Source organism: Carcharhinus amblyrhynchos, chromosome 28, assembly GCF_965287045.1.
Source record: "Carcharhinus amblyrhynchos chromosome 28, sCarAmb.v2.hapA, whole genome shotgun sequence".
Classification (NCBI taxonomy): Eukaryota; Metazoa; Chordata; class Chondrichthyes; order Carcharhiniformes; family Carcharhinidae; genus Carcharhinus; species Carcharhinus amblyrhynchos.
The window spans coordinates 1163297-1307475 of NC_137351.1; the positions used below are offsets into that span (position 1 = coordinate 1163297).

Genomic DNA, 144179 nt, shown 5'->3' on the forward strand with positions numbered 1-144179 from the left:
TGAAAGTATCCCAGGTTCTTTAATATTGGTTTCATTTATAAACTACTCGGAAATGTGCTGACATTTCGCTGGAATCCTAAGGTCTCCTAAAAGAAAATCCTTGAATACTAAAAGCAGGAAAACAATCTGGCTCCTTCTTACCTGATGAAATTTGTTACTGTGCTTTACATTTTGATGACAGCATTACCAGTTGTTTGGTTTAGGTGAGTGCGCCTGTTTATTTTTAACCTGCCATCACACTTTAAAATATAAAAAAAAAGGTGCTTTTGCATTCTGCACAAAACTTGCACCTGGTTCCAAGAGAGTGGTCATCAGAGCACAGCGCTATGATTTTTACTCTTGGATTTAGGATGTGATCTCCCTGGTTTTCTGTTTTCCCAGAGAACCGAACGTGCAAAGTCACTGAATTCTGACAGCAGAGCCCTGGGCTTCCGTCCTGAACATGCTGCAGGGGTGGGGCGGGGGTGGGGGTGGGGGGAGTTGTTCGGTGATATGGAAGCCTGGCTTGTTCCTATTATGGAGTGGACTGACTGACAGACTCTTCCAACCCCATTCTTGTTTAGAAAAACAGAAGCTTTGTGGCCCATCTCATCTACTCCACCATTAATTTTGATCATGGCTGATCATTAAAATGTCCAAATCCTGCCTTATCCCCCCTATGCCTTAATCCCTTTAGCCCCAAGAACTATATCTAATTCCTTCTTGAAATCACACAACGTTTTGGTCTCAACTGCTTTCTGTGGGAGTGAATTCCACACATTCACCACCCTCTGGGTGAAGAAATTTCCCCTCACCTCAGTTCTAAAAGATTTACCCCTTATCCTCAAACTATGAGCCATAGTTCTGGACTACCCCACCATCAGGAACATTCATTCAGAATCTACCCTGTCTAATCCTGTTTGAATCTTGTAAGTTTTTATGGGATGCCTTCTCACTCTTTTGAACTCCTGTGAATATAATCCTAACTACTTTAATCTCTCACCATGAACAGCAGGTCTACCATATGAGGAGGGAGTGGTTCCACCTCACCCACATGGCAGATTATTTCATGTTATTTAAATGGGGGTGGGGGGTGTTTGTTAGGATGAAAAGCAGAATGTGATGGAAGCACGAGTTATAATAGCTTTTAAAAGGCAACTGGATAAAAAATTGGATAAGGAAAACTGCGAAGGAGTTATGGCACCATGAGGATGGCTGTTTCACAGAACTGGCACAGGCACCATGGGCTGAATGGCCTTCAAACTATAAGTTACAAAAACAGCTAATAAGTTTGGCCTAAATTGTTCTAACATTTACAGCAATGGTAGAGCAAAGATTTATAGTTGTGTAGCTCAACCTTCTGCATTTTTATAAATTTTCCAAATTTCATAAGATTGTTACTTGGACTGAGGGTCTGAAAAATACTTCAATGTTCGAGAACAAACATCCCATAATGTGTGAGTGAAAATATGATACCAAAAAAAAGCTCTTCCACATGCACAGGCACAGCCAATAAAGTACCCCCCCCACAGCAACAAAACTGCTTCACAAACTGATCCTGTTTTTAAAATGTATACATCTACAGCATAATGTTCAGACAAAAAGATTATCTGTAGCATCAAACACAAACACTAGGGATGGACCATCAAACCCTTCAGTGATGGTGTGGCTGTTCCTTGAAGACCAGCAGGGAGTTTTTAAAAGTTATCCTGTTAATTTTTATATATAAAGGTTTGAGCCATTAAATTTCAGATGATTCCTTCATCCAGCAGTTTGTTCACGCCCTCACAGATTTTCTGCAGGTATTCTTTGTAAATTCCCTCGGGATTGTACAACTCTGATAGAAACTCCACGTCTGCAAAGAGTCTGAAGACGTGGTCAATACGTCCATGGGATTTGGGAGTGAGGTGACGTTCGATCAGTACATGCAGCAAGTCCTTGCACTCATTCAGCAGTTCCGCCAGGACATTCCTGTCAAACGTGAACTCGACCTCGTAGAAACTGACTGCCGTCATGGCTGCTTGGTTCAACTTCTTCTTGAACTTATCCACAATCTCTGTTTCGTCCTGGTTAAACTGGTTGTTGCGGTAGAGGATCCCGATTTTCAATGCGATCTTGATCAAATCCTTCAAGATTTTGTGGGCTTCTTTCTTGTCATTTGTGTAATCTCTGGTGACTTTGTACAGCTCATCTAGGATGTCACTACTTGTGTCGTCAATCAGCATGTTGGCCACCACCTTGGTGGCCATTTTGCTGAGGATCTTTTTCTGAGCTTGCAGGGCCAAGCTTTTGGAGTTGAATGTTTCTGTTCCCCCTGTGAAAACAAAGCAGAACACAACAGTGATCACAAAAAAAATTTACAAGCCATATATTGACAATAGATTCCAGCACAGAAACCAGCGATATTGATCCACATGGGCATTCATTCTTCATACAAACTCCTTCCTATTTCTTATCTTCAATTGAGTTGGGAGTCATGGTGGCACAGTGGTTAGCACTGCTAGGGACCCTGGGTTCAATTCCGGCTTGGGTCATTGTCTGACTGGAGTTTGCATGTTTCTCTGAGTGCTTTGGTTTCCTCCAACAGTCCAAAAGAGGTGGTTAGGTGCATTGGCCATGCTAAGTTCTCCCTCAGTGTACCCAGAGTGTGGTGACTAGGGGATTTTCACAGTAACCTTATTGCAGAGTTAATGTAAGCCTACTTGTGACACTAATAAAATAAACTTTAAAACTTTCCTAATTTTGGACTCTATTCTCTACCTGAACTCAGCTCCTTCACAGTTTTGAAGATATCTCTCAGGTTACCTCTGTCTCTCACAGAATCCCTACAGTGCAGACGGAGGCTGTTTGGCCCATCGAATCCACCCACACCCTAGCCCCATAACCTCAAACATTTACCATGGCCGATCCCCCTAATCTACACATCTTTGGACTGTGGGAGGAAATGGGAGCACTTGGAGGAAACCCACGCAGACATGGGGAGAATGTGTAAACTCCACACAGGCAGGTGACCCAAGCTGGGAATTGAACCCTGGCACTGAGGCAGCAATGCTAACCACTGTGCCACTCGAGATGGAGGAAGAGAGAAAAAGGAAGCCCCTGTTCCGTCTTTCCTTATATTTAGAACCTTTTAGTTCTACTATTTTATACTTGTTTTTTCTGTACCTTCTCCAGTGCCTCTGTCCCTTTTGTAATATGGAGAGCAGAACAATGTTGCCAATGGTTAGTGGGGTAGGCTTTCCGAATAGCCATGTTTCCACCAAGTCAAACAGGGCGTGCGGCCTGAGAAATGTCTGATTTTTAACGTTAACTGAACCATCCTTCACACACGTTCCTGTCCTTACTGCAGACGTTCTCGGTTTGCCTGCACCCTGGGGTCCTCCATGTAAATAGGACATCATTTTTATTTTAAGGAAAGCAAATGTCTCTACTTTAATTAACTCTGAATATTCAGAAGCTGAATATGGAAATAATCTCTTGAGGGTTTACAGAGGCTGTGGGAGATGTTATTAATAGATTAACAGCATCATTATCTCCCAAAACACCCACAGGCTCCCCTTATAAAAGGGGGCTGGGAAAGTTCAGACAGTTCAGGAAAATGCTTAAAGATGAGGCTGACTGTAAAATTTCTTCCGGGGCTTCATTTTGGAGCGTAACGTTGCACCTTGTTGTAAGTTAGGGAAACGAGTGATTTTTCCAATACTAGTGTTGAGATTTCACACTTCACAGTTGCGATGTTTGGTGATGTAAGAGTAAAAGGTGGTATATATTGTAGATTAGCTGATGCCAAAGTCAGTCTGTCCATACACAATATTAAGCCTCATCATCAAGGGCTGCTGTACGGTTCAGCAATAGCCGAGATCAGCCTCTTTCACAGGGTGGAGGTAGTGACACATACCTGCAGGTACGGCAATGCACTGTCAGTCAGTCAAATTCATTGGCTCCTCTATGGCAGTGTCCACCTGCTACCAGTCTGACACAGAGATAATCTACAATCTGGGCCAATTTGCTGGACTTTAACAGGAGTAACCTGTTGGACTTCAGTCTGTTGTGAGACTTCTTACTGTGCTCACCCCAGTCCAATGCTCACATCTCCACGCCAATTTGCTGATGACAGAGGGGTCGATATTTAGCAATCTCAGGTCATAGCAAATTTATTTATTTATTTATTTACACAAGAGGGTGGTGGGTGCCTGGAACTCGCTGCCAGGGGAGATAGTGGCAGCAGATACAATAGTGACTTTTAAAAGGGGCATCTTGACAAATACGTGAATAGGATGGGAACAGAGGGATATGGTCCCTGGAAGGGTAGGGGGTTTAGTTCAGTCGGGGGTAGCATGGTCAGTGCAGACTTGGAGGGCTGAAGGGCCTGTTCCTGTGCTGGAATTTTCTTTGTTCCATTATTCTTTCCCTATTGACTATTAAAAGTATATAGCACATATTTTACTGAACAGTTTGGTTCTCCAAAATCTAAAGGAGGAGTGATGGATGGTATTTATCTACTGACTTAATATAGAAACAGGCAGCCAGTGCTAAGCTAGGAGCAATGTGCAGTAATTCTGTCATGAGAAAAACACAGCGTGCAAGGCAATAGCTGCTTCCCAATGCAGTCACAATGCTTTCACTTAGTACCAGTCACTTATGCCAGACTCCTTTCAAAGGGAAGGTAGATTGGAATCCAGGGCTACACTCTTCGTGGGCAGCTGCAGACAGGAGCAGAGCACAAGATATAAAAATAAAGTTTCACTCAGCCAAAAAGAGCATTAAAGAGCACAACACCGCTATCCAGAAACACGACTTCAAACTATCAATGGTATTTCAGTCTCAACAGCACAACATCCTTGTTTTCAGTACAAGAAAGGTCCAATGAGAAGTGGAGGGAAACACCCCAAAACTGCAATGAGAGGATTTTTCTTTTTGTTTAATTCATTCATGGGACATGGACATCGCTGGCTGGGCCACCTTTTATCGTCCATCTCTGGTTGCCTGATGGCAGCTCAGAGTCAACCACATTGTTGTGGCTCTGGAGTCACATGTAGACCAGACCGAGTAAGGACAGCAGATTTCCTCCCCTAAAGGATGTTAGTGAACCAGATGGGTTTTTCTGACAATTGACAATGGTTCCATGGTCATCAGTAGATTCTTAATTCCAGATTTTTTTTTATTGAATTCAAATTCCACCATCTGCCGTGACAGGATTCGAATCTGGGTCCCCAGGACATTAACTGAGTTCCTAGATTAATAGTCTAGCAATAATACCACTAGGCCATTATTTCCCCATCATCAGTGAGGATAATGAAGTAGAAACATTGATGCAATCACAAAGTCTAATAACACTCCCAGCTCATTCTAGTCACCTTCAGCCAGTTACAAAAGTAACCTCCTCAAATAAACAGTCTGCCCTTGTCTGGGAAATCAAGTGGCTAAAATCACTTAGCAGTGTGATTCTCAATCGAAAGCAGCATGATCCACAGTTCAACCAACAAGGATGTCCATCCTGAGTTGTATTGCTACCATATTCGGTGTCCTCATTTAAAAAAATGATTTGAACAAAGGCGAAATGAAGCGCATCCATTTCCACCCCAAATTTAAGGAATTTTCACACATAGCTGATGAATGCGTCTCTTTCTTGTCTCCATGCCAAGCGAATTCAAGCATCAATGAAGGTAACATCCAACACATGCATTTTCCATCCTCAACAGGGAAATAGACCTGGAGGTGAGGAACTTGTTAACTTCTGGCATCCAGCATTACAGGGAAGGGTGATGTGGAGATGCTGGCGTTGGAGTGGGGTAAACACAATAAGAAGTCTCACAACACCAGGTTAAAGTCCAACAGGTTTATTTGGAATCATGAGTTTTTGGAGTGCTGCTCCTTCACCAGCTGAGTGGGGCATTAGATCTAAGACTATCAATTCACTATGAACTCATGTTGTGCTGGTGAAAACTTATTATTTAATATTAAACCAGTGTTTAATATTGAAGTTGGGGCCACTCACCTGACGAAGGAGCAGTGCTCTGAAAGCTCATGATTCCAAATAAATCTATTGGACTTTAACCTGGTGTTGAGACTTCTTACTATTAGGGAAGAAGGCATGTTAAATTATAAACAGCTCAGTCTAGCTAAATCAAAGGCCAATCATTTGGCAATTAAAAATCAAGTCTTTCAGACACCAGAATTCTGGAGCAACGATATTCGTCTCTCCCTAGGAGCAAGTTGCATTTTGCAAACATCCCCAAGTTCTGATATCTTGCTCCACAGCTGATCCCAGGTTCTCCAGGAATGGGATGGAGTTTGAATTTGGCCACTCTTCCAGCCACAAGTGCTGTAGGATTCTGGGAAGAATGCCCTCCTAATGTCAAATAGAGAAAGTCACCATGTACCAACCTCCAGCTTCCAATTCATCCGACCATCAGTTGAAGGGGTTCAGGCAGCTCCACCGCTTTGCCCAAAGACAAACTTTTCTGTTCTCAGCCATTTCTTTTGGCCATTTGCCTGACATTTTGTTTTTAAACCAGCTCCTTAAGGAATGGCACATGGCAGTGGTTAGCAGTGCTGACTCACAGCACCAGGGACCCACGTTCAATTCTGACCCAGGGTGACCAACCGTGTGGAGTTTGCATGTTCTCCCCGTGTCAGCGTTTCCTCTGGGTGCTGCCGTTTCCTCCCACAGTCCAAAGATGTGTGGATTAGGTGGATGAGTCATGCTAAATTGCCCCTTAATATCCAAGATGTATATTTTAGGGATTGGGTAGGCCATGCCAAGTTGCTCCTTAGTATTACAAGACAAGACATGTAGGTTAGAGGGATTAGCAGAATAAATATGTGGTGTTACAGGGATAGGGTCTGGGTAGGATGTTCTATCAGAGAGTTAATGCAGACTCAATGGGCTGAATGGCCTGCTTCTGCACTGTAGGGATTCGAGGATTCGATGGGATTCTCTGAGTACTGGAACCACCTCTCCTCTCCTCAGGCCATCAGCAAGACCCCATTGGTAGGCAGATTTCAGCTGGAGACTCTTACTGACTCTCCATTGATGCCAATCCAGAAAGATCTGGCCCTCAGGTGCACAGCTGGACACAGCGCGCTGCGTACACTGTTCTCTCTGCATTCTCAGGCAGACCCTAGAGAGATCCGCAGTCGAGACATGTGAAAAGTGACCCCACCCCCCCCACCAAGCAAGAGTCAATGCCATCTGGAGAGCAAAGTGGTTTGAAAGAAAGGAGGAAAATAGGAAAACTACAGCATAAACAGCCCTTTGGTCCACAAATTGCACCGAATGTATCCCTACCTACTAGGCTTACCTATAACCCTCTATTTAATGCTGGCTTTTGCAGTTCCGGTCACTGGAGGAGCAACAGGTGCCTCAGAGTCTTTGGAGAAAGTGGAGATTAGTGATAACATGTTGTTTGTTACAAAGATGGCAGAATTTAAATATTTGTAAGATATTTGGACTGCTTGGAATACACCCAACACTTCCTGAAGGGCTGTGAAGAGTAGAGGAAGTTGAAACTGAATTTTCCTTGTGGTTTAACAGAGAAAGGAGCAACACCAGACAATAAGACATTAACTAGTCCTTGAAGTTTTCTTCAAAAAAAAAAATGGTCTAAAGCATTCAACACAAAAGGAACCAATTAAACCGCAATCACTGAAGACAGTCTTCACAAGCTCATTTATGTCTTTGAACAGTGGTTTGTAGCTAATTAATGGGAATAAACCCAGGATTATTTGGATGGGACCCACCAAGATAATCTAATAATTCACTTATTTTAAAATTCTTTTAATCCTTTTTGTAATTCAAGATTGGGTAAAAAAAAACAATACATTTGTTAGGGTTCAAAATGATAATATATGCAGAAGTTCAGTGTCCAACAAGCTCCATTCCCTTTAGTTTTGGCTGCATAGTCTACCTTAAAGCTGATATTGACGTTCTATGACATCGGATCCCTACAGTGCAAAGCAGGTCATTTGGCCCATTGAGTTTGCAGAGCATCTTACCCAGATCCTATCCCCTACCCTTCCTGGGACACCAAGGGACAATTTTGCATGGCCAATCATCTTAACCAGTACATCTTTTGGACTGTGGGAGGAAACCGGAGCATCCGGAGGAAACCCACACAGACACAGGGAGAGAATGTGCAAACTGCACACAGACAGTAACCCGAGGCAGGAATTGAACCCAGGTCCCTGGTGCTGAGGCAGCAATGCTAACCACTGTGCCATCTACATTGAATTCCATTTGCATGGAAATGGAGAGCAGTCATCTGTCCTGCCCATCTATATCCTCCTGCTATCCAAGGCTATCTTACTCGCTATTTACCACTCACCAATTCTTATATCATCCCCGAACTTATAGATCAACCTTTCTACATTTATATCCAAATCATTTATATAAACCATAAACAGCACGGGTCCCAATGCTGATCCTTGCGGGACCCCACTGGTCTTCAGCAGGCCTGATGGGGAAGAACATACAGTTTGGTCCAAGATGCTGCCTTCTTGATAACTGGTCCCTTGGCTTTACTTTTGTTTTACATTTTCTTCAATTAAATCATCCTACAAACAGCAATAGATGGTAGTAATGACTGGGCAGTCAGTGGGTCTCAAATATCCCTGATAAGTTATCAATTACACACGTGAAGTGGCCAAGTAATCCTGTAATAAGCCAACCCCACATTACAGCAACAGCCCAATTCATCTGGATGCAGATCCTACTGTATCCAGTGCAGAATCGCTGACCCAGGTACATGCACTACAGCATCGGACCGATAGATCTCATTGCTGCAGATCAGTTCTGTCCAGAGATGCACCTGGGGTGAACGCAACATTGAAGAATATACTTTGAAAGTAAGTAACATTGATTGATAAAATCTACATAAAAAGATGAAGGCATATGTTGGATTAAAATATAATCAAAGTATCAGAAATTGCTTATTGCAGCAGAATAAAGCAAACTACTGCAGGTTCTGCATATCTGAAATAAAAACACAATGTGTTGGAACTCAGCAGGTCTGTGGAAGGAGGTGCAGAATTCCTGTTTTGAGTCCAATGTGACACTTAGAACCATAAAATTCCTACATTGCTGAAGGGGGCCATTTGGCCCATCAAGTCTGGATCAACTCTCTGAAAGAGCACCTTAACCAGGCCCACCCCTTCAGCCTAACCCCACAACCTCACATTTACCATAGCTATTCACCCTCATCTGTACATCTTTGGACATGAAGGGATAATTTAGCATGGTCAATGCACATCTTTGGTCTGTAGGAGGAAACCCGAACACCTGGGCATAGGCATCATTGGCTGGCCAACATTTATTACCCATCCCTAGTTGCCCGAGTGCAGTTGAGAATCAACCACATTGCTGTGGTTCTGAAGTCACATGTAGGCCAGACCAGGCAAGGATGGCTGATTTCCTTCCCTAAAAGGACAGTAGTGAACCAAATGGGTTTTTCTGGCAATTAACAATGGTTTCATGGTCATCGGTAAATTATTAATGACATTCACTTACTTTTCATTGAATTCAAATTCCAACAACTGCCATGGTGGGATTCAAACCTGCGTCCCCAGAATATTAGTGGGGTTTCTGGATTAATAGTCTAGCAATAAATACTAATAGACCACTGTCTCCTCATTGAGGGAGGCCATTGGCCCTCTGGTCCACCCAAAAAGGAAAGGTCTGATGTTCCACATGATCCTATCCAACCAGATCATAAACCAGGGTTCAACTGTTTGTGTCTCACTCCTGAATGTCCATTCCCTGGGATACTCCACTTTATACTTCTCTCTCTTTACTGAAAGATTATTCACTAGCGTTTATTTTGCATCTCCAAGTTTTACCTTGAATTTCCACTACTTTGAATTTACTAATTGAAGAACTTGGTCAAAGGCTAACTAAAGACCAATTCTTCTCCGTACCAAAGGTTTGTCAGAGTCTAGCCCTTAACTTTACACGTACAGCATTTCACAGATCTACTACTGATGGTATTAGACTGGACAAGAATTCCCACTGTGCCCATCTCGTTCACTTTTAGCCATAATATTTATTAAATGCTGTCACTTTGCATAATTTCTGACAGGTTTATTTGTTCTGTGAATTCTCGCAATGTTAAACAACTGACTTTCACACCAGCATCATGAGATATATTCACTCTGAAAATGAGAGATACTGGCAGCTGAGGGAAAAGGTCAGACGGAGGAGGATCAAGGGTTGATCTAAATAAGAAATGAATAAGCTTCTGGGCAAAATGGAAAAATGAGGGCAACATGAACTGAGCTATTGGAAAAAGAGCTAAAAGCAAAATACTGCAGATGCTGGAATCTGAAAGAGAAACAAAGTGCTGGAAAATCTCAGCAGATCTGAACAAAGAACAACACAGCACGGGAAACAGGCCCTTCGGCCCAACGAGCCTGTGCCGCCATTTTAACATTATGAGTGCCCTCCTCTACCTATAAACTTTGTCTACACCTATTGGGGAAGATTGAGGGGAGACTAATTTAGGGATAATTTGTTACACCAATCAGCCTAAGAGCACGTTTTTGGGGTGTGGGAGGAAACCGGAACACCCGGAGAAAACCCACACGATCATGGGGAGAATGTCTGCGGGAGTTTGCACATCGGCCCAAATCCATATATCTGCAAAGCAAACAGTGACAGTAACTGAGCAGTTCTGATGAAGGGTCATTAAGACTCGAAATTTTGCCCCTTTACTCTCCCCACAGATGCTATCAGACCTGCTGAGAATTTCCAGGACTTTGTATCGGAAAGAGCTGGCAGCAAGTCTAGAGTGTGGAAGAGACACCAAGATCTTGAAGTGCGAATGACCTGAATAAGGGAATGTCTATCCTGCCAATGGATTTGCAGGATCATACAGAGGGAAAGCTAGTGGTACTTTTCCAGGGACATGGTCCATGTCTCTGAGCTATTTAAGAAGGTGGGTATCACTACTGCTGTGTAGATCATGGGCTTGGTGCCGGGTCTGAGGAACTGATTGCCAAACTCTCTCTTCCTCAGGGGACTGAAGGCTCCAATGGCACAGCGAAGGTGGTATTAAACCTCTTTGTCAATATCTGCCCATGTTGACAGTGGGCAGCCAAAGTAAGAAAAGTGGCCGCATTGTCCAAAGACTCATCATGAATGTTGATAACCAGGGGTAGGTTGGTAAAGGATGTTTGTCTTTCTTTCACATTAAGCCCATGCTCTTGTACACCTCAGCGAAGGTGTTGACAATGTTTGGAGCTTGGTCTCAGAGTGTGTGCAGATGCAAGTATCTGAGAATGGGATGAGTTTGGATCTGGCCTGCAGGCAAGGGAAGTTTAAGAGATTCCGGTTTGTTCTGTTCTCCTGCGGGGAACTTGCTAAGGGTGAAATGGAGCATTGCAGCAAGGAGGATTGAAAAGAACATCAGTGTGATGACACAGCCTCATGCCAGGTTGGGGTTGTGCTGAGATGATGGTGGGTAGCCTGTGAAGGCATTAGAAGCATTTCAGAGAAGGTTCACTTAGCGGATTCTGGCAGGAAGGGTTATCTTGAGGAAAGATTGCATAGTCTGGGCCTGTATCCAATTTGATTTTGATTTATTGTCACAGTATTAGTATACAGTGAAAAATATTGTTTCTGCACTGTGATTAGCACTGCTGCCTCACAGCACCAGGGACCTGGTTTTAATTCCCAGCTTGGGACACTGTCTGTGTAGAGTTTATACATTCTCTCTGTGTCTGCATGGGTTTCCTCCGAGTGCTCCGGTTTCCACCCATAGTCCAAAGATGTGCAGGTTAGGTGAATTCTCCCTCAGTGTACCCGAACAGGCACCAGGGTGTGGTGACTAAGGAATTTTCACCTTAATTTCATTGCAGTGTTAATGAAACATTACTTATGACTAATAAACTTTGCTATACAGACAAAGCACACCATCCACAGAATGCAGAATGTAGCGTTACAGTTCTAGCTAGAGTGTAATGAGAGGTCGGTCCATTCAAAAGTTTGATGGCAGCAGGGAAGAGAAGCTGTTCTTGAATCTGTTGCTTTGTGACCTCAGAGTTTTGTACCATGAAAAGTGATCTTAAAATCCTGAGGGGATTTGAAGGGTGGATGTTTCCCCGGTGGGAGAGACTAGATGTGGAGATGCCAGCATTGGACTGGGGTAAACACAGTAAGAAGTCTCATAAACCTGTTGGACTTTAACCTGGTGTTATTTGATAGTAAACCCACTAGCTTTTGGAAACACTGTTCCTTCGTCAGGTGAGTGGAGAGTTCTGATCAGAAACAGGGCATATAAAGGCGCACACCGTATTTGGCACTGACTTCAAACTGTCTTAACTCAGTTAGCACTTAGTGGAAATTCACTGGCCACATCCCTGCTTCCTGTGGTCTGGTGACACAGTCAATGTATTTACCCATCAGATTAACGTACAGAATCTGATAACATTTACAGGATATTCAGTGACATTTTATTCTGGTGTTGCAATTGTTCTTATACCATGAAGATCGTTTAGAGTAAAATAACATGGATCCTCAACTGCTCGGTCTTTATAATGTTACATTGGCTGGACGGCTGGTTAGTGATACAGAGCGATGCTAACAATTCCTGTACTGGCTGAGGTTATTCATGAAGGCCCCGGCTTCTCAACCTTGCCCCTCGCCTGAGGTGCGGTGACCCCCAGGTTAAATCACCACTAGTCAGCTCTCCCCCCCTCAAAAAAGGAAGAGCAGCCTATAGTCATCTGAGACTGTGGCGAACTTATCTTTTAACTTTAGTTAACTGGACAATTAACACAAGCTACTGCACCTCTGAAGAATGTTGCATTTGTAAATGGAAATAAAACTGCATGCAGGCAATAGAGAGAAAGACTGAGCTCCAGGAATACTTTGACAGGAATGTGCAAGTTCAGATGGAAGGGTTCAGCTCGTCATGGAGGTGGTGGGAATTAGGAAACAGGTGGACAGCACAGTGGCACAGTGGTTAGCACCGCTGCCTCACAGCTCCATGGCCCTGGGTTCGATTCCCAGCTTGGGACACTCTGTGTGGAGTTTGTACGTTCTCCCCGTGTCTGCAAGGGTTTCCTCCGGGTGCTCTGGTTTCCTCCCACAGTCCAAAGATGTGTGGGTTAGGTTGATTGGCCATGCTAAAATTGTCCCTTAGTGTCCTGGGATGCGTACATTAGAGGGATTAGTGGAGTAAATAAATGGGATTGTGGGGATAGGGCCTGGGTGGGATTGTGGTCTGTGCAGACTCAAATGGGCCGAAAAGCCTCCTTCTGCACTGTAGGGATTCTAAGAGGTTTGTTTCCTGGTAGTGGAGCCTCTCCCCCACATCACTCTGACACAAACCTGGAACTGATCACCATTTTTATCCAAGTAGAAGCAGGAATAGTGAGGGGGACGGACGGATGGATCTGCCAGCCAATAGTTTTGGGGTGGGGTCACAGGGATTAGAAGCACAAACGCCATGGAACAGAAGCATGTTTTGCCCGATTGGACAGCCATTGCTGTGTGCACACCAGAATGATGTTTTACAGAAGGAAGAGTTTGCCGTTTCGCGGTGCTCTGGGTCAATGGAAAACAAAGGGCAGGGAAATGTTAGTCTCGCTAAAATTTAAATGCTGTACAATAGATGTTCCTCAGACTCCCAGTTTATAAAAATCAGATAAAACTTTTTTAAAGTTGTCAATCCTGTTCCCGATTAGTTTTGGAGATTTTCAGTTTCACACAGATCCCATTGGCCTTAATTACCCAAGTTCCTTAATTACCCAAGTCACGGTATAAATGATTTATGTTCATGAGCGCTGGCTGCACACATTCCCTCAACACCATTTTCTTTGGTCTCCCATCCCTGCACCGACCCAATTTGGCAAACAAAAATCCAGAGTACGTTAATCTTTATTCATTGAGGGCCAGAGAGATACTGGTTATAAACACTAGATGGAGCACTGCACAATGGCAGGGCCAAGTGGGAAGTTGATACACGAGCCTCACTCTTTCTGCAAACACACTTGTCCCAGAATTTAAGAGCCAGAATGTTACCATTGTCTGTGCCGGTGGGATTTTCCCATTCCGCTGCAGTGAACAGAGATTTGACAGGGTGCCAAATTCTCCCACCTTGCTGCTGTGGGAGTGTGGCGTGAATGCTGGTAAGATCGCGCCCAAGGAGCTCTATAGGACAGCGATGTCTGAACTTCTGTCTTTGAGTTCACAAAACTTCAGGATCAAGATAGAATCGTACAGGCACAGAAGGAGGCCATTCAGCCCATTTTTAAAAGTGCTATTCAATTCATCCTGTTACATCCCTACTCGTTCCCCATAGCCCTGCAAATTTTACAGTCCCAAGTATTTAACCACTTCCTTTTTGAAAGTTGCTATTGAAAATGCTTCCACTGCCCTCGTGCATTCCTGATTAGAATAACTTACTGCTCAAAGAAAGTTATTCTCAGCTCCCCTCTGATTCTTATGCAAATTATTTTGAAGCTTTTACTGACCATCCTGCCAGTAACAACAGTTTTTTCTTCTATATCCTCTCAAAATCTTTCATAAATTTTGAAATTCCTCTATTAAACCTCTACTTGAATGTCTTTATTCACAGGAGAACAATCTCAAATTCTCTTGTCTCTCTACAAGTCACCAATCTCTTTGATTTGATCTGATTTATTATTTGTCACATGCACTGGGACATAGGAAGAAGTATTGTTTCTTGCACACACACAATCTAGACAAGGCATACTGTTCATAGTAACTTATGAGCCTTGAGTGAATGGTGGAGCAGACTCGATGGGCCGAATGGCCTAATTCTGCTCCTATAATCTCAACTTTAACATTTCACACAAAGGACAATTAAAAAACATAGCTTTCACCAATACTAATTGAAGGAATTAGACATGGCTCTTTGAGCTAATGGGCAAAAGAGTAAGGTTCCAACAGTACATCTGGAGCTGGCTGCTGCATTCTGTGACGTGGTTCAGACTGAAAACTAGATTCCCGACAGCTGGAGAGGAAAGACCACAGCTGTTGTTGGTCAAACATTAGGAACAACTTACCTTTGGCTAAAGCGGTGCCAGTGAAATCCGATTTGTTTATTAATGTATCGGGGCACTTCAGGAGCTTTCGCTACCCGGACCCTTCACTGGCTTCGTCGCATCGTTTTGGATCACTATTGCCTGTGATTTAATCTATAAATGGCTGTGATTTCATTGCTCAATGTATAGACTTAAAATAAAAAGCAGAATTATACTTTTTACGCAAATAGAAAAACCCACTAAGATTATTAAAGTAGGTCACGTTAATTCCATGACGAGGAAAATGCCAGAATAGTTTCTGTTTATTATCGTAACACCAGAAAAATTATTTTTGTCACGCTCATTGGAAATAAAATTTAGTTTGGTTAGCATAACTCTTGTGCTGTTAGTTTGTAAAATCCCCACAGTGCAGGAGGTTGCCATTCAGCCCATTGAGTCTGCACTAACTCTCTCTGATAGAGTATTTTACCCAGGTCCTTTCCCTAACCCTCACGTATTTACTGTGGCTTGTCCATCTAACCTACATATCTTGGGACACTAGGGAGCAATTTAGCATGGCCAGTACATCTAACTTGCACATCTTTGGTCTGTGGGAGGAAACCAGAGCACCTCGAGGAAACCCACGAAGACATGGGGAGAATGTGCAAACTCCACACAGACAGTAACCCAAGGCCAGACTTGAACCTGGGTTCCTGGCGCTGAGAGGCAGCGGTGCTAACCGCTGTGTGACCATGCTGCTCTGGTTGACAAGGTTGTGAACTCAAACCCCATATGAAGACTTGAGCATGAATTTAAGATAATTTTTCAGCACAATACTGGTGAGTGCTGTAGTTTTTAGTCGTACTTTGTGTGAAATGTTAAATTTGAGACCATTTGAGATTTAGGACCAGGATTAAGCCATTCGGCCCATCAAGTCTGCCTACCATTCATACATGGTTCATAAGTTTCTCAACCCCATTCTCTCACCTGTTCCCATAACCTTTCATTCCCTTACCAATCAAGAACCTCTCTCCATCTTAAATGCACTCAATGACCCAGCCTCCACAGCCTTCTATGGCAATGAATTCCACCCTCTGGCTGAAGTAATTCCTCATCTCGGTTCTGAAGGGTTGTCCCTTTACTCTGAGGCTCTGCCCTCAGATACTAGTCTCTCCTACTAATGCAGACATCTTCTCCACATCCATTCTGTCCAGGCCTTTCAGTATTCACTAAGCTTCAATGAGATTCCCCTCACCCTTTTAACTCCATCGAGTACAGACCCAGAGTCCTCAAACGTTCCTCCAGGTTCTGTTTCTTGTGGATATTGAAAATCCTATGGTGCTGAAGACAAGAAGGAACTTCTCCTAGTATCCCGGGTCAATATTCTCTACTGCCCACAGCACAGAATGGCTGATGTTTTTATTTCCCGGTGGGTGTATAGGATCAAATGACTGTTTACTTGAGTAACACGGTATAATCGGAGATGATTGGGGATATTACTAGGGCTCATGAGATTGTGGGAAAGTTGGATTTAGCGACGGGATCTGATTCACCAGGTCTTAACCCCTTTTTACCCAAAAATCATAAATTCCAGTGTGGGTCACAGTCTTGTTTATTTAGCAGGATTAAAAGTAGGCTTACATTAACACTGTAATGAAATTACTGTGAAAATCTCCTGATCGCCACACTCCAGCACCTGTTTGGGTACTGAGGGAGAATTTAGAATGGCCAATGCACCCTAACCAGCACGTCTTTCAGACTGTGGGAGGAAACACACACAGGCAGTGATGCAAGCCGGGAATTGAACCCAGGTCCCTCGCACTGTGAGGCAGCTATGCTAACTGTGCCACTATGCAGCCTACAATTACTCTCCTATTCCACTATCATCCTTTCATTGAAAAGGTTGGACTAGTGGAGTAACATCATCGTCTCAAATCCAGTCAGGTCTTTTACAGCAGCCAATCCTGCCCATGTGATGTAAGTGATCCTGCTGTGCAATAGTGGTCAATGGTCATGGCAGTTTCTTAATGCCGGGACATTCTTTTGTTAATCCAGAGCAATACACTGTCCTCCAAGTGGGAGAGAGTGGGCAAGAGCTCGACACTGAATCACTCTACAGAAGTAATTCAGTCAGGGTGTGGAGCAGAGCCACATCAGACAGGAACGTGTCTGCAAGTGGCCTGTAACTCAAGAGCCATAATTGTGAAAAACACACATTGCTCCAGACAGAATCTACTCTTAGATCACTGCTGAATTGTGCCTCGAGCTGCCCAGTATGTTATTTTTATCTAGGCACTCGTGTTTATTTGAAATAGATTGCATAAAAACAATGAGATCATAAACGCGAGCAGGAGGAGCCTTTTAGCTCCTGCTCCACCAGTCTGTAAGATCAAGGCTGATCTAATGTTCCAGTTCGTCCATACCCCTCCCATCAGTCAAGACTCAACCTTGGATAACCCGGCCTTCTCGCTCACTGGAATTCTAAACACCAAAGAGCCTCAGAAGAGATTCCTCCTCATCTCCATCACGAACGGAAGGTCCCTCATTAAAAATAGTGTCCTCCAGACCGAGATTTTCCCACAAGGGGAAACATCTCAGAGTCTAAAGCAATTCATGCTGCAATCTGGTACCTGCGTGTTAAGTGTCCATGACTAATTATAAGGCTGGCCTACAATCTCATGAGCATGCATTGTTCTACATGTTGACCCTGTTCAAGGTTACAGACCTGGTTTGAGGACAAGCAGAATTCCATGGATTTTTTTGACTATCAAACATTAACAATTAGGGCTGGCGGTTAATGTGAGTAACATGCAAAATAGAGTTCTCCCAGGAATCTTCCCTCAAGTTGCCATGGATTTGCATCAAAACCTTGTATTGGGCACATAAAAATGTGCAAGAAATAGCAATTGGAGAAAACCTTCATAGTCCATACATGAATTTTTAAAAATGTACTTGTTTGGGGGATGTGGGAGTTGTCAGTGTTTATTGCCCACTCCTAATTACCCTTGAACTTTGCTAGGACCATTTCAGGGGATATTTAAGAGTCAAACCATATTGCTGTGGATCTGGAGTTATACGTAGACCAGGTAGAGATAGCAGATTTCCTCTAAAGGACATCAATGAACCAGATGGGTTTTTACAACAATGGTTTCATGATTATTATTAGACACTTAATTCAAAAATTTTTTAAAATTGTATTCAAATTTCACCACTTGCTGTGATGGGATTTGAACCGGGTTCCCAGATTATTGCCATGGGTCTCTGGATTGCTAATCCTGCAACAATACCATTGCCTCCCCAAACATTAAAACTTGAGCATCAAGGGTACATCTTCTTCCCACGTTTTTCTGTGGTAAATTATTCTTCCTCATCCCTTCCCTGCTAGTTAAACAAACACAAACACAGACGGATAAAGGAATGAACCACAAAGGCTGAAAGTCCAAGATTAAAGCAACAAATAGAACCATGAGTGTTGAATGGCTCAACTCAAGATAATTGGCACTCTGCACTCTACACAAGGTCTCTGCGAATGGCATGGTGGCACAGTGGTTTGCACTATTGCCTCACAGCACCGGGAACGCAGGTTCGATTCCCAGCCTGGGTCACTGTCTGTGTGGAGACTGCACATACTCCCCATGTCTGCGTGGGTTTCCTCCAGGTGCTCTGGTTTTCTCCCATAGTCTGAAAGATATGCTGGTTAGGTGCATTGGCCATGTTAAATTCTCCCTCAGTGCACCCAAGCAGGCGTCAAAGTATGGTGACAAGGGGATTTTCACAGTAACTTCATTGCACAGCTTGGTATGGCTGCTGCTCTGCCCAAGACCACAAGAAACTACAAAAGGTCTTGAACGTAGCCCAATCCATCACTCAAACCAGCCTCCATCCATTGACTCTGTCTATACTTCCTGTTGCCTCAGAAAAGTAGCCAGCATCTTGGACATTCTCTCTTCCACTTTCTTCTGTTGGGAAAAAGATGCAAAAGTCTCAGCTCCCATACCAACCAACTCAGTAATATCATCTTCCCTGCTGCCATCAGACTTTTAAATAGACCTACCTCGCACTAAGTTGATCTTTCTCTACACTCTAGCTATGATTGTAACACTACATTCTGCATTCACTGCTTTCCTTCTCTGTGAAGAGTATGCTTTGTTTGTACAGTGCACAAGAAACAATACTTTTCACTGTATGTTAATACATGTGACAATAATAAATCAAATCAGTGTTAATATAAGCCTGCTTGTGACACTAATAAATAAACTTTAAATACTTGCCTGGGGCTCCAAGCTGAATGGGTGTCAGAGGACGTGTGGGGAGATAGTGAAAATGAAGAGAAGTGCAGAAGGTGGAATCCCTGCACCAAGGCCCTTACTTGTATTTGATTTCCTCTTTTATCCCCCAACTTATCAAAAGGAGACAGCAATGTACACAGCAGTGCATTTTATCAACTACCTTTCTCCAGGAGGGGAGGCCTCCATCACCAAAACAATGTTGAATTTTACATTTAAATTAAAAAATGTCATCCACAAAAGGGAAAGCAGCGTCAAAAATAATAAACCCAAAAATAATAAACCCAGGTCACTCACGGGGCAAAACCTAAGGCAGGGGGAGGGGCTGTGATGGTGAAAAAAGCTTCAGTAATGGAATGTGGGCAAAGACTGGCTGCAACAGGAATCATACACCAAATACCTCATAAAATTAGCCTACTCCTGAAACGTGTAATAAATCTTATTGCAGGGAAGGTTTGACATGAATGTGGTTTCTGGAGCAGTAGAAACAGCTTTATTCCCTGCAGGCACACAGAGTAAGACACCTCAAGGTCAGCATTTTGCTCCATATACTACAAAAAGAAAAATCCGATTACAGAATATTAACACTTTCTTTCTCACAATGCCAGTCCTTAGGGTGCCTGAGCATCCACCACCCCCCCCCCCCAAACACATCCTTTGCCACCGCGCCCCCTTACAGAACCGTGTAAGCGGAGAAATGGCACAATGGTTAGCACTATTGCCTCAGGGCCTGGGAGGCAGGCTGAATCCCAACATCGGGTGACTGTGGAATTTGTACATTCTCCCCATGTCTGCATGGGTTTCCTCCAGGTGCTTTGGTTTCCTCCCACACTCTGAAGATGTGCCGGTTAATTTGGATTGGCCGAATTAAATTGCTCCTTAGTGTTGGAGGAGTTAGAAGGGTGAACACATGGGGTTACGGGGATAGGGCCTGAGTAGTGTTGTTATTGGTGTGGGCTTGATGGGCCAAATGGCCTCCTTCTGCACTGTAGGGATTCTATGCCTCAAAGACTGGCACTTTGATCCTGGGGGCATCACTTCACACCTTCTGATATTTTGCACTGCAGCACTCCACCCTGACAGTCAGCATTTACTTTCCAGTTGCTGTCATAAACATTCTCAATTTGTCGATCCAGAGAATGAGAATGTCTCCTCCTTGCTGCCTGTGGATGGACCAGCAGGTGTCAAAACTATTTTTAAATTTGCTTTTTTAAAATTACATTAATCGCTCCACCACTGACGTCTGAGTCTCCAGTTGCCAATTAAGGCTCAAAGCTCTGGAATCCTCTCTCCTATTAGATGAGCCACCAAAGACTAACTTTTTGACCAAACTATGGGCCCCACTATCTCCTCATGTGGCTCACTGTCAGAAGGGAGTCAGTTTTGCACAATTGGCTAGTTCCTGATGCAGTGACGCCAACAGTGTGGGTTTAATTCCCGTATCGGTTGAGGTTATGAAGGTCTCGCCTTCTCTACCCTGCCCCTCGCCCGAGGTGTGGTAATCCGCAGGTTAAATCACCAGCGGTCACAGCCTAAGGTCTTCTGGGATAATGGTGGCACGGTGGTGGTTAGGGCTGTTGCCTCAGTGCCAGGTTTGATTCCGGCCTTGGGTGACTGTTTGTATGGACTTTGCACATTCTCCCTGTGGCTGTGTGGGTTTTTTCTGGGTGCTCCAGTTTCCTCTCAGTTCAAAGATGTGCAGGCTAGGTGGATTGGCCATGCTAAATTGCTCCTTAGGTATCCAAAGATGTGTAGGTTAGATGGAATTAGCCACGGTAAATGCAGGGGATTAAAGGGGACAGGCCAGGAAGGGGGTGGACCTGGGTAAGGTGATCTTTCGGGTGGTAGGTGTAGACTCAATGGAGGTTTATAAGATGTTGAGAGGTATAGATAGGGTGGATCCTCGGAGGCTATTTCCCCAGGGCTGAAATGGTCGCTACGAGAGGACACAGGTTTAAGGTGCTGGGGAGCAAGTACAGAGGAGATGTCAGGGGTAAGTCTTTCACTCAGAGGGTGGAGAGTGAGTGGAATCGGCTGCCGTCGGTGGTGGTAGAGGTGAACTCGCTGGGGCCTTTGAGACTTCTGCATGAGTATATGGGATTTAATGGGATTGAGAGTTATAGATAGGCCTGGATATGATCGACACAACTTGTGGGCCGAAGGGCCTGTTTGTGCTGTAGTGGTCTATGTACTTCTGAGGCTGTATAAGGCTCTGGTCAGACCCCATTGGGAGGATTGTGAGCAGTTTTGGGCCCCGTATCTAAGGAGGGATGTGCTGGCCTTGGAAAGGGTCCAGAGGAGGTTCACAAGAATGATCCCTGGAACAAAGAGCTTGTTGTACGAGGAACAGTCGAAGATTCTGGGTCTGTACTCGGAGTTAAGAAGAATGAGGGGAGGGGGGTCTTATTGAAACTTACAGAATACTGTGAGGCCTGGATAGAGTGGACGTGGAGAAGATGATTCCAATAGTAGGAAAAGCTAGAACAAAAAACAAGGCACAAACTCAAACTAAAGGGACAACTCTTTAAAACAGAGATGAGGAGGAATTTCTTCAGCCAAAAGTGTGGTGAATCTGTGGAACTCTTTACTGAAGGAGGCTGTGGAGGCTGGGTCACTGACTGTCTTTAAGATAGAGATAGATAGGCTCTGGATTAATAAGGAGATCGAGGGTTACGGGGAAAAGACAGGAGAATGGGGATGAAAAGATCAGTTATGATTGAATGGTGAAGGGCCAAGTGGCCTAATTCTGCTTCGATGTCTTTTGGTCTTATGGCTAATCCAGAGAGCCATTGCTGAACTTCAGAAAGAAATCATCCTTTGTGCATCTTCCGCATCCTTGCGTCTCAGCAAAGACCCGGTTTCTTTTTGTTTCCAACTTTTATTTGGCATTAAACAGGGAAGAACTAATTTAATCAGACAGATGTGATTTTGTGGAACAAGGTTTAATTTACCAAACTGTAGAGGCAGCTTGTTTCGGTCCACTGATGCCTACACACATGCGGAGGAAGTAAGTAATACACTGATCTGAAAGTAATTAGTTACAAAAATAGATGCTTGATACACTCGCCCTTGCAATTCAGGCTGAAAATCTTTTAGACAATTCACATTTTTTTTTAAAAAGGTCAGTAAGTAATCAGCAGAAAGTAAATTAAAAGTTGCACCATTTTGGACAATGTTGTGAATTGAGAGGTGTACCCTGTCCCCCTCACATTATGCTGGCAAGTCCATCTTTGGCCATTCTGTGGCATTGCTGATAGCTAGTGTGGGGTCCGCGGCACGGATTTAATGTTTAGCAGCCGTGGGGACAGTCAGTTTGTTTGTAGCATGGACACATGCAATTCTCAGCAGGGTTGCTGTTTATCTTTTGGTAAATTGTTACTGTTTTCCATACCCAGTGCAAAAATAGCTTGTTTGTCATGCAAAGCACAGGTCAGGGGCTGTGCAAGTCCGCCTCTCCCTCAAACTTACTCTAACTGCCCAGGTACAAAGTTTTTATTCTCATTTCCTACCTATTGTTATGACATTTGAGTGTAATTCTCATCTTGTGCTATTACACAGAAACTAGAAACAAGAATAGGCCATTTGGCCCTTTAAGCCTGCTCTAATCATTCATTACAATCATGGTTGATCATCAAATTCAATGCCCAGATCCCACCTCCCCTCCATATTCCTTGATCCCTTTACAATGTCTAACGCCTCTCAATCAGCAGTGAGGTAAATGACTGGACAACTGGTTTTTAGAAACTAGAACAAGAAGTAGGTCATTGGGCTCTTGATACTGGCTAAATGTTGGACAGGCCTTTACAAGAACTTCCTTGGTTATCCTTTACTGGGGTGAAGAGATTTTTTTGCTTAATTGAGAGGGGAGAGTAACCTTGGTTTAATGTCTCACTCAAAAGACAGCACTACTGACAGTGTAGCACTTCTGCAGTACTGCACTATACTATGCCTCTATTATGTTCTCAAGTCCCAGTTGTGACACTTGAATCCAGTAGCCTCTGATTCAGGTGAGACCACTACCACTTCTTTCTCAAGATGGCGCTGGAGTGAGATAACGTCTTGTAAGCTGTGCCTGGCACACCTTCTAATTCTGTCTTTTACTCTCATTCTAAGCTTCTAAAACTTCACTGAGTGATGGACAATGCCTTTTGGAAAATTAGTTTACTTATTAGTGAGACAAATAGACTTACATTAACACTGCAATGAAGTTACTGTAAAAATCCCTTAGTTGCTACACTCAGGCACCTGTTCAGGAGAATTTAGCACGGCCAATGCACCTAACCATGTCTTTCAGACAGCGGGAGGAAACCGGAGCTCCTGGAGGAAACCCATGCAGACATGGGGAGAACGTACAGACTCTGCTCAGACAGTGACCCAAGCTGGCCCTGTGAGGCAGCAGTGCTAACCACAATGCTACCCTAAATCAACAACTAAAGAAAATCTTTTTAAAAATTCTCAGTAAGAAGCCTGGAGAATAGTTTAGTCCAACATTACAGACATAACATGATGTCCATGGAGGAATTTTCCCATCCGCTGTGGGAATTGTGGCAGGGATGACAGAAAATTTGATGAACTATGTTCTTTATTCCTTCTTGGGATGTGAGTGTCACTGCTTGGGTCAGCATTTATTGCCCATCCCTAATTTTCTTTGAACTGAGTGGCTTGCTAGGCCTTTTCCGAGGGCAGTTAAGAGTTAACCAGATTGCTGTGGCTCCGATGGCACATGTAGGCCAGGCCAGGTAAGGATGGCAGATTTCCTTCCCTAACAGACATTAGTGAAGCAGTTGGGTTTTTCCGACAATCGATAATGGTTTCATGTAGTCTTCAAGTTACAAATTTTTATTGAATTCAATTTTCACCATCTACCGTGGTGGGATTCAAACTTGGGTCCCAGAGCATTTCCCCGGGTCTCTGGATTACTAGTCCAGTGAAAATACCACTGCGCCACAGTCTCCCCATTGACCTCAGGCAGGAATTTCCAATCTTGGGGTGTGCGTGTCTGGAAAACCCCACCCACTAGTGCTGGAATTTTCCAGCCCTGCTGAACATCAATGGACTTTAGGCTGGGCTGCAGAATCTCCTGTGACAGATCCCATCACGGGGCAGAGTCAGAAAATAATCACCCACAGTCCACAAGATGCATGAAGCCCTGGTGGAAATAACCAACTGCAATATTCAACGCAGAGGTTTTCCGCAGGAGAAAGATCTTTTCACACACCTAAGTTGCATTTATTTTCTAATGTTATGATTGATTTTCCAAATAGTTAACAATTACTGCAAAATAATTGGAGTATTGTTCCAGAAAAGCACACTGATCTTTCCATTTTCAATGTATAACATGCCTCTCCCTTTGTTAAATGTACTATGTAAGGATGGCTTTCACACCAGTTATTAGCCACCTGTTTTTAATAAAGAATATGTTCCTGGCTTCAATTATAAACTCTTAGAAAGGCAGGCCGCCTTCCTTCTGCTGTGAGGACTTGCCAATGGAATCTACATAACTACAATCGATGGTTCTGATGAAGCTGTTTCAGAACTGACAGCAATACACCATAATTTGCTACATTAGAAACACAGCATCATAAAAATGTCCATTTTATTTTATTTCTTTTGCGTTAACCTTGAAGGGGAACTGACAGATTTGTTGGTACCGTTGGAAATAAGGAGGTCAGTTTCGCCACTCCATGAAATTGTGGCTCATCCACGATTTTCCAGCAGCGCTCATCCCAAAACCAGAAAATTCCATCCAAGGTCAACGGAACTTTGCACGGTCCACTCCTCACTCGCTACGATTTCCCATCCACTGCTGGATGGGAAAGATCCCCCCCACCTCAATATCTATCATTAACAAAAATCTATCAATTTAAGTTTAAAAATTAACAGTTGGTCAGGCACCAGTTAGCCTTTACGGATGAGTGCTCCAAACCTCAATATTTTTGTAGTGAAATGTTTCCTGTATGGAATGGTCAAGCTCCAATTTTTTGACAGTTTCCCCCAGTCCTAGAGTCCACAACCAGTAGAAATTGTCTTGAACTGATCTACCCTGTCTGTTTCTCTTCATATCCTCAAAACTTTGCTCTCATTCATCCAGACCCAATTCATACTCGCTTCAAATGACAGAATTATGGGATTGTTATGGCACAGGAGGCGGTCATTTGGCCCATTGCATCTGCACCAGCTCTCCAAATGAGCATCATGGCTGAGTGGCATTCCCCTGTCTTTGCCCCATGCCCCTACATATTGCTTCTATTCAAATATTCTTTTAATGCCCTCTTGAACACCCCCACCATAGTTTGGGGCACTGCATTCCAAACCTGAACCACTTTGTGAAAATGTTTTATCTCACATCACATTTGCTTCTTGTGCAAATCACCTTAAACCTGTGTCCTCTCGTTCGTGATCATTTTATGAGCAGGAACTATTTCTCCTTACCTACTCTAACCAGCCCCCTAATGATTTTGAGCATCTCTATCAAATCTCCTATTAGTCTTTTTCTCCTTGAAGTATTTATCCAATTCCTTTTCAAAGCTATACAATTGAAAATGTGTGCACCACCCCAGCGAGGCAGTGCGTTCCCTAGCCTTTGTGCAAAAACCTTTTTTCTTTATTTGGCCTCTGTTTCTTCTGGAAGTTATTGAATCTCTCAAGGAATCTACTTGAAGCAGAAGGGCTGTGATGACCAGTGTTGTAAGGTTAATTTTCAGTTGCTCCAGCAAAGAGCAGGTGGCAATAGAATGGTCTAAAAGGCTTGCGGTGATATGAATGTCATAGAATCCCCTCAGTACAGGAGGCCGCCATTAGGCCTGTCAAGTCATAAGAACATAAGAAATAGGAGCAGGAGTAGGCCATCTAGCCCCTCGAGCCTGCCCCGCCATTCAATAAGATCATGGCTGATCTGTCGTGGCTCAGTTCCACATTCCCGCCCTCTCCCCATAACCCTTAATCCCCTCGCCTATCAAAAACCTATCTACCTGCGACTTAAAAATATTTAGCGAGGTAGCCTCCACCACTTCAACGGGCAGAGAATTCCACAGATTCACCACCCTTTGAGTGAAGAAGTTCCTCCTCAACTCCGTTCTAAACCGCCCCCCCTTTATCTTGAGGCTGTGCCCCCTAGTCCTACTGTCCTTTCTGAGCGGGAAGAGTCTCTCCACCTCTATCCTATCCATCCCATTCAACATTTTATACGTCTCATTGAGATCTCCCCTCATTCTTCTAAAGTCTAACGAGTACAAGCCTAGTTTATTCAGCCTCTCCTCATAGCTCAACCCCCTCAACTCCGGAATCAGCCTAGTAAACCTCCTCTGCACTCCCTCCAAGGCCAAAATATCCTTGCGTAAGTGCGGCGACCAAAACTGCACACAGTACTCCAGCTGCGGCCTCACCAATGCCCTATACAGCTGCAGCAAGACCTCCCTACTTTTATATTCAATCCCCCTCGCTATGAAGGCCAGCATCCCATTCGCCTTCCTGACCACCTGCTGCACCTGCAGGCTGGGTTTTTGCGACTCATGCACAAGGACCCCGAGGTCCCTCTGCACTGTCGCATGCTGCAGTTTTTTGCCATGTAATAGTCCTTCCTACCATTATTCCTACCAAAGTGGACAACTTCACACTTGCCAACATTAAATTCCATTTGCCAGTTCCTGGCCCATTCGCCCAGCCTATCTAGATCCTTCTGCAGACTCTCCACACCCTCCGCACAATTTGCCGTTCCCCCAATCTTGGTGTCATCAGCAAATTTCGACATAATACACTCGGTTCCCTCCTCCAGATCATCTATATAAATGGTAAATAGCTGAGGCACCAGCACTGACCCCTGGGGCACTCCCGAGTCTGTACCAACCATAATCCCACCCAGGCTCTATTCCCATAACCTCACATATTTACCTTGCAAATCCCCGTCACTAGGGGCAATTTAGCACGGCCATTCCACTTAATCCGCATATCTTTGGATTGGGTGGAAACTGGAGCACCGGGAGGAAGCAGGCATGGGGAGAACATGCAGACTGCGCACAGACAGTGGCTCAAGCCAGGAATTGAACCCGGGTCCCTGGCACTCAGGCAGCAGTGCTAACTACTGTGCTGCAATGCTGCCCTAGTTTCTTTAATTCTGTCTCCTGCTTTACATTGTTCATTTGTCCATTGTCATTATTGATAAAATAAAATTGTTGCCATTCCTATTTGCTCTGCTGTTATGAGCCAGTTGTCTGTTCCCAACTGGCAGAGTCAATCCAGTGTGTCAAGCAGTGCTGGGATATCAATACACGTCTAGCAATTTTGGATCTCTTTGTGAAAACAAGAGCTCGTCCGTTGGTTTAATCACTCACTCTCTCCACCACCGGCTACAGTGGTGTTGACCATCGATAAGATACTCCGCAGCGATCCACCCAGGCCTATTGGACAATATCTCCTAAATCCACAAACACTGCTACCTGCAAGGATAGAGGGCAGCAGGTCCACAGGAAAACCGTCACTTTCAAGTTCCCCTCTCTCTTGACTTGAACATACAGCAATAGCGATGGTTAGAGGGACAGATAGGAGGCTCTGCGGCAGCAAGAGAGACTCACGGATGGTGTGTTGCCTCCTGGGTGCAAGAGTCTGTGACACCTCGGACCGTGTTTTCAAGATCCTTAACAGGGAGGAGGATCACATGTGGTGCACATCAGTACCAACAACATAAGTAGGAGAAGGGATGGGGATTTAAAACAGGAATTTAGGGAGCTAGGATGGATGAGTGTGTGATACAGGCCGATAGGATGGAGGAGGTAGATGATCCAAGGGAAGATGTATTAGCAATTTTGAAAAACCTGAGGGTCGATAAGTCCCCAGGGCCAGATAGGATACATCCTAGGATACTTGGGAGGCAAGGCATAAGATTATGGAGCCTTTGGCTTTGATCTTTGGGTCCTCACTGTCCACAGGGATTGTGCCAGAGGACTGGAGAGTGGCAAATGTTGTTCCTCTTTTCAAGAAAGGAAATAGGAATGACCCTGGTAATTATAGGCCAGTTAGTCTTACTTCAGTGGTTGGTAAGTTAATGGAAAGGGTCCTGAGACATACGGTTTGTGACCATTTGGAAAGATGCAGTTTAATCGGGGATAGTCAGCACGGTTTCGTGAGGGGTAAGTCCTGCCTCACAAATTTGATTGAGTTCTTTGAGGAGGTTACTAAGTGTGTAGATGAAGGTAGAGCAGTTGATGTCGTATACATGGATTTTAGTAAGGCGTTTGATAAGGTTCCCCATGGTAGGCTCATGAAGAAAGTAAGGAGGTGTGGGATAGAGGGAAATTTGGCCGATTGGATAAGGAACTGGCTGTGTCATAGAAGACAGGGGGTGGTGGTGGAGGGAAAATTTTCAGACTGGAGGCCAGTTACCAGCGGTGTACCACAGGGATCAGTGCTGGGTCCTCTGCTATTTGTGATTTTTATCAATGACTTGGAAGAGGGGGCTGAAGGGTGGGTTAGTAAATTTGCCGATGACACCAAGATTGGTGGAGTAGTGGATGAGGTGGAGTGCTCTTGTAGGCTGCAAATAGACATTGATAGGATGCAGAGCTGGGCTGAAAAGTGGCAGATGGAGTTTAACCCTGATAAGTGCGAGGTGATTCATTTTGGTAGGACAAATTTGAACGTGGATTACAGGGTCAACGGCAGGGTTCTGAGGAATGTGGAGGAACAGAGAGATCTTGGGGTTCATATCCACTGATCTCTGAAGGTTGCCACTCAAGTGGATAGAACAGCGAAGAAGGTTTATAGTGTGTTCGTGTTTATTAACAGGGGGTTTGAGTTTGAGAGCTGTGGGGTTATGCTGCAACTATACCAGACGTTGGTGAGACCACATTTGGAATATTGTGTTGGGGTGTGGAATAGACTGCCTGCTGGAGTCGGACACTTTAGGAACTTTCAGGTGGTTATTGGATAGGCACATGGAGCACACCAGAATGATAGGGAGTGGGATAGCTTGATCTTGGGTTTGGTCATAGCTTGGCACAACATCGAGGGCCGAAGGGCCTGTACTGTTCTATGTTTCTATATACTCAGCAACAACCTGCCCTGATCCCTCTACTTCGAGGTGATAGTTAAGAAAGCCCATCAATGCCTCTACTTCCTCAGGAGGCTAAGGAAATTTGGCATGTCTGCTACAACACTTAACAAGCTTTACAGATGCATCACAGTAAGCATCCTTTCTGGTTGCATCACAGCTTGGTATAGCTCCTGCTCTGCTTAAGACCGCAATCCCTATATATGAAAATAATAAATCAGATCAAATATTGCCACTCCCTCATTCTTTTGCTGGGTCAAAATTGTGGAGTATCCGGGCTCTCAGGGCTGTGAGAGTGCCTTCAGTACATGGATCAGTGGTTCAAGAAGTAGCTCACTCACCACTAACTCCACATAGGACAGGAAGGAAAATAACTCTACGTGGTGGGCCCATCTTGGAAGAGGAGTACATTTCCTTGGCCATCAAGTCCTGGAATGAGACTTGGACCCAGAGCTTCTGGATCAAAGGCAGGGTGCTACCCACAGTGTCACAGGCCTCCTAGAATGGCACTGTAATGAAGAACCAACAGAAAGAGGAGATCTTACAGAGAGAGATTCAAGTCAGTGTGAACCAGTGCTCCAGGAGGTGGGAGTAGTGACCATCATGACTCAGATTTTGAACATTGTCTAACCCCAAATTTTGCTGATCCACTGGGATATTTATAGAAATTCCACATCAACCAACAAATACACATAATTAAAGCTTTTTGTAAACACGACGTCCATTAATTTTGTGTTCGTCATTACAAAGGCAGTGCCCTTTTTAATTAAAACCCTTTTTGATGCTTTACTCAAGTGAATCCTTGCCCAGCAGTGTGCCAACCTGGTACAATTAAAAGAGTTACATAAAAGAAAATAAACCCTTGGTGCAGTAACGTTTCCGAGAGTTCATTGCTGAATACAGATTTATCACCATTTCAGATGGAAATAAAGATCCTCGGGCAGACTTTTCCTGATCTAATTGCGATAGGGAGGGGAAACATCATGAGGAACCTTTTCTCAGTCACTCATTTTTCTGGGATTATTGATAAAAATCTTAATATAACAAAGGATACTGGATAAAGTGAGGCATCCAAAAAAATAGTTCTCATTTTTGTGAGAAAAGTAGTTGTACGTTTTTCAGATATTCTGCTGGAGGCAGCTTTATGATTTCTATTGCTAACAAGGTCTGTGTCCTTACTAATATAAGCAGGCAGTGTGACTGTGACTCTCTGGGGTGGTACGGACTTTGGACAGTGGTGTAAACTGGATCCTATCAAACATCTTTAACTTCCATTACACAGATGCCAGTGGATCTTTGATATCCATCCTCCCAGGCATCAGATCAAAAAGAACATTATCTCCAATAATGTGACTCGTTTCAGTATTTGTTTGTATTTATTTGTGGGACATGGGCATCACTGGCTGGCCAATGTTTATTGCCCATCCCTCGTTGCCCGAGGGCAGTTGAGAGTCAACCACATTGCTGGGCCTTGGAGTCACATGTAGGCCAGACCAGATAAGGATGGCAGATTTCCTTCCCTAAAGGATATTTAGTGAACTAGATGGGTTTTTCCAACAAAAGGTTTCACGGTCACCAGTTAAATTCCAGATTTTGTTTTAATCGAATTCAAATTCCACCACCAGTTGGAGGGATTTGAACCCAGGGTCCACAGAACATTCGCTGAGTTTCAGGATTAATAGTCTACGAAAATGCCACTAGGCTATCACAAAAATGTAATGCGATCTCAGCATAGATTACATGCAGCCTGTGATCCATTTGGGATTTTGGCACAACTTAAAAAAAAGTTAATTTACTGGGAACTGGGAGTCACCTTTGAAAGGCTTGTGAGTTAAAGGATTGGCACAATATTGTTGTACTAAAACTTTGACGGGCACACTGAGCATAGTTGTCTGCTGGGAGAGTGGGATTTGTAAATTTATTATTATTGTTTCCTCTCTATAGTCACTTTGGAACTATTTCACCAGAGGAATTTTTATTTATTCACAGGATGTGGCATCAAAGGCAAAACCCAGCATTTATTGCCCATCCCTAATTGCCCTGGAGAAGGTGGTGATGAATCACTGCATTAAAGGTACTCCCACACTGTGCTATTAGAGAATGTCAGGATTGAGATATAGGAAGGAATGGCAATATACTTCCAAGTCAGCGACTCAGACAGAACCTTTGAGCTGGTGGTGATGCCTGCTGCCCCTACCCTTCTAGGTAGCAGAAGTCATTGGTTTGGAGCAGTTGTGAGTTGCTGTGATGCAGTTTGTAGATGGTACACGTTGCAGTCACTGTGCACTGGTGATGGAGGGAATGAATATTTAAGGTGGTGAAGGGGGTGCCAATGAAGTGTGATGCTTTGTCCTGAATGGCGTTAAGCTTAAGTGTTGTTGGAACTGATCACATCCATTTCAGTGGAGAATATTCCATCACATTCCTGACTCGTACCTTGTAGATTGTGGAATTAGGAATGAGTCACTCACTGCAGAATTCTCAGTCCAGTTAAATTGGTGACCCATGGGAAGATGATGGTGGGTGACTCTACCAACATAATGCCATTAAATGTCATGTGGAGGTGCCTGTCTTGTTGGAGATGGTCAATGCCTGGCACGTGTATGGGATGAATGTTATTTGTTACTTAGCCCAAGCCTGAATATTGTGGCAATCAGCAGGAGGCTTACTTGCCCATACTCTACCTGATGCAATGAGAATTCAGAGTCAATGTTGAGAACTCCCAGGATTAGTTCCTCCTGACGATACAGCAAAGCGCTGCCACTAACTGGTGGATCTGACCTGCTGGTGAGGCTGGAATTATTCAGGGATGGTAAATGGAGGAGTCTGGGACATTGGCTGAAAGGAAAGATGCTTGATTTATTCACACTTTGTTAGCTCTTGCAATTTAATTCCCGGGTCAAACTGGGCATGGGTACCTCTTTCAAATGCCAGATTTATTTAATAATTCCCCAGGTGCCATGGGAACTTACGTCTCTGGATCCTTAATCCAGATCTCTGGATTGTTATTCCACTATGCTACCATTCCCAGTCCATAGAAATCAGACATATACATTGCTTCTTGAGTTCTCTGTCTGAGGGCAGGTCTAACCCACAATGCTGTGGACCACCAGCTCAGGTAGACACATGCCCCAAAATCCACCCCGGGCAGAACAGGATCAAACACCAATCTGATCTAACTCAGGAGCGGCAGTGGTTAGCACTGCTGCCTCACAGCGCCAGGGACCCGGGTTCAATTCCAGCCTTGAGTGACTGTCTTTTAGAGTTCGCACATTCTCCCATGGCTGCTCTGGTTTCCTCTCAGTCTGAAAGATGTGCAGGTTAGACTGAGTGGCCATGGTAAATTGCCCCTTAGTATCAGGGGGATTAGCAGGGTAAATACGTGGGGTTACAGGGATAGGGGCCAGGTGAGATTGTTGTCAGTGTAGGTTCACTGGGCTGAATGGCCTCCTTCTCCACTGTAGGGGTTGTATGGATTCTACAGGGATAAGGCCAAGGTGGGATTGCAGTTGGTGCAGGCTCATTCCGTAGGGATTCTATGAACTGAGCCACCCAACTCCAATGTGTCCTACAGTATTACACGCCTGTAACGATAGCTGGATAGTGACGGCTCCAATTCCTTTCCGTCACAGGATAGACAAAGAATCTTTCCTGGTCTTACCATCTGCAATTGATGTGTGGAGGAAGCATTGGGATGTCGAGATTTTAATGCTCAATCTGCTTGATTGCATTTCGCACTCTCCCTGGCCATCAAGTCCTGGACTGGGACTCGAACCTGGAGTTCATGGTTCAGAGGCACAGATGTTAGCCACTGCGCCACAAGACCTCCCTGTCTCTCCACTGTCTGAGATCAAATGTAAACATTGCAAGATAAAGTTGCTTTTCCAATAGTGTTAATTATTGTGAATAACTTCACAATGGTTGTGCATAGGGATTAATTTAAGTTTATCTGAATCTGTTGACATTTGGTTTAATTCTCCTGGAATGTTTATTTCATTTCGAGGTCTCTAACCTTTAGTGAAACATTCTGACTAATTTTAGATGCTTCTTCAGCAATCACTTAATTGAGAGAATGTGTGAACAGTTCTCACCAAATATGGCTTTGTGGTTTAATTTAATTTATATTCTACTGAACAAGAATTACCTTTTGGCATTTGTTGAGTCTAGTTCTTTACTATAAACAGGTTAAAATAGTTTTTTTAGCGAGGGTTTTAGTTGGCTTAAACTTTGAGGTTGTTCAGTCTGGAAAATTATAAAAGCAAAAATTATGAATTTGTTTTTAGTGCATCTGAATCTCCACGGAGCTGGAGGAAACAGGGACTTGCCTGCTATCTATGATCAAACAGACACCCCTAATGAATTGGCCACTCGAATGTCAAAGGACAAACTCTTTACCCCTCAGCCTCTGGAGAAAACGGATGCCATTTGTCCCCATATCCAAAAATGGGGATCAGAGTTGAAGTTAGCGTGCCAGACATCAGACTCTTACCCTCTCCTCTAAACACCCCCACACAACACATATACAGGGGTACCTCCACACACCAAGACCCACGATCGTCACTGGATCCGGGGGCACGGGTGGGTGAGAGATCCTGGAAAGGTCATGGACGGGGAGGGTTGGGGTTGCTTCACAGGCAGTTCAGCAGCAAGGGCAGAGGGTGGAATTTTTACAATGCAGTACAGGCCCTTTGGCCCTCAATGTTGCACCGACCTGTGAAACCAATCTGAAGCCCATCTAACCTACATTATTCCAATATCATCCATATGTTTATCCACTGACCATTTAAATGCCCTTAATGTTGCTGAATCCACTACTGTTGCAGGCAGGGCATTCCACGCCCTTACTACCCTCTGAGTAAAGAACCTACCTCTGACATCTGTCCTGTATCTATCACCCCTCAACTTAAAGCTATGTCCCCTCATGCTAGCCATCACCATCCGAGGAAAAAGATTCTCACTGTCCACCCCTATCTAATCATCTTATATGCCTCTATTCAGTCACCTCTTAACCTTCTTCTCTCTAATGAAAACAGCCTCAGCCTTTCCTCATAAGACCTTCCCACCATACCAGGCAACATCCTGGCAAATCTCCTCTGCACCCTTTCCAATGCTTCCACATCCTCCCTATAATGCAGCGACCAGAACTGCACGCAATACTCCGAGTGCGGTCGCACCAGAGTTTTGTACAGTTGCAACATAACCTCATGGCTCCTAAACTCAATCCCTCTACCAACAAAAGCCAACACACCATACGCCTTCTTAACAACCCTATCAACCTGACATCCAAATCTCCCACAGTAGCAGTCCCAGCTCGATGGGACTGGAAAATCCCGGCTATGGGCAGGAGTATTGACCATTGAAAAACTTGGCACAAAAACGTGACAACAGAAATTAAGGTTTGGTGGATAGGAAGTTTGTTACATCTACTCTGGATTGTATCTTTTTGTCATTTGCGTAGGATGCTGAAAGGACTAAAGTGTTCCCCCCGGCACCGACTGGTATTCTACTTAAAACTCTTTGTACTAGGTTGGGGAAGAGGTTAAGACAAATTGCAACCTCCACAGCACACAAAAGCTGGATCTAATTATCCTTGGTCATTATGCTCAGGATATATGGATTGCCACTGTTTGAACATTGTTATATGCTAAATTTAATCTCTGTGGATATATAAAATCTCCCTAAACTTCCAAGGTATGAGGTAAATCACTACGTCAGATTGAATTCCCAAACGTATCAGCACGTATTCTATTCTTTAGTCAATCTCAGTGACCTGGTCAGGTTTCCATCAGTGCAGCCACTTCCTTGTGACTTGTCTCCGCTCTCAGCTCGGTGTCCTGTTTCAGGAAACCATAGTCCAATAACTCATTGATAAAATATGGGAAGGTATAAAATCAACCTTCTGATGTGATACATTGCAAGCCAAGTGGAATTACTCACATTAAATAATACAGCTCTCGTCTTCCTTTGAGAGACACATTACATTATTGGCCTGTGCTGTGTTAACTGATCTCAGATTGGAGAGTTCATACAACCACAGATGAGTTCAGCAGACCTGGACTTAGAGAGGGATAGAATTCCGTCAGGACAGACTCAGTGTGGGGGAGGCAGTAACGCAGTGCTATCGTCACCGGACTTGAGACCCGGGCTAATGTTCGATGACCCCTGGTTCGAGACCCACCAGAATACATAATGGAATTTTAAAAAGTCAAAGATGACAATGGAACTATTGTTGATTGTTGTAAAATCCCATCTGGTTCACTGATGTCCTTTAGGGAAAGAAATCTGCTGTCCTTACCCGGTCTGGCCTACATGTGACTCCAGAGCAATGTGGTTGACTCTTAAATGCCCCCGGAAATAGTCTAGCAAGACCCTCAGTTCAAGGGCAATTAGGGATGGGCAACAAATATTGACCTTGCAAGTGATGCCCACATCCCAAGAAGAAATAAAGAATAAAAAAGACTTTAAATAGCTTTAGAACTCACAGGCACAGTGTCTCGGACACAAGGAGTTAGGCCTGTACTGTGCACTGATGCGCACCTCAGATTTTGCATAGAAGGTGTGGAAAATTAGCAGTCTTCTGCACGAAAGGCAGTCCTCCTGGGTAATAAAATTTAAAAACCAACACCCTTTGTTTTGGAGTTGCAGCTTGAAGAGGATGAGGAGTTAGACAAGGAAAAGCAAGGTGAAGCAGAGATGAACAAGGTTCACAGTGTGATGAATGGTGCCCACATTGTGTTATTAGCATAAAGCCGCAAAGAAGCAATGTTACCAGCCAAGTACACGGCTCTCAATATTCCTGTACACAAAGGAGTTAAAGGATAGTTAAGATGGTGCTGGAGTGTGGCTCTTTCTTGTGAGTCGTGCCCAGCACACTCACTAATTCTACCTTTTGCACTCACGTTCTATTCGTCTTTTAAAAACTGTACTTGACTCTTATAAGATGATGAATGGGATGGATAGGATAGAGGTGGAGAGACTCTTCCTGCTCAGAAAGGATAGTAGGACTAGGGGACACAGCCTCAAGATAAAGGGGGGGGCGGTTTAGAACGGAGTTGAGGAGGAACTTCTTCACTCAAAGGGTGGTGAATCTCTGGAATTCTCTGCCCGTTGAAGTGGTGGAGGCTGCCTCGCTAAATATATTTAAGACGCGGGTTGATGGGTTTTTGATAAGCGAGGGGATTAAGGGTTATGGGGAGAGGGCGGGAATGTGGAACTGAGACACGACAGATCAGCCATGATCTTATTGAATGGCGGGGCAGGCTCGAAGGGCTAGATGGCCTACTCCTGCTCTTATTTCTTATGTTCTTATGTTATGTTCTCTAACACTCTACTTCAATCTCTTCCATCTGACCGTACGGTGGCACAGTGGATCACATTGCTGCTTCACAGCGCTGGGGACCTAGGTTCAATTCCAGCCTCGGATGACTGTGTGGAGTTTGTACGTTCTCCCCATGTCTGCGTAGGTTTCCTCCCACAGTCCAAACGTGCGTGAGTTAGGTTAATCCTAAATGTTAAATTGACCCTAGTGTCAGGTGGCATTAGCAGATTAAATAAGAGTTATGGAATAGAGCGTGGGTGGGATTGTGGTTGGTACAGACTTGATGGGCCGAATGACCTCCTTCTGAACTGTAGGGATTCTGTGATTCTATGAATGGACCCACCATATATTAAGCAGATCTTTCTCTACACCCTATATATGTAACAGTACATTCTGCACCTTCTCCTTCCTTTCTCCCCATGTACTCTATGAATGGTATGCTTAGTCAATGTACAAGAAACAATACTTTCCACTGTAAACCAATACATGTGACAATAATAAATCAAATCTAATTCAGCTGGTTCTGACATTCAGTGTTTTGAAAGGAAGCGACCCTGGCTGGAACGTGGGCTGATGGTATTTGGAGCTTGGTTTGCAAATTGAGGTTGTTAAATGGAACTTTTGAGAAAGGGAAACTGATGTGGCCTCCAGCTGCTTGGCAGCTCAGTGTAAATATTCTGTCCAAGAACTGGAAAACGCGACCAAAAATTACTTTTGTTCTTAAGAGCCCGGGTTGTGCTTTCGAAAAGCCTGGTTTTGCTGTAGATGTGTTTAGCTGCTGGTAATTAGTCTCATCATCTTATCCCTTTGTGGATGTTTTATAAATCGGGGATGGGGGGGACCTACCGTCCATCGTTAGAATCCCTACGGTGCAGGAGGAGGCCATTTAACCCATTAAGCCTGCAACCCCATCCACACTATTCCTGCAACCCCACATAATCCCCCGATACTTTAAAATTTCATTTAGCACTTCCAATCCACCTAACCTGCATATCTTTGGTGTGGAGGAGGAAAATGGAGCACCCGGAGGAAACCCATGCAGACATGGAGAGACATGCAAGCTCCCCATAGACACAGTCTCCCAAGACTGCAGTCGAACGTGGATCCCTGGTGCTGTGAGGAGGTAGTGCTAACCATGGTGTCATTATGCCACCCTTCTATTACTGCACTGGCAAATTTAATGCTGCAAATGCTGCCTCAATGCCAGGGACCAGAGTTCAGTTCCGGCCTTGGTTGACTGTATGAAGTTTGCACATTCTCCCTGTCTCTGCATGGGTTATCTTTGGGTGTTCAGGTTTCCTCCCACAGCCCAAAGGTGTGCAGGTTAGGTGGTTTTAGCCATTGTAAATACGTGGGGTTACAGAATAAGGTGGGGTAGAGGGCCTGGGTAAGATACCCAGAGACGTACTCAGTCAGTGCAGACTTGATGGTTCGAATGGCCTCTTCTGTATTGTAGGGATTCTATTCTGCGTCAAGGCACCAGCTCTGATGTGGTATCATTCTACAATGCACAAGTTGTCTGGTATACTCTCAGTCAGCACTCTTCATGAGGAAGCCTAAACTGTTGGGGTTGGGTTTTTTCATTCCAGCCTCACCAGTACTTCACCCATTAGAGATGAATAGGTGTGAACTGCAGTCAGCTGATTCCAGAAGCACAGAGCTCCGTCGAGTATTGATAAGATTGTTTGATCTGGAGATGCAGCCTTCCTGAGCCAAACGGCAGGGTTCCAATTCTCCTGAGTGCAGGGTTACTGAACAGTTGCACGAACTGCTGAGATCAGTTAACACAGACCAGTGATGTGCATTATCACCACTGCTCTACACCACTCATGACAGATTACTCAAATTGCATCAAGAGGTCGATAGATCAAATAACCGTCACTGGTTTCTGTAAAGCGTATAAAAAAAATTGCAGTACAGAAACAAAAGGTGGGTTTCTTAATAGTGTCACAACTATGGTGAGAATTGTTTCTACTGGATAAGTAGTTTCAGAATGAAAGTTTTTTTTAAAATGGTCTCATTGTGAAAATGTTCATCTGCTGTAAGATCTCCTAACAAATTGGTGAAAGCTTTTAAAAAATATAAACATTTCCTCTCACAATAGCTCGGCACGCAACTCAATAACCACTGCTTTCTCACTCAACTCAAAGACTGCAGCAACAGCAGTGATGCTTCTATAGAACCCTCCACCGCCCCCCCCTACACCTCCTCTCTAACAATGTGAACTCAAGAATGTGCTTTTCTTCTCTTGGGCCTAATACAGTGGCACAGTGACTGGCACTGCTGCCTCACAGTGTCAGAAACTCGGGTTTGATTCGCAGATTGGGTCACTGTGTGGAGTTTGCACATTCTCCCCATTTCTGTGGGGTTCTCCCACAGTCCTGAAAGACGTGCTGGTTAGGTGCTTTAGCCATGCTAAAGTCCCCTTCAGTGTACTCAAACAGGCACCAGAGACTGTGGTGACTAGGGGATTTTCATTGCAGTGTTAATGTAAACCAACTTGTGACAAATAAATAAACTTTAAAAGGAATCAGAGTTGTTACAAGGCTGAAGGAGGCCATTCAGCCCACTGTCTCTCTGAATAAGCATTACTTAGGCCTTTCTCCCAGTAGCCCTGCACATTGTTTCTATTCAAGTAAGCATCTAATACCCTCGCAAATATCTCAAAGGAAGCATTCCACTCACTGTTAAAAAGTTTTATTTCTCAAATCACATTTGCTTTTGGGAATGGGGAGGACTTGCTCCCACTCTGTCTAATGGGTTCTGAGCTAGTTGAATAGTCCATTGTGTGATCTTCAGGGTCTGTGACATGTGGAACAGGTGGTGCTTGAAAGATTGGGCAGATGGGTTGTTTCAAGGTTTGACAGGAGCATCAGATCTCCTTCTGCTGCCTCAGCTTTGCCTCTCCTGTCCCAGATAAAGTCTTTAGTTGTGTTCACCGTTTTCCCAAATGGGCCTTCCCATTTCAATCTTTCACAAAGCACAATCTCCCGTGAGTTGGCAAATGTGTTTGTCCTTTCCAGGGATGCTTTGAGGACATCCTGACAATAGCTCCCCACAGACAGTGACCCGAGGCAGGAATTGAACCCGGGTCCTTGGCGCTGTGCAGCAGCAGTGCTAACCACTGTGCCACCGTGAATAGATATTTAGTAATGTAACAAAAACAGTATGGATGTCAATATTTGGCAAAAGGGGGCAATTCAGTTTTGTTGTGTGTATCACAGCTCTTAACTTCAATTCCAAGAGCACTAAATCAAACAGGAGAGGTTAGTCATGGTGAAGATTACTGCTTAACACAACAACTGAGTTATAGATTTGATAAGCTTCCAGATTAACAATCTTGACAAATGGTGAGGATGAGGATCTTTGAGATTCTAGAAGGTAGGAAACAAAAAGATGCCATTTACTTAACGAACCATGCTGTCAAATCCTGTTAGATTTGCCTGCCAACCTGAATGCACTGTTTACCCACAGGCCTGATGAAGACTAAAAGCAAAATACTGCGGATACTGGGAAATCTCAGCAGGTCTGGCAACATCTGTGGAGAGAGTGAGTACAGCAATTGTTTCGAGTCTAAATACCCTTTGTCAGGGCTGAGAGCAGAGATTTATACTGTGAGGATGGGGGTGGGGTGGTGGAATGGAACGAAGGGAATGTAAATGAGGATACAGGAAACTGAGCTGCTAAAAGCGTCCATTAAGCGATCAGAAGGCTGTAAAGTGCCTAAATTGGAAAAAGAGATGCTGTTACTCCAGTTTGCGTTGGGGTTTGCTAGTACATTGCAAAAGCCCAAGGACGGACACGTGGGCAGGAGGGCAGGGTGGTGTGCGAGAAGTGGCAACAGGAAGTCTGGGTCCTGCCTGCAGATGGACCGAAGGAGTTCAGCAAAGCGGTCACCCAGTCTGCGTTTTGTCTTTCCGATGTGGACCACATTGGGAGCGGTGAATATAACAGAGCAGATTGAAGGAGGTGCACGAGGCGCTGCTTCACCTGAAAGGGGTGTTTTGGACCTGGTGAACGCTGCTTGAATCTTAGCAACATCTTCAGAGCATTCATTATCTGCCCCTAACACAAAAGTACCATATTAACACAGTCAGATGCTCTGATGATATTAGGCTAGGATTTGGTGCGGCTGCAGAAGAACATCATAAAAAAAATTGAAGAGCCCTTCATTAGTTGGTTTGTTGCTCAGCGTGCTTTAGTAGCGAGTTGGACTGTATGCACCAATAAAACATATTTCTCTCCAAAGTGAGAAACATCTGGCACAATAATAAATGATTAATTAAGGGATGCTGTTGCCAGAATCTGTGACGAGACAGTAAAGCCAAGTTGACGATTGCCATTCTGCACGCTAATGACATTAATCTAGAAAGCTACCTTGGAAATCTCAATCTTCCGAGTTAGATCATTAAAACAATCTTTCATCTTAAATATCAAAGTAATTTTGACACTAATTAGATATTTTGGAATTGTATTTAAGTTGAAAGCTAATAGATTAATAGCTCAGGGTGAGGACATGTTTCCCGTGATAAAATTAAATATACTCCAGTGAAGAAAGGTACTTGAAAGCCCAAGTCTAGTCTCATGATACAGAAAGTATGAATTCACTATATAATGTTGGTGGTTATCAACGAGAAGCTTTGCTGCTGGTTCCATCCAGTGACTCTGTCTACACTTCCCTCTGTCTTGGCAAAGCAGCCAGCGTAATCAAGGACCCGCGCACCCCGGATATTTTCTCTTCTGCCTTCTTCCATCGGGAAAAGGGTACAAAAGTCTGAGGACACGTGCCAACCAGCTCAAGAACAGCTTCTTCCCTGCTGCCAGCAGACTATTGAATGGACCTACCTTGCATTAAGTTGGTCTTTCTCTATACCCTAGCTATGACTGTAACACTACATTCTGCACTCTTTCCTTTCCTTCTCTATGAACGGTATGTTTTGTCTGTATAGCGCACAAGAAACAATATCCTTCACTGTGACAATAATAAATCAAATCAATAGTTTCTATTTCAAAGTTTACAAAGTTGATTTAGCAACAAAATATTAATACAGTTGGGCTTCACATCAACTGTATATCAACCCCTTGGTGGTGGTGGGGGCGGGGGTGGGGTGCAAATCATCTCATATGAGATTAACCCACCATTGGTCACATAACCAGCACCAAGTCCTCAACAGACATTGGCTGTTTTGCATTGTCCTGAATCTAAAATTCCATAATGTTTTTAAAGACCAACTAGTGTTATCAGTGTTTTGGAATAATTAGCTTCAACTTTTATATCAATTTTCTTATTTTTAATCTGTTTAAAAAATAATTTTTTGTAAATCATGATTCATGGGCCAGGGAGGTAATGCCTCAAGCAGTTATTGTCTGGAGGTTGAATTAATAAGCATAAAATGGTCTAATTAGTAACTTTGAGCTTAAATCCCTCCTTTAATAAGAAATAAGGGAATGTCTGATTTCCCTGTAATTATGATCTGTTAATGAAATGAACAATCTGTTTTCAAACATGTGATTTCTACAAAATACATGGGGTTGTGGGGATGGGGCCAGGGTGGCATTGCTGTCGTCTAGTCAGAGGCTTTTTCCCAGGGTGGAAAGTTGATTACGAGAAGGCACAGGTTTTAGGTTGTAAGTTTAGGAGAGATGTGTGGGGAAAGTTTTTCACACAGAGGGTGATGGGTGCCTGAAACACACTGCCAGTGGAAGTGGTGGAAGCAGGCATATTGACAACATTTAAAGTCTATCTTGATAAACACATGTACGGGAAACAGAGGGATAGAAACTACATATCAATGCAGACTTGGTGGGCCAAAGACCTGTTCTTGTGCTGTATTGTTCTTTGTTCTTCAGTCAACAATTTGGTAAATGATGTTTAACATCCCACTCCAAACTAAGCCCCACATCCAAACTTTGCCAGGTCTTCCTATTTAGAATTAGAGGTTTACAGCATGGAAACAGGCTTTTTGGCCCAACTTGTCCATGCCACCCTTTTTTTTTGAAACCCCTAAGCTAATCCCAATTGCCCGCATTTGTCCCATATCCCTCTATACCCATCGTCCCCATGTAACTGTCTAAATGCTTTTTAAAAGAAAATTGTACCCGTCTCTACTACCACAGGCAGCTTGTCCCACACATTCACCATCCTCCATGTGAAAAAATTGCCCCTCTGGACCCTTTTATATCTCTCCCCTCTCACCTTAAACCTATGCCTTCTAGTTTTAGACTCCCCTACCTTTGGGAAAAGATATTGACTATCTAGCTGATCTGTGCCCCTCATTATTTTATGGGCCTCTAAGATCATCCTTCAGCTTGTACGCTCCAGAGAAAAAAGTCCCAGTCTATCCAACCTCTCCTTATAACACAATCCATCAAGTTCCGGTAGCATCCTAATAAATCTCTTCTGCACTTTCTAGATTATTATAGAAAGAAAATTATTAGAGTGACTGGAACTGTACACAGTATTCCAAGTGTGGCCTTAGCAATGTCTTGTACAACTTCAACAAGACATCGCAATTTCTACAACAAGAACAGGAGACACCAGAAAAGCTCAGGCAGGCAGGTCAGCCAGCATTTATTAGGAGTGGAACAGTTAACATTTTGAGTCTTTTGACTCTTTGCCTATTTCTACCTCTGAAATGCCCCTCAAAATTCCAACCTCATTCTTGTTTCTTTATTCTTTCCCGAGATGTGGATGTCACTGACAAGTCTAACATTTGTTTTCCTGGAGTCACACATAGGCCAGACCAGGTAAGGACAGCAGATTTCCTTCCCTAAAAGGGCATTAGTGAACCGGGGGGCTTTTACAACAAATGGATGATATTATCATTGTCACTATTACTGAGCCTAGCTTTATATTCCAGGTTTATTAATTGGTAACTGGCAGGATTTGAACCCATGCATATAGATCATTAGCCTGGGCCTCTGGATTACCAGCCAAGATTAGTCCTTCACCACAACACCATCATCTCCTCAGATTTTGCCATTGTCTAATTGCCCTTGAGAAGGTGATGGTGAGGTGCTTTCTTGAACTAATGCAGCCCATGTGGTGTAGGAACACCCACAGTGCTATAAGGGAGGGAGTTCCAGGGTTTTGACAGCGACAGTGAAGGAATAGTGATATAGTTCCAAGTTAGGATGATGTGTGGCTTGAATCATAGAATCCACGCAGTGCAGTAGGAGGCCATTCAGCCCATCGAGTCTGCACCGACAAGAATCCCACCCTGGCCCCATCTCCGTAACCTTATTACCCTGCTAGTCCCCCTGAGGGGAATTTAGCATGGTCAATCATCCTAACCTACTAATTTTTGGACTGTGGGAGGAAACTGAAGCAAGTGGAGGAAACCCATGAAGACATGGGGAAAATGTGCAAACTCCACAGTCACCCGTGGCCAGAATTGAACTGGGTCCCTGAGGCAGAAATGTTGTCCCCTTGGAGTGGAACTTACAGGTGGTATTCCAATGCTTCTGCTGCCTTTGTCCATTTAGGTGACGGAGATCGTGGGTGTGGGAAGGCGCTGTCAAATGAACCTTGATGGGTTATTAGAGTGCATCTTGTAGATGGTACGCTCTGCTGCCACTGTACAGTGTGACCGTGCGAATGTTGATGCTAAAATTCATATCCAGGGGTGGCACAGCGGTTAGCACTGCTGCCTCATAGCGTCAGAGACCTGGGTTCAATTCCCAGCCTGGATCAGTCTGTGCAGAGTCTACACATTCTCCCCGTGTCTGCATGGGTTTCCTCCCACAATCCAAAGATGTGCAGATGTGAATTGGCCATTCTGAATTCTCCCTCAGTGTACCCGAACAGGCACCAGAATGTGGCGACTAGGGGATTTTCACAGTAACTTCAATGCAGTATTAATGTAAGACTACTTAAAACTTAGTGTATTTATTAGTCATAGTTTAATATATTGTCACCTCTATCAATCAACCTCAAAAATTATGTACTCCAATGTCTAGCTTGCACCAAGTCCTACTCACCAATCTCCTTGTCAATCTTCATTGATTCCTTGTCCATCAACTATGTAATTCCCATTCTCACTTAAAAATCCCAATAAAACCTAATTTCTTCCCACCTTGGTAAACTCCTCAACTCTATATTTTGTTTACATTATCTGCTCTCTTAACTCTGGTCTTTTGTTAGCTCCCGATCCACTCCTGTGCCAAGTATGACTTGTGGCAATGGATTAACCATGTTCGTTCTATAATCCCATCAATCATTTTCACAGAAACTTGCACCATTTCTACTACAGCCTTAGATTGGATTCTTAACTATGAAGTGTCTTGGGAGATTTATCACACTTAAGATGTTATACAAATATAAAAGGCAAAATACTGTGGATGGCTAAGTTTTTCTAGCATTTTCTGTTTTTGTTATATAAATACAACCTCCCATGGTTGCAAAGAAAAATAGACATCCCTTGTTTTAATGGATTAAATTAATTCCCTTATCGTCACGACTCCTTATTTGGCTCTCTACCCTGTTAGGTCCAATAATTCTTCGACGCCAATCCTCCACACTGAAGTCAACATAGTTTAAACAAAATCCTTCAATTTAAAACAAAATCAGAAATATCTAACAATCCTTAACATCGTCTCTTGGCTACAATTTTTTGTTTCCTTTTTGAGTCAAAATTTTGTATCAAGTCAAACAAAAGTCAACACAGCAGGAGTTCATGAAGATGGCATTGGGCCAGAGGCTTAGGTTTGACTAATTCTTTCATCTGTGTTTTAGCCAGATTGCTTTGATTAATTAGTGTCTAGCTTGAAGCCTAAAGCTTGTGCTTTGACCAACCCTTTCAATCATTTGGATAGTTTTAGTGGACAGTACGCTGGCACAGTGGTTAGTGCTGCCGCCTCACCAGTGCTAGGGATCGATTCCCGGGTCACTATCCGTGTGGAGTTTACATGTTCTCCTCGTGTCTGTGTGGGTTTCCACTGGTTGCTCTGGTTTCCTCCCACAGTCCAAAGATGTGCAGGTTAGGTGGATCGGCCATGCTAAATTACCTCAGTGTCGGGAGACTAGCTAGAGTGGCCTCCTTCTGCACTAGGGTTCTATAAATCTGTGCAGAAGGCAGCCATTCAGCCCATCAGGTCTGCGCTGACCACAATCCCACCCTAGCCCTATCCCCATAACCCATGCATTTGCTCTAGTGAGTCCCTGACACTAAGAGGTAATTTTGCATAGCCAATCCACCAAACCTGCACATCTATTCTAGAAATCCAAAATCTCAAAGGAGTCGAGGTTAGTTCCTTTTAAAAGTGGGATTTTAAAACTGGGATTTTATGGCCTCATTTGGACAAGATCACAAAATTTGGCCGAGGCCAGCGGAGGTCTCCGATCTGGGAATTTCACCTGCTCCGGGTGGTAGGGATTTGGCCTATGTGTGAGACACGTACTTAGGTGAAATTGGAATGGAATTGAGACGTGATAGCAAAGGTATACTGCTCAGCAAATTAAAGCTTAATTGTTCTGGAAATTGGGAATTACTAAAACTGTAGATGACTGATGTATTTTTTTTAAACAGTATTGTCCCAACATTGTGCGTTCAATCTGTCCCAGCTTTGTGAACAAGCTGGGTGGTATCAATGTATTTCAGGATTTGAGAAATGAATGGGATACTTTATACATGAGCCCATCACAGTAGTGTCCTTACAGAATTGAATCTGGTTACATCACAGAAGGAGGTTATCCAGATGATGTCCTGCCAGGTCTCTGCAGAAAGCCTCACAACACCAGGTTAAAGTCCAACAGATTTATTTGGTATCAAAAGCTTTCAGAACGCTGTACCTTCATCACTCATCTGATGAAGGAGCAATGCTCTGCAAGCTCACGTTACCAAACCTGTAGGATTTGAACCTGGTGCTGAGAGACTTCTTACTGTGCCCAACCCACTCCAACACTGACATCTCCACATCAGGTCTCTGCAAGAACAATTCCGCTAATCCCATATGCTGATCCTCTCCACATAATCCCGCAAAGATTTTATCCTTAGATGTTATTCCATTCCCTTTTGAAAACCACAATTGACCCTTCCTCCACCACTTATAATACTTGAAATCAATGATCCATTGTACAAGTAGTGTGGAACATCTGGACCCATGTCCAATAGATTCTCATTGCAGGAGATGAGCACAAAATTGCATTTCATGGAGGGAAAACAAGGATAAAACCATCACTTTGGACAGTGAGCAGTTATTCAGGAGGAACAGAGGGATAATTAAAAAAAAAATTATACTCAGTTCTTTAGTTGAATGGCTAAATTGTTTCCCTATCTCATTGAACACAAGTCCTGAAGTGCACGTATTTTTCTCCCAGTGTGGCGATCATCCCTTGAAGGGAAACACAGCAGAGTAAGGGTCACCTGGCCTGGGAAACCACCATAAGTGGAGGGGATCATTTAGACAAGGAGCATTCCAGGACTAGCTTCAGACACACTGTAGATTCTTGTAAATAAATCTTTAATGAAAATGCATCATTACACCCAGAAATCAAATTGGGACTTAGGTGAAAAATGTTTTGCAAAAGGAGGGCATGCAGGCAGCTCGGAGACTCCTGTGTGAAACAGCAACACAGGGAAGAGTGAGGTGAAAATGCTTCAAGGACATTTTCAGGTGAAAGATGAAAGAAAGTTCCTCCCAAGACACACATTTCAACATTACTCCACATGCCAGGCTCTGGAATATTCTGGGAGGAAAGGCAGGTCTGAGCTTGAGAAATGGTGAAAGATAAATCATTTCACTTTCCTCAGGTTATTTTTGGGACATTGGAAGTCGATACACACGGGACAACCTTTAGTTCAACTGAGGCGTCATCTATATCCCAGTGAACAGATTCAGTGCAGTTTATAAAATCTCCAGTAAAAAGGGTGAAGACAGGAAGACCTATAAAAATGGACTGTGAAATAGTTAATGAGATACTAAGAAAAACAGGAATAATATTCCTTCAACCCATTAAGTGAAACATTAGCAAACTCAAATATGTCAGAAGCAAGCAAGGAATATCGTGAGACATCGGAGCTTTCAGAAATGATTGTAGTTTCAAATGAAGGAAAGAGAGAAAATGTGATATTCAGGTAATTCATTTTCAATTAGAGGCTGTTTTGTTCAAACATGTTGGAACAAAACATGATAAAACAGTCAAATAATTCCTGTCAGGAAATACAATTCAGAGCTATTAGATTTAGAAATACATTGAAATAATATTGTGAACAGTAGGAATGATTAGGGCAGGTGCTGTGTCTAGATAGGGCAACACAGTGGTTAGCATTGCTGCCTCTCAGTTAGGGAGCTGGTTTCAAATTCAGCCTCGAGTGACTGTGTAGAGTTTGCACATTCTCCTCGTGTCTGTGTGGGTTTCCTCCCACAATCCAAAGATATGCAGATCAGGTGAACTGGCCATGCTAAATTGCCCTTAGTGTCGGGGGATTAGCAGTGTAAATATGTGGGGTTATGGGGATAGGGCCTGGATGGAGTAGTCGGTGCAGGCTTCATGGGCCGAATGGCCTCCTTCTGCAGTGTATGGATTCTAAACTAGAATATACAAACCCTATTCTGTGATAATATTCTGGGGTAACAAGGTGACACAGTGAGCTTGCACTCTGTCCTTTCATATTTAATGTTTTATTTTTAAGGAAATTGCAAAGATGAAAATCTTCTCTTTTACAGCTGTAAAGTTCTAATATTAAAGCAGATCGGAAAAGATCAACCAAATTTCTCATAGGCAATGGTCCACAAGAGCACTTCAAAATTCAGCCCAAATTTGGTAATCTTGCTTAGACTGACCATAAAGATAATTATTATTGGAAATGGAATGAACTCATTAATGCACGAGGAGAAAAATTCTGGTGATTTACATTGGCTGCACAAAGTAGGAGAAGAATAAGTTGCCGAACCAATCATCCCTCTAATTTTGGCCATTCATACGTGGAACAAGTTATATCATCATAGAACCCCTACAGTGCAGGAGGCCATTCGACCCATCAAGTCTACACTGATCACAATCTCACTCAGGCCCTATCCCCATGGCCCCACATATATACCCTATTAATCCTCTGAACACTAATGGGCAATTTAGCTTGGCCAATCAACCTAATTTGCACATCTTTGGACTGTGGGAGGAAACTGGAGCACCTGGAGGAAACCTAAGCAGACACAGGGAGAACATGCAAACTTCACAGACAGTGATCCAAGCCAGGAATCGAACCTGGGTCCCTGGCACTGCGAAGCAGCAGTGCTAACCACTGTGCTATCATGTCACCCCAATTTTGATATGTAGCCATGCCTTCAGCAGCCTTGGTCATTAGCCCTACAATTCCCTTTATCAGGAATAGGTGAACAACCTCACATCTGGCTAACCAGACACCAATAGTGACCATAAGCTGGTTTCCTGCACTCAAGTGAACTCTTGACCCCTACCTGATCCATCTCGGAAAAGCTTGGAGTGGATTGCCAAATACTGATTGGCTTCGCACACTGGTGAACCTTAACCCTACTTGACCAAACTTGGAGCCGCCAGCAAGAGTGCTCAAACCAACCCCCAGTGGTTAATAAGATGGATAACTCTTTGTGCAGGTTAAAAAAAGAATGCAAATAACATGAGGAGTGATTTGGTCATTAACCTGAGGTGCCTTGCAATCATATCAGTTCGCTTTCCTTAAGATGTTTGGATTTTTCCCGAAAATTAGCAAGTTTTGAAATCTGGCATAGATTAGCTGCCAGACTTGGGGTATTCTACTTGTAATGTGCAGATATGGTAGAAACCATATCCAAAAAAACCTATTTGCCTTTGTTCTGACAGAAGGGTTAAGAGGATGTAACCTTCACAGGTCTTCTTAAACTAACAGAATTTCCACTGTAGCTAGCTGGAACACATTCAAACTTAATTGAATTCAAATTTACTAATGAGATCAGCAGTGGACAATTGCAGCATATTGAAGATCTGAGCACTTCCAGACACGCAGATTATGTAATAAAACAATTTATATAGCACTTTTCATCACCCCAGGACCTCCTACTCTGCTTTGTACCTGGTGAAGTATAGCTACCCCTCCTTTAAACCCCCTAATACGCTCTTATCGGCTGTAAAACTGGCCCAAACATTTTCTTAAATCTTAGTAAGTTGCCAAGTTTTAACAACTTACTCATGCCCACCACTTCCCACTTCCAGCTCACCCCCTCTCCCAACTTGCATGGCACTTGATAAGCCAGCAGGCGGCCAATGCTTACATGCAGCTTAGAGGGAGCTTGGCTGTAATAGTCTGGATTTTGTAATCAATGACAAAGCTGCGATACTCACTGCCAATCTCAAAGAAAGCTGCCCACAAAGATCTTGAGATCTCTACAGCATTGATGTCCCCTTTCCCAATGATACCTTAAACCTGGCGCCAAGTCAATGGGACCTTTAGGCATCCAGCAGCATGATGTAGGGTAAGAATCCAATCAAATTGAATCATTCTCACAAAAGGAAAACCAGGAAGTGAACAGCATTTCAATAACACTTAATTGAAATTTTCAGATAACAAAATAAATGATTGCAATTGAATTATGACAGAGGCTTAAATATCAGGGCAGCACGATGGTTAGCACTGCTGCCTCACAGCGCCAGGGACCCAGGTTTGATTCCCAGCTTGGGTCACTGTCTGGGTGGAGTTTCCACATTCTCCCCGTGTCTGCATGGGTTTCCTCCCGGTGCTCCAGTTTCCTCCCAAAGATGTGTGGGTTAGGTGGATTGGCCGTGCTAGATTACCCCTTAGTGTCAGAGGGGCTACAGGGTAAATGGGATTATGGGGATAGGACCTACGTGGGATTGTGGTTGGTGCAGACTTGATGGGCTGAATGGGCTCCTTCTGCACTGTAGGGATTCTATGAATTCTATCATAATTAATTGATCTGAAGTTTGTTTACTTTAAAAATGTGGAATTTATTTTTCATAATGGAAAAATTTGACATTATTGGGTAGACTTTCTACTTTGATCAAAAAATTGATCAAAGTAATAAGCTGTAGCAAGGTGGCACAATAGCACAGTGGTTAACACAGCTGTCTCACAGCTCCAGGGACCCAGGTTCGATTCCTGGCTTGGGTCACTGTCTGTGTGGAGTCTGCATGTTCTCCCTGTGTCTGTGTGGGTTTCCTCCGGGTGCTCCGTTTTCTCCCACAGTCTGGAAGAAGTGCTGGTTAGGTGCTTTGACCTGAACAGGTGCCGGAATGTGGTGACTAAGGAAATTTCACAGCAACTTCATTGCAGTGTTAATGTAAGCCTTGCTTGTGACTAATAAATAAACAAACTTTTAAGGAGTGTCTTAAAGGAGGAAGTGATTAAGAGGCAGTGGTTTAGGGAAAGACTTGCAGAGCATTCAGGCCTTTCTTCCTTCAAGTTATATCTTAAAACCTATACCTTTGATTGGATTTTTGATAACTAATACTAATTTCTCCTTATGTGACACAATGTCACATTTTGCTTTCTGAAGTGCCTTGGGTCATTTTAATCACATTAAAGGCACAGTGTAGGTACAAGTGATTGCTGTATGTACTTGTGCATGCACAATGGCACTGTCCTTTGAAGTGAGCAGTGATACCCAGGTAACAGCGACATGGTGGCTTCACAGCGCCAAGGACCCAGGTTCAATTTCAGCCTTGGGTGACTTTGCGTGTGTGGCGTTTTCATGTTCTCCCTGTGCCTGTGTGGATTTCCTCCCACAGTCCAAAGATGTGCAGGTTAGATGGATTGTCTATACTAAATTACCCCAGAGTGTCCAGAAATGTGTGGGTCAAGGGGATGAGTGGGATAAATACAGGGGGTTACGGGGATAGGGCCAGAATAAGATGCTTTGTTGAGGAGCTGGTGCAGACTCAATGGGCCAAATGGCCTCTTTTTGCCCTAATGATGTGGAGATGCAGGTGTTGGACTGGGGTAAACACAGTAAGAATTCTGACAACACCAGGTTTAAGTCCAACTGATTTGATAGTAAACTCACAAGCTCTGTCTGAGGCCAGAACTCTTCATTCACCTGACGAAGAGGGGAACCTCGAAAGCTAGTGAGTTTACTATCAAATAAATCGGTTGGACTTAAACCTGGTGTCGCCTTCTTACTCTTTTTGCACTGCCAGGATTCTATGACTCAGGAGGAAACACTTCTATTTAGTAGCAATGGTAAGTGTAATTTCCTGCCTGTTAGGGCAATTGTAGTGAACTGAAAATGGCATTGTGCATTTTGTTAGCACACATGTACCAGCAGAGGGAATCTGGAAGGAATTAAAAGAAAGAAAAATCCACATTTAACAGCATATTCAGTTCTAATTCTGAGTGATTCTTACCAGGAGTTTTACATTGGTAACAGGGATGGTCAAGAAGAAACAACGTTTCTCTCAGGTGTGAAATATTTGGACGTTATTCACCCACTTTGTGCAGAGATTATTTTAAACTGGAAACTTAGGGACACATTTAGACTATGTTAAACACACACAGGAGGAACTCCAACTAAAATTAACAACAGCACAGTGTACACATTTATCAAACACGCTGATCTTGCCAAATTAATCGTCCAATCAAAAGGAAAATAATCATGGTTCATTACAGAGAAGTTTTGTTTTATCTTGGATCATTGATCACACATTAGCACTACGTTGCTGCCCAACATACTGTTATCCATGTCTAATTTAATCGCTTTTTAATGCGCATTCAGAGCCAGCTTTTATATTCCCATGTTGACTTTTTGTTGTAAAGTTGCAAAATGTGTTGGTGTCTGCGTGTTATTAACATTTGGCTTTTAGATCTTAAAATCACAGAATTCCTACAGTGCAGAAAGCGGCCATTCGGCCCATCGAGTCTGCACTGGCCACAATCCTACCCAGCCCTATTCCCATAACCCCGCCTATTTACTCTGCTAATCCACTGATACTAGGGTCAATTTAACATGGCCAATCAACCTTTGGACTGTGAAAGGAAACCGGAGCACCTGAAGAAAACCCATGTAGACACGGGGAGAACATGCAAACTCCACACAGACAGTGACTCCAGACTGGAATTGGACCCGAGCCCCTGGTGCTGTGAGGCAGCAGCGCTAACCACTATGCCACCCCTGGAGGCAGAATTACACTGTCCTTGTTGTTGGGCTGGATAGACATGGAAAAGCTGAGTAAATGAATAAGGTTGCTGCTGTCTGGTAATTGAAACGTGTCAAAGAGCTTGTGGGGACATTCAACTGCTTTGATATTCCACCTAGGGACCTTCTAACATCAGATGGGCCAGACAGAATTGACAGCAGCAGCAGCAGCAGCGTAAGCAAGCCAGATCTGGAGAAAGAAAGACCACTTTCATTGGCAACGCTGTCCTCACGCTGCTAGGGTGAAATATAAAGGCAGCTTTTATGCACCACTCGAAGGAGACTTGAGTTCAACGTACACTCAAACACAGCACTGCTACATCCAATTGGTCTGGATTCTGAACTCAAGTCCTGCTTTGGGAATCAACACCTTAACCTAGAGAAAAGGCAGCTGCTAAGAGAGCCAAGCAGGGTCACACATCACTGTGTACAGTTTTGGTCTCTTTACTTGAGAAAGGATATACTGGCACTGGAGGGGGTGCAGAGGAGATTCACTAGGCAGATTCTGGAGTTGAGAGGGTTGGCTTATGAAGACAGACTGAGTAGACTGGGACTATACTCATTGGAATTCAGAAGAATGAGGAAAGATCTTATAGCAACATAAGATGATGAAGGGAACAGATAAGATAGAAGCAGGGAAGTTGTTTCCACTGGTGGGTGAAACTAGAACTAGGGGCCATGGCCTCAAAATAAGGGGGAGCAGATTTAGGACGGAGTTGAGGAGGAACTTCACACAAAGGGTTGTGAATCTGTGGAATTCCCTGTCCAGTGAAGCAGTTGAGGCTCCCTCATTGAATGTTTTTAAGGCAAAGATAAATAATTTTTTGAACATTTAAGGAATTAAAGGTTATGGTGAGCGGGTGGGTAAGTGGAGCTGAGTCCACAAAAAGATCAGCCATGGTCTTATTGAACGGCGGAGCAGGCTCGAGGGGCCAGACGGCCAACTCCTGCTCCTAGTTCTTATAACAAGGACAGAAATCACACTGAAACCTGTTAGTTAAGAACAATTTAGGTACTGTAATGGGATAGGCATGGGATTCATCTAGATCTAGATGATAGGGTTGTATGACCTTCCTCACTCACATTTGGGAGAGGGAGGGGTTGGCCAGCACCTGAGCTTGGTGGGCCTTGGCTTGGGGTTTGATGGTCCAAGCCAAAGATTGGTGGTGGATGGAGAGGCCCAAAGATGGGATGGGGGTTGGTAGGTGCTGAGACTTGGGTGTGGGCTGGAGGGATTGACAAAGTCCTGAGATTGGAGAAGACGGGAATGGAGAGGCCCTGGGTAGGGGATTTGAGACCAAGACTTTGGAGGAGGAGAGTCATTGTTGGGGCGGAGGGGTGCAGTTGGGTGTTGGGCCAGAGGAGGGAGAATTGGGTGAGTAGAGTGTAGATGAATGGAACCACCATGGAATGCTGATTGGGATGGGAGGGTAAGGGGAAAGAGGGAGGCACCAGGGTGCCAAGACTTATGTCAATCAATTCACATCCTGAGTGTTTTCTTCCCAGGACAGCAACTAATTAATTAATAAAATGAATTAAGAACTGATGGGGATCTGGTGGTGCTCTCAAGCATGTACAGTGGAAAGAGATTGTGGATGAAATGAAACAAATTAATAAAAAAAAACTTAAATAATTAATTTCCTTGTGTTGTGCATGTTTCTGATCACATTTGATGCCTTTGAACGCACTTGATGCTGAAGATGGCAAAACACTGCATACAAAACCCATTCCAAATGAGAACATCTGATGTCAAACGATCGTTGATTTTGCATTCAAGCTCACTCGAACGCAAAAGTGACACCAAACCTTTCTGGTAGGCTGTGATGGTGATCACTACTCGACTTACTTGCATTGTTGCATAATGAAAAAGATGCAAGGGTCACCACTGCCCCAACAAAAGAAAATGTCCAATGATATTTTTCATGTAGTCAGAACCCCTTTAAAAATGAATTAATGTACAAAATATTTACACTTCACTAAAGGTTAATTAAACACAATTGAGCTGCAAACAATGGTTCCAGATGTTTCCGCTGTAACAAGGACAGTTTATTTACGAACAAGCAAATCTCCAGGAAACTGAAAGAGATAAAGCTTGTGGTTTATGGGCATCATACTTCACAGCTGGAATTTATTTTTTGGTTCACATTTCCACAAATCTTAAATAGTGTTGAATGAAGCTGGAGATCTGGATAATAAAATTACTTGTGTGCGATGCAGGAAAACACACTGGAGCCTGCAGAAATCATCTGTATTTTGATATCTTTCAGTCATATCTCCGTTTTATATAGTCACTTTAGCCCAGGGATCTCACTGACCTGTTCATGTTGTGGAACTTCCGATGGTAGTGGGGACTGGCGTTTCTTTTTTAATCCCATTTCCACTAAAATGTGGATTTGGAACACCCATGGGCATTATTGGATATACTGTTGGTGTTGGAGTGGTATCTGTTCAGAAGTTGAGCTGCGCGTCTGCCATGATTCAGTAGATAGCACCCTTGCCTCTACGTCGTGGTTTCATATAATACTCCAGGGACCTGTGCCCAAGCTCCGTCTCTACATCCTGTAACTCTAACGCTCTATTCTGCGCCCTCTCCTTTCTTTCTCTGCTGCGTACTCTATGACACAGTAAAAAGTCTGACAACACCAATCGACATCATGCCTACTCTATGAACAGTGTGCTTTGGTTGTACGGCACACAAGAAACAATACTTTTCACTCTATCCCAAAACATGTGCAATAATAAATCGAATCACACAAAACTGATGCTGGCGACCCACTGTGGTGCTGGGAGAGCGAAGATACCACCTTTCTGCTCAAGTAAGATCTCCCCAGTATCCCTCGAACAACATCGCTAACACAGCTTATCTGGTTATTATCACATCATTTGTGGAAGCTTTCTGTACACCAGCTGGCTGCCACGTTGCCAACATTACAGCAGTGATTACACATCAACAGCAATACACAGGGCAGCACGGTGGCATAGTGGTTAGCACTGCTGCCTCACAGAAGCAGGGACTCGGATTCGATTCTGGCTTGGGTCACTGCCTGTGCAGAGTCTGCACATTCTCCCCATGTCTGCGTGGGTTTCCTCCAGATACTCTGGTTTCCTCCCACAGTCCGAAAGACTGGTTAGGTACATTGAAGGAGAATTTAGCATGGCCAATGTACCTGAACAGGTGCCACAATGTGGCAACTAGGAGATTTTCACAGTAACTTCATTGCAGTGTTAATGTAGAATCGTAGAATCTGCAGTGCAGAAGGCCATTTGGCCCAACAGGTTTGCAGCAGCAATTATCCCAACCAGCTACTGTCCTTTCCCTGTAACCCCACATCCTTAATGTCAGGGAGATCAGGAAAGTAAAGGGCAATTTATCATGGCCAATGAACCCACACATTTTTGGACTGTGGGAGGAAACCCACGCAGACACAGGGACATTGTCTGTCTAGAGTTTGCACAGTTCACCCGAGGCCAGAATTGAACTTGGGTCACTGGTGCTGTGAGGTAGCAGTGCTAACCACTGTGCTACCACGCTGCCCACTGATGTAAGCCTACTTGTGACACTAATGAATAAACTTTACATTGGGACAGTCTAAGGTCTTAAAAGGCACCGTACAAATGAAGTCCCTATGTTGTACTCACGTTCTCTTACCGAGGAGGGGAGGGAACAGCTGCAACTGATATAAAATGTGATGGGGTGGGATTTTCCAATCTCATCCCTGCCCACTCCGCTGCCAGTCAGAACAGGGAATTTGGCATTCTGGCCAAAACTCCATTTACTTTCGACAACGCTGCAGAATCCCAGCTGCGAACGGGGCTGGAGGTTTTTGTTTGAATTATGATGTGGTGAGCTTTTCTCACAAGTACAACCAGACCTATTCGAGATGGGGAAAGAAACTATTTTTACAATGGTTAAAGCAAAATACTGCAGATCCTGGAATCAGAAACAAAAACAAAAAATGCTGGAAAATCACAGCAGATCTGACAGCATGTGTAGGAAGAGAATAGAGCCAACATTTCAAGTCAGGATGACCCTTTGTCAGTGTTTTACAAGGTACTGTTTCACATTTTGTGGGTCACTTTACATTGCAGTACTATCCTCCGAGTACTATCCTTTCACACCAAACTGGTGCAAATTACTTTGATTGAAATGTCTCCTGTAGCATGTACATCAACTCCTCACAACAACAACTTGCATTTCTACAGCACCTTTGATGTGGTTTAAAACCAATCTCCCAAGACATGCCCCAGGAATGTAATCAAACAAAAATTTGACACTGAGCTACATAAAGAGATATTAGGACATGCGGCCAAAAACTTGGTCAAAGAATGACTTAAGGGATAAATGAAAATGTAGAACCAGGCTGAAGGCCACTTATTCAGATTGCACCATGGCACAATGATTAGTGCTGCAGCAGGGATCTGGGTTCAATTCCTAGCTTGGGTCACTGACTGTGTGGAGTCTGCATGTTCTCCCCATGTCTGAGTGGGTTTCCTCTGGGTGCTTCAGTTTCTTCCCACAGTCCGAAAGACTGATCAGGAGCATTGGCTGTACTAAATTCTCTCAGTGTACCCAAACAGGCGCCAGATGTGGGGACTAGGGGATTTTCACAGTAACTCCATGTAGTGTGACCTACTTGCGACATTAACAAATAAACTTCTAAACATGATCCGTATATCAGTAGGGAACTTAATATTGCAGGAATGCAGACTGCAAGAAGGCGTCCTCAGTACAGAAACTTCCAAGTTTAGGGAATGACCAGCATCAGAGGACCAGGATAATGTCAGATTCAAATGCTTACATTACGTTAAAAGAATTGCTTTACTTAAAATGAATGAAGGGAAGTGACCCACCCCCCACCCGCATTTACAGTCAATTTATCAAAGCAAATGCTGAGTTTCTTGGTCAGATAGGAAAGGAGAGAAGTACATGTGCTGAGATTGTTACCCTTTGCCAGCTAGTTGGAGTTGGACCATCGTCACAATTTTGTGATGAGGGGGAAGTGGTATCTAATCCACCCTCGGTCTGTTCACACCAGTTAGTGCTCTGTCACCAACTCCCAGATGGTGTCTAACTGGCACCGAGGGCGTTAGCTGTGTTTACTGCGGGCTGAGAGGGTGTCAGTAACAGCATTTCACATCAGCAGCTTTGACCACGGTTCGGCCGGGAGATCGCAAGGCAAGCGGATGCGATTTGTTAACTCACAGCGGCCCGGCAAGGCAGGTGTTAAATCGCTGAACACACAATTACTCATTAGCAAAGCAGGAAATCCTGCCAGCAAGAATCAGCACATTTTCAGAATGGGCATCTAGGCGGAGAGGAGCGGCTTCTAAAACAACACTAATCGATCATTAGTCCTGTGTAGTTCCTGGTTTTTCCCCCCAACCCAAACCCTACAGAAAGTGAGGCCATCACTTCCTATCTGAATATTCAACATTCAGCAGTTTGACCTGTTTGACAGTTTCATTCTAAAGCTACGCCCCCAATTGAAAAGCCCTTTGAAGAAAATTGAGGCCAAAGCTGGTCAATGATACAAAAAAAGGGCAAAAATAACAAAATGCAGATATTAAATATCTTTAGCCTGTTTAATCCTTGGGAGCAGGGAATTCAAAAACAGCACAAAAAAAAAGATTTTTTCTTTTCAGCTGCAGGAGAAATTGGAATTCTTCCAATCTAAGACATTAGAAGAGTGAATCTAACTTTTTTGTTGTTATAAGTTGTACCCTCCCCTCCCAAACACACACCAACTGATTCCAGCCACGGTGAATTTGTGCAGACTCAGAATTTGACTTAACACTTGCTGGGAACACAGTGTAAAAATGTTAATCACAAGTCGAGAAATGGGGAAAGAAAACCCCACACAAATAACAGACTACACAGGGAGTGGACTGCATGCTAAATGCTTCATCTGCTGCATAGCTTGGTGTATTTTTCTGTTACGTTAGAAACAGCAGTGAGATGGATTTTTTTGACTGAAGAACAGAAAGTCTTATGGTCTCATTAATAAGAATGCAACAGGTCCTGTCAGAGGCATCAAAAGGTCACAGACATCTAATCAGCTTGAGGCAGTTTCTTGAAAAGATGAAGTCATTTTTTTTCCAAGTTAAAATAAATAACATTCCTACCTGAGAGGTCTCCCTCACTCAGTTCCCCAGATTCTAAATCCATTTTTAGGATTTTTTTTGCTTTGAAGCTTTTTCTTGGAGACTGCTTGTTCAGCTCGGTGTCTGCTGCACACACACGACACACAAACACTGCTGTAACTTACAAACAGACTGATCCTAAAGTGAGTCAGCTTTGGGCTCTTTGCCTCATCATCGCTCTCTCTCTCTCTCGCTTTTTTTTATTAACACACCAGAGACCAGAGCTGCGAGATGATTGGTTGTGACGTCCAACTCAAACCCATTCTCTGAAGGGCACTGCCTGATGTGGAGGAAACTAAATCCTACAAACAGAACGGCTAAAGTTCCCTTTGCATTTATATATTTATATATATAAACACACACAAAATAACGCCATCAACATTCAAACGATTGAACAGGATCTGCTCAAAGCAATATAAAGGCTTCAAGCTGACTAAATGATTAATAAAGTGATAGACTTTGGAACCCAGCTGTTTCTTGGATTAGTTCAGGGCTCACCGCTAACAGCTAACGGTTCTTTACAACCCTCTGAAATTAGATTCGAATTATTAAATGTGACATTCCATCCTTCTTTGTTGCACAATGTCTTCATTATGCAATAAGGTTCCTACAGTGGATAAGGGTCAGATTTTAAAGTTAAAAAGTTTGTTTATTAGTCACAAATATGACTTACATCAACACGGCAATGGAGTTACTGTGAAATTCTCTTAGATTCTGGCTTTGTTTAGATTGGCATCTATCAGGTCAACTACAGATACACCTATTGATCTCTGCTTTCCCTATTCCATTTGACTAAACTTTTGAAAAGAAAAATTGGCAGGCAACTCTGTTCCACTGAACTCTTGAAGAGAGAGAAAAAAACTAGTAGGTGTGAGTCACTTCCCTCGCCTGTGCCATTATTCATGAGAAAGTCTGTTCACTTCTGGACATGGTTTCCTGGTGGGTTGCGGGGAGAGATGGTACACTCTGCATTATATTCATGTTGGACCAAGTACTGCCTTCATCTGCTGATGATCTCTGGGACAATTCTGATGCAAAACAAAAAGGGATTTGATGCATTTATATTTTTAAGTGTTAACTCTGAAGGAAATAGTTGTGTTCTCAAAGTGTTCCTTTCCTGCAATCCCCTCTGAGTTTAACATATAATTTCTTCTCTGGTATTATTGGAAAGCAAGGGAGATGTCACACTTTGTTCCTTTCTGATGCTGCTTACTGCAGTCCCCCCCCCTCACCGCCCCCATGCAGGCATTCACTCAGCTTAAGCAGCAAACAATCATTGAATCTCCATGGCGCAGAAGAGACCATTTGATCCATTGAGTCTGCACTGACTCTCTGACAGAGTATCTTACCCAGGCCCTCTCCCCCAACCTATCCCCATAAACCCCACACATTTACCATGGCCAATCCCCCTAACCTACACACCTTGGGACACTAAAGGACAATTTAACATGACCAATCTATCTAACCCACACATCTTTGGACTCTGGGGGAAAACTGGAGCATCCAGAGGAAACTCACTCAAACACGGGGACAATGTGCAGACTCCACACAGACAGTCACCCAAGGTCAGCATTGAGCCAAGGCCCTTGGCACTGCGAGGCAGCTGTGCCACCGCTGTGCTGTTTGATTGCAGGAGGCATGACAACTTCTGACATGCCCCTAACTTTACATTTACATACATGTGCTTTTCAGCAAATTCACTGATAATAATTAAATGTCTCAGTGATTAAATGTATCCCTGGAGGATTCATCACATGACATCTCCCTATGCTTCAGCCATTATTTGGCCAATCCATCCATCCTTGTGACGCTGGGCAGGATTTGCTGCAAAACCTGCTGCATGGTGGAGGAAGGCAGTCCGCCATTGGCCAGCAACAGAATCTTCTGGTTCTGCCGTTGCCAATGGGGTTTCCTATTGAATGCATCCGTCATCACTAGGAAACATATGGCCAGGGTGCAAGTCATGTCCTGACTATGTTAGGGGTTGCGGATTTTAACAAAAAGAAAATTAGGTGGTTTGCACACATTGATTCAAAATAACACACACTAGGTTTTATTGAGGAGCTGCTCCCTCTTTTAGGGCAAAAGAAATAAACTAACTCAAATGAACTCAGAGACAAAGTAAAACGGGCAGCTCCTCAGAAGGAAGGAGAACAGCCTGAATAGAACCAAAGTACAAAGGACGAGAAGGGATTGGTTTAGGTTAGTGGGTCATTGTTTTGTAACTGGTCGGCGCAACATCGTGGGCCGAAGGGCCTGTTCTGCGCTGTAATGTTCTATGTTCTATGTTCTATGAAACTTAAAACATTAAATCACAATGTGATTATCGGGGTCTATAATGCACCCCAGCCCCCCCCCCAGTGCCCAACAGGTAGAAAAGCTGCTCCCAGTGCACTGCGATGTATAAAACTGAAAGTAAAGCAGCAGCCTAATCACACACCCAATAACATCATCATCAAACCATGTGATCAGCTCTTAAAGCTGTCTGCACCTGTTTTAAAAAAATCATCCATTGGTGGGATCCCACTGGCATGAACATCTGGAATGTTCTGGTCTACATCTTACTTTGGTCTGCATCCTACTGAAATTGCAAAGTAAAAAGACTCATGACCTAAATAGATGATGTGTGGGTGGCATGGTGGCACAGTGGTTAACAGTGGTCACAGTGCCAGGGACCCGGGTTCGATTCCCGGCTTGGGTCACTGACTGTGTGGAGTCTGCACGTTCTCCCCGTGTCTGTGTGGGTTTTCTCTGGATGCTCTGGTTTCCTCCTACAGTTTGAAAGACGTGCTGGTTAGGGTGCATTCACCATGTTAAATTCTCCCTCAGTGTACCCGAACAGGCGTTTCGGATTTTCACAGTAACTTCAATGCAGTGTGAATGTAAGCCTTCTTGTGACTGATAAACTAACTTTAACTTTTGCTTGACTGTCACTCAAATAATCTCCTCCTCCTCCCCCTCCACCTAATTTTCCCCATGTGTTTATACCTTGAAAAGAGAAATGTTAAAAAGTCTTTATTGAAAGGTTATCCTTTTTAGTGTTACTATCACTTTTCCTCCAGGGTTACATACAGCAGTACCTTGGAGTTTGATCTTTAACCTTTGCAGACTCCTAACCAACTCTGAAGGGTTGGCAACCCCAGTCACCATGCAGAAGAACCTGGGTGTTACGTGCTTAGACCATTGAAGGTGGCAGGACAGGTGGAGAGAGCAGTTATTGTACTGTATAGTATTCCGGGATTTATTAATAGACACAGAGTTGGGGGGGTGGAATTCACCCACCATAAGAATTGTAATAGGCAGGGGCAGACCACGGAAATATCCACTGATTTCAGGCAGGATTTTCCGGTTTTGGGACGAGTGCGACTGGAAGGTTCCACCCAGACAGCATAAGAGCCAGGAGGTTCTGCTGAACAAAACACTGGTTAGACCTCAGCTGGAATATTGTGCACTGTTCAAGGGCACTACATTATAGGAGAATGTGAATGCATTGGAGAGAGTGCAAAAGAGGTTTACAAGAATGGTTACAGGGATGAGAAACCTCAGTTTTGAGGATAAATTGGAGAGGTTGGAACTGTTCTCCGTGGAGAGAGGAAGGTTTAAGAAGATATCTGATAGAGATATTCAAAATGATGAGGGGGCTGGACAGAGTAGATAGGGAGAAACTGTTCCTCCTTGTAAAAGGATCAAGAACGAGATTAAAGACATTTGCAAAAAAAAAGTGATGTGAGAAAACCTTTATCACACAGCAAGTGAACAAAGAATAAAGATAATTATAGCACAGGAACAGGCCTTCGGCTCTTCAAACTTGTACCAAATGGTTTGGGTCTGGAATCTGCTTGGAAGTTTGTTGGAGGCAGGTTCAATCGAGGTATTCAAGAAAATGATTTGAATGGAAACAATGTGCCAGAGTAGGGGGAAAAGCAAGGGAATGGTACTAAGTCATGATGCTCGTTTGGCAATGGGCCAAATGGCCTCCTTCTGCATCTTAACAAATCTGTGACTTTCCAAGAAGGTAATCGCAAGGAATTGGCACTCTGGCAGACATCTCCACTCCATCCCTGAGGGGTATGGACGCTAATTGCAGTGTCTGTGCTGTCATTCCAGTTCAGATCAGGCAAATCAGTCCAGACCGAGGTTGTGGACCTGTCGCTCTGCATAGCCCAGTACAGCAGTAGCTCTAAACACTTATCCACTAGACCACTGAGTGAACTGTAGCAGGGAAAATGTTTATATACCACACAGTATGGGTACATCAGGAAAGGGTAAGTTAGGTAGCAATTAACTAGTTAATGAGCTAGTTAGTAGTTAATAGTTAATAGCTCAGCTGGGAGGAAGTCACGTTACCTGGACGTGGACCTGTCTGTAGAGCTCATATTCCTTTATTATATTGTACTCTGAAGGGTTATTTTTCACTATTAGTTAGTGTGCCTAGTACAGACTCCCTAATTGCACCCATGGGAGCACTTCCAGTCGAGGCCACCTAGAAGGGTTTGTTTTGGGATTAGTAAGTACATCAAGGAGTGCAACTCAAACCCTCTTTGGCCCCTAGCCCAAAATCACTAAATGTTTTTATACTTGCAGAGTGTATAAGTCTCTATTGTGCACTATACAGTGCTGTCTTACAAACTCACAGGTGCAGATGTGAGCAGCCAGTAAAATTGGCACTAGTTCAGTAACTCAGCACTGGCGGACAGGAACCAGTGTAATAAAAAGAAGCATCAAACATTGGCTGCAAATTTTTATGTTGAGGACATGCAGCTGCTTTGGAATCAGATGTCCCACAGTTCCGACGCCTCATAGAAGGAACATAGGAACAGGAGGAGGCCATTTAGTACTGTTCTATCACTCAATGAGATCATCATTGCCCCATAAGCCTTAGATTAACAGGAGTCTATCAATCTCGGATTTAGAAATACCAGCTGACCAGCATCGACTGCTGCTTTCAGGGAAGTTTCATATTTCTACCATCCTTTGTGTGTAAGTTATTTCTTCACTACACTCCTGCAATCCAGGGTGTTACGGGATTTAGATACATGGGTGAAAATTGGGATTTTCACACCAGTGGAATTCTCCCATCCCACTGCAGAGAATTCCAGATTTTCCACTCCCCCGGCAGTGGTGGCGGGGCGTGAGTTGCCGGAGAATCCTGGCCAAGGAATTGAGGGAATTGGAGTCCAGTTAAAGATGACAAAATATTTCACGTTAAACCAGTACTGAAACTCAGTTAGCAGATCCCGATTAATTAATTAATCTATTAGTTGTGGTATCATGTCCATTGTCCATGCTCCAAATTCCCTATAACCTCCTCCTGCCCTTCAGCCTGTACTTGTCCTGTACTTCCAACACTGGGCTTTTTGCTACATTCTGTCTCCCTGACCCATCCTCTCCTTTTAGAACATAGAACATAGAACACTATACAGCACAAACAGGCCCTTCAGCCCACAAGTTGTGCCGATCATATCTATACCTACCAGGCCTATCTATAACTCTCAATCCCATTAAATCCCATGTACTCATCCAGAAGTCTCTTAAAAGACCCCAGCAAGTTCGCCTCTACCACCACCGACGGCAGCCGATTCCACTCACTCACCACCCTCTGAGTGAAAAACTTTCCCCTAACACCTCCTCTGTACCTGCTTCCCAGCACCTTAAACCTGTGTCCTCTCATAGTGACCATTTCAGCCCTGGGAAATAGCCTCCGGGAATCCACCCTATCTATTCCTCTCAACATTTTATAAACCTCTATCGGGTCACCTCTCAATCTTCGTCTCTCCAGGGAGAAGAGACCTAGCTCCCTCAACCTATCCTCATAAGGCATGCCTCCCAATCCAGGCAACATCCTTGTAAATCTCCTCTGCACCCTTTCAATAGCTTCCACATCCTTCCTGTAGTGAGGCAATCAGAACTGCGCACAGTACTCCAAGTGGGGTCTGACAAGGGTCTTATAAAGTTGCAGCATTACCTCCCAACTCCTAAACTCAATCCCCCGATTAATGAAGACTAGCACACCATACGCCTTCTTGACCACATCCTCCACCTGTGAGGCCGATTTAAGAGTCCTATGGACCCGGACCCCAAGATCCTTCTGCTCCTCAACACAGCTAAGACTCCTACCCTTGATATTGTACTCCTTCATCCCATTGGACCTGCCAAAATGGACCACTACACATTTATCCATGTTGAAGTCCATCTGCCACTTCTCCGCCCAGTCTTGCATCCTATCTATGTCCCACTGCAACTTCTGACATCCCTCCAGATCATCCACAACACCACCAACCTTCGTGTTGTCGGCAAACTTACTAACCCATCCCTCCACTTCCTCATCCAGGTCATTTATGAAAATGACAAAGAGCAAGGGTCCTAGAACAGATCCCCGGGGCACTCCACTGGTGACTGACCTCCATGCAGAAAAAGACCCATCCACAACCACTCTCTGCCTTCTGCAGGCAAGCCAGTTCTGGATCCACAAGGCCAAAGCCCCCTGGATCCCAAACCCTCTCACCCTTCTCAAGAAGCCTTGAATGGGGGACTTTTTGCTCCATCATTGGCAGCATTTCAGTGTAACCCCCATCTCCCCACCCCCCCCTTTAAAAGTGTAAAAAGTTTAAAGTTTGTTTATTAGTGTCACAAGCAGGCTTACATTAACACTTTAATGAAGTTACTGTGAAAATCTCCTAGTCGCCACACTCTGATGTCTGTTGGGGTACACTGAGAGAGAATTTAGTATGGCCAATGCACCTAACCAGCACATCTTTCAGAATGTGGGGGAAACTGGAGCACCCGGAGAAAAACCACACAGACATGGGGAGAATGTGCAAATTCTGCACAGACAGTGACCTGAAACGAGAATTGAACTGGGTCCCTGGTGCTGTGAGGTGGCAGTGCTAACCACTGTACCACTGTGTCATCTCAAATCCCATTAAACTGCCCAGGCCTCAGTCCCAAATCTCATTTTTCACCCCTTTTGCAAAATTATCTTTAACACGACACAGTGGTTAGCACTGCTGCCTCACAATGCCAGGGATACTGGTTTGATTCCAGCTTTGGGTGACTGGCTGTGTGGAGTTTACACATTCTCCCCATGTCTACGGTTTCCTCCCACAGTCCAGAGATGTGCAGGTCGGGTGGATTGGCCATGCTAAATTGCCCCTTAGTGTCCATAGATGTGTAGGTTCAGTGGATTAAACATGCTAAATGTGTGGGGTTATGGGGATAGGCAGAGGGGAGAGCCTTTTGGAGAGTCAGTGCAGACTTGGTGGGTTGAATGGCCTCCTTGTGCATTGTAGTGATTTTATGGATTTTACGAGTTCTCCTGTGAGGTGTCTTGGAGCATTTTCTGAAGTTAAAGCTGCTTGAGAAATGCCTGTTGTTGTTTGAAGAAGAGCATATTCAGAATTGGGTTTGAACTCACTTCCGCTGAATCACTGGTGTTTCTCGAATTTCCAAGAGTGAGTTTGCAGCTGTAACTGTTGGCCGCTAATCGATATTTTAATTGTTGCACCATTTTTCTGCTGTACAGCTGCTGTTTTGTTTGTCGGGATTTGGGAGGACTGTGACAGCAGTGATAAAAAAGATGAAAGATATGGGTAGATCCAACCTTTACAAAATAGGTGATTGCTGAAGGTTTAAACTCAATAAGCAGATAGTGGGATAGGCTGAATGGTCAGCAGGTAAGAATCACAGAATAGAGGTGAGTTCAATTTGGCTTCACCAATAGAATCCACGATATAATTTTGTTAAAACATACACATTAAAATGAACTGGTGTGTACATAGAGGAAATTGTGCTTCAATTTCAAGATTTTATATAGGGTAATAATTGAATAATTACAAGTCAGCTGAAAAATCTATGATGGGGAATTTAAGACAATTTGGACACCACAATGTATTCAGCCTCAAGCATGACAAATTCAATTGGCTGCAAAGAAGCTCTGAAGCTCAGAAAGCCAAAGGCAGTTTGTATAGCCTTGATATACTTGGGGATCTATAAATAGAATTTCCAGCAGTCAACAGTTCTATCAAAAACATTTCAGTTAAATTGTCTGTCGGAGATCATTTACTGTCAAATGTTGTATTCTGCTTTTTGACATGATTAGAATAAACAACTTGTGATTTTCCAACAGTTTTAATGTTGGTGCAGCAGACAGCACTGCAATCTGCAAGGGTGAATTCAGGTTCAGTTTATTTACCATCATTCCAGTGAGACACTGCACCAAAATCCTGCTTATTTAATATGATTCTGTGGTACCATTAAAGGAAACATTAGAATGCTGGAATCACACAAGTTTGCAGTGCGGCACGGTGGCACAGTAATTAGCACTGCTGCCTCACAGTGCCAGGGACCTGGGTTTGATTCCTGGCTCGGGGCACTGTCTGTGTGGAGTTTGCACGTTGTCTGTGTGGGTTCCCTCCTGGTGCTCCGGTTTCCTCACACAGCCCAAAAGACTTGCTAGTTTGGGGTGTGGAATAGACTGCCTGCTGTGATCGTGGAGTCGGACACTTCAGGAATTTTCAAGCGGTTATTGGATAGGCACATGGAGCACTCCGGAATGATAGGGAGCGGGATAGCTTGAGCTTGGGATTGGGCACAGCTTGGCACAACATTGAGGGTCGAAGGGCCTGTACTGGGTGTAATGTTCTATGTTTCTATGTAGTTAGGTGCAGTGGCTATGTTAAATTCTCCCTCAGTTTAAAGTTTATTTATTAGTATCACAAGTAGGCTTGCATTAACATTGCAGTGACGCTCGAAGGCTTTACAGCACCCAACAAGTTGAAGGCAGGCTCGAAGGGCTAGATGGCCTACTCCTGCTCCTATTTCTTATTTCTTTTTCTTATTTCTTATGTTCTTATTGTGAAAATCCTCTAGTTGCCACACTCTGGCACCTGTTCGGGTTCACTGAGGGAGAATTTAGCATGGCCAATGCACCTAACCAACATGTCCTTTGGACTGTGAGAGAAAACCAGAACACCCAGAGGAAACCCACGCAGACACAGGGAGAATGTGCAACCTCCACACAGACTGTGACCCAAGCTGGGAATTGAACCCGGGCCCCTGGCGCTGTGAGGCAGCAGTACTAACCACTGTGCTACTATGCCATTCTATTTATGTGTATAGCAAACAATAAGGGACCCAGCATTTGAACCTTATGGTATGCCATTAGACACTGGCCTCCAGTCACTGAAACGACCTTTGTGTCCTATTACTGAGCCATAAGAAGTCTCTTCTTATGCGAAGTTCCCAAACCCTGACGCCACCTTGCTGGATCTACGCTGGATGCTGTGAATGACTTCAATGCCCTTTCTAAATTGCACACGTTACTCAAGCAGTGACCTACCTGAACTTACATTATATATCATCGCTCTTAGTAATTGCAGGGTGCTGTAAAGTTGATATGTGACCTGAAAGGACAAAAACTAGAAGATTCTTCAAATCTGTCCCCTGCCTGAGCAGAACTGTGGAATGTAATATAGGAGCAGCGACTGAACAGAAGCCTCTCTACCCTCTGCCTCTGGAACTAGAGATACAACTTCCACTGAAGTCTGGTTTTTGCAACTCCTTATGAGTTCATTAGCAGTCTGACTTCATTTTACAAAGGCACTGCCTTATGGTGAAATTAAACACAGCTCCAAACCCTCTTGGTCATACAGAACTGAATTAATTGTCCCATTTAGGTGGACTCCCATTTCACCAAGTGTAATTGGTATTTTTACTATAATGCATCTCCAAAATGGAGAAATAAAAATGCACAAGGCACCTCTACAGCCCCGATTCCAGTTTAAACCAATTTTAGTAATGCATGTTTAAAAATAACTGGCTAATCCTCATGTTGTAAAAACACTGAAACAACTCTGTCTCCTCGGGGCTTTTTCCATTGTTCCAAAGTTAATCATTGTGCTGTGTCCGCATCTATTTATTGGCCAAAACCTTGACAGCGCCCACCCTCAGCATGAATCTGTAACCTGGCATCACATTTCCTCACCCTCTCTCTCACTAGTTTATTCTTAGCTGTCTCTTCATGTTGCTGAAGTGTGTAAAATATGAATAAATCTCCACCTCGTGCTACTGTGGGCATATTGGATTCACAAACACCGTGCATTTCTTGTGAAATTTTCTTTGGGGACTTCACAATTGCAGAAGGAACGACAGCAAAACTGTCAGAGTATTCCTCTCAAACTGACAGGAACTTTGGGAGTCTGCAGATATGCAGTAAAACATGGAGATTTAAAAATTGCTGTATAGGATAGCCCAATCCTCTGCGTTAAAGTGATTCAGTGGAACATTTTCCAATGTTAAAGCTGCTTTAGAAATGCATGTTTTTGCGGGGCAGCAGGTGGCACAGTAATTAGCACTGCTGCCTCATAGCACCAGAGACCCGGGTTCAATTACAGCCTTGGGTGACTGTCTGTTTGCACATTCTCCCTGTGTCTGCGTGAGTTTCCTCCGGGTACTCTGGTTTCCTCCCTCAGTCCAAAGATGTCCAGGTTAGGTGGATTGGCCGTGATAAATTGCCCCTTAGTGTTAGGGGAATTAGCAGGATAAATATGTGGGGGGGGGGTGAAACTTGGGTGAGTTTGTTGTTGCTGCAGGCTTGATGGGCCGAATGGTCTTTTTCTGCACTGTACGGATTCAATGAGCTTTTCATAAAACTTATCTAAAATCTAACCTGCACATCTTTGGACTGTGGGAGGAAACCGGAGCACCCGGAAAAAACCCAGGCAGACACAGGGAGAACGTGGAAACTCCACACAGACACTGGATTTGAATTCAGGTCCCCTGCTCACCAGTGTGTCACTCTGCCGCTCCATGAACAAGGATAAGCCTGGACTTGTGGGTGGCAGGAGCCAAGGCCATGAATAGGGCAACTTAAAGACCGTGAGGCTGACCAGGAGCCGGGAAGGGGAACTGGGGACTGAGTCAGACTGACTGGCAGCGCCCCTGAGAGAGAGAATTACAGCACAGCAATGAAAAGCTGCAGCAGGAGGTCCAGACTGGTGAGGAATCGAGGAATCAAGTTCAAACCCAGGACAGAGATCCGCAACTTTGGCCATGAATATTCAATGTAAATAGTTCATTTTGTTGAAGTTGAGCTTTCCCTGGAGAACTCCGATGCCAGTGGAGTGGGCATATCTTGTTTTTTAACTTCCATACAACCCGTGAGCTTGGATTTCACGTCTCGCTGTAAAAACCCTTGAAAAAGTTGTACTTTATTGGATGATATGTAACTGAGTTTTTTAATGGAGTACTAAGTTTATAATTACTGCTGGACAGCTTCACTGTCCCTGAAAAATTAATTTTATATTCATGGAATATCACATTTTTCTGCCATGTTAGAATAGTCCACATATTTGAGGACATTTAAAAAGTTTATGATTTTTGGATTTCCAGTTTAATCCTGTTTTTGTCCCAATTACTTATTTTGTTTTCCATAAGTTTAATTAAAAGAGAAAAATAATGCCTTGTTGTCTGTGGGAATACATCAGTGTGATTGGTTATTTATCTTGCTTTATGGCATTACCGTTCTTGATTGGTTAGAGACAGCCTTGCCTTGGCACCAGAATATCAGGAACGTGAGGATCCATATCGGAGATACTAAACCGTTATGGGCAGCTTTCTTCAAGGTCAGCAGTGAGCATAAGCACAAAGTCTCTGAAATGAAGACACTTTTACTCAATGTTTTATGCTACTTGCATCAGTTTATTTTCTTTAACAATTTGTTTCAGTTGAGTGGCTCCCCTTTATTCAGCTGCCTTGATGTCTCACAATGAAGGTTTTTAATTTCTTTCCCCTGCCTTCTTCAATCCAAATGTATTTACTTTTACACAAGGAGCCAATCAAACCAGGTTTTCTTGGGTCAAAGAAGGAGCAAATTTATTAATTACTAAAACCCGGGGAAAAATAATAAAAGGTGCACATGCATGACTGTCCGTGTGGAGTTTGTATGTTCTCACCGTGTCTGTATGGATTTCCTCCAGGAGCTCCGGGTTCTTCCCAACGTCCAGAGATGTGCGGGTTAGGTGATGATAAGATTGTCCCTTACTGTCAGGTGGATTAGTAGGTTAAATACATGGGGTTACAGGGATAGGGCCTGAATGAGATTGTTGGTCAGTGCAGACTCAATGGGTCGAATGGCCTCCTTCTCTACTGTATGGATTCTGTGATTGAGGATTTTACAATCACTTGTCCAGTGATACGGTCACTGCACCACCACCTCCCTTTTTGTTTTAGATCTCTTTTACTTTATATTTGTTAACTCCATGTTAAGTTCAGATGCAGTGGGCCATCAGTTGGGTGGGATTTTCCAGTCTCTCCAGTGTTTTCCAGTGGTGGAGGTGGCTCATCATTAGCCACCAGCGGGATCTTGGGATCTTCTGGTCCTGCCAGTGTTCTGTGCGGCTTGTCTGTCCCACCGCGGGGTGTGAGAGGGGTACGGGGGGGGGTGGGAGCTCTGCTTTGATGGGACAGGAAGATTTTTAAAGCCAACTGAAGGGCCAGGAAACCCCGCCCATTGTGGATGAGATACAGATTGGACTTTGGGTTGGGTGATACGGCCTGCTCCGGTGAGTGGAACTCACAGCCAGAATTGGGTGGATTGCCAACGCCTGCCCCCGCCATCTTGGGAAGCCATTTTAAATGTCAGTGAGCCAATCAATAGGTGCAGTGTGGCTTGGCCACCAATCCGAGCTGGAAGGTGGAATGTCCGATAGCCGGAACCTTTTGGCCCTGATCCCGTGGGAGGTCACTGCCACTCATTTAAATGGCCACCTGACATGGGGCAGTGTCAGGTGACCCTGCAATCTTATAATGTGCAAAGCTACAAGGAAGTGTTTGTTTTCTGAAAGATGATCAGGCATTGTTTGAGATAAGAACTATTATTCTGGGAAGTGTGTTAAATTCTGCAGTGGCTTTGGGTTAAGTGTTGGTGGTGAACACAGATGGTGTGAAATCTGCTTGTACGTGTGATGTTAAGATCTGAAAATTGAGCAGCTGCTTAGTTTTAGTTTGTTTTCCTCTATTGACAGGCCAAGAGAAAGGAGAGAGGGGAGAGGCAGGGAGGAAGGGCCAGAACTGCCCCACATTTCGATGTTGCCTCCCTCTCCTACTTCCTCCAGGTTGTGTCCACCAGGCATGAGGCCCTAATGCCAGCTGACAGGGAGAGGGGACCTCCCTCAATAACCCGACCTGCCGGGCGGAGATAGCCACAGAGGTCAACAGCCTGGGGCTCGTATCCCAAACCTGGAAGCAACACAGCGAGAGGCTAAATGTCCCCTTGAGATTGGCGAGAGTGAGTGAGACCTCGCTGTGTGTATTATTCTGCAATGAGTCAACAGGAAAGGCTGGAAGACACAGGATTATTGTGAATATCTCTGAGGGCCAAGGCAGTATTATTACAAATGGTATTATGGTGGCCTCAATGTCTCTGTGGAGGTGTTGTTATGGTTACAGTGAGGGGAAGGGGAAGGATTTGGTCTTGAGGAAGACGCACGGTGTAATGGCTGTTTATTGTGCAGAACCTGCGTTCCCCTCTGGGCTGGACTGAGGTTTCCTGAGAATAATCACAATTGCAATGTGACACCTCATTCAGGAAGAGAGGATCCACGATCCCCGGGAGAGGGACAGGGCTGGAGGTGGAGTGTCTGAGGTGGTGATCCTCACTCTGCAGGGGCAGGAGGTTCTGCTGCTCTCCCCCATGGAACAGAGACACTCCATTGGCAGAGGTGAAATGGGAGGAAGGTCCGGGGCTGGTGTGACTGCAAGAGGCTGGGACAGGGTGGGAGAGGGGGAGGGTGACTGAGGCCTGCCTCTTACATTAATAGTACACATACGCTTCATACGTCCAGAGGCCAGGAGACTTGTGAGTTTGCTACATGTGCTTTACAGAATCCTAGAGTGCAGAACAAGGCCATTCGGCCCATCGAGTCTGCACCAACCATAATCCCACCCAGCCCTATCTCCATAACGCCATGCATTTACCCAAGCCAGTCTCCCTGACCCTAAGAGGCAATTTAGCACGGCCAATCAACCTAACCCACGTATCTTTGGACTGTGGGAGGAAACCCACACAGACATGGGGAGAATGTGCAATCTCCACACAGACAGTGACCCGAGGTGGGAATCGAACCCAGGGCCCTGGTGCTATGAGGCAGCAGTGCTAACCACTGTACCATCATGCTGCCCATTGGGTGCAAGGTGTCATATCTCAATCCACGCTGCGAATGGTATTGAACATTTTCACTTTGCACATCTGATGAAAGCTCGGAAATGCCAATTAACATCCATTTTCCCTGCATCATGAACAGTTGAACGTTCTGCTGCTGACCCTGCCCCAGGGGCCCACATTAGCCTCCGAGGAGGAAGGGGAAGCCTTGGAGTGAGTAGCATCACATCCTCTCCCTGCAGCAAGCACCAGCACAGATACTGGCACCTCGGTGGGGATTGCCGCTTCGGGAGGACGGGAAGCTCAATCTGGTGAGCGTCCAGCTACCGTCGGAGAGTGTGGTGGACCAGCCTCAGGCAGTGGACCAGGCCTCAGGCAGTGGACCAGGCCTCAGGCAGTGGAACAGGTCTCGGGCAGTGGACCAGGTCTCAGGCAATGGACCAGGCCTCAGGCAGTGGACCAGGCCTCGGGCAGTGGACCAGGCCTCGGGCAGTGGACCAGGCCTCGGGCAGTGGACCAGGCCTCAGACTGTGGACCTGTCCTCGGGCAGTGGACCAGGCCTCAGGCAGTGGACCAGGCCTAGAGCAGTGGACCAGGCCTAGAGCAGTGGACCAGGCCTCAGGCAGTGGACCAGGCCTAGGGCAGTGGACCAGGCCTCAGGCTGTGGACCAGTCCTCAGGCAGTGGACCGGGGCTCAGGCAGTGGACCGGGGCTCGGGCAGTGGAACCAGGCCTCGGGCAGTGGAACCAGGCCTCGGGCAGTGGAACCAGGCCTCGGGCAGTGGAACCAGGCCTCGGGCAGTGGACCAGTCCTCAGGCAGTGGACCGGGGCTCAGGCAGTGGAACCAGGCCTCGGGCAGTGGAACCAGGCCTCGGCGGTTGGAGGAATGTCTGAGCTGATCCAGAGACTTTGTCTGATGATAAGCCTCTGGAGTTGTCCATGTTGCAGCAGATTCAGGACGTCCAGCGTGAGGTGCATGGAAATTTGGCGGATGTACCAGAGGGATTGCTTGATGCAGCCCGGACTGTGGAGGCGCCATCCAGGCCACATGCGCTGTGACCACCCACTCTTCAGAGCACCAAGTTTCCTCCATGGACTCCAGGCGAATGTCTCTGTTCGGGTACACTGAGGGAGAATTTAGCATGGCCAATGCACCCTAACCAGCACGTCTTTGGATGTGGTCATTGTCCAAGTAAGATCCAAAGTTAAGTAGAGCTTAATTCTTGAGGAAAAGTCCTGTTGATTAGAAATCTTAGTTATCCGAGGAAAAGGCTAGGCTGGTAAGGAGGAAGAAAAGAATCGGATGGAAATAATGTTTTAATTTTGACACTTTAGATATCACACTTCAGAATTCAAAGGGTGTTGGACACATGCTAGCTTGGAATCCTACGTAGACACCAATGGCTCTCCAGTTGTGTTGCTCACGCTGTGTCACTTTAATGTTAAGTTATGCATAATATTATCATGGCAACTATTTTATGGTAATTTTATATGTAAATTTACATTTTATTATGGAAATACTGGTATTTTCAGATTGAAACTGTGATTATACCCAGTTTTTTCTGCCCTTCTGGTTATGATGCTTGTTTATTTATGTATCTATCCCTGTTTAAAGTGCCGGCTACACAGGAAATGGAAGGGAAGATATTCAACATCGGAGGTAGTTGAGGACATGAACAGCATGGGGCGTACTGGTTAGCAGGAGTGGCACAGGGGCACGGTGGTAGCACTGCTGCCTCACAGCCCCAGGGACCCGGGTTCGATTCCTGGCTTGGGACACTGTCTATGTGGAGCTTGCACATTCTCCCCATGTCTGCATGGGTTTCCTCTGAGTGCTCCGGTTTCCCTCCACATTCCAAAGATGTGCGGGTTAGGTGCATTGGCCAGCCGAAATTGCCCCTTAGTGTTAGGGGGACCAGCTAGGGTAAATGCATGGGGCTATGGGGATAGGGATGGGTGGGACTGTGGTCAGTGCAGACTCGATGGGCTGAATGACCTCCTTCTGCATGGAGGATTCTATGAAGCTCTGGGATTTCTTCCACTAACAATTAATTAACGGAATGTGAACCTCCATCATTGCAGTGTGGAAAGAGTGGGGGGGTTTGGATTATCCCTGATTCAAAGCAGTTTTCCCATCACTGCCTCTGCCAAATGAGCTGGTAGACAAATTCATCATTTGTAGGATGTTTCCAACTGGTTTAGGAATGAAATCATATCGATTATAATAAGTTAAGGCAGTGGCCCCAAAGGACACAGCGTTTCATTAACCTCCCCCCCCCACCCCCCCCCCGCACCGTGCTCTGTGGAATATAAGGTTCCGTATTGAGTGAGCGAAAACTCATCCAAGGACAGATGAGTGGGGAGAGTTTAAAACAGGCACTGGCAGCCTGGACCATGGGTTATCTGGGCCCAGAGCACAGGCCGCGATTTGTTGGAAGCTGTGGGCGATACTTCTCCTTTGTTTTAGTAAAACAGTGTTGGACTGGAGGACTGACCTTCCCGAGGTTCCTACAGCAGACTGGGGAGCTGGTTTAGCTCAGTGGTCTGGACAGCTGGTTCCTGATGCAGAGCGACGCCAACAACGTGGGTTTAATCCCCGTACCGGCTGAGATTATTCATGAAGGCCTCACCTTCTCAACCTTGCTCCTCCCTGAGGTGTGGTGCGGCCATGGGCAACAGGAACACACTCTGATATTTGGCCCTAAATGAAACCGCCCCCCCCCCCCCCCCACCCCCCTCCCCAGTGCCTCACCAGAACCATCGATGACTGGGATGGGTGGGATAAGAACTGCCTGTGATCCGTACTGCTGACCTCACGGGGGAAGCAGCCTATGGTCATCTGGGACTAGGGTGTTTTTACCTTACAGCAGAGTGAACAGGAAAGGGGACTCGGACGCTCCATCTGAATCCAATTCCACCTGCAGGCCATACCCATCCCATCCACTCTTCCCTAGACTCCATCTCTGTGCTTCATCTCCTGCAGGAACATTCTGTAAAATACCAGCACTGTGTGGCAGCCACACAATAGTGAGTGTATCACCGTCTCCAATCTGTAGGGTCCAAATCTGGGACCTCCACAACGTGGATGAAGTAAATATGGATCACACGCAGCTCCCACCCCTCCAACCCCACCATCAATGGTGGTTCCAGTTTAAAATGGTCAGTCCACTGGGCATGGTGGGCATTAAGGGTCAAGTATCAGTTTGTTCCTCTTGTGTGTACCACACACTTTGAGGGAAATCACTCAATGATTGCACATCACAGCTGTTGCACTGGATCGGTTCTAGTTTTTTTGCCATAAGACCAGAAGATATAGGAGCAGAATTAGGCCACTCGGCCCACTGAGTCTGCTCCGCCATTCAATCATGGCTGATATTTTTCTCATTCCCATTCTCCTGCCTTTTCCCGATAATCTCTGATCCTCTAATTAATCAAGAACCTATCTATTTCTGTCTTAAAGACACTCAATGACCTGGCCCTCCACAGCCTTCTGCGGGAAAGAGTTCCACAGATTCCCCACTCTCTGGCTGAAGAAATTCCTCCTCATCTCTGTTTTAAAGGATTGTCGCTTTAGCCTGAGGTTGTACCCTCTGGTTCTAGTTTTTCCTACTAGTGGAAACATCCTCTCCACGTCCACTCTCTCCAGGGCCTCGCAGTATCCTGTAAGTTTCAATAAGATCCCCCCTCATCCTTGCAAACTCCACTGAGTACAGACCCAGAGTCCTCAACCCGTTCCTCAGACAACAAGCTCTTCATTCCAGGGATCATTCTGGTGAACCTCCTCTGGACCTTTTGCCATTTGTTTCTTCAAAAATATTGAAAGATGTCAGATCCTTGGGTGATAGAATCATTTCCTTATCAGGATGATTTTATTACTGATCCAGGCGTGCAAATCAGTGAAAAGGAGGAATGTTATGCGGCAAAAGTAAATACCAACACCACTACTTTGCTGATGTTTTATTCAGATTAAAATAATCAACAACTGAGCACCATTGATGAGGACAGACAAATAAAGAGCCAGTCATTTAGGAGAGTTTTAATTGTTCAATTGAATAGTTCCATGTGGTCTTACAATTACATTCATCTGAGTGAAAATCTACAGGAAGTATATCTCATGCAAATTAACAATCTATTTTATGAGGTTCCTTGGGATGTTATACATCAGCTCAAACATTTTGTTTGATCATTTAGTCGTCAATACATCATGCACCCTGCCGAAAAAGTTTAGGATTAAGAACCTGTGTTTGTACATGATCTTACTGCCTCCCCAGTGTTTATGGGGAGGCAATGGTCTAGTAGTATTATCGTTAGACTAATAATCCAGAAACTCAGCTCATAGCCTGGGGACCCAGAACATTACTCACTTTGGAAGCAAAAACAAGAAGGCAGATTATTATCTGAATGGTTGTAAATTGGGAGAGGGAAGTGTGCAGGGGGATCTGGGTGTCCTTGTGCACCAGTCACTGAAGGTAAGCATGCAGGTGCAGCAGGCGGTAAAGAAGGTGAATGGGATGTTGGCCTTTATTGCGAGAGGTTTGGAGTACAGGAGCAGGGATGTGTTGTTACAATTATACAGGGCCTTGGTGAGGCCACACCTAGAGTATTGTGTGTGCAGTTTTGGTCTCTTTCTCTCGAGGGAGTGCAGAGAGGTTTACCAGGCTGATTCCGGAGGTGGTGGGACTGATGTGTGAGGAGAGATTGGCTAGTTTAGGATTGTTTTCATTGGAATTCAGACAATCTCATAGAGACTTATAAAATTCTAACAGGACTAGTCAGGGTAGATGCAGGGAGGATGTTCCTGATGGTGGGGAGTCCAGAACCAGGGGACACTGCCTGAGGATTCAGGGTAGACCATTTAGGACGGAGATGAGGAGACATTTCTTCACCCAGGGAGTGGTGAGCCTGTGGAATTCATTACCACAGGAAGTAGCTGATGCCAAAATATTAAATATATTCAACAGACAGCTAGATATTGCACTTGGAGTGAATGGGATCAAGGGTTATGGGAGGAAAGCGGGATTAGTCTATTGAGTTGGATGATCATCCTTGATGGTGGTGAATGGCAGAGCAGGCTCGAAGAGGAAAATGGCCTCCCCCTGCTCCTCTCTTCTATGTTTCTATGACCCAAATCTGAATCCCGCCACAGCAAATGGTGGAATTTGAATTCAATTTAAAAAAATCTGGAATTAAGAATCTACTGATGACCATGAAACCATTGTTGATTGTTGGAAAAACCCATCTGGTTTCACTAAATTCCTTTAGGGAAAGAAATCTGCCATCCTTACCTGGTCTGGCCTACATGTGACTCTAAAGCCACAGCAATGTGGTTGAATCTCAACTGCCCTCCAAGGGCAACTAGGGATGGGTAATAAATGTTGGCCCCAGTGAAGCCCATGTCCTATGAATGAATAAGAAAAGTTACAGTCGGTGGATACTGTTGCTAGGCAGGCAAGCAAAGTGGCCAATCTGTCCACAGCACTGGTTCCCCTCAATGGTGATTGAACGATCAGATCATCTGTTTTTGGTGCTGGGTGGGGAGAGGAAGGTTGGTCAAAGTTGGGGGACATCTGTTCCCCGACATTCCTGATGTGGAGATGCCGGCGTTGGACTGGGGTAAACACAATAAGAAGTCTCACAGCACCAGGTTAAAGTCCAACAAGTTTATTTGATAGTAAACCCACAAGCTTTCGGAACACTGTTCCTTCATCAGGTGAGAGGAAAGAGTGGAACTTTTCACTCACCTGACAAAGGGACAGCGTTTCAAAACCTTATGGGTTTACTATCAAATAAACTTGTTGGATTTTAACCTGGTCCTGACACTCCAGCCAGATTCCATTCATCCAATTATGCAGTTCTGTGCCAACAGTTAAACTGTTACCTGAGCAAATATTTGATTAACTTGTACACAAAGTAGTTCCCAACTACCAATCTCTCTCACGTCCTTTCACTCTATCAGAAGGGTAGAAGTGAATGCCCGTTGCCAGTTTTGAAGATTCTCGAGCCATCCAAGCTCTCTGCGATGCAGGCCAGAAATGCCATTTGACAAATACCTTTTCTTGGTTAAACTCTCTGAACTCGTGGAAGTAATGAGTTTTTCCACAAAGAGGAAGTCCTGTTCTTTCTTCCCCGTGCTCAGTGTACACCGCAGGAGTTGCTGCACCTTTTATTTTTAGCTCCCATGCGCCGCACACTCATCCTTTTGACGAAAGAAGTGATGAATGTTCATTGCCCCCAACAGAAGTGTTCATCAAAGTCATGCCGTTGTGTGACAGATTGGACTGTATCAAGTGCAATATCAGACTGGTTAGCTCAGATAGCTTGAATCAATTCCCCTCTGTTTGATCATCTTAATTTTTGGCATATTTATTTGTTGCAAGACAAACAAAGGCAGCAAAGTGTGTAGTACAATTCATATTGCTCAATGCACTCAGAATTTTTATAGACTTCTAAAATGCTGCTTAAATCAGATTGATAAAATCAGTGTAAATCTCCAGTGTAACCCCACTGGCAGAAGTATGAATTTGAAATTTAAGGCCCCCTTACCATCTCACAAACAGACTGGTAGTTGGATTAAGATTGCAAAGAGGGGTCCTGCTGATAAACTATGAGATGTCCCCCCACAGATTCTACTCCAGAAACAGATGGGTTCTAATAAATATCTGAAGATAGGAGGCAATGCCACAGTTAAGATCCGAATACAATTTTCATGTCACTGGGTGGGATTTTCTATCCTGTTCCCAAAGAGTGTTCTGTGGAGGCGGATTACCATTGCCTGCTAGTCAGATCTCTCAGTCTCACTCTGTATGGCTCACTCACCCCACCTTCAGTCAACCAGCCACTGGGCAGAGGAGCTGGAAAATCCTGCCTGCACAAAGGGCCAGAAAATCCCACCCAATCAGTGAACATACAGAGCAGGAGCAGAGGGGCAGAACGGTGGCACAGTGGTTAACACTGCTGCCTCACAGTGCCAGGGACACAGGTTTGATCCCCAACTTGGGTCACTGTCTGTGTGGAGACTACACATCCTCCCCATGTCTGTGTGGGTTTCCTCCGGGTCTCCGGTTTCCTCCCTCAGTCCAAAAGATATACCAGTTAGGTGCACTGGCCATGCTAAATTCTGCTTCAGTATACCCAAACAGATGTCGGAGTGTGGCGACTAGGGGATTTCCACAGTAACTTCATTGCAGTGTTAATGTAAACCTTCTTTTGTCACTGATAAATAAACTTAAACTATAGGCCATTCAGCCCCTCAGACTTGCCCCTCCATTCAATAAGATCATGGCTAATCTGTTTTTTTGAGTTCCACATTCCCATCTGTCCCTCTGCTGACCTTTGATTCCCTTTGCCGAACAAGAACCTGTCTACGTCTATCTTCAAATTATTCAGTAACACTCTTCCTTCTGAGGCACAGAGGGCAAAGTGCAATAATATTCCCATTGTTTACCCAAATGTGCACAATTCATAGACAGTCACAGCGCCAGGGACCCGGGTTCGATTCCCAGCTTGGATGACTGTCTGTGTGGAGTTTGCACATTCTCCCCGTGTCTGCGTGGGTTTCCTCCGGGTGCTCCGCCTACTTCTCACATTCTGAAAGATGTGTTGGTTAGGGTGTATTGACTCGAATAGGTGCCAGACTGTGGCGATTAGGGGAATTTCACGGTAACTTCATTGCGGTGTCAATGTAAGCATACTTGTGACTGATAAGTAAACTTTAAATTTTTCTTGAGCTTTTGGGCTGGATTTGCTTGGAGCTGGTGAGATTCCATGGAGGTGCGAAAACGGCAGCTGGGATCTGAATCCAGGATTCCTGGCCCCATTCCAGGAGCTTCCTGATTTTCACCAGTGTGGGTTAAGGATTCACGAGCTCACATCCTGTAATCCTGACCTGATCACCTTCATTGTGGGGAGGGGCAAGCTCTCCGCAATACCCATGAATTTGGGCCAGTTTTTATAGGATTAGTGGTTCATGGCACCTCGGAAATAGAATTGTAGAATGGCTACAGTGCAGACCATTCGGCCCATCGAGTCTGCACAAACAACAATTCCACCCAGGCCCTACCCCTGAAATACCTCGTGTTTACCCTGCTAGCCCCCTGACACAAAGGGTCAAGTTAGCCCAGCCAATCAACTTAACCCTCACATCTTTGGACTGTGGGAGGAAACCGGAGCAGCCGGAGGAAACCCACACAGACACGAGGAGAATGTGCAAACTCCACACAGTGACCCAAGGCTGGGATTGGACCCGAATCCCTGGCACGGTGAGGCAGCAGTGCTAACCACCGTGCCTCTGTGCCACCCCAATGTGACTCAATTGATCATTTAGAAATAAATGTTGAAGTATTGTGGATGAGGAGCTCAGGTGTAAATTGCATTAAGCTCTTAAATGTTAAAAGTAACAGGGAGCTCATAGAGACTTATAAAATTCTAACAGGACTCGACGGGGTAGATGCAGGGAGGGTGTTCCCGATGGTGCGGGGAGTCCAGAACCAGGGGTCACAGTCTGAGGATTCAGAGGAGACCATTTCGGACGGAGGTGAGGAGATATTTCTTCACCTGGTGAGTCTGTGGAATTCATTACCACAGGAAGTAGTTGATGCCAAAACACTGAATGTATTCAAGAGGCAGCTGGATATCGCACCGGGGGCGAACTGGATCAAAGGTTATGGGGAGAGAGCCGGATGAGGCTATTGGGTTGGACAATCAGCCATGATAGTAATGAATAGCAGAATAGCCTTGAAGGGCCAAATGGCCTCCTCCTGCTATGTAAGAGGAATTAAATTAATCTTTCCATTCACATTTACATTTTGTGCATGTCATGAAATTGAAACTTTGCTTTGTTTTACAATCAGTCAAAGAAGCAGATATGTTGCTGCTTTAAATGACTAATTATTGCACCGATATAAATAGCAAAAGCTTTTTGTAATCATGAACAAAGTGATTGTTCTTTGTGAGCTTTCTATTAAATCCTAACTGATAGAATTATTTATCCAGAAAAATCATAATTTTAATGAAACTTTGGCATAAAAGTGACTAATGAGAAACGTGAATCCTGCTGAGTGTTATACTTCACAACATGTTTTGTTCATTTTCTACACAGCATTTTAATATTCCAACGCAATGTCCGAACATTTGGCAGGAAAGCTGACTTCAAAAAAGTGAATTGATTGAAAGAGAAAGTCTGTTCTGGTTCCACAATATTTCCAGGACGCTGACTAAAGTCTTTCAATCCTTTGCACGTCTGTGACTTAATTTACTGTATGTTGTTGGTCAAATTAATGGATTGAAACCATAAATGGCATTAAAAGACAGAATTAGGAGGCTTTTCTGCTGCATTCCTGCTTCAAATGAAAAAGTCCAGCTTCTTGTCGTCCTCTGGGACTTGGCTCTTTCACATCGGGGTTAAACAAGTTGAGGAAATGCTTGTAAATCCTTCCAAAGATACTCCCAGAGCAGGCAATAAGAGTGGGAGAGATTTCTGGTCAGCTATTTGATGGAAAGAACATTTTAGCCTCTATCATCACTGTCCGTCGCTCCAGACGACAACACACAGATGAAAGTGCATGTTGCAACACAACTCAGGCACTTCTTGAGAGCTGATGGCTGGTTGTTTGGCTGAATGGCTGGTGTGGATCAGATCTGGAGATTTCACCCCAAGCTGGGGTGGTTTCGGAGCTACCTCTTTGACCTATCCATGGCGGAGACAGGGGGTGCTGTGGGTCAGACCGGTCCTCAGGCAGAGCACTGAAGATGACGGATAAAAATTAGATAAAGTTTGCTTTAAAAAACTTTCTTTTTATATCCAAAGAAGTTCTTTGGAAGAGTAATTGATTATAACAGACATTGCCCATGATTTTTAAGCCCTATGTTGTACTCCTATGGGTGGCACAGTGGCATGGTGGTTAGCATTGCTGCCTCACAGCTCCAGAAATCCAGGTTCGATTCCTGGCTTGGGTCACTGTCGGTACAGAGTCTCCACAGTGTCTGTGTGGGTTTCCTCTGCGTGCTCCAGTTTCCTCCCACAGTCCAAAAAATGTACTGGTTAGGTGCATTGGCCATGCTAAATTCTCCCTCAGAACAAAGAGAACAAGCGCCAGTGTGTGACGACTAGGGGATTTTCACAGTAACTTCATTGCAGTGTTAATGTAAGCCTACTTGTGACACTAATAAATAATCTTAAACTAGTATTTGTCCATCATTGAGCTTCACATCCAAGGACCAAAACATCCTTGGAGTGACAATCAGCATCAGATTGCCTCTTTATATCCACTTACCTGTGCCAAATTTCATCTGTATCCATCTCTCCTGACATTCCTGACTTTGACTGGATGGGATCCAGGCAACACATAGATTACCAGGCCCTAGTGTCACAGTCTAAAAGAATAGGAGTGAAGGAGGATGTCCTTCCCCCTCTTTATTCAGTTGTAAAAAGGGGGAGTGTGGAGGTTGGATAAGGGGGTGTGTGGGGGTTGGATCGAACATCGGAGGGACGGATGGGCATTGGGTTCAGGTAAGGGTGGGGGTTGGGTCCGGCAGGATCTAACCAGTCAGGGAAGAGATTCCAGCCATTCAGTTCATGTGGTCAGTTCAGGTCGAGTCAGGGGTGGGAGCTGGGAGTCAGCTCGGGGGAGTTAGGGCAGGTTGAAGGTAGGGTTCCGGCTGTGTCGTATGGGGAGGGGTCAGGTCAGGGGGCGGGGGTGGGGAGCAGCATTCATTTGGGTTACAGCAGGGGTCAGGTCACGGGGTGGGGGCAGTATCTAGCCAGTTGAGGTCAAGGTGCCAGGTTGGATGGATGGACCAGGTTATAAGTGGGGTGGCAATCCTGTGACAGGTTGTTCAGTTGGCAGAGTGGAGGGACTCCCCCATGGGGTCTGGAGTGTGGGGCAGTGCTCTGCAGAGATCAATCTGGATATTTAAAATAATTATGCTGAAGTTAGTTGTGGTTTTATTTTTTCTAACCTTTTTAGTGTAACCCTAGTTGAAGCATCCAAAGTTTGCGATTTCAACCACTTTGTCGGAAGGTTCTCAATGCAATTGTCCAGAGGAAGTGAATGCTCCCAAACCCCACACTGGGGAGCCAGGAAATTTAAGGCCATTATTTAATTATGCACCAATAAATCGATCAAACCATTCTGTAAGTGCAGTGTGAAGCTGTGTTTAATCTAGCAATTACTGAATAATTAGTATAACTATTACTCATCGAGCTCTGAACCCCATTGAAACAGATCCCACCTCCCGATTATAGTGAAGGAAGTTTACCTATAGGCCCATTGTGGCAGTGAAACCAGTTCCATACAACAGCTAAAACAGTTAAAATTCCCAAGAATTCAACATATCAAATGGAAGCGAACACCCCCATTTTATTTATCAAATGGACTGGTGTATTGGGGGTTATCTGGGTATTACCCATTGGTACCACATGGTCTCAGCATCCAACACCATGAACACAGCAATGGAGCTGCAACTCTTCATGTCCATAGCTGTACCAGTTGCAAATTACTGCAGCAAGATTTGAGAACAGCAAAGCTAAATTGGATATCTTTGACCATCGTTGCCCAAGTAAGATCCTGGGCAATTCACCAAAGATCCTTAGACAACACCTTCCAAACCCATGTCCACTTCCATCTGGGAGGACAAGGGCAGCAGATACATGGGAGAACCATCTGCAAGTTCCCCTCCAAAGCCACTCACCGTCCTGACTTGGAAATATATCGTCATTCCTTCACAGTTGCTGGGACAAAATCCTGAAATTTCCTCCCGAACGGTTTTGTGGGTGAATCCACAGAACATGGACTGCAATGATTTAAGAAGGCGGCTCACCACCACCTTCTCAAGGGCAATTATGAATGGGCAATAAATACTGGCCAGCCAGCAACACCCACGTCTCACAAATGAATAAAAAAGAAGTCCAGGGCATCACATGAAAAGGCAGCATCACCAACAAGGAAATGCTACAAAGAACTGGTCAGAAGTTCCTGTGGAACAATTATAACAATTGACGCTGTCACAGCGCATCCTTTGCCTCTCGGAATGATGGTAAAGTGTTCACTATCAGATAGAAAATGAAGAGCTAGTGGAAATCTATGTCCAAGTATCCAGTACAGAACGATAAGAAACCAATTTCTTTCATAGGAATGATAGATCCATCATCATGGCACAAAAGGAGGCCATTCAGTCCATCAACTTTGGTCCACTGTAGGCCAATCCATTCATTCTCCAGCTCTGTCTCAGTTGTTCTGCAAGTTTGTTTCTCTCACGCCCATGTAATTTCCTTTCAAAATCATCCATCATCTAGCCTTTCATCACCCTCATAGACAACGAGCTTCAGACTAATGCCTTTTGCTGAATGAAAATGTTCCTCCTCACATTCCCCCTGCATCACTCGCCCAGAACCTTAAATCTGTGTCTCCCATCCTGGTGCTTTTAGCCAACGGGAACATCTTTTCTTTGTCTACCTTATCTAAACCTGCCTTAACCTGGTACACCTCAATTACTCATCTCCTCAATCTCCTTTGCCTCAAGGGGAACAACCCCAGCTAAGGGCAGCACAGCGGCACAGTGGTTAGCACTGCTGTCTCACAGGACCAGGGTCCCAGGTTCGATTCTGACTTTGGATTATTGTCTGTGTGGAGTTTGCATGTCCTCCTTGTGTCTGTGTGGGTTTCCTCCAGCTGCTCCAGTTTCTTTCCACGGTGCGGGTTAGATGGATTGGCCATGCTAAGTTACCCCTCAGTGTCCCAGGATGTGTAGGCTAGGGGGATTAGCCATGGGAAATGTGTGGGGGATAGGGTGGGAGAGAGGACCAGGCTAAGATACTCTAGCAGAGTGTCAGTGTAGACTTGACAGGCCAAATGACCTCTTCAGCACTGTAGGGATTCTCTGATTCTCCAGCCTAATCTTGGGATAGAAAACCCTCATTCCTGGAACCATTTTGGTAAATCTCCTCTTTATCCACTCCAGGATGCTCATATCCAACGCACCAAATGAATCAGTGCAACTCGGCACAAGTAAAGTTTTTAAAAAGTTTATTTATACGTCACGAGTAAGGCTTACATTAACACTGCAATGAAGTTACCATGAAATTCTGCTAGTCACCACAGTCCGGCACCTGTTTGGGTCAATGCACCTGACCACAGTAATGATATGATTCCCGTGGCAGTCAGTTTGGCCGTGTAGAACTCATTCAGAAAACAACAGGGATTATCCTCGATCTTTGCAATATTCATAATTAATAATCCACCTTAATGTCAGCAGGGAATGTGTACAGTGGTTAATAAAGAACAAAGAACAACTCAGCACAGGAAACAGGCCCTTCGGCCCAACGAGCCCACGCCGCCGTTTTAACATTACGAGTGCCCTCCTCCACCCATGACCTTTGTCTGTGCCTATTGGGGAAGATTGAGGGAAGACTAATTTAGGGACAATTTGTTACACCAATCAGCCTAAGAGCATGTTTTTTGGGGTGTGGGAGGAAACTGGAGCACCCGGAGAAAACCCATGCAATCATGGGGAGAATGCGCAAACTCCCACAGACACTGGCCCAAATCCATGTATCTGCACAGCAAACAGTGACAGTCACTGAGCTGTCATGTTGCCCGTCAGTTGGTCCAGTTTAAGCGTATCCTACGACTTGAAACACTAGGCAACTCTCGAAGCAACATCCAACAGCAGCCCTCGCACGACCCACCGCGTGTATGCCCCCTGTTGGACAACAAGGCGGACAGAATCACCTGTGGATCAAAAGAAAAGACATCAATAAACATGCAAAACTTATACAGACATTTACGGAATCCCCAGGAGCGCAGAAATAAAGCAAGTGACCCATGATACATTTTGGAAGGTCCATAAGAATCAATTGATTCCCAGGGACATCCCAAAGCTCTTGATCTTTATTTAGAAAAGTCTCCTGAACCCCCCATCTGTAGTCTGCTCATGTGCCTGTCTAAGTAAGCCTTAAACAACCCCAGCGTGCCTGCCTCCACCACCCTACTGGGCAGTGCATTCCAGGCCCCCACCACCCTCTGTGTGAAAAACCTCCCTCTAACATCCGAGTTATACCTCGCTCCCCCCCACCCCCCCACCCTAAACCCGTGGCCCCTCGTAATTATTGTATCCAACCTAGGAAAAAGCTTATCACTGTTCACTTTGTCTAATAATTTTTTTGAAAGTAAGATGATGGTTCCATTCCATCAGATTTTGCAACCCATCACCTTAAATTTACATGTTTAATGCAGGTGAATAGTTACCAATCTTCAAACATATAAAATCCAGCATTAAACCAAGCAAAGGGATTAAAATAACTGAAAATGTTCAATGATTAGTAATAGGTTCACCATTAAGAAGATTATGTAAGTAATAAATTACAAATGTTACATTGAAGCTCAAATGTTATTTGTGGATTAAAATAAAATATTTCTTCTATATCTCTCAGGAGCTTCATTTGGCACTTGGACATTTTAATTTATTGAATTATAAATATATTGCTTTTATAGATCTCATCCTGCAACCCAAAACCAGAGTCTAAATCCCTCCTTGGCAGCACTGGGCGACCGTGAGCTGTCCAAAGGCTTTCACTGAACTTTGAATCATAGAATCCTACAGTGCAGAGGAGGCCATTTGGCCCATCAAGCCTGCACTGACAATCCCACCCAAGTCCTATCCCCTTGACCCATCGTATTTGCCCTGCTAACCCCCCTCCTGATACTAAGGGGCAATTTAGCGCAGCTAACCTGCACATCTTTGGACAGTGGGAAGAAACCAGAGGAAATCCATGCAGACATGGGGAGAATGTGCAAACTCCACACAGACGCCACCCCAGGCTGGAATTGAACCTGGGTCCCTGACACTGTGAGGGACCAGTGCTGACCACTGTTCCACTGTGCCACCCATCAGCTTGATACAGCAGCATGGAGTTTGGAGCCCAGTCTCCAACCTGGTTTTAACTGCGTCATCTCCAACACTTAGCTGCTCACCCATGGGTGCTGCCATTTTGGGTCCGCTTGTGTTAGTCCAGGTGAGTCTTTAAGAGTTCACCTCACCTCCTTTCAATGACATTGGGTAATATTCCACCTCCAATCCAACAGCAGAAACTGCTGATGTACTGGCAAATTATCTTATTGACATTTGTGAGATTGGTCTCTGTCATCAAGTATAACAGATTCAGAGTGAGTCAGCAGCTGAATCTTCACTGTTCTTTCTACTGAAGTTTGCAGAACGATGACTCAGACTCTTTTTGCAGGTTTGGTTCTTGGTATCCCTTGCTGCTTTGATTTCGTTTGAAATTAAGCCTTAATAAATTTTCTTCCAAAGTCAGAGGAAAGGAAAAACTGTGAAGACCCCTCCCATCCCCCAATTATCCCCCAAGCCCTCACCTCCCCTATCCCCCATTTACCCCCCAGTGCACATCTCCCCTCCATCCCCCACCCCTTCCCACCCTCACTCTCCCCAAGCCCCGGCGAGGCCTCACCTGCTCGCTCCAAGTGGGAGCTCCCTCTTCTGAACCCTGGAGTTTAGAGTCTGAGAGCTGCTTGTAGTTCCAGTCCTCATCATTGCTTCCATTCGTGTTGGTGAGACGGGAGAGCTGCCTGGAAGTTAGATTGGCTGGCAGTTCTCAAGGGAGGGAAATCTGTGTGAGGGCCATCTAAACCCCCACCATCTAAAACCCCACCATCTAAACCCCCACCATCTAAACCCCCACCATCTAAAACCCCACCATCTAAACCCCCACCATCTAAACCCCCACCATCTAAAACCCCACCATCTAAACCCCCACCATCCTTAGACTGAACAAGCAAGCATATTTTTGCTGCTGAGTCAGGTGTGCTGAGTTGGGAAACTTCCTCATTCCCTAAACCTGACTCAGAAGAAACTTTCCCAGACAGCCAGATTTTTGTTCTAGCATTTCCTGGGGCAGTGGAAGGATGGGTGGGGTGTGCTTACAGGAGTTGGGCCCACCACCCCCACAATTACTGCGGAGGCTCAAAAAAAGACAGTAGGACTAGGGGGCACAGCCTCAAGATAAAGGGGGGGCCGTTTAGAACGGAGTTGAGGAGGAACTTCTTCACTCAAAGGGTGGTGAATCTCTGGAATTCTCTGCCCGTTGAAGTGGTGGAGGCTGCCTCGCTAAATATTTTTAAGACGCGGGTTGATGGGTTTTTGATAAGGGAGGGGATTAAGGGTTATGGGGAGAGGGCGGGAATGTGGAACTGAGCCACGACAGATCAGCCATGATCTTATTGAATGGCGGGGCAGGCTTGAAGGGCTAGATGGCCTACTCCTGCTCCTATTTCTTATGTTCTTATGTTCTTATAGGATCTGCTGAGTGCCGTAGCCAACACTCTGATTAACTATTTGGAACTGTCAATGAAACTGTGAACCTACAGATCCCCCCATTGTGATAAAGATGGGTTATGGAAGCAGACAAGTAGTACTAGCCCTGTCATGATAGTTCTCAGGCTTAGGTCAACAAACATCTATTGAAATAGCAAGCACTGATTTTTTTTCAACTGTAAATCACAGCAGGCTCTTTGTTTCCTCTCAAAAGTTTAATGGGCAGAGGATTTAAATGATTGACAGCTCAATAATGCAACTGACATTATTGACTGTTTATGCACATTCATGTCTGCTGTTAACAATCTCAAAGGGGTACCTGAACCCCTCCAAACAATTTTGATAGGTTTAGACCTGTTTCCTCAAACTTGTAAAGCCCAGTATTAATGTTTCACGTGATGAGAATTGCTTCTGTTTGACGATAGCTGCATTTCTAAACGTGTCGCCACATCTGAGGATTGGGGATCTCTGAATTGACTACCCTCGTTCACCACTCCCCCGCACACCCTTGGTGAAAATGGTGCATGCCATAAAAGGAATAGATGTTCCAGATTTGGGCATCTGTGGGTAAGGCACATTGTCTTTCCACATCAGTAAAAATTCAGGCCAAGGCATTTTTTAGTGAGCCCTTTTTAAAGTTTAAAAGTTTTTATTAATTGGTCATAAGTAAGGCTTGCATCAACACTGCAATGAAATTACTGTGAAATTCTGTCACCACACTCCGGCGCCTGTTTGGGTCAATGCACCTAACCAGCACGTCTTTCAGACTATGGGAGCCATGATGTGGAGATGGCGGTGTTGGACTGGGGGTGGGCACAGTAAGAATTCTCACAACACCGGGTTAAAATCCAACAGGTTTATTTGGTAGCATGAGTTTTTGGAGCGCTTCTCCTTCATCAGGTGAGTCCTGAAGGGGCAGTGTTCCAAAAGCTCGTGCTACCAAATAAACCTGTTGGACTTTAACCTGGTGTTGTGAGACTTCTTACTGAGACTGTGGGAGGAAACCTACACAGACACAAGGAGAATGTGCAAGCTCCACACAGACAGTGACCCAAGCTGGGAATCGAACCCAGGTCCCTGGCACTGTGGGGCAGCAGCACTAACCACTCTGCCACCCTTTTGCTGCTATCAGTTCAATCCTATAACACACACAATATTAGATGGTTCTGCTCCCCACATCTCCTTCTGCAGAGTTGTCACACACAGCAGTTTTTAAGAAAGAGTCTTTGTCACTTTGTTTACTGCAGTTGTCTTTGGAGAAATCAGCAGGATTCAGCAGTTAGGAAAAAGAATATTAGTAATTTCCTGTCATTACATGGAGAATCTGTTTCCTATTGTTACCAACCACAGCTTGATAGCTGGTTACTTCCGTCCACATTGTTATCTGGAAAGATGTGGACCAACTCTGTTTTTTTGTCAGAAGCAGCAGTAACGTGCTTTCCACAAACTGTCAGCTCTTCCTAAAAGCATTGATACAAAAAAAATAATAGACAGTGACAACACTCTTTTTGTGTAAACATCACATCTGAGGTCAGGATTTGTTTTTGATCAGGTGATGCATTGTGTTTCACTCTGTAATGGTGAGAATCACGGAATTGTTACAGGACAGGAGGCCATTTGGCCCATCATGTTGACATAAGAACATAAGAAATAGGAGCAGGAGTAGGCCATCTAGCCCCTCAAGCCTGCCCCGCCATTCAATAAGATCATGGCTGATCTGTCGTGGCTCAGTTCCACTTTCCCGCCCTCTCCCCATAACCCTTAATCCCCTTGCCTATCAAAAACCTATCAACCCGCGTCTTAAATATATTTAGTGAGGTAGCCTCCACCACTTCAACGGGCAGAGAATTCCAGAGATTCACCACCCTTTGAGTGAAGAAGTTCCTCCTCAACTCCGTTCTAAACTGCCCCCCCTTTATCTTGAGGCTGTGCCCTCTAGTCCTACTGTCTTTTTTGAGCGGGAAGAGCCTCTCCACCTCTATCCTATCCATCCCATTCATCATCTTATACGTCTCAATGAGATCTCCCCTCATTCTTCTAAACTCTAACGAGTACAAGCCTAGTTTATTCAGCCTCTCCTCATAGACACTAGCTCTCTAAATGAGCATTATGGCTTAATACCATTGCGGGGCAGGCTCGAAGGGCTTGATGGCCTACTCCTGCTCCTATTTCTTATGTTCTTATGTTCATTCCCCTGCACCTTGTTTCTATTCAAATAATCATCTGATACCCTCTTGAATGCCTCGATTGAACTTGCCTCTACCACACTTCCAGCCAGTTCATTCCAGACCCCAGCCACCCACTGTGATAAAAGGTACAAAACCTCTTCACATCCCATTGGCTTCGTTTGCAAATCACTTTAACTTTGTGCTCTCTCATTCTTGATCCTTTTAAAAGCGGGAACAGTTTCCCAATACCTACTCTGTCCAGACCGTCACAATTTTGAGCATCTCTGTCAAATCTCCACTCAGCCTTCTTCTCTCCAAGGGAAACAGTCTGAGGGTGGGATTTCCTGGCCATGTTCACCCCAAAACTAAAATTCTACTCGAGGTAGAGGGACCTTTGCATCATTGACCACGATTCCTGAGGTGGGTGGGACAGGAAGATTCCACACCTAATGTCTCCAATCCATCCCCATATCTATAGTTAAGAAAGCCCATCAACAACTCTACAATCACACAAGACTAAAGAAATTTGGTACATCCACTACAAAACTCATTAACTTTTACCAATGCACCATAGAAAGCATTCTTCTTGGTTGTATCACAGCTCGGTATGGGCTCCTGCTCTGCCCAAGAACGCGAGAAACTACAAAGGATCATGAACGAAGCCCAGTCTATCTCTCAAACCAGCCTCCCATCCTTTGACACTGTCTACATTTCCCACTACCTCAGAAAAGCAGCCAGCATAAACAAGGAATCCACACATTCTGGACATATTGTCTTCCATTTTCTTCCATTGGGAAAAAGATACAAAAATCTGAGGACACATACCAACCGACTCAAGAACACCTTCTTTCCTGCTGCCATCAGATTTTTGAATGAACCTACCTTGCACTAAGTTGATCTTTCTCTCCACCGTAGCTATGACTGTAACACTTTGACAAAGGGTCATCTGGATTCGAAACATCAGCTCTTTTCTGTCCTCACAGTTGCTGCCAGACCTACTGAGATTTTCCAGCATTTTCTCTTTTGCTCCTTATAAATATTGCTTTCACATTCCATCTAACTGTTGGTATTTGTCCTCCCAATCAACACGAACACTTAACGTTTGCGATTGTGGGGTGAGTGTGTGACTGGGAGATCTTCATGCTCCTGTTGGGAGTGTGGATGGGAATTGGAGATAAAGGTGATTTTTAGCCCTGTGGATGTTTCTGTGTTTTAACCACACTGTAAAGTCACACATGGCCTGTTAGGTAATTCCTGGTATTATCCGGTTATTAATCCAAACACCTTCCAAACCTTCCAGTTTAATGAGACAAAACAAGAACAGGAATCGACTCTTAATTAATCCCGTAATTTCTCTCTTCCTTTAACAATTTAGGTACCAACTTAAACCTAAATAGTTGCAACTCTCGATAACTCTTTTACTAAACTTTAACTCTTAACTGAACATTAACTATAATTGAATGTCAACTTTAATTATTTAACTGAAAATAGACACTAGTGGGTTTAGGGGAAGAATTGCCCAAATTCTCTCTGATGAGAATCTAACTTTGTGCTTTTCTCTGAGGAGTGCTTGTGCGATGGGGAGTCTCTAGAGGGGTCGCTGGCAAACAAAGGACATGTCTTTACCCACAAATTCTTCCAAATGCTTCCAGAAGGTTCTCTGTCATCCAGCCAATTGTGTAACCAGAAACTGATCAATGAAATTACTTATAAATGCCACCATTACGCTGAGTTCAAACTGTCTCATCAATGGTGTCGCCATGCCGACTGGAAAGTAAACAGCTTCCCGTATTTGGTCAACAAAGGAAGATTCCGCTTACAGTTCCCAGACCAAAACCCAAACGCAGAGTAACTTTACCACCTGTATCTGGCTTCAATCAGAAGTTGACCAAGAATCCCAGTGTGTTTAACTCCCCGGAAGAATAGCCATTCTAAAGACGCTGTTGCCGTTATGGTTATTGGAGCCGTTCTTTCTCTGTCTACACGAGGCAACTTTTATGATGTAGTGTGTGGGTCAAGGGGGTCACAAGGGTCAAAGGTCATTAAGGGCACGTCTGGTGGTAAGTGAAGAATTGTTCAAATCCCAGGAGGGAAACTTGAAACAACTGCCCCCACCTTTGCATTTAATTGTAAACTATGAGGAGAGGTTTTGAAATCCAGAAATGATTTTCCCAACAACTTGGGATGATTTTATAGTAAAGTGTTTACTAAGAAATAGGAAGAAAACAATAAAATAGAATTACACTTAAATAAGACAAAGGCCTGGCATCCGAATGCTCTCAGCTTGAGATCGGTGGGAGGGGGAAGGTGGGTTCACTGTCACTCTGTCTGAGATCAGTGGGGGGGACGGGGGGGGCTCTGCTATCACTCTGTCTGAGATCAGTGGGGGGGACAGGGGGGGCTCTGCTATCACTCTGTCTGAGATCAGTGGGGGGGACAGGGGGGGCTCTGCTATCACTCTGTCTGAGATCAGTGGGGGGGATGGAGGGGGCTCTGCTATCACTCTGTCTGAGATCAGTGGGGGGGATGGAGGGGGCTCTGCTATCACCCTGTCTGAGATCAGTGGGGGGGACGGAGGGGGCTCTGCTATCACTCTGTCTGAGATCAGTGGGGGGGACGGGGGGGGCTCTGCTATCGCTCTGTCTGAGATCAGTGGGGGGGATGGATGGGGCTCTGCTATCACTCTGTCTGAGATCCACCCTCTCCCTTCCCCCCCACTGACCTCAGACAGAGATCGGGGGGTGGGGGGGGTGCCGGGTGGGGCGCAAGGGGCGAAGGGGGGAGGGGCCTGCGATCGGTCTGGCTGCAGAGGGGGGATACGGAGGTAAGTAATATTGTGGGGTTTGGGGCAATGTCTGTGGGGTCAGAGGGAGACATTATTCGGCCAGGGAACGAGGTGGCAGCGGAGCAGCTTTGTATCATTGGAGGTGCCGATCGGAGCTGGAGGGTTTCGGGTGGGTTAAGCCCCACCCACAGGCTGGTGCAGCGTGATTCGCAATCGCTGCTATTTTTGCAGGCGGAGTGTGTATGGGGGCACCTCAGAAACGCACCTCAGAAACGCGCCTCCGAAACACGCCTCAGAAACGCAGAAACGCGCCTCAGAAACGCGCCTCAGAAACGCGCCTCAGGAACGCGCCTCAGGAACGCGCCTCCAAAACGCGCCTCCGAAACACGCCTCAGAAACGCGCCTCAGAAACGCTCCTCCGAAACACGCCTCAGAAACGCAGAAACGCGCCTCAGAAACGCGCCTCAGAAACGCGCCTCAGGAACGCGCCTCCAAAACGCGCCTCCGAAACACGCCTCAGAAACGCAGAAACGCGCCTCAGAAACGCGCCTCAGAAACGCGCCTCAGAAACACGCCTCAGAAACGCAGAAACGCGCCTCAGAAACACGCCTCAGAAACGCAGAAACGCGCCTCAGAAACACGCCTCAGAAACACACCTCAGAAACGCAGAAACACGCCTCAGAAACGCAGAAACGCGCCTCCGAAACGCGCCTCAGAAACACGCCTCAGAAACGCAGAAACGCGCCTCAGAAACACGCCTCAGAAACGCAGAAACGCGCCTCAGAAACACGCCTCAGAAACACGCCTCAGAAACGCAGAAACGCGCCTCAGAAACGCGCCTCAGAAACACGCCTCAGAAACACACCTCAGAAACGCAGAAACGCGCCTCAGAAACGCAGAAACGCGCCTCAGAAACACGTCTCAGAAACGCGCCTCAGAAACGCAGAAACGCGCCTCAGAAACGCGCATCAGAAACGCGCCTCAGAAACGCGCCTCAGAAACGCGCATCAGAAACGCGCCTCAGAAACGCGCCTCAGAAACGCGCTTCAGAAACGCACCTCAGAAACGCGCATCAGAAACGCGCCTTAGGTCTAAAAGTTGGATCTGAAACTTTTCCAGTTTCAAATCCACCCAGCACTTAGAATCAAAATGCTAAAATAGGGCCCAATGCCTCTTAAAGTTCATGGACTGAATTTAATACCTGATGATCAAAACTCTCACACAAGTTTAGAGTTTATTTATTAGTGTCACAAGTAGGCTTACATTAACAGTGCAATGAAGTTACTGTGAAAATCCCTTAGTCACCGCACTCCCGTGCCTGTTCGGATACACTGAGGAAGAATTTAGCAATGACCAATGCACCCTAACCAGCACATCTTTTAAATTGTGGGAGGAAACCAGAGCACCTGGGGGAAACCCACGCAGACACGAGGAGAACATGCGAACTCCATACAGACAGTGACCCAAGCTGGGAATTGAACCAGGGTCCCTGGTGCTGTGAGGCAGCAGTACTAACTAACCATCATGCCACCATGCCACCTATCTTGCAGGAGTGGGGTTCTGTCTTCCTGCATTGTCACCTTCTTTATTCAGTACATCTGTTTTGCTTCAATGTTTGAACTCAGTGAATGTTGGTTGGTGTACTGAGCACCTCATTCCATCCTGCACCTCATTCCAAACTAGAAGACTGATCCTAACTCTGTTCCCACCACAATCCATTGCTGATTTGTGCCGGATGGTGTTTCCATTACTCTTGGTTAAGATGTTGTATTCCCCTATTACCCCAGCCCTTGTTCCTGGATCTACACCTCAGGCCATTTTATTGCTACAATTGTTCTGTGTTTGGTGTTTTTTCCCCACTGGTCTGGTCATTGCCCATTTGCTCCCATTATGCCAGGATATGCCAGTTCTGACAAAGAGTCAAATTTGACTTGAGACTTTAACTCTCTGTTCCTCTCTAACCGAGTAATTCTATCTATTTTATGTCAGACTTTGTGGTTGTTCTGTTTGCCTAAGGTTTTATTGGTGGGAATCTGTTCAACAGCACTGCACAGGGATGTGCAGAGGTTGGCTTAGCTAGTTGGCTGGACAGCTGGTTTGTGATTGAGAGCGATGCCAGCAGCGCGAGTTCAATCCCCGTGCCAGCTGAGATTATTCATGAAGGCCCATCTTCTGAATCTTACTTGAGGTCTCGTGATCCTCAGGTTAAATTGCCATCACTCACCTCCTCCTCTCAGAGGGGAGAACAGCCTCTGGGACTTTGCCAACTTTCTCTTTACTACACAGAGAAAATGAAAATCAACTTTGAGATCTGTGTGCCAAAGGATGTCTCTTCCCACCCCCAAGGGAATTCTTGTCACTTACCCAACTTGTTAATTCTTTTAAAATGAGGTGCGATGCAATGGCCCTTTCACCTCCTTTTTATATTAGAGAAAAGGCTGCATTCTATGATTTTGATTATGTTCCCTGTGACAGAATGGATTTCAAGAGGAATATTTTATTTAAGCCTTTAAAGTAAGGCCGCAGCCTGTATTCTAATAACTGATTCTACATTAAAATCACTGAGATCCATGGGAAAATGAGATTAAAATCCTGGAAGCTAAAAGAGCTCAAAACAAATCCAGAGAGATGGTTACCCTTGGATACTGAGAGATAATGGATAAAATTTGTGAATTATGCTGCTGGATAATATTCCTTTACAGGGTCACCCATGGCTCAGTTGGTAGCACTCTTGCCCCTGAAAAGATCGTGAGTTCAAGTCTCACACCAGAGAAAGTACAAAACTCTGGGCTCAAACTCCAGTACATTACCGAGGGAGTGCCGCACTATTAACGGTGCCATCCTTCAGATGAGGCATTGAACTGACCCCAGTGGGAGCTGGGGAGACTGTGGCGTAGTGATATTGTCATTGAACTAATAATCCAGAGACCCAAGGCAAGATTTGGGGTCCCTGGCTCAAATCCCACCATGGCAGGCATGGTGGCACATGTTAGCACTGCTGCCTCACAATGCGGGGGACCTGGGTTCGATTCCCAGCTTGGGTCACTGTCTGTGTGGAATTTGCATGTTCTCCCCGTGTCTGCGTGGGTTTCCTCCAGGTGCTCTGGTTTCCTCCCACATTCTGAAAGATGTTCTGGTTAGGTGGATCGACCCAAGCAGGTTCTGGAATGTGGCGACTAAGGAAATTTTACAGTAACTTAATTGCAGTGCTAACATAAACCTCATTAATAAATAAACTGTACTCTTACTTTAGATGGTGAAACTTGAATTCAATAAAAATCTGGAATTTAAAGTCTAACAATGGCCATTATCGATTGTTGTAAAAACCGATCTGGTTCACTAATGTTCTTTAGGGGTGGAAATCTGTCACCTTTACCTGGTCTGGCCTCCAAGTGACTCCAGACCACAGCAATGTGGTTGACTCTTAAATGCCCTTAAGGCAGTTAGGGAAAGGTAATAAATGTTGGAGAGAAACAGTCAGGCGTTGGGACTTTCCTGGGTGCCACCTGAACCGGCTGGAGCGAGGTTTGCTAATTGAGAGTGATGAGTGGACTCTTGAAGCTGGAGGTCAATCAGCTTGAAAAATACAGCAGACTGCGAAGGGAAGATGCCTCAAGATAAAAGGGTTCTCTCTCCAATAGGTTGAAACCTTAAATTAAAATTGTTTTTTTGCAACCAGTTCCCACTGCAGTGAGAAGCCTCCTAACAGGACAGCCCCTCTGCTACTGCAGCCCAATCAAACAGGGGAGGCCTCTGGGCCTTCCTGCAGTACTATCCTGTCACTGGGACACACCCAAACTGGATAATTCCAGTCTACCTCCTTTCACTGGCCTCAATTAGATTTTTAATGAGCTGCTTGCAGCACGGAGGTGGTTAGTCCAGCCATCCCCGGGTCCCAAGTGGCCCGGAGGTGGGATGGAGCTACAGGATCAGCAGGCAGACCGGTGTGGCTATTCTCTGAACTTGACCCCAGTGGGGAATGAAGAAGCCAGCCCCATGTCTGCTCTCTCAGGTAAGTGTAAATAAGCACAGATTCACAGAATACTACAATGCAGAAGAGGCCCTTCAGCCCATTGAGTCTGTACTGATGCGTGAAATGACCTGCTCACCTAATCCCACTTGCCAATGCTTGGCCCTCAGCCTTTAATGTTTTGTTGTGCCGAGTACTAATCCCACAGAAGTATTTTAAAGAAGTGCAGTCGACTGTCCCTCATTACTAAGAAGCAGTCCATCTCCTGATTTTCACATTACTGTTTATGGGAGCTTGCTTTGTAAAAATGGCTGTTGTTCCTACCTTGCAACAACTGGACTTAAAAGCACTTCATTGGCTGTAAAGTGCATTGGACGTTCTAATGTTGTGAAAGGTGCCATATAAATGCAAGACCTTTACTTTTGAGTAAGGATGAAGAATAGGTCAAGCTAACATTGGATATATTAGCGTCATGTCAAAACTGGATAAAGCGATATGATTCTCCAGAAAAAGGTATTAACATAGAATCCCGATGGTAAAAATAGAGGCCATTCGGCCCAGTAAGCCTGCACCGGCCTTATCTCTGCAACCTGCGTACTTACCCTCCTAATCCCCCTGACATTAAGGGCCAATTTAGCATAGCTAATCAACCTAACCTGTGTGTCTTTGGACTGTGGGAGGAAACAGGAGCACCTGGAGGAAACCCATAGAGACATGGGGAGAATGTGCATACTCCACATAGACAGTGACCCCATCCAGAAATTGAACCCGGGTCCCTGGTGCGCTGAGGGAAACCCACAGCTAACTCAAATATAAATCAAATAAAAACAAAATACTGCAGATGCTGGAATCTGAAGCAAAAACGGAAAATGCTGGAAAATCTCAGTAGGTCTGACAACATCTGTGGAGAGAGAACAGAGCTAATGTTTCGAGTCTGGGTGACCCTTCATCAGAGCTCAATGCCAACAAAATGGAGGAGATTGTCATCGACTTCAAGAAGTGTAAAGGAGAACATGCCCCTGTCTACATCAACAGGGGCAAAGTAGAAAGGGTCGAGAGCTTCAAGTTTTTAGGTGTCCAGATCACCAACAACCTGTCCTGGTCCCCCCATGCTGACACTATAGTTAAGAAAGCCCAACCAACATCTCTGCTTTCTTAGGAGACTAAGGAAATTTGGCGTGTCAGCGACAATTCTCACAGATGCACCATAGAGAGCATTCTTTCTGGTTGTATCACAGCTTGGTCTGGGCTCCTGCTCTGCCCAAGACCACAAGGAACTACAAAAGGTCATGAAAGTAGCCCAATCCATCGCGCAAACCAGCCTCCCATCTGTTGAATTTTTTTTGCACTTCCTGCTTTCTTGGCAAAGCAGCCGGCATAATTAAGGACCCCCCCCACACCCCGGACATTCTCTCTTCCACCTTCTTCCTCCGGGAAAAAGATACAAAAGTCTGAGGTCACGTACCGACCGATTCAAGAACAGCTTCTTCCCTGCTGCTGTCAGACTTTTGAATGGACTTGCCTCGCATTAAGTTGATCTTTCTCTACACCCTCACTGTGACTGTAACACTACATTCTGCACTTTCTCATTTTCTTCTCTGTGAACAGTATGCTTTGCCTGTATAGCATGCAAAAACCAACACTTTTCACTGTATGTTAATACACATGACAATAAATCAAATCAAAATACAGGTGGATATCACCCGAGGACAAGACGAGGTCTGAGGCGTGTCATCTCCCCCACCCCTCCCTCACCCCTGTCAGCTGTGGGCAACCATTTAGTCACTAAGACAAATTACCAGGGCAACAGCCCCCTGCGCGAGTCAACACCTTCAGGCCAGTGAGTGGAGAAACGTGTGAAAAAAAAGGCAAAAAGACAAATTTGTGACAGTCACCATTGCTTCAGCCTCAAACTGTGAGAGAATAATCCATTCCTCACAGCATAAGACAAATACGGAGGAATTAGGAGATCAGGAACAAAATAAGGAGCCTGAAAAAGACAGGCTTGATCAGGTTAAGAGTTTCAGTTTGATGTGATCTGTGATCCCTGCTAGAGGTTTAGGAAGTTTTATCATCAGTGGAATTTGTTGCCTGTCTCCAACTGCCCTGAGAAAGTGGTGGTGAACTGCCTTCTTGAAACATTGCAGTCCACGTGGTGTAGGTACACACACAGTGCTGTTAGTCCCAGACCTTGAAACAGCGACAGTGAAGGAATGGCGATATATTTTCAAGTCAGGATGGTGAGTGACTGGGAGTGGAACTTGCAGGTGGTGGTGTGGTCATAGATCTGATGCCCTTGTGGTTATTATTATGGGTTTGAAAGGTGCTGAGTGAGAAGTCAGGGACGTCCGGTGACAGAGTAGTCAACACTGCTGCCTCACAGCACCAGGGACCCAGGTTCGATTCTGGCCTTGGCTCACTGTCTGTGTGGAGTTTGCACGTTCTCCCCGTGTCTGTGTGGGTTTCCTCCGGGTGCTCCGGTTTCCTTCCACAGTCCAAAGATTTGTGGGTTAGGTTGATTGGCCGTGCTAAATTAACCTTAATGTTAGGGAGATTAGCAGGGTAAATATGTAGGGTTACAGGAATAGGGCCTGGGTGGGATTGTGGTCGGTACAAACCTGTTGGGCTGAATGGCCTCGTTCTGTACTGTACGGATTCTATGATTCTAAGTCTTGGTGAGTTCCTACATGTTAGGAGTTGTAGGTTTTAAACAAAAAGAATAAGATGTGGATTGAACATGGAGATTCAGAATAACAACGACATGTTTGTGTACAGAGTAGAAAATGAAATTAAAGCAGGGGCCTGCGAAACACCCCAATGACATCACCATCAGATCATGTGACAGGCTCTTAAAGCAATCATGCGACCACTTAAATATATAACACTGCAGTGTATCTTGTGGATAGTGCACAGTGCTGCCAGTGTGCAGTGGTGGTGGAGGAAGTGAATGATTCTGGATGGGGAGCAACTCAAGTGGGCTGCTTTGTCCTGGATGGTATTAAACTTGTTAAGTGCTGCTGTATCCAACCAGGCAAATGGAGAGTATTCCATCATAGATGGTGGACAGGTTTTTGGGAGGTCAGGAGTGAGTTACTGGTTGCAAGATTCCTAACCTTTGACCTGTTCCTGTAGCCACAGTCTTTATATGGCTGGCTTAGTTCTGTTTCTGCTCAATGGTGTAGTGGGGGATTCAGTGGTTGTAATAAGTCTTCAGAAGCAGAAGTCCCTTCACCTAAATCAGTTCATTTCCAAACTCTAACAGCAGTACCCAGAGTGCCTGCAGTTGGCAGTCTATCTCCGGGGGAGTCCCAGAGGAACTGACACTCCCGGTTAAATGCAAGGAAAAGACTCCCTGATTGGCCCATCAATTGGATATTGAATCAGGAAGTTCATATTCCAATAGGCCAACCTCAATGGCCTGATTGAAGTCATTACAGTGGTGGTAATACCATTAAATGTCACAGGTTACGGTTGGTCTTGCTGGAGATCATGGAATCATAGAATCCCTACAGTGCAGAAGGAGACCATTCGGTCCATCAAGTCTGCGCTGACAACAATCCCACCGCAGGTCCTATCCCCACAAATTTACCCCACTAATCCCTCAAACTTACATATTCACTGACTCTAAGGGGCAATTTTTAGCACGGCCAATCAATCTAACCCGCACACCTGTGGACTGTGGGACGAAACCGGAGCACCCAGAGGAAACCCATGCAGACATGGGGAGAATGTGCAAACTCCACACAGACAGTGACCCAAGCAGGGAATCGAACCCAGGCCCCTGAAACTGTGAGGCAGCAGTGCTAATCCACTGTGCCACTGTGCTGCCAGATGGTTATCGCCTGGCACTTGTGTCGTGCAAATGTCCCTTACCACTTGTGAGTTTGGATATTGTCCAAGTCTTCTTGCATTTGGACATGGACTGGATCAGTGTCTGTGGAGTCGTAAATGGTGTTAAATATTGTACAGTGATCAGCATTGTGCAATTGTCAGAGTGAAGGAAAGCTTTATCAATCAGAAGGTTTTTGTCTGCTTCAGGTGTGAAAATGGGGTCAGTGTTGTCACAATGATTTACGGCTAACTGGGATGTAGTAGCTGTGTGGTGTAATCCCTTTCCGATTGACAGTCCAGCTGAGGCTGGTGAATTATTATCAGTGCTTTGGAAAGTTACACAATGTGCAGTCAGGACTGCCCTGGACAGGGGCATTGGGGAAATGTGACATTGAGAGGTGTGTTTAACTAAATTGTAAAAAAAACATTTTAACCTTCGCCTGTTTGCTATGAAGGGTGCAGTGTTTCTTGGCGATTGGTTACCACACTGGGTCGATTTTTCGGTCCCTGAAGAATTGCTGCTGAATTTGCACATCACTTGCACCGTTAGCACCTTGCCCTGACCTTGTCTGGGTCATTTTAATTATGAGAAGATACTCCACCACCCCGCCCCCCCCGACCCCCCCGCAACACACACACACACACCACCCCCCCGCCCACACACACACACACACACACACACACACACACACCACCCCCCCCACCCACACACACACACACACACACACACACACACACACACACACACCACCCCCCCCACCCACACACACACACACACACCACCCCCCCACCCACACACACACACACACACACACACACACACACCACCCCCCCCACCCACACACACACACACACACACACACACACACACACACACACACCACCCCCCCCACCCACACACACACACACACACCACCCCCCCACCCACACACACACACACACACCACCCCCCCGCCCACACACACACACACACACCACCCCCCCCGCCCACACACACACACACACACACACACACACCACCCCCCCACCCACACACACACACACACCACCCCCCCGCCCACACACACACACACACACCACCCCCCCCACACACACACACACACACACACCACCCCCCCACCCACACACACACACACACACCACCCCCCCGCCCACACACACACACACACACCACCCCCCCCGCCCACACACACACACACACACACACACCACCCCCCCCGCCCACACACACACACACACACACACCACCCCCCCCGCCCACACACACACACACACACACACCACCCCCCCACCCACACACACACACACACACACACACACCACCCCCCCGCCCACACACACACACACACACACACACCACCCCCCCGCCCACACACACACACACACACACCCCCCCGCCCACACACACACACACACACACACACCACCCCCGCCCACACACACACACACACACACACCACCCCCCCCGCCCACACACACACACACACACACACCACCCCCCCCCACACACACACACACACACACACACCACCCCCCCCCCACACACACACACACACACACACACCACCCCCCCCACCCACACACACACACACACCACCCCCCCGCCCACACACACATACACACACACACCACCCCCCCCCACACACACACACACACCACCCCCCCCCACACACACACACACACACACACACACCACCCCCCCCACACACACACACACACACACACACACCACCCCCCCCTCCCACCCACACACACACACTGACTTTGACTTACTGACCACACTGACAGGTCACTCCCATGACTTAGCAATTCTTAATGATGAAAAGAAGTCCACCCAGTTCAAAGCTGCAAGAAATCAGATCAATTGCAGAGACAAAAATTATTCCAACATTGAATGAAGTCTAAAAATCTGCTTTTAATTTATTTTTCACCTTGAAAGGATGACTGCTGAGGAGGTTGGACAGTAACAATACCTCAGCGTCAATTCTGACTAAGACCCAACTGGTTCTTTCACATCAATCTGGCTGCTTTTTTAATCACCCTCTGGAACAAATGATTTATTGAATTCAATTTCACAATTTCACACCTGCCCCCTGATCACTGTCTGTGTGGAGTTTGCATATCCTTGTCCATGTCTACGTGGGTTTCCTCCGAGTGCTCCGGTTTCCTCCCACACTCCAAAGATGTGGAGGTTAGGTGGATTGGCCATGCTAAATTACCCCTTAGTGTCCCAAGATTAGGGGGATTAGTAGGATAAAAACATGGGATGAGCTGCACAGTGACTCATGGTGCCAGGGACGGGGTTTGATTCCCAGCTTGGGTCATTGTCTGTGCGGTGCACGTTCTCCCTGTGTCTATGTGGGTTTCCTCCGGGTGCTCCAATTTCCTCCCACAGTCCGAAAGGCATGCTGGTTAGATGCATTGGCCGTGCTAAATTCTTCCTCAGTTTATCCAAACAGATGCCCGAGTTTGGCAACTAGGGGATTTTTCACAGTAAATTTATTGCAGTGTTAATGTGAGCCTACTTGTGACACTAATAAATAAACTAATTAACAAGCTTTAAAGAAAGGCTGGGTAGGAGTTAGTGAAGACTCAATGGGCCGAATGGCCTCCTAATACATTGTAGGCATCCTGTGACTCTAACTTGTTACAGGATCTCTAGATTGTTAATCCAGTAAGGTAACCATCAAGCTACTCCATCTGCTTCAGTTTTTCTTCTGTCAATTCCCACTATTTATTAGTTAACATTTGGTGTTGTTGCTGTTGTTGGGAGGTTTTACAGCATGGCCGTCTGCGTCCACCTCCATTGATAGAGTAACATCACTCCCAGATATTTCAGGTGAAGCATTTTGGAATGCACACAGAATGGTGACAAAATGGCAAACTGGAAATAAGAAAGTAGAAGCTACTCCATTGCGAACGTCCAGACAGTATCTACGCAGAAGATAAGGACCATATGGTTATTTGCCATTTGCAAGCGTTCTGATAACACAAACGGATGTCAGCACACCATGAGGATGAGTTATGGCAGGATGTGTGTGGCACATGAATTATCAAGCAGATAGGAGAGACGTCATTCCAGTCAGTCTGAGGCATATGACACAGTCACACTGCTCATAAGAAGAGGAATTTGTTAACTGTTGCTGTCAGGATTCTTGTGCTGTCTCCAGACAGCAGTTAAGCGTCAAGTATGTCTGGGCCAGAACTATCAAGATGGTGGAGGTTCTAACTTTGTCATTTGTAGAGTCAGTAAAAAGTCTGACAACACCAGGTTTTAGTCGGAATGATTATCAAATAAATCGTTTGGACTAAAACCTGGTGTTGTCAGACTTTTTACTGTGTTTACGCCAGTCCAACGCCGGCATACCCACATCATTTGTAGAGTCAGCAGAGAAACACAACCCTGCTGACTCCGGAAGGCCTGACCCTTTTCACACTCTAACGAGCTTTCGTTAGCAGAAAGCAAGACTTCTCCCCATCCCTGGGAAAACTACCAGCCAATCAGATTGGCCGACAGCACCCCAGTCATTCCAGGAACAGAGCTGTAGTGGCCGGAAGAGGCAGGACCCAGGGGAACGGTGAGTGGTAGGAACCAAGGTGGGTGGTGGGTGTGGGGGGGGGGGAGTGTGGGGAGGGCTTATGGAAAGCTTGGTGGATCACGAGGGAGGAGATCAGGGTCTCCAGGGATCTGCCAAGAGGAAGTAAGATCTGGGACTCACTGGGTGTAAAGGGTGGGGCACCCCCAGTCAGAAAGACCTGTCTGAGTTTGAACTTTATTCAATTGTGAGATTCCCCTCCTGATCTATCACTTGCCTGGTAGCCTAAAAATTGAGTCTGGGGAGGAAAAGGCCCCAAAGTAGCCATTGTAAGAGCATCAATTGGCACAAAGGTGTCCTTCCCCTCCAAAGCCATGCCCAGCCTAGCACAACCCCATGATCAGGATGGGGCTGCAGGATCCCAGAGGGAGTCCCACCCATTCAATTTTACCTCAGAATCAGGAGGTGGGGGGGGGGCGGGGGGGGGGGGGGGGGCGCGGGAGGGGGTGGAATGTAGAATTCTGGCCCTGGAGTCACATTTAGGCCAAAATGGATGAGGACGGCAGATTTCCTTCCCTTTTAGTAAATCCAAAGAGTTTTTAAAGCCACTGATTTTAAGTCCATCAATGGTAGTTTCATAGGAAGGAATTTCCCACTCTGGATACTATAAAGGCGGAATTCTCCTATTTTGAGACTAAGATGAGGTGGGAGTGTAGAGTCTTTCCTTCTGTTACAGCCAACGAAACGTATCAAATCCTCTGACCTTGACCTCATTAATTACGCACCAAAGTGTTTTTGACCATATTCAGTGCTGGGCAGGCCTGGGTGGCACAGAATCCACAATCGCATCCAAGTACCTGTTGGAAAAGCGCCCAGTACCAGTGTGTGTGGCTGGATGGGCAATGGCAGTGTAACAATGAGAATCAAGCATGCTGGGTATTTTAGCCAAGTTGTGTTAAATACAGACGCAGGTCAGGGAAGGCTGCAGGAAGCCATGACCCGTCCTGCGAATGTGACCTGACATTTCCTGTGTCGGCCAAATAAGGATGGTCGGCCTGGACTCTTGTGAGACAATTCAGAGCCAATGTGAATGAATTCATAAAAAATTGGCAGGAGCAGGACATTGGGAGCAGATTCTGTATTTGCCGTCTTGGTGTGTGGCTTGGGAGACAAGGAAGGGAGATATTGGAGAAAAAAGGAAGTAGTTGACCCCGTAAATTTTTTTCAATGTTGCTAGGTGACAGTTGTGTTGTCTGAGCCCTTTAGGACCCATCAGATACTTTGACCAGTAGGTTATAAATGAATTTACCCAGGTACCCCTCAATACCGAAACAATCAAATCGTTACAGATACAAGTTAGAACATAGAACATTCCAGCGCAGTACAGGCCCTTCGGCCCTCAATGTTGCACCGACCAGTGAAACCAATCTAAAGCCCATCTTGTTGGTACCAATGCAAAACGTTGCAACTTTATTAAGTAACAAGCAACAGTAAGACTTTAATACTAACAATGCAATTCCTAATTCTGCTCGATTCCTTGGTCGTTATAATACTTCCCAGAATCTCTTGTAACTTTAGTTGGGTCCACAAAGTCATTGTTCTCTTTTTCTCCCTTTCTCTGGACAGTCAGATGGTCTTTACCATGCTCATTCCTTTGTCTTCATCTCCAGAAGATCCAAGAGACCAATCTGTTTTTATAACAGTTTTAAGTTTACATTAACACTGCAATGAAGTTGCCTGTTCAGATATACTGAGGGAGAATTTTGCACAGGCAATGCGCCTACTTACACGCCTTTCAGACTGTGGGAGCGAACTGGAGCACCCAGAGAAAACCCACGCAGGCATGGGTACAACCTCCACACAGACAGTGACCCAAGCTGGAATCGAACCTGGATCCCTGGATCTGTGAGGCAGCAGTGCTAACCACTGTGCCACTGTGCTGCTCACACCAGATGGTTTCTGGAACTTTCTATAGTTCTGAACAACAGAAAATGCTGGAAAATCTTATCAGGTCTGACAGCATCTGTGGGGAGAGAAAAGATCCAGTGTTTTGATTCTGGACAACCCTTTGTCAGAGTTCTGAATCCGCAGTATTTTGCTTTTACCTTAGAAGGACTTGCTTAATTATTCAGAATATTGTTAATCATGTGGTTGACTTGTTAATGTTTGTTTCTTTGTGTACAGGGCCTGGGTACCCTGCTGTCTGGGTTTTGGTTGAAAATATTCATTCCTCTTTTGGTTGGTATCTTATTCGGGATGTGTCTGTCCAGGATAACTGTTGATGTGGTTTGAGTCCTTTTATACTACGCTAATGTTGTTAGCACCTGGTTGCTGTATTTGTTTCTGGGTTTGCAATTTGCACAGTTTTACTTGGCCAATGTGTCCCAATCCCAGCATCCCTTGCTGCCTGGCCAAGTTGGCAATTGACTTGCATTGTGGCAGCAATGGGAAGCTGCTACGTATATATGGAGTCGCAATACTTATCCATAGATATGCTCATGAAATCACTGCTAATGCAACTAGCGTTCCTGAATGTTCGTCACAGGTTGGGATTTAGCTCTGTGTTGTTGGAGGAAGGGAAACGGGATGGCAAGGAGAGTTTGATTCAAGTTGTGTGGAACCTGAGAAATTGGCTTGGAGCAAAATTGCAAGGCAAAAATCTTTCCACCTCAAGTTATTCCAAAATATTAACCTGACTTAGAGTTGTAAACTCACCTTCCTATACTTACTTTCCCCATCGCTGGTAAATTGAGACACAAAATATAGTTACCCCAAGGATGTAATTAAAAGGAATATCTGACCTTGAAGTAAATGTAATTTAGAATCCCCAAAGTGGAGAAGAGGCCATTCGACCCATCAAGTTTGCACTGACTCTGATAGAGCATTCCACCCAGGCCCTCTCTCCAACCCTCTCCGCTAACCCATACATTTACAATGGCTAATCCTTCAAACCTACACAGCGTTGGACACTAAGGGGTAATTTATCACAGCCAGTCCACCTAACCTGCACATCTTTGGACTGTGGAGGAAACAGGAACACCCAGAGAAAACCCACGCAGACACAGTGAAAACATACAGACACCACACCGTCACCCAAGCTGGGAATTGAACCCGGGTCTCTGGAGCTGTGAGGCAGCAATGCTAACCACTGTGCCAGCGTGCCATCCAATACTTTCTTACTGAAAAGAATACTGCCATGTTTAGTCATAGTTCAGACTGCTGCTGTATCTAACTGGTAACCCGGCAGCCATTGCAAATGTAACATCCGCAAGAAAATAATCGAGAAAACTCAAGTTGACCGACTTTGGAATAAAAGCAAAGCAAGCAGAATCTACAAAACAAGATAAACTGATTCAAATCAGAGCATTCTGCAGTAATCTGATTGAGAGAGAAACTGGTGGTTGTGATAACATTTTCCATTTAATGAATAAATAATTAAGTGTCATGGCTCAATAATTAGAGTAAAATTAACTATAAGGGCTTTTTTCAGCCAATTTAAGTGCTAGACTTGGGAGACATTATCAGGTTAATCTTTGACACTGGAACTGTCACTGAGCTGACAGGCTCCAGGTCAGTAAACTCATCCTGTTCATTCACCTTGCTGGTGAAAGGAAAAGAAAGATTACATTTGCAATTCGCCTTTTTACAGCACATCGTGCCCCAAAGTGCTTTCCAGTCAAATACTGAAATACTGATGGAAGTAAAATATTGTGGATGCTGTACCCTGAGACAGAAACAAAAAATGCTGGAAAATCTCAGCAGGTCTGACAGTATCTGTGGGGAGAGAATAGAGCTAACATTTTGAGTAGGCACAGACAAGTGAGATAGTCAATATCTTTTCCAAAGATATGGGAGTCTAAAATTAGAGGGCTTAGGTTTAAAGTGAGACGGGAGAGATGCAAAAGTGTCCAGAGGGGTAAATTACCCCTTAGTGTCCAATGATGTGTAGGTTTGAAGGATTAGCCATTGTAAATAGGATAGGGTTGGAGAGAGGGCCTGGGTGGAATGCTCTATCAAAGTCAGTGCAAACGTGATGGGTCGAATGGCCTCTTCTCCACTTTGAGGATTCTAAATGATGTGGGTATGCCGGCGTTGGACTGGCGTAAACACAGTAAAAAGTCTGACAACACCAGGTTTTAGTCCAACCTATTTATTTGATAATATTCTCACTAGCTTTCGAGGGGACAGCCTCTTCGTCAGGTGAATGGAGAGAGAACTCTCCATTCACCTGACGAAGAGGCTGTCCCCTCGAAAGCTAGTGAGAATATTATCAAATAAATAGGTTGGACTAAAACCTGGTGTTGTCAGACTTTTTACTGATTCTAAATGACACAGAGGGTGGTGAGTGTCTGGAACGAGCTGCCGGGGCAGTAGTAGAGGCGGGTACAAATTTGTTTTTTAAAAAGCATTTAGACAGTTACATGTGTAGATGGGTATAGAGAATATGGGCCTAATGCAGGTAATTGGGACTAGCTTCGGGGTTTTAAAAAAGGGCAGCATGGGAAAGTTGGGCCGAAGGGCCTGTTTCCTTGTTGTAAACCTCTATGACTCTAGATGACCTTTCATCAGAGCTCACACTGTGTGTGTGTGAGTGTGTGTCTGTGTGTGTGTGTGTGTGTGTCTGTGTGTGTGTGCGTGTGTCTGTGTGTGTGTGTCTGTGTGTGTGTGTGAATCAAACAAAGGAGGGGTGAATATTTTCAACCAAACTCCACCCAGATGGCAGGGTACCCAGGCCCTGTACACAAAGAAACAAATATTAACAAGCCACCCAAATGATTGACAATGTTTTGAACAATTAGGCAAGTTCTTCTAAGATAAAAGCAAAATACTGAGCTCTGACAGAGGGTCATCTAGACTCGAAACATTGGCTCTATTCTCTCCCCACAGATGCTGTCAGACCTGCTGAGATTTCCCATGTTTGTAAGTATTTTTGAAGTGTTGTCCCTGTTGACAAATAAGAAACACAGTAATCAACTTGCACACAGCAAACACCACAATAGCAATGTGACGATAATCTGATCATCTATGTTTTTGTCGCTGATGTTGATTGTGGGTTAACGATTGCCCAGGTCACTGGGGATAACTCTGCTTCTCTTTATTGAGAAAAAAATGCTTCAGGATACCAAGGCTTCAGATATTCCCTGATACAAGTAAACTCTGAACTTATTCCTTAATCAGATAACTGGGCTTTGTTGGCAATGTCCTCATCTGATAGACCTCAGAACCTGGTAGAATCTTTATAGTACAGAAGAAAGCCATTCAGCCCATCAAGCCTGCACCAACCACAATCCCACCCAGGCCCTATCCCATTAACCCCATACATTTACCCTGCTGATCCCCCTGACACTACAGTCAATCCACCGAACCTGCACACTTTTGGAAGGAAGCTGGAGCACCCGGAGGAAACCCATGCAGACATAGGGAGAATGTGCAAACTCCACACAGACAGTCACCCAAGCAGGGAATCGAACCCAAGTCTCTGGCGCTGTGAGGCAGCAGTGCTAACCATTGTGCCACTATGTCACTCAATGATTCAGCCAATGATAGAGACCAGCACTGTATTGAATAGTATTGAGGGAGATCAGGTGAGGAAGGGTGGAAAGACTCTCCCCTTTTTCCCACTCTTTGGTTGATTGTGACAGGTTTTGAAAGTTGTAAGGGTGAAGTTGTGCTTAATTATTTACATGCTGATTTTGAAGGGCTTAGGCAAGTTTAATTGAATTTAAACAAGTCAAGAATTTTCTTCATATGCTAAAGGATTTTTATGCAGGCAAAGATATTAAAAAATATATCAAAGAGATCAGACCACATTCTGACTGTCGCAGCACAGACAAGCATACAAAAATACAAGTTACAAAGTAAAGATGTTAATTTTTGGGCAAATTGAGATTCAGCAAAAAATGGCAAATAAACAGAGAATTCATTCATTGTAAATTATTCACACCTCAGGCTGTCCCTAATTTTCCTCTTGGAATCACTGTTGCGGAATTTGTAGTCTTCTGCTGGAAGGTCACTGTTTGCTGCTCGGATATGAGGCAAACAGGATCCAAATTTAGTTGAGAGAGGGAGAGAAGAAGCAAGCAACCTTCTGCTTTGCTGCTGATGTAATCTCTGAGTGCCTCTCTGCAAAGGATTTCAAAAGGTGACGAGCAGTTTTGGTCACATGATAGGTGTCTATTGATACACGATACAAGGCAGTCAGCAATCTGCTCCTGGTAACAATGAAGAGTACGTTAGATGGCCAAATCCATTGAAAGACAATGGAGGGTTACATTTGCTTTTGGCACATTATTGTGCATTAGGACTCTTGATAGCTTTCTCTTTGGACTAGACTTGGAGCTAAGAAAATTGGATTTATTGTTATGTTCTTGGTGTAGTGGTTGACATTAACAGGTGTGTAATTCCCCAGGATGGTGTGTAGGCTCATCCATTTATAATCCACTTTCGCATCTTCCAGAAGCTTGACCCACTTGCAGTTGCACAGCAGTCAGGTGACCTCTGTCAGCCATCTTAAGTTGATGTCTTTGTTTCAACTGTTGACATTTTAGAAGTTCCATGTGTGGGTATAGCTGATGAATTAATATTGGATATTTGACACCAGCACAGTTTTGTAACACGGTCAAAGTTGGCACTCTTAAGATTGACATTCAAACAAACCTGTCTCTTCCAGTGCTTTGAATAAACATATGCGTATTATCTAGGAATTTTTTTTATTTATTTGTGGGACATGGGTGTCGCTGGCTGGCCAGCATTTATTGCCCATCCCTAGTTGCCCTTGAACTGAATGGCTTGCTAGGCCATTTCAGAGGGCAATTGAGAGTCAAACATATTACTGTGACTCTGGAGTCACATGTAGGCCAGACCAGGTAAGGATGGCAGATTTCCTTCTCTAAAGGACATTAACGAACCAGGTGGCTTTACCCAGCAATGGTTTCATGGTCATCAGTAGATTCATAATTCCAGATATTTTTTATTGAATTCAAATTTCACCACTTGCTGTGGTGGGATTTGAACCCAGGTCCCCAGAATATTATCCGAGTTTCTGGATTAATGGACTAGTGATAATACCATTAGGCCATCGCCTCCCAATAAATAGAATGAATGTCAGGGATGCTAAATGTTTTTTCTATATCTGGGCTAAACAAAAAGAGATACTGTTTCTCCATGATCTTCCTAAGCGCAAATTGGCTGTTGTGTTCACTTGCACTTCACTTTATAGCAATATGTTAAAAGATGGAGAGTCAATGAATATTTTCCTATTTAACTGCAGTTTTTAATAAATGACGCTCCCAATCATCTCAAAAAGCCAATGGTTTGTTGTGTAATAACATCATAAATCTCCATATAAAATTCACATCTTTGGTCCATTCCAAGACAGGTTGATTTATTTCACGTAGCATACCTGTGCTGACAAAAAAACAATCAGATGTAAAAGGGAAAGCAGAAAAATGAATTAGTTAAAGAACTAATAGGCAACAGGGGACCTAAAGGAGGCCAGGGCAGGGGCCCTGACAGATACATTTAAAATGTCAGTATCCGCGGGTGAGGTGCCGGATGATTGGAGGATAGCTCGTGTTGTTCCGTTGTTTAAAAAAGGCTCAAAAAATAATCTGGGAAATTATAGGCCGGTAAGCTTGACGCCAGTAGCAAGTAAATTATTGGAAGGAGTACTGAGAGATAGGATTTACAAATACTTGGATAGACAGGGACTTACGAGGGAAAGTCAACATAGCTTTGTGTGTGGTAGGTCATGTTTAACCAATCTATTAGAGTTTTTCGAGGAGGTTACCAGGAAAGTGGATGAAGGGAAGGCAGTGGATGTTGTCTACATGGACTTCAGCAAGGCCTTTGACAAGGTCCTGCAAGGGAGGTTAGTTAGGAAGGTTCAGTTGCTAGGCATACATGGAAAGGTAGTAAATTGGATTAGACATTGGCTCAATGGAAGAAGCCAGCGAGTGGTAGTGGAGGATTGCTTCTCTGAGTGGAGGCCTGTGACTAGTGGTGTGCCACAGGGATCAGTGCTGGGTCCATTGTTGTTTGTCGTCTATATCAATGATCTGGATGATAATGTGGTAAATTGGATCAGCAAATTTGCTGATGATACAAAGATTGGAGGTGTAGTGGACAGTGAGGGAGGTTTTCAAAGCTTACAGAGGGATTTGGGCCAGCTAGAAAAATGGGCTGAGAAATGGCAGATGGAGTTTAATGCAGACAAGTGTGAGGTATTGCACTTTGGAAGGACAAACCAAGGTAGAACATACAAGGTAAATGGTAGGACACTGAAGAGTGCAGTAGAACAGAGGGATCTGGGAATACAGGTACATAATTCCCTAAAAGTGGTGTCACAGGTAGATAGGGTCGTAAAGAGTGCTTTTGGTTCATTGGCCTTTATAAATCAAGGTATTGAGGATAAGAATTAGAATGTTATGGTGAGGTTGTATAAGACATTGGTGAGGTTGAATTTAGAGCATTGTGTGCAGTTTTGGTCACCTAATTACAGGAAGGATATTAATAAGGTTGAAAGAGTGCAGAGAAGGTTCATAAGGATGTTGCCGGCACTTGAGAAGCTGAGTTACAGAGAGAGATTGAATAGGTTAGGACTTTATTCCCTGGAGTGTAGAAGAATGAGGGGAGATTTGATAGAGGTGTATAAGATTTTGATGGGTATCGATAGAGTGAATGCAAGCAGGCTTTTTCCACTGAGGCTAGGGGAGAAAAAAACTTGAGGATATGGGTTAAGGGTGAAGGGGGAAATGTTTAAAGGGAATATTAGGTGGGGGGGGCCTCTTCACACAGAGTGTTGGGAGTGTGGAGTGAGCTGCCGGATGAAGTGGTGAATGTGGGCTCACTTTTAACACTTAAGGAAAACTTGGACAGGTACATGGATGAGAGGGGTGTGGAGGGATATGGTCCAAGTGCGGGTCAGTGGGACTAGGTAGAAAAATGGTTCAGCACAGACAAGAAGGGCCAAAAGGCCTGTTTCTGTGCTGGAGTGTTTTATGGTTCTATGGTTCTATTAGCCTTTTGAGGGAAGATTTATTCTCAGCCAGTGGAGAACTAGATATAATCCAGGGTTGGGTGAATCATTTTGGTATGCCATCATGATATATTATGTTCATGCCATGTCTAAATTAGACTAACAGCTATTTGAATGGTTTAATACACACACACTTTTATTGCTTTGTGACTTGATTCCAATTTGAGTGCTCAAGGTCTGAATCATGTTGAGAGTTCTTACGCTTTGAATATCCTCTCTACGTTCCTGCTTTCTTGAAGCCACTGACTCATGCTTGTCCATCTTTACGTTGCATCAGCCTCCTGCACCACATTGTACAGCTTCCTGTGGTGCAGAAGGAGGCCATTCAGCCCTTTGAACCTGTGCTGACAACAATTCCAACCCGGCCTTATCGCCGTAACCCTACATATTTACCTTGTTCATTGAGGTGTAGAGTCATAGAGGTTTATAGCATAGAAACAAGCCCTTCAGCCCAACTTCTCCATGCTGCCCCTTTCGTTTTAAAGCCCTAACATAGTCCCAATTGCCCGCATTTGGCCGATATCTCTCTATACCCATCATACCCATGTAACTGTTTAAATGCTTTTTAAAAGATAAAATTGTCCCCGCCTCTACTACTGCCTCTGGCAGCTCGTTCCAGACACTCACCACCCTCTGTGTGAAAAAATTGTCCCTCTGGACCCTTTTGTATCTCTCCCGTCTCACCTTAAACCTATGCCCTCTAGTTTTAGACTCCCCTACCTTTGGGAAAAGATATTGACTATCTACCTTATCTATGCCCCTCATTATTTTATAGACTTCTACACTCCAGAGAAAAAAGTCCCAGTCCATCCAGCCTCTTCTTATAACTTGCTTATCTCCCTAAGGGTCAATCCAGCATGGCGAATCCACTTAACCTGCAATTCTTTGGACTGTGGAAGGAAACCTGAGCACTTGAAGAGAACCCATGCAGATATGGGGAGGACGTGTAAATTCCACACAAACAGTGACCCAAGACCGGAATTGAACCTGGGTCCCTGGCATTGTGAGGCAGCAATGCTAACCAGCGTGCACTGTGCCGCCCATGGTGCTATGAGTGGAGATAGTCAAAGGCAGCAAACCATTTGACAACTGGAAGATGAGAGATCACATTTTATACACACACACACACACACACACACACACACACACACACACACACACATATACAGGCACACACATACATATGCAGTTTTACACACACACACACATATACAGGCACATGCATACACATGCACACACACAGACACATTCATGCATGCACACGTACACATGGATACACACACACATGCGCATGTGTACACACACACATAGACACATGCGTGCACACATACACATGCACGCACACATACACATGCACGCACACAGGCACACACACACACTTGCACACACAAACACACCCCTGCAGAAACACTAGTTATTTTCTCCCCTGTGCTGATGGAGATTGTGGTGCTCTGGGCAGCCCCATGGCTCTGAACCAGAAGCTGTGGGTTCAAATCCCACTCTAGGATTCGATAGGTGAGTTGATAACTTGCCAAAGCAAGCTGTTTGTCAAACTGTAAATCCTTCCAATAATGCCAGCGGCAAGCGGCAAGAGCAGGAGAATCTCCTGGTTAGCAATGCTCGAGGTGGAGTGGTCCTCATTCAGAGTGCTCTCTGGTGATCTACCCATGGAAGCAGATCGAAGCATGTGCTTTGTTTGATTTAACATGTCTCCGGACATGAGAGGGTCAGTAAACATGATGTGGATATGCTAGTGTTGGACTGGGGTAAACACAGTAAAAAGTCTGACAACACCAGGTTTTAGTCCAACGACTGGTTTGCAAAACCTCACTTACTGTACTATCTGGACACAATACACATCTCTTTAAACTGTGATCAGTGCTCCTTCCACTCACATTATCAGCCACTTTAGGTCTTGAATAGCAGGTTAGGTGTAAAGATTCACATTCTAATCAGTAATCTGTAAACTGTCTGTGCTTTATATGCTCTGTCTGAGGCCAGAACTCTCTATTCACCTGACGAAGGGACTAACCCGAAAGCTGGTGAGTTTACTATCAAATAAATCGGTTGGACTAAAACCTGGTGTTGTCAGACTTTTTACAGGGTCAGTAAACCCAGATAAGGGAAGGCCAATAATTGTAGTCTCTTTACTCAAGTTGTCATCGTCCACTGTCTTTTCAGGAAGGAAATCTGTCATTCACACCTGGTCTGGCCTACATACGACTCCAGACCCACAGCAAAGTAACTGGCTCTTAAATGCCCTCTGAAATGGCCGAGCAAGCCACTCAGTTCAAGGGCGATTAGGCAATAAATGCTGGCCCAGCCCGCAATGCCCACATCCCTGAAAGGATTAAATATATTTAGCAAAGTCATCATAAACAGAGTGAGTGCCTGGGGTCTCTGCAACAGGAGTTGAAGCAATGAACTCTCGGAACATGAATCTTCACGCAGTTCCAGCAATGAAGGATACAGAGGCCGGAATCTCAGCACATTCATCCGGGGGGATTTTCCGATCCCGCTGCAGTGAACGGAGATTTAGCTGGGTGATAAATTCTCTGACCTCGCTGCAGTGGGAGTGTGGTGTGAACGGCCGGTAAGATTGCACCCAAAGTGTTTACATTGTCTTAAGATATGAAAACAATTTTGTGGAAAAAATCCTTTGCATTGAAGGAAAATATTGTCCAGTCCCCTTTTGCCATTGGCCAGTGCCTGTTGCTCCAAATGGAAGAATTAAAGAACTATGATGAATGGCCATCCAGGATCGAAACGTTGGTCCTTTTCTCTCCCCACAGACGCTGCCAGACCTGCTGAGATTTTCCAGCATTTTCTGTTTTGTTTCAGATTGCAGCATCCGCAATATTTTGTTTTTAGCTTAGGGAAGAACTTAAACCCTTGGCAGATTTATTGAACTAATGAAACATCTGGGTGTTGTGGTGTTCTCGCTCAGTTCTGGTGCACAGCATTTCCTCAACAGTCTGTTTATAACACGTCCACTGTTCAAATATCATCAGTCCTCACAGGGGTCCTGAGTTCTGAGCTTAACATTGAATTCATTCACACTGATTCAGTTGTGAAACCAAAGTGGTCTTTTGGCTTCTATGTGGAGGTGGGGGAGTGGGGGGAGGGAGGGGGGAAGGGACGGGCAGGGACTAGTGGAAGAGAGGAGGAGCAGGCAAAATGGGGGGCATGGGAATGAAGGGGGGGGAGTGGGAGAGGGGAGGATAGCAAGAGAGATGCAGTAGCAAGGAAGGAGAAAATAGGGGTAAGTGGAAGGGGGTGGTGGGAGGAAGGGGGGTGCAGAGGGAATGGGAGGGAGGGGGAATGGGAGGAGGGAGGGGAGGGGAAGGGGAGGGGGTGGGGAGAGGGAAGGTATAACAGGGAGGGGGAATAGGGGTGGGGGAAAGGGGTGGGGAAAGGGTGGGGGAAGAGGGAGAGGGGAGAGGGTGGGGGAGAGAGGAGGGAGTAATGTGGGAGGGGAGAATAACGGGGAGATAGTGTGGGTGGATGAGGGCTGTGCGTGAGTGCGCCTCCCAGTGGCTCAGCTGGGAAAGTCACTGGTTTGACGTGTGGAGTTTGTCAATCTCAAAATCACTTTTATCTGATTGTTTGTCCCTAAGTTTAATTATAAAAGCTCTAATGTCCAGGACTAACAAAAGTAGAAATTGAAGAGAAAATGCTGTCTCAGAAAGGGCCTGCTTCCTTTCCTATATGACATCATCAGCTTGCGGTTCTGGGTAAGTAAACGCTCTGGAGGAAGTCACTTGTGTAAATTCGATATCGAGGTGCCACCAATGTTCCCACTCATCTCACCAGGATTTTACCAGGACACAATGATTCCCATTGTTGGGACCAAACCTTAACCCTAATTCTAACCCGAACCAAAACCCTAACCCTGACCCAAACCCTAGCCCTAACCTAAATCCAAACCCTAACCCGAACCCTAAACCTAAATCCAAACCCTAACCCGAACCCTAAACCTAACCCAAATCCTAACCTGAACCCTAACCCTAACACAAACTCTAACCCTGACCCTAACTCTATACCAAACTCAAACCAAAATCCCAACCCTAACCCTAACCCTGACCCTAACTCTATCCCAAACATAAGAACATAACATAAGAAATAGGAGCAGGAGTAGGCCATCCAGCCCTTCGAGCCTGCCCCGCCATTCAATAAGATCATGGCTGATCTGTCGTGGCTCAGTTCCACATTCCCGCCCTCTCCCCATAACCCTTAATCCCCTCGCTTATCAAAAACCCATCAACCCGTGTCTAAAAATATTTAGCGAGGCAGCCTCCACCACTTCAACGGGCAGAGAATTCCAGAGATTCACCACCCTTTGAGTGAAGAAGTTCCTCCTCAACTCCGTTCTAAACTGCCCCCCCTTTATCTTGAGGCTGTGCCCCCTAGTCCTACTGTCCTTTCTGAGCAGGAAGAGTGTCTCCACCTCTATCCTATCCATCCCATTCATCATCTTATATGTCTCAATGAGATCTCCCCTCATTCTTCTAAACTCCAACAAGTACAAGCCTAGTTTATTCAGCCTCTCCTCATAGCTCAACCCCCTCAACTCCGGTATCAGCCTAGTAAACCTCCTCTGCACTCCCTCCAAGGCCAAAATATCCTTGCGTAAGTGTGGCGACCAAAACTGCACACAGTACTCCAGCTGCGGCCTCACCAATGCCCTATACAGCTACAGCAAGACCTCCCTACTTTTATATTCAATCCCCCTCGCTATGAACTCAAACCCAAATCCCAACCCCAACCCAAACCCTGACCCTAACTCTATCCCAAACTCAAACTCAAATCCTAACCCTAACTGTAACCCTAATCCCAACCCTAACCCAAACCCAAACTTTAACCTTAATCCTAACCATAACTCTAACCTGTACCCAAACCCAAACTCAAGCACCAACCCTAACCCAAGCCCTAACCCTAACCCTAATCCTAACCCCAACCCTAATCCTAACCAAACCCAAACCCAAGCCCTAATCCTAACTCTAACCCTAATCCAAACCCTAACCCTAACCCTTACCCTAACCCTAATCCTAATGTGTGGGCAAATGGCAGGATCCTGGTGGCAATTTGATGAGTGTGGCCTCGTTTACTAGTTTACACGTGACGGGTGACCTGCTTTTGGAGCGGCTGACTCCATAAGGCTGATGGAGGTGACCAATGTTGAGGTTGCAAGGTGAAAGAGAGGGTGCCTCCATTATGTGTCACTTTCAAATGCTTGGTAGGAAAAGTTTTGATTGGCAGCAGTAGGTGGACAGACCTGGCGATAGAAATCCTCAGCAACAGAACTTTTATTCACTCACCTTCAATCAGGCTAACCTCCAGATCTTGCATAACGTTTTACATCTTTGTAACTCACAGACAGAAATGGTGTTGAATGAGCTGTCAGCCCTTAGACCAAATGGATCTCACCCATTTGACCAATGGCAGCGTGATCAGTGCACAGTCCAGGTGACACACCCCTGAACCAATTCCTTCACCCCATTCGCTGAGACCTGTTAGACTGGCCCTCAATCAATCTCCCGTTCAACTTCTATTCCAGTTTCCACAGTTTATTGGCATTGAAAACCACTCACAGCTCCAACTGTGGCCACCCACTCCCACAGTGTGTGGCACTGCTAAATCAGAGAGCTGCCACCCATGGGATGACCACAGTAAAAAGTCTGACAACACCAGGTTTAAGTCCAACCAATTTATTTGATAGTAAACTCACTAGCTTCCGGGGTTTGTCCCTTCATCGGGTGAATGGAGAGTTCACCTGACGAAGGGGGTAACCCCGAAAGCTAGTGAGTTTACTATCAAATAAATCGGTTGGACTTAAACCTGGTGCTGTCAGACTTTTTACTGTGTTTACCCCAGTCCAACGCTGGCATCTCCACATCACCCATGGGATGACCAGCAGCTGTTCGAGGCTGGGTTCCCTCCCAAATACTGTGGCAGAGGTGGGGAAGCCTTGCCCTCAGTGAATGAGCCCACAGCACTAAAACTAGCTCGAGGTGACCCAGCCAAACAGAAATGAGCTCACCATGACTTTGAAGCAAAGGGTAGGAAAGGGTCATTGCCACAATGTAAAATCCACCCTTTGGGCAGAATTTTGCTGTCCCACCGGGCCACAGGAATCATAACAGGCGGGGCAGGCTGTGCAAAGGCCTGCTGATTTCTGGCAGGAGGTTTCAGCCTTGAGGCGAGTACAGCTGGAAAGTCAGTTGGGTGTTTGGGCAAGTCAATGGCAGTTGCAGTATAATCTGGGTAAATGTGAGGTTATTCACTTTGGAAGCAAAAACAAGAAGGCAGATTACTACCTGAATGCTGTAAATTGGGAGAGGGGAGTGTGCAGAGGGACCTGGGTGTCCTTGTGCATCAGTCACTGAAGGTAAGCGTGCAGGTACAGCAGGCGGTAAAGAAGGTAAATGGGATGATGGTCTTCACTGTGAGAGGTATCGAGTACAGGAGCAGGGATGTGTTGTTACAATTATACAGGGGCCTTGGTGAGACCACAGCTGGAGTATTGTGTACAGTTTTGGTTCTCTTTTTCTGAGGAAGGATGTTCTTGCTCTCGAGGGAGTGCAGCGAAGGTTTACCAGGCTGATTCCGGGGGTGGTGGGACTGATGTACGAGGAGAGATTGACCAGGTTAGGATTGTTTTCACTGGAGTTCAGACGAATGAGGGGGGGGATCTCATAGAGATTTATAAAATTCTAACAGGACTAGACAGGGGAGATGCAGGGAGAATATTCCCGATGGTGGGGGGAGTCCAGAATCAGGGGGTCACAGTCTGAGGATTCGGGGTAGACCATTTAAGGTTTATTTATTAGTCGCAAGTAGGCTTACGTTGACACTGCAATGAAGTTACTGTGAAAATACCCTAGTTGCCACACTCTGACTCGGGTACACTGATGGAGAATTTAGCATGGCCAATGCACCTAACCAGCACATCTTTGGTCTGCAGGAGGAAACCAGAGCACCCAGAGGAAGCCCACGCAGACATGGGGAGAATGTGCAAACTCCACACTTACAGTGATCCAAGTCGGGAATCGAACTTGGATCTCTGGGGCTGTGAGGCAGCAGTGCTAGCTGGATGGAGGTGAGGAGATATTTCTCCACCCAGAGGGTGGTGAGCCTATGGAGTTCATTACTACAGGAAAATTATTGATGCCAAAACATTGAATGGCTAGATTTCACACTTGGGTGAATGGGATCAAAGGTTATGGAGAGAAAGCAGGATTCGGCCGTTGAGTAGGATGATCAGCCTCGATAGTAATGAATGACAGAGCAGGCTCGAAGGGCCAAATGGCCTCCTCCTGCTCCTATCTTCTATGTTTCTATGTATTTATCCAATTCCCATACATGACATACAAACATACACAAGCAAACACATGTAGCTGAAAACTTTCCTTCTACCTTCTCAAAAAGTAGTGCACCAAACCCCAGTCAACCTTCTTAGTGAAAATAAACATGTAATTAAAGCGGGAAAACACAAACTTCTAATCGAAGGTGTCAACACTCATTATTATTATTTATTTTGATGAATCTTACAAGAGGTTAGCGTTTGGTAAATGATTGGACTGGCGATGGAATTATTTGAGTTCAGTGGGATTACACTGCAGCTGGAAGATCACACTTCCAGATCGTTTATTCATGAGCTGATAGCTCGAGGACATCTGCCTGAAGAATGCTTCATCAACACAATTTTTGTCTATGGTGTAAATATGTAAATTTTATGTAAATATATGTAATTGGATGCTGGAGGCGAGCCTGGTTTTCACAGGTTACATCTTGGAGATATGTTTGATGGTGATGGGTTGGGGTTCATGGGGTGAATGTTATCGCTGCCAACTCTAAATGTGGAATTTTCCATTTTGTGCATTATGTGCAGCAGTGGCTGTGGAAAATGGTGGGGGTATTTCTCACGTCCTGCCCGCCATGGGAATCGGAGCAGGCGGGGGGTGGGGGGGGGGGTGCGGGAATGGTTATGGGCCATGCAAAGGTCCATTGACCTCGGGTGGAATTCTCTGGTTTTGGGGCGAGTGCGGCTGGAGAATGCACCCAGTCTCTTCCCCATTGGCCAGCGTGGTGGATTTTCACAATGTATCATACGCTGCAGATCTCATTATTTATGCACACGTGGGAAGCCGCCATATTGCTGACGGCGGCCTCCGATTTGCCTGCTAGACCATGACCTCATTGCTGGCTGGCCCCGGGTGCCATGTTTAAACCGTACCCATGCAGAGTAGGACTGCTAACCAGCAAGGAGATGACTGCAAAACCAAAGAAAATTGCTGCCCCAAACTTGGCGAAGGGCAACCTGTTTGGATATAGCTGAGGCCCACCAGGATGTCCTCTATCTCCACTCTGGTTTGGGAGATAGTGGAAATGACAATAAGTGCCAACTCAACACACAAAATATCTGTAACCCAGTGCAGAAAGAGGGTGACGATCTTATCTGTGGTGCCAGGGTAAGTCCATCGTGTCTTACTCTTACCCCACGGACACGCCAACCCGTCACACGTTCACATTAGTCCCACACATGGCCATCTCAGGGGACATCACTGTTCATTCTCCCACACTCTGTCAAATCTCCATCAGCCTCATATCCTCTCAGACTCGCATCCTTACCCTGTTTATGGCTCCGCTCTCCATATACACACACTCAAGAAACCTGGCTCCATTGTGGGCAAAGCAGCCCACATGATTGCCACACCATCCACAAACATTCAATCCCTCCACCATCTACAGTGGCAGCTGTGCCCACCATCTACAAGATGCACTGTAACAAGGTTCCTTACGTAGCAACTTCCAAACCCACAAGTACTACCATCTAGAAGGATAAGATCAGCAGATATTGGGAACAGCACTACCTGGAGATGTCCCTCCTAGTCATTCAGGATCCAAACTGGGAAATATATCACCGTTTCTTTACTGTTGCTAGGTCAAAATCTTGGAATTCCTCCCTAACAGCACTGTAAGTGTATCTACATCTTGTGGACTGCAGTGGTTCAAGAAGGCAGCTCACCACCATCTTCTGAAGGGCAATTAGAGATTGGTAATAAATGCTGGCCTAGACAGCGATGTCCACCTCTCATAGATGAATTTGAAAAAATCAAAACAAATTAGAAATAAAATGCTAAATATGGAATTACAAATTTTAATAGCCACATGAGGGTGTAGAGTTCTGAAGGGGCATGGGGTGGTGTTAGGATCTGAAGGGGCATGGTGAGGTGTTGAAATGTGAACATTCATAGGAACAAGTTGATGAAATTCACGATGGATTTCTGGGGTATAAACCGGGGGTAACTGATAGGAGGGGATAGTAGGGTTACAGGGGACAGTGGGAGCTGGTAGACTGATAGGAGGAGACTGCGACAATAGCTCATGAAGGGCCGCTGAGAGTTGTTGGTGGGGATGCAGAGATGGATGCTAATTTGGGGTTGGGTAAGATCGGGATGTGGGTGACTGGGAGAGGGGAAAAGATGTTGGAGTGAAGGAAGGATGTCCATCGCAATGAATGTGTGAGGTGGTGGCATGTCCCATCATGGCTGCCGCCTCCCTTGATGTTCCTGCTCTCGCAGGCAGCTCCTGGATCTTTGCTGAGCTTGACACCACTAATTGGACACCAAGTTCATCACTGGTCCAGCTGGGGCATTAACATTTGAAGAGTGCATCATATGAGTGACATATAGACAGCACGTGGGCTCATGGCTCAGAAATTAGCCACACTTTGGCTTCTGGAAGGTAGAAGTCATCCCTCTCTGCATTCTGAATGATTCTCTCCTTTACTCCAAAGATGTTGAGATTGTTTTATCTTAGAATTTCACAAGACCTGTGCTGAACAGCAGCTGATGTGCAGAATATAATTCAAGATGTTTTTCTCATTGGAAGTCTTGAAGAAGTTTGCAGTTTGTTTCCAGTGACTGAAAGCTGAGGTGTAAGATGAGTTTGAAGTGTTGCATTCCTTCTGATTAGTTCCCCTGCCAGTCAAAGCAAGACTTCTCACCCTCTACTTGGATTCTAAAGTAAGGTAAAATGCTTCCCACTGTAAGGATGGTTACAAGATATATCCTAGAGTATGTTTTTACATTGTACAGACTTAAACAACTTTTGATTGTTTGGTGAGGCAATTTTTGTTTGTGGAGATGTATGTTAATAAAAGAACAAGTGCTTGAAGCCAGGAACTTAATGGAAAGCACATGTTTACAAGGGGTAAGTGTTGGCAATGTGTTCTCTATCCTGAGGGAGCTGGGAGGGGACGTGGAGGTTGACAGGTGGAAACACAGGCCAGGGCTGTTTTTTGAGTCTGAGTGGGCCCGAGGAGTTTGGGATCCATTTTGTTGCCCCTTCTCGAATGTCAGCACTTGCCACAAACACTCAGAGTTCTGGAGTATCAGCTTAGGTTATTCAAGTTCCAGAGTGGAGTTTGAATCTGCAGAGTTACAGGCATAAATAAAAACCAGCAACAATCAAGTTTACGATAGCAAAGAGTAGAAAAATCAAACATGTTCCTTTCGGTAATGGCCTGGTAATGAAGCCGGCCAGCTTTTGACAGATTTACTGATTTGCATTCCGACAGAAACATTACTCCATCCTTCACATCAGGACTGGAATGTCGACAGTTCGATTTATTAGCTGGAATTTTCTGAATGTTCTAACACTGTTCAGACTTCCTTGGTGGAATTCTCGAGTAAGTTACTCTTCATATATATTCTTTATGAAGACTTTGGGCATATATCTGAATATTCATGTATATATTATGAGCATTGTGAATTAGCATTACCCAATTGGAACACCCCCTCCCTCAAGGTGAGGAGTTCAAAGCAAATTTTAAGCACATATTTACATTAATATGTTATGGGAGTTAGCTTTACTTATATATTTTATGATGTGGAGATGCCGGCATTGGACTAGGGTGGGCACAGTGAGAAGACTCACAACACCAGGTTAAAGTCCAACAGGTTTATTTGGAATCACGAGCTTTCGGGGTGCTGCTCCTTCATCAGGTGAGTGGAGAGTTGGGTTCACAAACACGGCATATATAGACACAGACACAGATGCAATTGCAAGATAATGGTTGGAATGCGAGTCTTTACAGATAATCAAGTCTTTACAGGTACAGACAGTGCGAGTGGGGAGAGGGATAATCACAGGTTAAAGAATTGTCTCAAGTCAGGACAGTTAGTGGATCTTGCAACTCCAGGCATGAGGACAGCCTCAGCCGGGATCTTGGGTTCACATCACACTACACGTAACCCCCACCATTTTTGTCTGGGCTTAATGGCCTCCTTCTGCATGGTATGGCTCACTGTTTGTGCAGAGTCTGCATGTTCTTCCCGTGTCTGCATGGGTTTTCTCCCACGGTCTGGAAGATGTGCTGATTAGATGCATTGACCATGTTAAATTCTCCCGCAGTGTAACCCAAACAGATGCCGGAGTGTGTCGCACAGGGGATTTTCACAGTATCTTCATTGCAGTGTTAATGTAAGCCTGCAGTGACACTAATAAATAAACTAAACTCAATGACTATTTCCAATAATAATTTTCTGTGAATGGTGCAATGACTGAAATACAAAATAGAAATTGCTGGAAGTGAGAAAGCTCGAAAGAAAGAAGACAGTTTTGGGAAAAGGCCATTCAATGGAGTGAGGTGGAACTGTGAGTGATGCAGAAGGGGAATACGAGAGCAATCTGCTTGTTACACTCAGCACTGGCCTCCCGCTCTGCAATGAATGGAATTAAACATCAGGTTCTGTGGATGAAGGGCGACAGACTTGATACCATCCTCTTTATGGCACTATCCAAACAAAGGCTTCTTCTATTGAGTCTTGATCCAAAGGTTTGTCCTGTTCTCTAAGATACTGAAGGATCTTCTGTGTGTTTCCATCATTTTCTCGGTGTTTTTTAACTACTGACAGGTTCACATTCCCACAATCGATCAACTGTAATGGCATTAGACTTGAAATGTTACTGAATGCAAGTGGTCAAGTTTTGTACAGAGATTGATTACAATGAAAAATGGGCCAGACCTATTTTTAGATGCGTTACTTCACCCTCTCCTGTGAGCAATTCTATTTTTGTAATCACTCTCTCCTGCAGTGTACCACCGGCTCACAGTGAGGTACATTTTGATGGATGAAGCTTTCTCTCTGGCACCAGCTAGAAAACAATGCCTCGATTTTCACACAACTGTGATTGATAGCATTAAGTAACAGGAAACGATGGCCAAATGATATTATCACTGGACTATTAATCCAGAAACTCAACTAATCTTCTGGGGACCCAGTTTCAAATCCCGCCACAGTAGCTGGTGGAATTTGAATTCAATAAAAAAAATCTGGAATTAAAAATCTACTGATGACCACAAAACCATTGTTGATTGTTGGAAATCCCATCTGGTTCACCAATGCCCTTTAGGGAAGGAAATCTGCCATCCTTACCTGGTCTGGCCTACAAGTGACTCCAGACCCACAGCAATGTGGTTAACTCTCAACTGCCCTTAGGCAATTACAGTAAAAAGTTTCACAACGCCAGGTTAAAGTCCAGGTTGTGAGATGTCTTACTGTGCTTACCCCAGTCCAACACCGGCATCTCCACATCTCTTGCAATAGGGATGGCCACTAAATGCTTACGTCATTGACCTGATTAAATCTTGGTAACCTGCACTGACTGTCTTACCCAGGGACAATTGGGAGGGAGGCCGGTGACAGGGGTGCATGGACTGCAATCATTGCTGCTGGACTGCTTAAGCAGGAACATAGAAGCAAGAGAAGACCATTCAGCCCTTTGAATCTACTCTGTGGTTCCCACTTTGCTCTCTGCACCTCTTAACTCTGTTACCAATCAAAAATCTAAATCAGCCTTGAATAATTCAATGACCCAGCCTCCACTGCTCTCCAAGGAGAGATCTCCACATGCTAATGATCCCTTCAGAGGAAAACTTTCTCTCCTCTACATCTTAAACAGTAGACCTCTTATTCTCAAACTGTGCCCCCGGTTCTCGTCTCAGCCACATATGGAAACATCCTTTTGGCATTCATTCTATTAAATCCCCACAGGATCTTATTTGTTTCAGTAAGATCACCTCTCCTTTCTCAAAATTCCAAAGGCCACAGGTGTAACCTGATCAACCTTTCCTCACAAAATAAGCTCCTCATTCCAGGAATGAATGTATAAATAAATGGGATGTATGTTCTGCAACAAGTAAAATTACTGATCCATTGCCAGAGTTTATAGGCTGAAAGTCACAATTCTGTCAGCTTTTTTTAAAAAAAGGTGTATTTATTAGTGTCACAAGTAGGCTTACATTAACACTGCAATGTAGTTACTGTGAAAATCCCCTAGTCGCCACACTACAGTGCCTGTTCAGAATGCTGAGGGAGAATTTAGCATGGCCAATATGCCTAACCAGCACGTCTTTTGGACTGTGGGAGGAAACCGGAGCACCTGGAAGAAACCCACACAGACATGAGGAGAATGCGCAAACTCCACACAGGCAGTGACCCGAGCCGGGAATCGAACTCGGGTCCCTGACACTGTGAGGCAGCAGTGTTAGCCATTGTGCCTCTGTGCTGCCTACAATTAGCCTGACTGTTCTCAGTTTCTCTCAACTATTCTTAGGCAACATACTGAACGGCAATAGGTGAAGATTTAATTTTCATTGCAACTTAATACAAGAAACTATAAGAACACCAGAAACCTGGATTAAAGCTTTTTGATGATGTATAGGTCTATGTGCCTTCAATCTTTAGCCTTCTACACTAAAAACATAAAGGAAAACTGAGGAGATCGGAGATTGCAAAATTTTCACAAGACGTGAGGGTTCACACAGTGACCACCTCTAATTTTATTTAAAAGTAAAACTGGTTTAAAAAAACCTGAATATCTAAAGCAATCAGACAATGCTTTGTGAAAATGGCATGAAGTACAAATGTTATTGATGTATCTACTCAAATCATAGAATTTCTATAGTGCGGAAGAGGCCATTCGGCCCATCGAGTCTGCATCGAGTCTCTGATAGAGTATCTTACCCAGGCCTTCTCCCCCACCCTATCCCCATAACCCTACACATTTCCCATGGCTAATCCATCTAAGCTACACATCTTTGGACACTAAGGAACAATTTGGCATGACCAATCCACCTAATCTACGCATCTTTGGACCGTGGGAGGGAACCGGAGCACCTGGAGGAAACCCAAACAGACATGGGGAGTACATGCAACTCCACACAAACAGTCACTCAAGGCCAGAATTGGACCCAGATCCCTGGAACTGTGAGGCAGCGGTGCTAACCATTGTGAAGCCAAATAGTCAACTGTCATAAAGCGCAACTACACTGTGGCAGTCAGAGAGCTGAGGGAGATGACAGCTAGGGAGTGAGTTTCATTTTGAATGCTTGTAGGAAGGGAACATTGAGTCAGTTTAAAAATTTAACAAAAAGATATTGAGAGTTTAAAAATTTAAAGATATTAGGACAAATACATTGTGTATCGACTGTGCAGAGGGACCTGGGTGTCCTTGTGCAAGAATCACAAGGAGTTGGTTTGCAGGTGCAGCAGGTAATTAAGAAGGTGAATGGAGTTTTGTCCTTCATTGCTGGAGGGATGGAGTTTAAAAACAATGAGATTATGTTGCAGCTGTATAAGGTTCTGGTGGGGCCACATCTGGAGTTACTGTGTACAGTTTTGGTCTCCTTACTTGAGGCTTATGAAAAGTAACTGAATAGACTGGAACTATACTCACTGGAATTCAGAAGAATGAGAGGAGATCTTATAGAAACATATAAGATTATGAAGGGAATCAATAAGATAGAAGCAGGGAAGTTATTTCCACTGGCGGGTGAAACTAGAACTAGGGGGCATGGCCTCAAAATAAGGGGGAGCAAATTTAGGACTGAGTTGAGGAGGAACTTCTTCACAGAAAGGGTTGTGAATCTGTGGAATTCCCTGCCCAGTGAAGGCTCCCTCAGTGAATGTTTTTAAGGCAAAGATAGATATAGTTTTGAACAGTAAAGGGATTAAGGGTTATGGTGAGCGGGCGGGTAAGTGGAGCTGAGTCCATGAAAAGCTCAGCCATGATATTATTGAAAGGCGGAGCAGGCTCGAGGGGCCAGATGGCCGACTCCTGCTCCTAGATCTCATGTACCATCGCACAAAGGAATGTGCACCATGAGTGGGATTTTGGGTTCTTGGTCAGAGTGTTGTGATTAAATGGGGGCCTGGCCTGCACTGTTTGACCAGGTAAACAGGGAGTGCCTGAAAGCCTGCCTGAGTGCTGGGAGATCTCCTCCAGACAAATGGCCTAATTCCCAAAGCCAAGGAGGCCCTTGAGTGGATTGGAAAATTCCAGTTTGTGACCAATGAACTTATCTTGTCTACCTTCCATTTGTGGATGGCTAGCCTTTTTACCCCTGATCTCATCTCTGGGAAAATGCCCCTGGAGTGGGATGGTGCCAGTTGACCAGTGCGCTGGCTGCCTTGTTAATATTTCCATACTTAACAGATATTTACAAGAGAGAAGGAGAAACATTCAGTCTAGCAGTAATCAACATAGCTCTTACACAAACATTTAATATTTGTCTCAAACTTTTAAATGAATATGGTCCACTTGAAGATAGGTTGAGGGAGCTGGGACTCTTCTCCCTGGAGAGGCGTAGGTTGAGAGGCGACCTGATAGAGGTTTATAAAATGTTGAGAGGAATAGATAGGGTGGATTCTCAGAGGCTATTTCCCCGGGCTGAAATGGTCGCTACGAGAGGACACAGATTTAAGGTGCGGGGAGGAAAGTACAGAAGTGATGTTAGGGGTAAGCTTTTCACTCAGAGGGTGGTGAGTGAGTGGAATCGGCTGCCGTCAGTGGTGGTGGAGGCGAACTCGCTGGGGTCTTTTAAAAGACTTCTGGATGAGTATATGGGATTTAATGGGACTGGGGTTTATAGATAGGTCTATAGATTGGTAGGTGTTGATGTGATCGGCGCAACTCGTGGGCCGAAGGGCCTGTTTGTGCTGTAGTGTTCTATGTTCATAAATACAGATTTTCTGTTTACTTCACTCATAGAATGTTATTATAGTGTCAATAAATTAGCGCTCAATGGCTCAGTAAAAATAATATGTTTACCCTCACTGTGGAGTATCATCAGGCCTCCCCCTCGTGATGTGGCCACGATTATGTGAGGGGTAAAGTGTACGTACCTGCGTTGTGTCAGACTGTGATAAACATGCTAAAGAAACAACCATGGCTTTTTTTGAAATTGAGTTTTTGGTTTTCGGACACTGACACTGGGGCAAGTTGGAGGAACAAAGAACGGAAAGAGGTGAGTGGATTGTTTTATGAAACGCTGTCCTTTTAAGAGCAAGACAGTAGAGTAAAGGTCACCTGGCCTGGGTGAACAGTGGGGATTCAGAGGGGGGAATCATCCCAGGAGGAGGAGTTGTTTTAGGCAGAGACATTCCAGAACTACCTGCAGACATGTTGCAGCTGTTGTAGATCTTTGTAAATGAATCCTTTGTTGTTCATGAATGTGGTCCCTGAAAGGGCATCATTACAAATATTAATTCAGAAAAGCCAAGATTATAAAGTTCAGCTTGTCCTGTAGATGTGCCTCATAACCTTTGTACAATCAGCTTACCTCAGCAAATTACATTCCCGCATTTTCTTAACTTTTACTCCTTGATTTTTAAAATCTTTCCTTATTGAACAGAGAGTTTAGAGTAAAATCCTAAACACTGAATATGCTTTGTTTAGTTAATGTTTATTAACAGATATACATTTAGTTTACTTGTGTAAGCTTGAACCTTCATAGTACTGATACTGAGGTCGAGATGGTGGCACAGTGGTTGGCGTTGCTGCCTCGCAGCACCAGGGACCTGGGTTCGATTCCCGGATTGAGTGACAGTGTAGAGTCTGCACATTCTCCCCCGTGTGTGTGAGGGTTCCCTCCAGGTGCTCTGGTTCCTCCCACAATCCAAAGATGTGTAAGCTAGGTGGACCGATCATGCTAAATAGCCCCTTAGTGTCCAAAGATGGACAGGTTAGGTGGACTGGCCATGATAAATTTGCCCCTTACTGTTGATTGTGTTGTATCTGTTAATTCTCAGATATTTTCAACCATTTTGCTTACTCCAAGGTGTTTTCCCTTGCCCTTATTTGCAAGATGGACAAAGAACAAACACAAGTAAAGATTCAATAAGTTTATTAATAATAACACTATTAACCCTTAAATTACCCACATGAAACAAGAAGATGCCCCAGATTCAAATATAGTACCCACAAAAATGGATTGGTTAAATTGCAGGCCCGATTCTCTGAGTGCTTCTGGTCCATTGTCACGAAGTTTCGATGGCAGCTTCTTCCTTCCTTTCTTCTCTGGTCAGTCTTCCGGAAGGTCAAGATCGCCTCCCTCATTGAGCCTTCACTGTTGATGTGTCTGAGGTGTGTCCCTTTAGCCCCTGCCTGCCTTCCTTTCCAGAAACTTCTCTGGTTTCCGGCCAATGAGGTCCCAGGAAGAGGTTCCAATACCCAGTGGGTTTCTTGATGTCTGCCTGACAGGACACCAGGGTCCACCCCCAGGTGTCCATCTCCATGCTGCTGCTTACATGGAACCTGTTATCAGATTAAGCCAACTGCAGGAACTCTCAGTGACAGAAAGCCTGGCCCGATCTGAGCTTCTAACAATAGGCCGGTGCATTTCAATGGGGTGCGATGTTCTCCTGCTGGGTCTCAGTCAAGTGCAATGATCTTTGGTAGGCCAGGCCCAGACATGTTTGTGTATTTGTATAATTGAGGTTTGACTGTGTTTGATTTTAATATGATCAATTCTTTAATTTAGGATATCCAATTTAATCAAGCTTAAAACTAGGCCCTGATTATATTATCACAATTGATCATGCTAAATTGCCCCTTCGTGTCCAAAGATGTGTAGGTTAGGTGGATTAGCTGTGGTAAATACAAGGGGTTACAGGGATAGGGCGGGGGATAGGTAACATCTTTCAGAGTGTTGGTGCAGAATCTCTGGGCCGAATGGCCTCTGCCTATACTATAGGGATTCTATGAACTTTCTTGTTATGCTTCCAAGTTATCAATACCTATTGGTGTTTTATCTCTTCAGTTTTTGTCTTACGTCGTTTAACACAGTAATTGTGCGAACTCACCCTATAAACACACACATTATGCTGCAGCAGAACGTACTTTTATAGTGTTTCCGAAGAAGCATTAGATACAGAAATGGAGAAATATTACTGAGGGTACCCTAGAAAGTTAAAACCAAATGGAATGAGGTAAGTAAGTTTCTTCATTTGAACCCATATTAGGATCAACAATCATTGCGTTAAGCCTTGTTTCTGCCTGGAAGATGGACTCTGAAGGGTGGCACGGTAGCACAGTGGTTGGCATTGCTGCTTCATAGTGCCAGGGACCTGGTTTCAATTGCTCGATTGGGGCACTGTCTGTGTAGAGTTTGCACATTCTCCCCGTGTCTGTGTGGGTTTCCTCCGGGTGCTCTGATTCCCTCACACAGTCCGAAAGAGATGTGGGTTAGGTACGCTCGCTGTTCTAAATTCTCCCTCAGTGTAACCCAATCAGGCGCCGGATAGTGGCAACTAGGGGATTTTCACAGTAACTTCATTGCAGTGTTAATGTAAGCCTACTCATGACAGTAATAAATAAACTTTAAACTGCTAAAAGCTTTCACTTTCCTCCAGTTGACTTGTGTCAAATGTCAAACATACTGAGTGTGAATTGGTTAATAACTCATTTTAAAGGAAAGTGGAAAAAACAAGCTGAAGACAGAGCTCGAAAGTGTTGGAATGGAGTTTCTTGATGTGTTCTCACATTTGTAACGAGTGAGTCTATTGTTTTTGTGACTCTGCCAAGAACCCCACCCCATTTTCAGTGTTATTTTTCTGTGTTTCTCCACACTGAAAGAACTCCTTTAAAGCTGGCTGCTTTGTATCAGAATGCAGCCGGACATTTAATTTAAACCATAAAGTGAGTGCTATTTATAGAGAGGCTGAGGAACATATGTGATCTTGGCAGTGCAGTACTCAGTAGCAGCAGCATCCTGAGTATGGTGGTGCTGTGGGAGAGCTGTTTGCCACTTTGCAAGGTAGAAATGACATTGTTAAAATGTCACCTGGTATAGTTAATAAATGAAGCATTGCTGCTACTATTGCAGCTGAACCATGAACCAAAGATTCCTTTCTAATGTCCATATTCTTCACATCTGTGCTCAGACAACACCAACTCATTCTGTATCAAATGATAGGGAATAAACACAGCCTTTTGCAGTTTATAATCTGTAATCCAGAGAAGTGTAAAACCTGGAAAATTTCTCATAGCCACTTCCATTTATTTCCACAAAATATACGGACCAAGAGTAACTGATGAAAGCGTTCATTAATGGCTTGCCATGCGCTATTGGCAGCACGATGGTACAGCGGTTAGCGCTGCTGCTTTATGGTGCCAGGGACCTGGGTTTGATTCCTAGCTTGGGTCACTGACTGTGTGGAGTCTGCACGTTCTCCCCATGTCTGCACGGGCTTCCTCTGGGTGCTCTGGTTTTTCCCGCAGTCGAAAAGATGCACTCGTTAGGCACATTGGCCATGCTAAATTCTCCCTCAGTGTACCTGAACAGGCACCGGAGTGTGGCGACTTGGGGATTTTCATTGTGTTAGTGTAAGCCTACTTGTGACACTAATAAATAAACTTTAAAAAAACTTTAAACAATGGAAGAGGAATAGACGTCCTCTTGATTGATTTTCTGATTAATCGTGTATAAAGGTTGATGTCACCAGAATATCTGACAACTGACTCCCAAACTGAAATGTCCACAGTGAACTGAACTGTGCTCACCTGACGAAGGGGCAGAGCCCCGAAAGCGAGTGGTTTTTGCTACCAAATAAACCTGTTGGGCTTTAACCTGGTGTTGTGAGACTTCTTACTGTGTTTACCCCAGTCCAATACTGGCATCTCCACATCATGTTTCCATGGCAACCAGAGGAAACACTAAAAGCCTCCCTCAAGCACTTCAAAACTGACACTGTCTGGTGGGAGGCCATTGCCCAGGATCGCTGAGCCTGGAGGAATGCAATTGCCAAAGGCACATCAGCAAAACAACGAACAATGAATGATGTCTGTGCAAAATAAGCACATAAAACCATGAGAGCAGGGCCTGCCACTAACCATCCTGTCCTGACCACACTAGAACCTTTCATATCCAGATAGGGCTCATCAGCCCCATCCACACAGCCCAACACCTGGATGATGAATTATGATGATCTCCCTCATTACTAAAGTACAAATAACGATTTACAGTTTCATAGTAATCCAGTAATCAAGAGAAATAATCTTAGATCAAAGCATTTCACTGTGTGGTTTCATTGCTTCTGCCATATGTTGACTGGTGTTTTCAATAAATTACTTGTGTCTCCTTTTGGGCCCCAAGGTTTGGTTTATGTCAAGTTCTAGGAACGTGGAATTCTGGAAGGGAAAGTTTGGCCAGCTCCTGAGGGTTGAGTATGGCACGTTTTGAGTGAGAGCATGTCACTCAATTCTTTCCTGATTACTTTTTGTTTATAGGCTGGAAAACTAAAACTATCCTTCGTGGAAAAGTTTCCTAAACTTCATAACGTATTGATTTATATTGATGGTGATCAAGAAATTAGGAACAATTTCAGGAATGTTACCACCACAGTAGATGTATTCCTATTCACCTAGGCTCAAAATTAGCTGCTAATTATATAACTGCGGAAGGTTTGAGTGTTCATTACAGGCTGTTGCAACCTAGACTTTGATCTACCTTCACAAACAAGCATCATTAATGCTGGATTCAAAAGCTAGTTAGTGGCTTCATAATTTAACCTTTATAATTTTGTGACTTATAATTTTTAACGTTGCAAATCCTTTGAAAATCACAGCGTTATGTCTCTGTCCACGACAGAGTGACAAAAAGGGCAAGGAACCTTCAAAGCACTTAATGGCTTTAAGTTTAATGAGGCATTTTGTAACCGTAGGCACAAAACACGGGAGAATAAATGGAGGATACACGGAATAACCAGCAACCCTCGAATTGTCTTTGTGCTGTATGTGATCTGTTCCATTAAGTGCACAATGTCATGTTTTTACCATGGCGCAGGGACACCCATAAGGGTAAGCATGCTGTACGTTCATTTTTTGAGACTAGGCACATGAGAACAGATGCATAAGTGGATAGAAAGCTTGAAAATATTGAAGCTGTGCTGTATTTGGTTCCAGGCAAGAGTGAAAGTAAACAGTATTGCACAATGCACTTCCCTTCAATGTTTGTATCACAGCTTGGTACGGCTCCTGTTTTGTTCTTTGTAGCTTCTTGTAGACAAAGAACAAAGAACAACTAACAACACAGCACGGGAAACAGGCCCTTCCACCCAACGAGCCCGCGCCGCCATCTTAACAATGTGTTTTTCCTCCTCCATCCTTGACCCATGTCTATGCTTATGGTACCCCCATTGGAAACCAGATTAAGGGGAGACTAATTTAGGGACAATTTGTTACACCAGTCAGCCTAAGAGCACATCTTTGGGATGTGGGAGGAAACCAGAGCACCCGGAGGAAACCCACACAACCACAGGGAGAATGCGCAAACTCCCACAGACACAGGCCCAAATCCATGTATCTGCACAGCAAACAGTGATAGTCACTGAGCTGTTGTGGTGCCCGTCCGCTGGTCCAGTTTTAAGCGCACACAAACGATGCGAAGTACTAGGCCACTCTCGAAACATCCAAGAGCAGCCCACGCACGACCCACCGCGTGCATACCCCTGGATCATGAATGAAGTCCAATCCATCACGCAGCCTCCCATCCATTGACTCTGTCTACACTTCCTGCTGCCTCGGCAAAGCAGCCGGGATAATTAAGGACCCCACGCACCCCGGACGTTCTCCCTTCCACCTTCTGGTGAGGGGAAAAAGATACAAAAGTTTGAGGTCACGCACTAACCGACTCAAGAACAGCTTCTTCCCTGCTGTCGTCAAACTTCTGAATGGACCTACTCTGCATTAATTTGATCTTTCTCTACACCCTGCCTATGACTGTAACACTACATTCTGCACCCTCTCCTTTCCTTCTCTATGCACGGTATGCTTTACTTGTACAGCAGCAGGAAACAGTACCTTTCACTGTATGTTAATACATGTGACAATAATAAATGAAATCGAATCAAATCAAATAAAATCAAAAGTCATGCTGCTGCCCCTTAAAGGCATATTACAGCACGGACACCAAAATTTTATTGGTGTGTCTGTCCCGATTCCAGGGGCGCGCGAGGCTCGGGGAACGACATTCTCCGTTAGCCTCGGGCGGGATTGTATGAACCTTGGGAGGACGTGCCTGTAAAGTTTCGCCTTTGTATCCTTCATTTTTCTGTGAAGCTGTGCATGCACAGTATCTTAAAGGGATAACTTGATGTATGGTCGATATGATATTAGCTGGTTTCTGTGTGCCATGTTCACAGCTTGGCAGAACCATTTTCAATGTTTAGTACTCTATATACAATAAAACAAATCTCAGCAGGTCTGACAGTATGTATGGAGAGAGAATAGACAGGTGGCATGGTAACAGAGTGATTAGCACTGCTGCTTCACAGCACCAGGGATCCCCGGTTCGATTCCCAGCTTGGGTCACTGTCTGTCTGGAGTTTGCACATTCTCCCCATGTCTGCATGGGTTTCGTCTGAGTCCCCTGGTTTCCTCCCACATTCTGAAATACGTGCTGGTTCGATGCATTGACCCGGACAGGTGTCGGAGTGTGGGCAACTAGGAGAATTTCACAGTAGCTTCATTGCAGTCTTAACGTAAGCCTTACTTGTGACCAATAAACAAACTTTAAATAGAGCCAACATTTCAAGTCTGAGTGACTGATGGATAACTGAGCAGGGTATAAAGGTTAAGTTTTAAATTGTCTCTGTGACACTATGAGGTGAGATAATAGCCCCAAGTCTCCTCAACAATAATGTTGATTATTGCCAGCTTCTCCATGTCCCCACCGCACACCCTCTTCTTGATTGTGCCACACTGCACCACCCACCCTGACTAATATTTATATTGCCTGATATCAGGCTGGCTTGGAGAATTGTAATTATTCATCTCAAAGTAATTAATAAATACATCTGGGGATTTGCTATTCAGACTGTGCTCCAATTACAGCGGACTATAGAAGTCACAGATAGGTGTATTGATAATTTTCTCCTGCATCAGCTCCTTATCTGTCACTTAATAGATCTTAAGAAATCTTGCTGGGACAAAGGACCCTTCACTTGCTCCACCGGATATGCTGTGAACAGCAAGTTCTGACCCCTTACCTGATTTATTTAAACTGATGTAGGAGGTGACAAATTGTAAGGGAAAATTTCCCAGATGGTAACATTGACATCCACTCAATATTACAATTCACCATCAATTTGTGTGGCTGTGTCCAACACAATAGAAATGTTTCCTAAATTTCTTGCTTCTTGTGAAAAAGATTTCTATATAAAATAAGGGATAACATTTGACAAGACATTGCAGGAACAGAAGGATCTGGGTGTATACGATCAGGTGTAGATTCACCTGAGGAAGGAGCAGTGCTCTGAAAGTTCATGACTCCAAATAAGCCTGTTGGACTTTAACCTGGTATTGTGAGAATTTTACTGGGTGTATACATGTATAAATCATTGAAGGTGGCAGGACAGGAGAGAGCAGTTAATAAAACATGTTGTATTCTAGGCTTTATTACTAGGAGCAGAGAGGACAAGAACAAAGAGGTTATACTCAACTTTTACAAGACCTCAGCTAGAATATTATGTACGATTCTGGGCTCCACGCTATAGGAAAGGTGTGAACAGTTTGGAGGGGGTGCAGACAAGAATGGTTCCAGGGATGAGAAACTTCAGTTATGAGGATAGATTGGAGAGGTTGGGACTGTTCTCTTTGGCGAGAAGAAAGATAAGAGGAGATTTGATAGAGATGTTCAAAATCTTGAAGGGTCCAGAGAGAATAGACAGGGAGAAAGGGAGAAACTGCTCCTGTTTGTAAAGGGATCAAAAACTTAAGATGATTTTCAAAAGAAGCAAATGTGATGTGAGAAAAAGCTTTTTCACACAGCGAGTTCTTTGAGTCTGGAATGTACTGGCTGGAAAGGTGCTGGAGGCAGATTCAGTCAAGGCATTCACGTGGACATTGGATGATTATTTAAATAAAACAATGTGCAGGGATAAAATATACAATATATATTATTATATATAAGATAATATAAAATATACAGGGGAAAAGGCAGGGGAATGACACCAGAGCATAATACTTGCTTGGAGAGTAGAACAGACATGTTGGGTCAAAAGGCCATTTCCTGATTTGTGAACAATTCTGTGTGATTCACTGGGAACAGTAAGCAGTGGAAATTTCTATTGTTGCAGTGTTGCCAACTGAAGTGTACTTTCCACTGACATCCCTTCCTTTTCGAGGGAATTGTACCTGGTCTGGCCATCTGCTGTAGCCACAGGGAAAGAAATGGGTCCACCGTACATCTTGTAACTGCGTCTAATGTCAGTAAAGCCCTTGCTGCCAGATCAGGTTAACTGAGGATCAGCCCTTCCCCCCCCAGGCATAGAACTCCAATCACGTGTTGAAATTGTGCGCCTGTAAACGAGAGGGTGGAAGTCAGGGATATGTCACTCCCGACTGTCCCTGACCATTACTTATCCCTAAAGCTAAGGCTGACTATCGCTTCTTCCTCAACACTGATAGGTCTGATCTTTCAGCTGTTCCAAATGCAGACATATGTGCCGGAAACATAAGTCATCGCCCGACTTCAGCTTCTGGCTATCAGCGGCAGTTGAAGCAGGTTACTGTGATGAGAGGAATATTTAGTTCTTAACATTCATGTTTGGCCTGTGGAACAAAACATTGAGTTATAAGTGACAGAAACGTCACTCCGCTAGCACAGTGGTTAGCACTGCTGCCTCACATCGCCAGGGACCTGGGTTCGTTTCCCGGCTTGGGTAGCTGTCTATGTGGAGTTTGCATGTTCTCCCCGTGTCTGTGTGGGTTTCCTCCAGTTTCCTCCCACAGTCCAAACGACATGCTGGTTTAGGTGGATTTGGCCATGCTAAATTCTCCCTCTGTGTACCCGAACAGGTGCTGGAGTGTGGTGACTAGGGGATTTTCACAGTAACTTCATTGCAATGTTAATGTAAGCCTACTCCTGACACTAATAAATAAACTTTAACTTTATATTGACTGAGGAGCAAAATGTGTGTGTTAAGATGTGGCATCAATGTAGATTTAAACATGAAAATAGGTTAAGAATCCTCTCGAATTATAATGGGCAAATCTTTTTAAGTGCTGCTTATCTCTCATGAATAAATATGCAACATGCTAAATGATGGTGCCCTGGTTAGATATTTAATGTGAGGGGTGGGTGGACGAACCACTAAGCACTCTGATGACTGCTTCCATAAAAATGATTTAAAAGCAATTGTTTCTCTATCTTATTTCGAATAAATCAGATTTTCATATGGCAGGGGATTTTTCTGCCTCCAAATCTTCAATTAAAAGTCTAGTCCAGATGTGTTCAGTCAAAGAGTTCCATTAAATCTATTTAGTGGGTATTGTTTATTTGTTAAAACGCAGTGCACAATGTGATCAGTTGTAAATGTCTCACCACCCATCTGCTTATGCAGCTGTGGATTCGCTGTAATTAGTTTATTTTCATTGAAAAGGAAGTGGAAGAAAAATCTAACTGTTATTTTAACAATTAAAAGCTAACATTTATTTTCTTCTTGCTGCTAATGTTTCTGCTGCCAACTTCCTGCAATTCGCTATTTTAATTTTGATTCTATCAATTTAAATCAAATTGTGTCTCACATGTTCACACTACCACAGCTTCCTTACAGAAATCATTCGTTGCTGCCTTCTGAACCTGAACATATTTTAGAACATAGAACATAGAACATAGAACACTACAGCACAAACAGGCCCTTCGGCCCACAAGTTGCGCCGACCACATCACCTACCAACCTACAGACCTATCTATAACCCTCAATCTCATTAAACCCCATATACTCATCCAGAAGTCTTTTAAAAGACCCCAGCGAGTTCGCCTCCACCACCACTGACGGCAGCCGATTCCATTCACTCACCACCCTCTGAGTGAAAAACTTACCCCTAACATCACTTCTGAACCTCCCTCCCCGCACCTTAAATCTGTGTCCTCTCGTAGCGACCATTTCAAACCGGGGAAATAGCCTCTGAGAGTCCACCCTATCTATTCCTCTCAACATTTTGTAAACTTCTATCAGGTCGCCTCTCAACCTTCGTCTCTCCAGGGAAAAGAGTCCCAGCTCCCTCAACCTAACTTCATAAGGCATGCCTCCCAGTCCAGGCAACATCCTTGTAATCCTTGTAATCTATTGTTCCAAAGTTCAGTTTGTAATCTTTGGGCTTTCAAAGGGGGAATTAAAGAAGCTGTTAAACTCTAAAAGCCTGGCCTGTTAGATCTTGAACAATGGGTTAACATTCAAACAAACAGATAAATTAGGAACAGGAGTAGGCCATTTGGCCCCTCAAGCCTTCTCTGACATTTAATGAGATCATGGCTGATCTGATTGAAACCTCGACTCCACATTCCCACCTATCCCCAATGACCCTTCCATCCCCTTGTTAGTCAGGAATCTATTTATCTCTGACTTCAAAACATTCTGAGGGAGTAATCTTACAAAAAGATTCTAAGTCCTGAATGAGCATGAAATCAGGAGAAATTAGTGCTGATTTTTTGGGCAATCTTACCTGACTTAGGTAAAAAAATCATGACAAAGCAGTTTCTTGCCATCAGGAGGAGTGGCACAGCCTAACTTGCCTGAAAGCTGGCTGATAGCAGCAGAGGACGCATTTGTGCATGCGCAGAGAGCGCAGAAACCTGTCACTGCCTCTACTGCTTTAGTTGGCCTTTGTGGGTGAAACCCGGTGCCCATACCTCCCCCCCCCACCCCTCCCCCCCACCCCGACCTTTCCCGGCAAGGCCACAGAGGCAAGTGAGCCCAGGATGATTCCATCCCAGCTCACTAATTGTATTAATATTTGTTTTTAAATATATTTAAATATTTTAATCAGCCTTGGGCCCTTTTGGGGTGCAAGGCTGATTTTGATGGATATCCGGTGCCAGTAAGATCCAACAGCCAAGAATTCCCAGGCACAAACCCAATTTCTCAGCCTTCTAGAGATCTTACTGGATCGCCTGCCCATCGACCAGTAGGTCACAATGGTCAGATCACTTCCCAAAGACACAGCTTCCACTGTCTTTTGAGGAATGCAGTTCCAAAGTTTCACTATCCACTGAAGGAAAACAATTCTCCTCATCTCTGTCTTAAATGTGTGACCCCCTTGTTCTTAAACAGTGATCCATTCGCCCTAGATTCTCCCACAAGAGGCAACATCCTGTCCACATCTGCCCGTGGGATCTTATTTTTTACTGTGGGTGCACCTACAGGGACGGCAGCAGTTCAGGAAGGTGGCTCACCATCATCTTCCTCTAGCTTCCTATCCTTCTTAAAAATCACGTATCCTTCAGTATTCAAGTCCTATTCTGTATCATTCTGCTACTATGTCTCTGTAATGGCTGATCAGAACCTCCCACACATCCGACAAAGGAACATCGTTTCCGAAAGCTTGTGGGATTACTACCAAATAAACTGGCTGGACTCTAACTTGGTGTTGTGAGACTTCTTACTGTGTAAAGGCTATCAGATTGCAGTTATTTATTACTATTTGTGCTCTCAGTTCATCTATTTGTTTCAAATTCAGATACAAAGCTTTTGGTTTAGTCCTTGTATTAGTTTTGTAATTTTATGCCTAGACTGCTGTTTTACTCTTAAATTTGTACTCTCTATCCCTTTCTGCCATGTTCTGTTTATCATTTCCTGCATTAATACTTTTTCTCTTGCCTTGCCTCTACTCTTTGGCTTACCATATCTTCCCAAACTTGATCCTTTGCCTCCCAGCGAATTTGTTTCATTTTTGGATTAAATCTCATAAACAAAATTTTTAGGAAGATCTTTGGAAAGGTGGTGGCAGGCCTGTTGTATTTACCCAGCCTGTTCTATCTTTGTGGCACAATTGTTAGCATTACTGCCTCACAGTACCAGGTATTCGGGTTCGATTCCTGGCTTGGGCCATTCTTTATGCGGAGTCGGCACGTTCTCCCTGTGCCTGCATGGGTTTCCTCCAGGCGCTCCGTTTCCTCCCATAGTCCAAAAGAGGTGCTGGTTAGGTACATCGGCCATGCTAAATTCTCCCTCAGTGCACCCGAACAGGCGTGAGAGTGTGGTGACTAGGGGATTTTCGCAGTAACTTCACAAAGGCATTACTGCGGATGCTGGAATCTGAAACGAAAAGAGAAAATGCTGGAAAATCTCAGCAGGTCTGGCAGCATCTGTAAGGAGAGAAAAGAGCTGACGTTTCGAGTCCAGATGACACTTTGTTAAACCTTCATTCAGCAACTTCCTTGGAGCGTTAATGTATGTAACATATAATACTAATTAAAAAACTTTGACTTTGCTATTGCGGAAGAAAGGACTTGTTGCAATGCAATGGTTTCATTAAAAAAAGGCACTGCAATTGTTTCACTCAAATAATGTAGGAATATTCACCTTATCTACAGAATTGAAAGTAGACAAAAGATTAACGGAATATGACAAAATGTGTAGCGAGGGAATCCTGTTAGAAATATTTTAATTCTTGCCAATTCGCACCTCATTAATGGGGAGTGGAATTAATAGGTCGAAATAGTTTTCTGTTTTGCCCGTGTGAGTTGGTCACAGTGTCAATGATATTTTAACCCGAGAAGGCTGCTTGGTCCAGTCGCACATTTTCAGGCCACTTTCCTATGAATATTTTTCCTCTTTGTTTGTCTAATACCCTCTCAGACGGCTTTCAAAAATAAACTGAAGGGAGCTTTAGCAAAGCAAAGTGCATATGTCGAAAATGGGGATATTAAATTCGACTTATCTTCTCCTGTTCAATATATGAAAGCATTCTCAGAACATTCCATGTGATTTGAATGGCACTCTGTGTATTATATTTTGTTTGGCTCTCTCAGAGAGCTGTGATGTTTGAATTGGATCGATTAGATTAACATGAATTCTCACAGTTAATAGTTTCCGAGTATTGTTTTTCCTCAGGGTTTTGCATTCACTACATCCACTGGACTGTTTCAGCAAATAAACAGCTGAATATGAAGAATAGGCAGATTGTTGTGAGAAATAGCACAGAGCCAAATTTCTCCTTATCCAATATTCAGTACTGAATGAGCAGAATTTTCCTTCAAACTCCATTTCTTAGCCACTGGCTCCATCCCTCTTCCTGGCAATTGTCCAAGGTTGAACCAAATTGTTTGCAGCCTTTGACCCCGATATGACCCTACAATCATACGTCCATGATATCACTGAGAACGCCAGTGTCCTTCTCCGTAATGCTGCCAACTCCACTCCTGCTTCAGCTCATTT

General features: G+C 44.8%; 1 protein-coding gene across 1 annotated transcript; it reads right to left on the reverse strand.

The window, feature by feature from the left end:
- Positions 1 to 461: 461 nt before the first annotated feature.
- tnfaip8l3 (tumor necrosis factor, alpha-induced protein 8-like 3) lies at positions 462 to 58980 on the reverse strand. The gene is made up of 2 exons (XM_080214276.1): positions 58841 to 58980; positions 462 to 2293 (listed from the first exon to the last, which is right to left on the reverse strand). Exons 1-2 carry the CDS (start codon positions 58881 to 58883, stop codon positions 1728 to 1730), a joined length of 609 nt encoding a protein of 202 aa, XP_080070402.1. The 5' UTR covers positions 58884 to 58980; the 3' UTR covers positions 462 to 1727.
- Positions 58981 to 144179: the final 85199 nt, after the last annotated feature.

What these genes read in the sequence shown, in the direction of transcription:
- tnfaip8l3 (XM_080214276.1), bottom strand. Translation starts at nt 58,883, where the DNA reads ATGGATTTAGAATCTGGGGAACTGAGTGAGGGAGACCTCTCAG. An exon ending in GAGTGAGGGAGACCTCTCAG is followed by an intron (nt 2,294 to 58,840) that starts GTAGGAATGTTA and finishes TTGTTTTCACAG; the next exon opens with GGGGAACAGAAACATTCAAC.